Source organism: Chiloscyllium punctatum, chromosome 1 (genome assembly GCF_047496795.1).
Source record: "Chiloscyllium punctatum isolate Juve2018m chromosome 1, sChiPun1.3, whole genome shotgun sequence".
Taxonomy (NCBI): Eukaryota; Metazoa; Chordata; class Chondrichthyes; order Orectolobiformes; family Hemiscylliidae; genus Chiloscyllium; species Chiloscyllium punctatum.
The window spans coordinates 38,998,587-39,142,765 of record NC_092739.1 but is presented as its reverse complement, the minus strand read 5'-3'; the positions used below and the strand labels follow the sequence as shown (position 1 = coordinate 39,142,765).

At 41.0% G+C, this 144,179-nt stretch overlaps 1 protein-coding gene across 1 annotated transcript; it reads left to right on the top strand.

The window, feature by feature from the left end:
• Positions 1 to 28,685: 28,685 nt before the first annotated feature.
• prkg2 (protein kinase cGMP-dependent 2) lies at positions 28,686 to 133,211 on the top strand. Its single transcript, XM_072593938.1, has 19 exons — positions 28,686 to 28,781; positions 41,014 to 41,556; positions 59,727 to 59,893; positions 62,176 to 62,289; positions 63,671 to 63,776; positions 64,528 to 64,591; positions 67,992 to 68,069; positions 75,666 to 75,760; positions 77,319 to 77,387; positions 78,411 to 78,509; positions 83,653 to 83,800; positions 88,487 to 88,623; positions 100,792 to 100,881; positions 101,020 to 101,161; positions 106,391 to 106,554; positions 113,238 to 113,360; positions 116,625 to 116,687; positions 125,619 to 125,685; positions 129,768 to 133,211. Exons 2-19 carry the CDS (start codon positions 41,027 to 41,029, stop codon positions 129,861 to 129,863), a joined length of 2,352 nt encoding a protein of 783 aa, XP_072450039.1. The 5' UTR covers positions 28,686 to 28,781; positions 41,014 to 41,026; the 3' UTR covers positions 129,864 to 133,211.
• Positions 133,212 to 144,179: the final 10,968 nt, after the last annotated feature.

Below are 144,179 nucleotides of genomic sequence, written 5' to 3'. Positions count from 1 at the left end.
TGCCTCCCAGCTACCAGGGTCCGTGATGTTTTGGATCATGTCTTTGGGGTCCTGAAGGGAGGGGGTGACCAGCCCCAAGTCGTGGTCTGCATAGGTACCAATGACATAGGTAGAAAGAGAGATAGGGGGTAAGAGAGCTAGAACAAACAGAGTTGTTATCTCTGGTTTGTTACCCGTGCCATGTGACAGCAAGGCAAGGAATAGGGAGAGATATCAGCTGAACACGTGGCTGCAAGGATGGCGCAGGAGGGAGGGTTTAGGTATGTGGATAATTAGGGCTTATTCTGGGGAAGGTGGGACCTCTACAAATAGGACAGTCTTCACTTGAACCAGAGGGGTACTAATATCCTGGGTGGTAAATTTGCTGGTGATATTTGGGTGGGTTTAAACTAGCTCAGCAGGGGATGGGAACCTGAGGTGTAGTTCCAGTGCACAGGAGGTTGAGAGTAGGGAGAGCAAGGACAGGATTTCACGGTCACAGGAATGTGCTGGCAGACAGCAAGCTGGTTTGAGGTGTGTACCCTTCAAAGCCAGAAGTATCCAAAATTAGGTAGGTGAGCTTGTAGCATCGATAGGTACCTGGGATATTGATGTTGTGGCCATTTCGGAGACATAGGGAGAGCAGGGTCAGGAATGGATGTTGTAGGTTCCAGGGTTTAGATCTTTCATTAAGAATAGGGAAGGTGGTAAAACAGGGGGAGGGGTGGTCTTGTTAGTCAAGGATAGTATAACAGTGGCTGAAAGAACTTTTGACAAGGACTCGTCTATTGAAGAAGTATGGGCTGAGGCTAGAAACAGGAGATGAGAGGTTACATTGCTGGAAGCTTTTTATAGGCCTCCACAAAATTCCAGGGATGTAGAGGAGAGGATCAGCAAAACAATCCTGGGTAGGAGTGAAAGGAACAGGGTGGTCATTATAGGGAAATTTAACTTCTCGAACATTGATTAGAAATGCTATAAGGTAAAAACAATGACTGCAGATGCTGGAAACCAGATTCTGGATTAGTGGTGCTGGAAGAGCACAGCAGTTCAGGCAGCATCCAAGTAGCTTCAAAATCGACGTTTCGGGCAAAAGCCCTTCATCAGGAATAAAGGCTATAACTCTAGTACATCGGATGGATCAGTTTTTGTTCAATGTGTGCAGGCGGGTTTCCTGACACAGTATGTCGAAGGGCCAACAAGAGGGGAGGTCACACTGGATCTGGTGCTTGGTAATGAACCAGGCCAGGTGTTGGATTTAGTGGTAGGTGTGCAATTTGGAGAAAGTGACCATAATTCGGTTGCGTTTAGTTTAGCGATGGAAAAGGATAGGTACATGGCACAGGGCAAGAGTTATCGATGGGGGAAAGGCAATTATAATGCAATTAGGCAAGACTTAGGATGCATAAAATTGGGATAGAAAAATACTTGGGATGGAGACAATCGAAATGTGGAGCTGGTTTAAGGAACAGATATTGTGTGTCCTTGATAGGTATGCCCCTGTCAGGCAGGGAAGAAGTGATAAGGTAAGGGAACCATGGTTTACTACAGAAATTGCATCTCTTGTTAAGGGGAAGAGGGAGGCTTATGTGACAATGAGGCGAGATGGTTCAGAGATTAGCTAGGAAGGATTTAAAGAGAGAGTTAAAAAGAGCAAAGAGAGGACATGAGCAGTCTTTAGCAGGTAGAATAAAGGAGAACCCTAAATCTTTCTATAGGTATGTGACGAATAAAAGGATGACTAGGGTAGGAATAGGGCCAGTCAAAGACAGAAGTGGGAAGTTGTGTGTGGACCCTGTGGAGATCGGAGAGGTGCTAAATGAATATTTCTCATCGGTTTTCACTCAGGAAAAGGAGAATATTGTAGAGGAGAAGAATGAGGTACAAGATATTAGACTAGAAAGATTTGAGGTTAGTTATGAAGAGGTGTTATCAATTCTAGAAGGAGTGAAAGTAGACAAGTCTCCTGGGCTGGATGGGATTTATCCGAGGATTCTCTGGGAAGCTAGGGAGGAGATAACAGAGCCTTTGGCTTTGGTATTTGAGTCGTCATTGTCTACAGGTTTAGTATCAGAGGACTGGAGGATTGCAAATGTTGTGCCCTTGTTCAAGAAGGGCAGTAGAAATGACTCAGGTAATTATAGACCAGTGAGCCTTATGTCTGTTGTAGGGAAAGTTTTGGAAAGGATTATTAGAGATAGAATTTATAATCGTCTAGCAAGCAACAATTTGATTGCAGATGGTCAACATGGTTTTGTCAAGGGCAGGTCATATTTCACAACCTCATTGAGTTTTTTGAGAAGGTGACCAAGCATTGAATGAGGGTAGGGCAGTTGATATGGTATACATGGACTTCAGTAAGGCCTTTGATAAGGTTCCACATGGTAGGCTGTTGGAGAAAATGCAGATGCATGAGATTGAGGGTGATTTAGCAGTTTGGATTAGAAACTGGCTTTTTGTAAGAGGGCACCGATGGAAAATATTCAGCCTGGAATCTGATTACTAGTGATGTGCCACAAGGATCTGTTTTGGGACCACTGCTGTTTGTCATTTTTATAAATGACTTAGATACAGGTATAGGTAGATGGGCTCGTAAGTTTGCAGATGACACTAAAGTTGGTGGAGTAGTGGACAGTGTGAAACAATGTTGCAGGTTGCAGAAGGACTTGGATAAATTACAGAATTGTGTTGAGAGGTGGCAAATGGAGTTCAATGCAGATAAATGTAAGGTGATTCACTTTAGGAAGAATAATAGGAAGGCAAAATACTGGATCAATGGAAACATTCTTGGTAGTGTGGATGTGCAGAGGGATCTTGGAGCCCATGCACATAGATCCCTGAAAGTTGCTACCCAGGTTGACAGTGCTGTAAAGGAGGCATATGGTGTGTTAGGTTTTATTGGTAGAGGGATTGAGTTCCGGAGCCGGAATATCAGGCTGCAACTATACAAAATGCTAGTGCAACCACACTTGGAATATTGCGTACAGTTCTGGCCACCTCATTACAGGAAGGATGTGGAAGCATTGGAAAAAGTGCAGAGGAGACTTACCAGGGATGTTGCCTGGTCTGGAGGGAGGGTCTTATGAGGAAAGGCTGAGAGACCTGGGTCTGTTCTCATTGGAAAGCAGAAGGCTAAGAGGGGATTTGATAGAGACATACAAGAGGATCAGAGGATTAGATAGGGTAGACAGTGAAAGCCTTTTTCCTAGGATTATGATGTCAGCTTGTACGAGGGGGAACAATTACAATTTGAGGGGTGATAGATTTAAGACTGATGTCAAACGCAGGTTCTTTACTTCAGAGAGTGGTAAGGGCATGAAATGCCCTGCCTGCCAATATAGTTAACTTAGCTACATTTTCAGGAGAACACCACTCCTGGTTTTATTCATGTCACTGCTTCCATCGTGGACAATGGCAACTGGATCCTTTTCCTCAGCACTAAGTTCATCAACAATTGCAAGATAATGTCCTTAACCCTGGCACTGGGCAGACAATATAACTATTGGAGCTCCCAGTCATGGTTACAGATAATGGTTGTAATTCACCTGTATATGTTACCTCCATCATGAACATACACTTTCTTAATTCCTCCATTTCAGTGCATTTTGCCTCATGCTGCTATGCCCATCCATTCTGCCAGCCATCGCCTCATCCAAGCAGGTGGCAAATACTTTGTTACTGTTGGTTCAAGGTAAGGGCTGAGGTTCCTCCATCATTTCCACCTAGATCCCCAAAACTGCTTGACTCACAGTCAAACCTCTCTGTCACTGACCATTGATCAACTCTTACATTCCAATAGCTAAGATGTTCAACTGCTACTTGAAACAAAGTGAATGGAAACATAGAAAACACAGATACACAGAAGATAGGAGCAGAACCCTTTGAGCCTGCTCCGCTATTCAATACAATCCTGGCTGATCATCGAGCCTTTTCCCTGTTCCTGCTTTCTCCCCATAACCTTTGATCTCCTTAGCCCTAATAATTTAATTGAACTCCTTCTTGAAAATATTCAATATTTTGACATCAACCACTTCCTGTGGCATAGAATCCCACGGCTCATCATTCTCTGGGAGAAGAAATTTCTCCACATCTCAGTTCTAAGTGGCCCACCCCACATCCTTAAACTGTGAGCCCCTAGTTCTTTAATTCCCACTCATCAGGAAAATTCTTCCTGCATTAATCGTGTCTAGTCCTGTTGGAAGTTTATAGCTTTCTATGAGATCCTCTTTCATTCTTATAACCTCCAGTGAATATAGTCCTAAGCAATCCAGTGTCTCTTGATATGTCAGTCCACCGTTCCCAGGAAGCAAGCTAACAAACTTTTCCGTTCCCTAATGCTCTGCTACTCAGACTCCAACCTGCCAACTCTAAGCCAAATGTCAGAGATATAGTTGTTCAGACAGCAGTACATGTTATAGATTCATATATATTGCAGACCTGGCACACTGCCACCTCTATGATATCTGTTTAACATTATTTATGTAATTACGCAATTAATTATTAATTTACAGAGCTTCTGTAATAATAAGATTCCTACCTTGATGTCGTATAACAAATATTCACTGGAAACTGGAAGCTCATCAAGGATTTAAAAAACAGCACTCCCCTCCCCCTCCATCTTAATTCCATCAATACCAAATAACAGACTTAGCACTTTTTCCTTGTCGCACAAGTCTTGTGCTTCCACTCAAATACAGAAGGAAATAAGCAATGAATGGAAAGACCGTAATTCACAGAAACAGAGAAGAGAAAAGAAAAAGTAAAAATTACACAATAAGTCTATATTTTCAAATCTCCCCAACAATTAAATGCAGCTACTTTCAGTTAATTTTTGATGCCAGACACTGACTAGCAGTCATTAATATTTATCACATGACTAAATAGAAATATGTAGACTTAAACTAACAAGAGTTAACTTGCCTTGATGGATTTAATTTGAAACCACTGCACAAATGCAACAACTTTCCATCATTCATTATATTTCGTTGGTGAGGAAGACAGCAAAATAATGTTTCTGTGAAGCTAATGTCAGGCAATGTTTGGATTCGGAATTTAATAGTGTATCCATCACTTACCTGAAATTTCGATACTATTTCTGCATAAGTAACAATGAGAATCATTAACCTCAGTTATTTTGACAACAAATTCTGGTTTGACAATTTACATAATTAAAGTTAGTGTAGATATTGCTGGTAACACAGAAAGTCATCAATATTGTCATTTTAATGGTTTTAATTTTGCCACTTTAAACATCTGTGTTAAAATGGGAATTCCGATCTATCTTCATGACTCATTCATTGAGATATTCTTCAAAACCATTCTTATTTATTGAGTCACAAATTTCAGGAGGACCCAGTTCACATTTATATAACAGGATTTCAAACAAAGTACATCACAACAACACAAGGAAAGCTGGAGACCATCCAGTGAATTTGGTAAAGTAAGTAATATCATTGGAATAACAGGGGTAATTTAAAAAGTGTCTAAGTTTCAGGTTTCGATTTATAATTTAGCAATTCACATTTTCTTTTTGCCAATGGGTAAAGGCAATTTGTTCATAAAAACAGTTTTATTTTGTTACATTCAGAAAACCCATGAGCATTTTCTTTTCTCCTGCATTCATCAACCAGGTAAATTGGAGAACTTTGGACAGGTTTGACTAAATAATTTTCACGTTTGTGATGACTCTGGGAATAGTGGATCTCAATTTCCAGTGTACCACCCAACTAATAAGAACATCATGATCCATGGTGATGATGACAATTGGTTCTTCAACTTTTGTATTACCAAAAGGTGAGCACAGTGGCTATCAATGCTGTCAGCTAACATACAGCGCCTTATGTATCAGAAAGATACCTTACATGGAGGACATCCGACCGCAAACTTTCATCTCCTTATCCACCAAGTGGAAACAGCAACATGACACAGTTTCCCAATATCAGAATAAATAACTGACAAATAAAAATTAGGTGAATTAGTGGGTTAAGGTGTTTGGGGTTGAGAATGACATTGTTTATCAATTATTCATCATCATTGTCTGTTGCAGGAGGATGCTTAAATATTTAGATTGCTTTTCTGTGCTGTCTATAACACCGCTCATTGCAATTTTCTGTAGCAATGTATAGTGGGCTTCACAGAACACATTTTAGTCATTGGTGTCGGCTTCACTAGAGATCATTAAATGGACCCCCAGTCAAGGTATAATCTAGGAAGCTTAGAGCTCATCAGAAAGATCTCATAGTGACACCAATGTTGTCAAGTTGCAGAAGTCACTTGAGTTTTGTAGGCTACTAGAAAAGCATTCTTATAGTTTAATATAAAAATTATAAACAGTTTTCAGTGATAGGAAGAGTGATGTCTACTGTAAGCAAACAATCTGTATATTTATAATTCTCTTGAATATATTTAGTGCTTCAATCTTTAAACAAAGTTTAAACCAATGCCATCTTTTTACTGCTTAAACACCCGGAGGATCTGTAGGAGTGCTAGTTAAATACAAGTAAAGAAATACTTTGTTTATTATCATGTGTGAGCAATCAAGCTTGCCAAGTTATCAGGACAAGTGGGAATGCTTATGAGACTGTAAGGTTCAAGGCTTCTTTAAGTGCATAATATAAATCAAAGCTACAAAAAATACACCTAGACTAAGGAGCGCAAAAAGATCTAAAACTGAAGGCAGTCCTTTAGGGCAACTGTTGTGTATAAAGACTATTGACCCTCTCTGTATACATATTTCTACTGCATTAAAGGGCCAAGAGCTCATCATGAACAAATAGTTAGGGTTGAACACAAAGCAGTCCTGGAGTTTGGCCTGATGGGAAAATTCAAAAACATTGAGACTACTTATTTAACGTGAAGAGTGGAAATATTCCCCAAATAATTTTTACAAATAATTTTGTTTTCCAAAAGGGCCTTTAATGTCACTTTGACTCAGATTGTTATAATCTGTCTTCTGAGTCAGATGTTTCTGAGTTTACAGTCTATTCTAACATTTAATCATATAGTCTAGGCTGGCACATGTTATCGTAGTGAGTCAGTGTTGCATTATGGAAGATGTTTTGTCTTTGAATGAAGAGCTAAGTCAAGACCCAATGGGTCTATTCCTGTAATTTAAGGAAACATCTAATATCCCATAGATTGAATGGGGGTCATAGGTTTCCTGAGCCAACATTCTTTCCTTAATTATTACCACTAAAGGTTCCATTGATCTCTGGAGAGATATTATATTGCTGTCTTCTTGCCTGTTAACATTGACCATACTTCAAAAAAAAATGAGAATAACATGAAGGAGGAAATGTTTAAAAAAATACCGTTTCTTAGGAACACAAGAGATTGTAAAGGATGTGATTTATGAGCTACCAAAGTAATAAAAACATTCAGGATTGTAAATATTACACTGCTATTTATATTGCCATGTGATCATATAATTTTGTGCTCTTCCATTATAATGATAGGCATCTACAGTGGAATAGTTTTTGCTTATTTGCACACATGGTAAAGGTTAATATTTTGTTTTAATACCACATTTAATATCATATTTTGGTATTAATTGTGCATAATATAATTGGATACAGAGTCCTTAGCCTAACATCCCTAAAATATTAGAGATAATGGTATTAAACAGTTTACAAAGGATAATGGAGGTAAGTTGTCTGCACCAATAACATTGGACAAAATTGGTCAGCCATGGCTTGCTTAGCATCATGTTCACCTCTTAATCATAAAGTTCCAAAATCAAGTCCCATTCTAGGGCATAAGGAAAACAAAGATCAAGATTGACGCTCTAGTACAATACTGAGAGAGAGCTGTACCGTTAACGGTGCTGTCGATCAGATGAGACACTACTTTGAGGCCCCATCTGTCCACATAGTGGGTGTAAAGATCCTATGGAAAACAGCAAAGGGATTATCTGTGGTGTCCGTGGCAATATTTGTTATAGAACAAATAGATTATTGGGTCATTATTATATAGTTGCTTATGGGAATTCGCTGAGTACATATTGTATGTTGTATCTCCTATATTCAGATAGTGACTACATTTTAAATGTAGTTTATTGGCAGTAAAGAGCTTTGAGATATCCGTAGGTTGTAAAATGTGCTGTATAAATGCAAGTCTGCCTGTCTGTGATTATCAAACATTCACGAAGTGAGGACCCAGTGTGGATGTGATTCAAAAATCATGGGACCAAAGGCAGTCTCAGAATCCAAAAATGTTGGGAGACTGAGGAACTGCAGAGGAGGAAAGGTTCAAGAAAAACGCACTATTATAAACAAGGGAGATCCGAAATAAACGCAGGAAGTACCAACGAAACTCAACATGTCTGCAAGCAACAATGAGGAGGGAAGGACAGTTGCCATTCTAAATTCAATTTAAGTAAGTTTTGGTACTGGAGAGGTGGAAAAATGATGAATACTTTGCTTTTCTTAGAGGTAAATGGAACATATGAAACAGAAGGGATGATCAGGGAAATGCTCAAACTGTAACAGAAACAAAAGGCAAAAAGAGTGGCTGTAGTGATGGAGAAGTTACATAAATCTAAGTAAGGTGTTAATAGTGGATTTTGCTTATCACTGTTGAAAGCAAATTCATAAACACAAGATCCCATGGTAGGGGCAAGAGAAGGGGAGAATCAAAATGGAGAACAGGGTTCATGTTCTGAAGTTTTCGAACTCAATGAGGCTAGAAGATTGTAAAATGCTGAAGTGAAAAATGAGCTATTGTTTCCTCACATGCTTCCCTGCAACACTGTAGCAGGACTAAAGCAGAATGAGTGTGAAAGCAAGACAGTACGTTAAAATAGCAAATCACTCTCCTCAGTCAGCTATAACCAAGGTTTTACGTCTTTTAAGCATTCAGCTATATCTCATTCTAAATAAAAATGTCGTTACAAGTTCATGTCAAGCAATAAGGGACCAATTGCAAGGTTTCATTGAATAGAGGAAGACCAATTTTCTTACTTGCTTACCCCAAGAAAGATAATGAAGACACAACAGATGCAAAACACAGGTGACAAGTGAAAATATGAACAATGTCCCATGCAGAAAGACATATAAATCATATGTAAAAACATGTGATGGAAGCATCATTTGCTTAGCAATGAGCTGCTCACTGACAGTCAGCTTAAGTTCCACCAGAGCCACTCAGTTCCTGATCTCATTCCAACCTTCATTCAGACCTGGACAAAAGAGCTGAATTTCAAGATAAGGTGAGAGTGACTGCCCTTGACACCAAGGCTGCATTTGTCTTACTTTAGCAACAAGGGATCCTGGATTCAATGGGAATAAAGTTGAAAACTTTCCACTGGTTAAGTTGTAATGAGCACAAGGGATGATGGTTATAGTTGTTGGAGGTCAGTCAGCTCAGGTTCAGGACATCTCTGTAGGAGTTCCTCAGCATAGTGTCAAATACCCATCAATCCCCAACTGTTTCATTGGTAACTTTCCCTTCATCATAAGGTCAGAAGTGGGGACATTTGCAAATAATTGCACAATGTTCAGCACCCTACATAACTCATCAGATATGGAAGCAGACCATGTTCAAATGCAGCAAGATATTGACAATATCCAGGGCTAGGCTGACAGGTGCTAAGTAATATTGATATCATGCAAGCAATCATCTCAAATAAGGGAGAATCTAACCATCATCCCTTGTCATTCAGTGGTACTATCATCTGTGAAATTACACTATCAATATCCCAGGGATTACCATTTACCAGGAACTGAACTACACTATTCATATAAATACTATGGCTATGTAAGTAGGTTATAGACTCGGAATCCTGTAGTGAGTAACTCACCTCCTGTCCATCATCTTTAAAGCACATGTCAAGAGTGTGATGGAGTATTCTCCACATGCATGGATGAGTGCAGGTACTGGGCGGCACGGAGGCACAGTGGTTAGCACTGCTGCCTCACAGTGCCAGAGACCCGGGTTCAATGCCTGCCGCAGACAACTGTCTGTGTGGAGTTTGCACATTCTCCCTGTGGCTGCGTGGGCACCCTCTGTGGTGCTCCGGTTTCCTCCCACCGTCCAAAAATTGGCCATGATAAATTGCCTTAGTGTTAGGTGAAGGGGTAAATGTAGGGGAATGGGTCTGGGTGGGTTGCTCTTCGGAGGGTTGGTGTGGACTTGTTGGGCTGAAGGGCCTGTTTCCACACTGTAAGTAATCTAATCTAATCTAAAAAAAATGTAGGCAGTATGTCACTATTCAGGTCAAAGCAGCCGACTTGACTGGCACCACATCCACAAACATTCACTTCCTCCACTGTTGTCGTACAGTAACAGCAGTGTGTTGAACCTGTAAGATGCACTGCAGACATTTCACCAAGATTCCTTTGAGAGCACCTCAGCTATTGTCATCTAGAAGAAAGAGAAAGAAACAGATACATGAGAAAATCAACCTACTTCAAGTTTCTTCACTGTTGGCCAGAATCATAGCATTCCCCCCCTAACATCATTGTTGCTCTACTGACATGAAATGGACAGCTACAGTTCAAGAAGGCAGCTCACCACCATTTTCTCAAAAGTGATTACAGAACAGCAATTAATGGTGGTCCAGCATGCAAAGCTCACGTCCTGTGAACCTTATTTTTAAATAAAGAACTCAGATTATTATTTGACCAATGTGTATTGTTTGATTGATATGTTTGTGTCAAGTAGAATATGGTCTGTATTTGGATGTGCATGTCTATATTTGAGAAAAGTGCAAGTGGATGCTTGTGTCAATTGTAGGACCCTGTGGTTAAGAATTCCATTACAAACTTATTCAAGAAAACTTCCTGTGCTTGCTTTCTTCAGTGACAATAATTCTTTTGAAGATATTAAAAGCCAAAACAGAGCAAATCTTCACATATAATATTTGTTAAAATTATCACTGTGCACAGAAACAATTTTTTTTAAATCCAGTGTATCTTTGGGTGAATCCTGAAATTTTGCATATATAGGTGAAAACTGACATGTGGATGAATTGCTCACAGCACTTTGTAAATACATTAGCCCCCCTCCCCCATACCCACATGGTTACGTTCCAAGTAAGCCCGAAACCATGGATAGGAGTGAACCTGTTCATTTACATGGGAGATTTACCTTCCCAGCAGCCTCCTGGTCCCTGGTTCCGGAAGGTTGCCGATAATATGTCTAGGCCGGGGGTAACTGAAACCGCGGAAAACGATTCCATGGATACAGGGTCGACCTATATAATAAAAATATTGGAGCTAAAGTTAGTTTCATTGTTGCTATTATTGCAGAAAATGAATACATTAGCGCTGTCAGGTAGGTCAATTTCACTTAACAATCCACAGAATATGAGCAATGTTGGCATGGTCAGAATTTATTGTTCAGCCTTAAATTATAAGATAGAACTTTAATTCAGTTACTATCTGATTTTAAGATATAAACATATGCTGTTTTTAAGTTGTTTTTGCCTTACAATGTCACTCAGCTGATGATGCATTCTATTGTCTCTCAGCTACCATAACATAAGAGAACATGCGAAACAACAATTCACAAAACAACAGTACAAGGTTTTAAAGTAGACATGAAAAACAATGACTGTAATTTAAAGTATCATGGTAATACATAAAATGTGTTGAATATAATAAACATCTGAAATCTGTGTTTGTTTTTCAAAAACAATAATATTAACATAATGGTCCAACACTATTCAAGTTGGAACCTGAGGTGGAAGCATGAAGTAAATCTATAATTTACATATTCTCCAGATTAAAAACATCTGATGACACCCGGAATGGAATTTGCATTCTCACCTACATTGTGGATGGGTGTGTAATACAAGTACCATGGCACAAATCAGATTTGTGTCTGAAACAGCAGTTTCAAGATATTTAGTCAGCAGATTAGTTATTCCACATGTTGACAGAGATAATGACACTTTTGGCATCAGACTCATGTGCATTTAAACAGTGAACAGTGGAGATAAAATGGGCACTGGTCCCTTTGGTAGCAATTTTGAGCAGATATAATACCAGCACCAGTCCTTGGATAGATCCTGTGGGGGAAAGAAAGGGAGTGAAGTGAGGTTGAGAGGGGGCTAGGGGGGTGAGGTGGCTCTGGGACGGAGTGATGCTCAGCTAAATCCTGGTAATTTTTTTGCGGAACATGGAGAAGCATTCCTCCACTTCTGTTCTATTTATAAAAAATTGAAGGGTGTTTTTTTCCAGCAATCTCAAATGGAGCTTGTAAGGACATTGGATTAAGATTGTCCTAAACCCACAAAACTAGTCTGAATTTGCATGCAGACATTTCATCTAACTGTGTTCAATTTCACTTCAGACTTGCAAATCTGTTTGCTGCCAGTTTCAAGTCAGTGCTTGGGCATTTAAAGTCATTGGGTTTAATTTTTGTGGTGTACACTTCAGGGTCAGACAGCATGGCGGATTGTAACTTTGGATTTCAATTTCCTCTACTTCATTGTCAAGAGATGGATGAATTAATGTTCAATTTTGACAGAGTGTTAATGATACAGAATACATGACTAAAGGAATTTTATCTGTTCATTCAGCTCCACTTAGCTGAAAAATACTGACAAGTTGCTAGAATATGCATGTTTACTATAATGGTTTTAATCAGTTAGAAAATTATATTGAAGTTTCAGAATATAATACTGTCAGTAAGACTTTTTTTAATGTCAGACTCGTATCTAATTAATGCTTACTGTGACTGATAGGTCTGAAACACAATTTCTGAACATTAAAAAGTAAATTGAGTGGCAGCTTAAGAGGGCTATTAGAAGACAGAAATTAAAGTTGCAAAATCTGTGATATAATGTGATTGCCATGTCGAGACAGTAAACGTTGACTATCTGACAGTTGTTTGTCTGCCATTATTTCAGAAAACCGTGCACTTCAATTTAATGTCTATAGGCAAAGTCTGAAATTTTAACTGAATTATTAAGATGTAGGTAGTGAGTGTGGGCAGAATTTTACAATCCCTTATATGCAGTGTTGCAGGGAGAGGCCCCTGAAGTTCTTCTGCTGTTCTTCCGGTTACCCTCCTGTCCCCTGCCCCAATCTGTCTTCAATTTTACAGAGGCAAAATCAAAATCTCAGGGTAAGCTGCTTATCCTCAGTCCAACTGAGGCCAAATATTAGCCACTTATGGGGTACCTCCAAACTGGTTTTAATTCTGAGGCTAACACGAGGAATTCAGGGCAGCTGGGAAACCTGGCAGGTCATGTTGCACGAGCTTGAGCGAGAAAACTAAAGGCAGCTCTATAGCCAGCACCTTTCCTAGAATGAGCATCCCAATCCATTCTCCCCACCCCACGTCTGTCATTCTCGGTTCTTCCACCATTGAGCATTGCAATCACACACCCAGCCTCTCTATTCTCTCTGACCCCAGACACCTCTCCCATCACTGCCATGAGAACCCACACCCAGCTGGTTGCCTGGCATGTAGTTTGCTTTGAATCGTGTGTTGTCCCAGAGGTGGCACTGCTGGTGCATTCTGCATTCCAACTACTAGCACCGCACCCCATCCCCCCCATATCCCCAAAACTGTTCTTCCCCCTAACTGGAATGGTTCTCATAATCCTGTGCTACTGCCATGAAGGGGATTGAATAATAAGTTGAAGGTTACAAAGGACTTGGCAGACATTTAAAAGTAAGCGATTGATGACAGGGCCCCTGCCAATGTCAAATATATTTATTTGTGGCAATGATTTTCACTTTAATCAGTTTCAAAGCAATCTTACTGCTCAACTGTGAAGCACTGAGCTGTGTTTTCCTGGCTGAGAGGCAAAATGACTAGTGAATGATGTCAAGATTGAGGATGACATGTTGCAATCAGAGTAGCACATGACCAAAGACAGAGCCTCAGTGGCAGAAATACTCAGTGAGTACTAATTGAGCCGATTAGAGGGTTACAGTAATAGGCTGGAGAACAGGACTAGCTGGGTAGCTCTTTCGGGAGCTGGTAAGACATGGTGGGTCGAATGGCCTCATTCTGTACCGTAACATTTTATATTTCTACAATCTCCCAGCCTATAGAAATTATATTCAACTGCAACCCTCCTGCATCTGAGCTTCTAAGAAAAGCAATTCTGCTGCACGAACTAACTTCAAAACTTCTCCAGATATTAACTTACTGGACTTTAATTCATATAAATTAATGCAAAATATCTTTGATTTTGCCTCAATTTGCAATCGCTGTAGAGCTGATTATGCAAAAATCACCACATTTCTTGTGTCAGTGAGTACACTTTAAACATGCTTCATTGAATGCAAAATATCTTGGGATATCCTGAAGTTGTAAAAGGGCTATATAAAAGTAGATATAAATGCAAGTCTTTCCTACTTACAGGGAAACAAATAACATGCAAAATGCAGATTTAAAGCATATTCCCTTCCTATGTTTAATTAAGGCCTATATTTACACAATGGCAGAGAGCATCAATACCATTGTGAAAATGATGGACGCAATCAAAAGCTGAATTCCAAGCCCCAGCGAATGCACCTACTATTTTGTGGAGGCAGGAATGGTGGTGGGTCATGTTTTGCACGTGCAGGTTTCCCAGCATCAGTGTTCCATATACATCAGTAGCTATCTCCACTCAGGTGGATAAACCTGGTAGGAGGAGGTTTAATCTTTGCTGAGTCTTTAAGATAAGTGCAGCATCCATTTGGAGAGGTGAAATATGTCTCTACATATGATCTTACAGCACTTTGGAAGAGGTAATTATTCTCTGGGAGAGGTAAAGCACCACTTTGGATCTTTAAAAGTAGATACGTGAATGGGTAAAAATGCATAAACTCAAGAATAGCCCTCCTGGTCGGAACTGTCAACAGAAGTGTCAGAGGCAGTTGTCAAAATTGCCTAATGAATCTGTCAAAAGAAATTTCCAGTGTAACAATCACAGGTGTCAAAGCAAACTGTCCAACAGAGCTATAGAAAACAACTGTCAAACATGTCAAAAAGGACTGTCAAATGTGGTGAGCGGAAATGTCATGCGGACATATGATTTGGCATGGTCACTGTACGACCAAAAGTAGGTTGAGCAGGAGAATGCATTGGCATGAATTGAGAATGAGTTGGCAGAGGGGCCACGACATAACATGAGGTCAGAAGACATTTAAGGTTGACAGGATGCGTGAGGGATTAGGAGGAAGACAAATGGTTATAGAATGGCATGGAAGGTATGACAAGCCTTTGAAATGGGTAGGGAGGGAATGGGTTGGCGAAGGGGTTATAAAGTACCATTGATGTAGGCAGAGTAGCATGAAAATTATGACACCCCAGAGGTGGGTAGGGGCATGCATTTGTATAGATGGATCATAGGGAATGTATGGGAGGGTGTGAGAAATGGAGCCTGGAGAAACGTTTAATATTTTATTAAGTTTTAAAATGTAGACACAATCCCAAGCATCAATGTAATCCTGTCTTTATTTGTGTGAGTTTCTGTTCTTGTTCAACATCGACCAGAGAACACAGCCATGCAATAATGAACACCCTAACTTTCAGGGTTCTTTCTTCAGGCTTGGGTTTGTTGCATTGGGAATTGTCCTGTTTATACGGCAGCAAAGATTCAGGACCAATCGTTTATATGAAGCAGTACAGCACTGATCATAGGCCCAGGATGAAGACCAAAGTGACCGAGGATGGAATAAGGATTTCAGGGCTGATGCCACAACAGAGAGTGAGAGGAATTAGAGGCAAGCATAGGGCAGTAGCTTTCAGCAGCTCCCCCATTCCAGTGTTGAGTCTCTGATACCAAGGCTTCTGAATGAGGGATTCCTTGCATCTCTTAGGACCCAGAAAGTGAGAAAGAGGCAGTTCTAACATCTATCGATCTCAAACTCTGATTAACCTGTCACTGTTTCCTCAAAGTCTTATAATACTCATTTCCAGCTTAGGACCCTACAAGCAAACCAGGCAGAGTTTGCCTTTCTGGTTCCCCACCTACTGCTCATTGAATGTGATGAGACCCTTAGGTGGGCATTAATTGCCAGTTTAGAGGCTTGTATTGGCATGTGGGTAAAAATAACATCTAATTCAGATGGAGATGGAGAAGTGCTGAGGGGACCCAGCTGTATCCCTGTCGCCTGGATCAATACTCTCCACTCCTCTAAAGAACCCTCCAAGGAAAGAAGAAATGGTGAGGATTAAATCTCATTCAATGATTCCACTATACAAATAATGTGCCATATGTATAATTGTTCAAAGAATCAAGTTTGATTTATGAATAGAAATAAGACATGCTCCACAAATGTTACAAATGACCATGTCTAATCCTTCATAAAATCCCTTGATAACTTTTACCTCTGGGATACAACACATTCTGCTCTGCCAAATCTCCAGTGTGGATCTTTGCAAAACCTTTTCAAATTCTACAAATTAAATATTACTAGGTGAGGTACAGAGTAAGAGTTCATTAAAAAAAACCTTCTCAAATATGTCATCAAAGCAATCATAAATTGATCGACAAACATGAAAAAAATGACCTTATTGCAAGTTTAGCTGATCTCTTGGAAAGAGAAGTACAAGTCACAGTCTGAGCATTTTACATTTCAGAGTGTTCCCTGATAAGAAACTAACAAATACATAGAGATAGGTTTAGTGAATGGGTCAAAATGTGGCAAATGAAGTTTAACATGGACAAGTGTGAGGTTGGAGCTGAAAATGTGTTGCTGGAAAAGTGCAGCAGGTCAGGCAGCATCCAAGGAATAGGAGAATCGACGTTTTGGGCATTAGCTCTTCTTCAGAAAACGTCCGAAAAGCCCGAAATGCCCGAAATGTCGATTCTCCTGCTCCCTAGATGCTGCCTGACCTGCTGCGCTTTTCCAGCAACACATTTTTAGCTCTGATCTCCAGCATCTGCAGTCCTCACTTTCTCCACAAGTGTGAGGTTATCAATTTTGGTTGGAAGAATAAAAAGGCATCTTATTGTCTAAATGGAGTAAAATACTTTGGTGTAGAGGGACCTGGGTGTCATTGAGCTCAAGTTACAAAAAACTAGGACTCAGGTACAGCAGACAATAAGGAGGGCAATAGACCTTTGGCAGTTATTGTTGAAAAATGGAGTATAAAACCGGGAAATTGTACAAGGCATTGGTGGCATTGCATCTGGAGTACTGCATACAGTTTTGGTCCCCTTACTTGAGGAAGGATGTAATTGCAATGGAAGCAGTTCAGAGAAGGTTCTCTAGATTAATTCTAGAGATGAGAGGCTTGCCTTATGCAGAGAAATTGAGCAGTTTAAGTCTACACTTGCTAGAATTTAAAAGGATGGTAGGACATCTAATTAAGGTAATTGAGATTCTAAAGGGGATTGACAAAGTTGACATAGAGCAGATGTTTCCCCCTGTGAGACAATCTAGAATTAGAGGTCCCAGTTTTAGTCTAAAGGGTGGCAGTTTTAAAACAAAACAAAGGAATTACTTCTCTCAAAAGACTGGAAATCTATGGAATTCACTATCCCAAAGTGTGGTAGATGGCAGGACACTGATTAAACTGAAGGAGAAGATAGACAGATTTTTATTTAGTAATGTGTTAGAAGATCATGGGGAGTAGATGGGAATGTGGAGTTGAAGGTGAGATGAGTTCAGCCATGATTGTATTAAATGGCAGAGCAGCCTCAGGGAGCTGAATTGCCTGCTCCTACTTCTAGTTCTGATGTTCTTATCTAATAGTTGCGATACCATTACCCCAGGTTGTAACAGGGATATACTCTTGTTATTTGAACCAGATATTCATATATTCTGTGTGTATCCTTTTGAGGATAAACTGAGAAAAAATGTACTTAGAATGTTTTTCAGCAACAGAATGTACAGAACAATGATTAATATTGGGCACACTTAGTTCCGTCAGAACAAAGTATACATGATGGGTAGCTTTGCTTGACTTAAACTACCTCTCACTATTATATTGTATTCTGTAAAGCAACCTGCTGAAATCTGACAGGGCTCTGTTTAAAAATATGCCTTTGTCTCTGGTTTGGACTTCTGATAGAAAGTGAGAAAGAGGCAGTTCTAACATCTACCGATCTCAAACTCTGATTAACCTGTCACTGTTTCGTCAAAGTCTTATAATACTCGATTCCAGCACTGCCAATGTGATATGGGTAGATTCATTGTCATCAATCTTTCTTACTGTATTAATTGATCTATTGATACCAAATGGTGAAGGATGCCCTCACGAGGTATTCAGCAGAAGTAGGGTTTAATCTTGGTAAAGATTAAAGGTTTATTCTAATATTCTTATTAGCTATCTACATTATTTGACGTATTGTTGTTGTCACAGGTACATAAGAACAGTGAAAAGTTTTGTTTTGAATGCAGTATAGACAGATCAGTGAAAGTAAAATCTGCTGTAGAGAGCTGGCAAAGAGTTGCCCTGTGTCAGTGCCATCTTGAATGTTGTTATCTAAGATGCATGATTGTCTCTTGGGCAACATCAGGCTCCATTTAAGATTAAATTTACATTACTAATTTAGCTATATGCTGTTAATACTGAGACAATCACTGGAGTGCTAATTACGAATCGTTACACATCTCTGTGAACACATGAAGATTTGGCTGGCTCTTCATAGGTACAGTGCTTTATTCCCTGATGGGCAGAGCTAGTCTTTTGGTGTCAGTTAGCCCTTTCAGGTACTAGTTGTCTTATATGACATATAGAAACCTCACTCATCAAGCAGGATGGCTCAAAGGTCAGAAGACCATTTGTATGTGGCCTACCACTTCGAAAGTACAGTTCTGACGCAGCCTTTCATCTCTGTGATCCAGTGCTCAAAAGGCTGAAAATTAGAAACAAAGGACTCGTGTGTAGAGAGTAGACATAATTTCTATACACATGTTTGAAATGCTAGATATGTAGGATTGATCCTGTCTTTGCATTTGTTACAAATTGCATTAAGTAATTTACAAACTGCAGAACATCTTTGCACAAAGTGATCAGGTGTACCGAGGACTCTGTGGGAAGCTAGGGAAGTGATTGCTGGGCCTCTTGCTGAGATATTTGTATCATTTATAGTCACAGGTGAGGTGCCAGAAGATTGGAGGTTGGCAAACGTGGTGCCACTGTTTAAGAAGGATGGTAAGGACAAGCCAGGGAACTATAGACTAGTGAGCCTGACCTCGGTGGTGGGCAAGTTGATGGAGGGAATTGTGAGGGACAGGATGTACATGTATTTGGAAAGGTAAGGACTGATTAGGGATAGTCAATATGGCTTTGTGCGTGGGAAATCATGTCTCACAAACTTGATTGAGTTTTTTGATGAAGTAACAAAGAAGATTGATGAGGGCAGAGCAGTAGATGTGATCTATATGGACTTCAGTAAGGCATTCGACACGGTTCCCCATGGGAGACTGATTAGCAAGGTTAGATCTCATGGAATACAGGGAGAACTAGCCATTTGGATACAGAACTGGCTCAAAGGTAATTGACAGAGGGTGGTAGTGGAGGGTTGTTTTTCAGACTGGAGGCCTGTGACCAGTGGAGTGCCACAAGGGTCGGTGCTGGGTCCTCTACTTTTTGTCATTTACGTAAATGATTTGGATGCAAGCATAAGAGGTACAGTTAGTAAGTTTGCAGATGACACCAAAATTGGAGGTGTCATGGACAGTGAAGAGGGTTACCTCAGATTACAACAGGTTCTGGACCAGATGGGCCAATGGGCTGAGGAGTGGCAGATGGGGTTTAATTCAGGTAAATGTGAGGTGCTGCATTTTGGGAAAGCAAATCTTAGCAGTACTTATACACTTAATGGTAAGGTCCTAGGGAGTGTTACCGAACAAAGAGATCGTGGAGTGCAGGTTCATAGCTCCTTGAAAGTGGAGTCACAGGTAGATAGGATAGTGAAGAAGGCGTTTGGTATGCTTTCCTTTATTGGTCAGAGTATTGAGTACAGGAGTTGGGAGGTCATGTTGCAGCTGTACAGGACATTGGTTAGGCCATTGTTGGAATATTGCGTGCAATTCTGGTCTCCTTCCTATTGGAAAGATGTTGTGAAACTTGAAAGGGTTCAGAAAAGATTTACAAGATGTTGCCAGGATTGGAGGATCTGAGCTATAGGGACAGGCTGGGGCTGTTTTCCCTGGAGTGTCGGAGGCTGAGGGGTGACCTTATAGAGGTTTACAAAATTATGAGGGGCATGGATAGGATAAATAGGCAAAGTCTTTTCCCTGGGGTTGGGGAGTCCAGAACTAGAGGGCATAGTTTTAGGGTGAGAGGGGAAAGATATAAAAGAGACCTAAGGGGCAACTTTTTCACTCAGAGGGTGGTACGTGTATGGAATGAGCTGGCAGAGGATGTGGTGGAGGCTGGTACAATTGCAACATTTAAGAGGCATTTGGATGGGTATATGAATAGGAAGTGTTCGGAGGGATATGGGCCGGGTGCTGGCAGGTGGGACTAGATTGGGTTGGGATATCTGGTCAGCATGGACGGGTTGGACCGAAGGGTCTGTTTCCATGCTGTACATCTCTATGACCCTATGACTCTAAGTGACATCTTGGGAGGTGCATTAAGGAGGAGAAGGACAATCTTCTGTGAAAACTGGTGACCTATAGACTATTCCTGATGAAGGGCTTATGCCTGAAACGTCGATTCTCCTGCTCCTTGGATGCTGCCTGGCCTGCTGTGTTTTTCCAGCACCACATTTTTCAACTCTGACCTATCGAGTAGCCAGGTATGACCTATTGTTTTAGTTTTGTGAAGGAGCTCATAGAGTCAAGGAAGCATGAATCTGGAGCCCCCCTGAAAGACATAGATATAAACCAGGTGGCAATATGCCATGAGAATTGTGGGTTATGTGCCAGCCTTTGTGTGCCATCAATGAAGGGTAATTAGGTTACTACTAACCAATCAGATTGTTAGAAAAGATGCTTTGTCTGAAATGACACAGAGTGAAGCTGTGGCTGTACGTAAAATAAAAAAAATTGGAAGACACTGGGCGCGCATTACTGAGAAGAGCAGTCAGAGATAAGTGGCAACCAATTTAGATCGTCAGTCATGTTCACAGTATGGTGTACTTGCAATACTAAAAGTTACATTTAGTATGTATTAATACAAAGAGATAAGTCTACCAGAAAACAAGGACCTGCGAATGTGATTACTTGTCACTGTTTTCACTTAAGAATCACATTTTGGACTCATTGGGATAAAAGTTTAGAAAACTAATGCAAATAAAGGTTGAAAGATACCCGGTATATGATGCATGCTAAGATTTTTAAAAGAAGTGACTCCAAAAGTAACAATTACATTGTTTGTAATCTTTTGGAATTCCCTCAACTTTGGAAAGGTTCCACCAGATGGGAAATCACAGCTGTAACAGTTATAGTCAAGGATTAAGGGAAACAGAAAGCCTGGATAGGATTCATCACAGGGTGGGGGAATGCTCCACAGAAATTTAAGGCTTCGAGGGGTATTAACTGTCTGGAGACAGGACTTCTGCTTGGGAAACAGCACCTCCCCAATTAAGCAATTTACAGTCTTACAGATTAGATTTGACTCCCTACAGTATGGAAGCATGCCCTTCGGCCCAACAAGTCCACACCGACCCTCTGAAGAGTAACCAACCCAGACCCATTCCCCTACCCTATATTTACCCCTGACTAATGCACCTAACACTATGGGCAATTTAGCATGACCAATTCACCTGACCAGCACATCTTTGGATTATGGGAGGAAACTGGAGCAGCCAGAGGAAACCCACGCAGACACAGACAGGGAGAATGTGCAAACTTCACACAGACATTCGCTCAAGGTGGGAATCGAACCCAGGTCCCTAGCACTGTGAGGCAGCAGTGCTAACCACTGAGACATCATACCACCCATCTATGCTGCCCTTCTTCCTGGCACAATGTTTGAGTTTAATAATTTCAGAGTGCAGTCTCTGAAACCCTCTGTCTCCCATCACCATTTCTTATTTGTATGTGATGATCTTAATTTTGTTTTTCATGTTTTTGCCTTCAGACATGCCTATTCATTATAGTGCCATTCACACTCACCTGGGGCAAATCTTTTGCTTTCTCATTCCAACTATTACTTCTCCCTTTGCCTTTTGTCCCACAAAGACTTTGTCATTTAATCTCTCGTACTCTTAGTCCTATCATACATTCTTTATGTCTGCAAGTTAAGAATGGGACTCTTTGTATTAATATATACTAAATGTAACTTTTAGTATTGCAAGTACATCACACTGTGAACATGACTGGTGATCTAAATTGGTTGCCAGCATAATTCTTCACAAACTCAGGATTATGTGCAAAATGTTACATTTACATAGACGATTTGGAGTTGGGGACCACGTGTATGGTGTCAAAACTTGCTGATGACACTAAAATGAGTGACAGAGCAAAGTGTGCTGAGGACTGTGAAACTTTGCAGAGGAACATAGATACATTGAGTGAGCGATCAAAGGTCTGGCAGATGGACTACAATGTTAGTAAATGTGAAGAGATACATTTTGGTAGGAGTAACAGCAAAATAGATTATTACTTGAATGGTAAAATGTTGCAGCATGCTGATTTGCAGAGGGACCTGGGTGTCCTTGTACATGAATGGCAGAAGGTTGGTCTGCAGGTACAACAAGTAATTAGGAAGGCAAATGGACTTTTGTCCTTCACAAAAGGGTTTGAGTTTAAAAGCAGAATGGTAATGTTACAGCTGTACAAGGTATTGCTGAGGCCACACCTGGAGTTCTGTGTGCAGATTTGGTCTCCTTACTTAAGAAAGGATGTACTGTCACTGGAGGGGAGTTGCAAAGGAGTTTCACGAGGTTGATTCCGGAGTTGAGGGGGTTGGTTTATGAGGAGACGCTGACTGGATTGGGATTATATTCTATGAAATTCAGAAGAATGAGGAGGGATCTTATAAAAACATTTAAAATTATGAAGGGAATCAATAAAATAGAAACAGATAGAATGTTTCAACTGGTAGGTGAGACCAGGACAAGAAGACATGGACCCAAGGTTAGAGGGAACAGGTTTAGAACTGAACTGAGAAAGAACTTCTTCACCCAGAGGGTTGTTAATCTGTGGAATTCCTTGCCCAGGGAAGTAGTTGACGCTACTTCAGTGATAGCTTTTAAAGCTAAGGTAGATACTTTTTTTGAAAAATAAAGGAATTAAGGGATATGATGAAAACATGGGTAAGTGGAGCTGAGTCCATGTAAAGATTAGCCATGATCTTATTGAATGGCGGTGCAGGCTCGATGGGCCATACAGCCTACTCCCGCTCCTGGTTCTTATGTTAGCCAATTGCAAAATCACATCCAATATTAGAGACTGTGTGGCATGTTTTGCAAGCATAGCTTAGTTGAGTATGGTCAGTACCTTGCTTGTTGAGATAAGCTGAAGGTACATATTGTTTGATACACTCTGCCAATCCTTGGAACGTACAGCCTACATACCTGGCATCACACCTGCAGTGGAACAGATAGTCAGCACGGATTAGTTAAGAAAAACTTGCATTTTGAATACAGGGATACCTGGCTTACCTGACTCGGAAGAAAAGTGCTCCACAGTCCATTAGGGAGAGAACTGGCAAGGTGACTCGCAAACTGAAAAAGATCAATGCCAGATTTTGGGAACTCTATGCAGAGTTATACTTGTCGGAGGGCTATGGGAATGGAGTTGTGAGAATGGAATTCCTTTTTGAAACCTGGACTTCCCCAGTATAAATGTAAATCAGACCTCCCTTTTAAATGTACCTCTGACAGTACAGGAGGTGCAAGGGGCAGTAAGGCAGCTCCAAGGTGACAAGGCACCCAGTCCAGACAGGATCCTGAATGAATTTTACAAGGAGTTTATACGCATTTTAGCTGAACCACTGCTGGAGATGTATGGTCATTCGTATAGCCAGGACTGCCTTCCGCCCTCTCTTAGGGAGGCTAATATCTCTCTTAACTCTCTTATTTTAAAGAAAGGGAAAGACCCCGAGGATTGTATAGACCCATCTCATTGTTGAATGTCAATTTCAAGACCTTATCAAAGGTGTTCACTGTCATTTTGGAGAAGGTGTTGCCCATTATTATAAAAGATGACCAAACAGGTTTTATCAAGGGCCGCAGCTCCTCCAAAAATATCAGACGGATATTGAATATTGTGCAACTATGTCAGCAGAGACTGATTCCAGGTTTGGTGGTCTCCCTGGATGCACAAAAGGTTTTTGATCGGGTGGAATAGTCATATCTCTTTGCTGTTCTAGATCATTTTGATCTGATAGGGGCCTTTGCCGGGTGGATGGCAGTGTTATATAAAGACCCTAAGGTGGTGGTTATCATGAATAGGGTTAAATTGAACAATTTTAGTGTAGGGGAGGGGCAGCCAACAGGGGTGTCCCCTGCCGCCGCTACTGTTTACCTTGGTACTTGAACCACTGGCGGAGGCTATCTGAAAGGGCCCTGAAATAATGGCACCAAAGGCGGGAGTTGGGGAACACAAAATCACTCTCTGTGCAGATGATGTCCTTCTGTTTTTGGCTAACCCCGAAAAGTCCATACCACAATTCATACAAACATTTAAATTATTCAGCAGCTTTTTGTGATACAAGTTAAATTTTACAAAGTTAAAAGACATGTCCATGGAGGGATCAGTGGAAGTACCAAAGCTGGAGGATGGAATGGAGTTTCCTTTGAGATGGTCACAGAAAGGTTTTCTCTATCTGAGAATTTTTATTACCCCTTACTTCCAGCAGCTGTACGGAGCTAACTTTGTGCAGCTGTTTGAGAGGATAAAGCAGGACTTGCAACAATGGGAGGGACTACTCATGTTGAGGCTAGGCCATATATCCTTGATTAAAATACATGTTCTTCCTCGGTTATTATATCCCATGAGGATTCTCCCATTGTTATTACCCAAACAGGTGCTGCGGAGGGTTGCGGGGTGGCTTGGATCATTTATTTGATGCCATAGACACCTCCTAATTAAATGTACCAAGCTGTGTGGGTGGACTTCCCAGATTTGAGGAGAAATGAAACAGGCACCCTGTTGTGATATGTGGGCGAATGGGTGCATAATGACTCGAAGTCGATATGGCTTGATGTAGAGGCCTCGCTGGCGAGATGCCCCTCATAAACTTACAGTTCATGGAGAAGATAAGATCGGTAGTTGAGCACTGTGAGAGTCTGATTATTATAAATACGGTGAAACATGGAGGATAATGCGGACAGGATGAGGACAATTTGCTTTAGACATTGCTGTTCACCCTGTTAGTGGGAGCCCCAGGATTTAGACTGAAGCTGACTCCGGCTTCAGAGCATGGGAGAGTAAAGGAATCTCCTGTCTGGGAGATTTATTCGAGGGCAAGGTCTTGATGTCTTTCAACCAATTAGGTCAGAAATATGGAATTCTTAATAGAGACCTTTTCCGATATTTCCAGGTTAGGGATTACATACAGAAGACCACGCTCTTGCTGAATAACTTAAGTCGGATATCGAAAGAAGAGTGCTCCGATATGGGGGCGCTCTCTCAGTTAGCACCATCTGCGGAGAGGGAATGCCTTGGAGAATATGGAAAGACTTCATGAGATTTGGAGTCAGGAGTTAGGGGAAGAAATGTCATCAGAAACATGGGAGAATGTATGGGGGAATGTAAAGAAAATTTCAATATGCAATAAGGCACAAGCGATGCAATTGAAGATCCTCCACAGGGCCCATAGGGCACCAGAGAGGTTAGTTAAGTTTAAGAAAGGACCTTTTCTGATATGTCGCAAAAGTAAATTCAGCATAGGCACCCTTACAGATTGCTTTTGGTCCTGTTACGAGATCAGTGGATATTGGGGGGCCATAGTGAATGAACTGGAGAAAATCCTGGGAATGGAAGTTAAGGAAGATCCAGTGTCCCTCCTTTTGGGACTACCGAATCTTCCCTCTTTAGGTGAGCACGGGAAAAGGTTATTCAATATTCTTACACACTGTGGGAGGAAGAACATCCTAATGAATTGGATATCAGAAAAGCCTCCAAGTCTTGCAGAGTGGCGCAGACTTGTGACGGAACACATCCCTCAAGATTATCTGACAAATTTAGTGCACTCTGGAAAAGAGTAATTTTATAAGACATGACAGCCCTTACTAAATTACATAAACATAGACCTGTCAATGGTACTGATTAGGACCTTTATATAGCCACGAGTGCCATATAAGGTGGTCCGGGGACCCCAGGGGGAGGAGGCCTAGTAAATATGGGTATAATAATAGTTACTCCCATGGACGAATGCTTTGGTGGAGGTGTGGTGAGTGGAGTAATGTAATGTCATGCAATGTAATGTAATGTAATTATAGTGAACTGTAATTTAATTTAATGTTATTTTATTTAACTTGGGTTTATTTTAATTTGGGTTAAGTTAAGTAAATATGAGACGACTGTATCTTGAAGAATAGTAGGCAGTTTATTTCTAACATTACCGTAATATAATAGTACGATATTATTTCTACTTTTCTATATTCTGTACTGTTATAATTTTTCAGGTTTTTTTGTAAAAGAGTGAAAAAATATTCAATAAATATATACATTAAAAAAACCCTGCATTTGACAAATTTAATCCAATCTTTTGTGGAGGTAACCAGGTGTGTTGACATGGTCAATGCATTTGATGTGCTATGCAAAGACTATAGCAACGTTTTTGTCAAAGCCACATAGGGCTGGTGATGAAAGTAAGCACCCAACGGATCAAAGGCAAAAGTGGCACATTGGAATGAAAGACAGGATGCAGAGAATGATGTTAGATGGATAATTCTGTAACTGGAAGTTTGGAAGATAGGTTGGAATTGATATTTTCAGAGCAATGAATGTTGCGAGGGGATCTAATAGGAATTCTAAGATTATGAAACACACATATAGGGTGAATGGGAAGACAATATTTCCATTAGCAGAAGAGTCAATGGCTATGTTGTTTTAAGGTATGAATTAGAAGGTTAAGACAGGAGTTTAGAATACATTCTTTCATTCACAGGCTGGTAGCAGTCTGGAACTCATTGCCTGAGTTGAGTCAGAAACTCTCATAAATTTAAGCAGTATTTCAATTTTCACCTGTGTAGCTATTACCTCCAGGATTATGGACCAAGAGATGGAAATGGGATTAGTGTACCTGGATGTTTATTGACCAGCACTGCCACAATGGGCCGAATGGCGTCCTTCAATGCTCTAAGCATCTATGAGTAAGAGTAAAATTTATATATCACACTATTCATTTGAGAAGTAAGCAAACTGACATTTTAGTTTGACAGCAGTATGCTATTTACCTTGGTACTGAATAACAAACAATGCAGCTTAGAATTTGGAGATACCATACTCTTCCAGGATAATCTGAAGTAAACTGGGCATTTTTCAGATCTATTCATGATTTTGTATAACCTACAGTGAGAAACTATGTGATTAAGATAGGAAGGCTTTGATGCATTTAATTTCAGCATCAAGGTTGTCTGATGAATAAGTGACTCAGGCCCTATTTATGAAGTTGCCAATAAGAATGATTTTATAACACATAGAAATGTAGGATTCCCAGTGGTATTCTAATCAGCAAAGGTAGGTTTAAGGTAAACAGTTAATAGAGAGCTCCCTGGCTGGTTTATTAACATTGACATTAAGGAAAAGAATTCATTTGACTGCTACATTTCAAAGGAGAATTTGAGCACATGGTGGAATCTCTTAGGACATTTTATGAACTTCTTACATCAATGTATTGGATGTATGCATGAAATAGGAGATTGAAAGTGCATTTCTCATGAAAGCTAACAAAGATGTTTGCAAGAGTTGGGCCAAGCAGGGGTCTCACAATATTACCATTTGTGAGCATACAGTGCTTCCTATTTGATTCATTATTAGTGACATCATTATGAAGGGAGAAAAATGAAATGAGTTTAGTACCTGTTAAGACCAGGACTTGGTGATCAAAATGCCATAGCCTTTCAACACATCCTATAACAGCACACATAGCCACTTGATTAGACTAATGAAGAGCGTAAGGATAGCTGATACACGAGGAATTGCCTGATTACATGTTTGTGATGGGGAACATTGGCCATTGATTGTACATTAATTTCTGAATCTATTTCAGTTTTCTATAACTTGTGGTCAAGGTTCCCATGAGTTGGTGAGGAATTTATTCTAAGCGCGTGCAAAGAAGCGGAGGATATAGTATTTTGTTAAAGGAATTCTATAATCATATGTTAAAATGTCATTTTTACAGGGCTGCAACCGCATAGCAGTGAACATTACTCCTAAAGGAAAAAATTGCAGCAAATGTAGATAGCATGCAACTTTCACCAATCATTTCAGTAACCAAAAGGGGAGATGGATAACACTTTGATGCCGCCTCACTAATAGGAAGAGTGCCCCTCCTCAAATTCCATTACAACTCAGAAGAAACTGTTCTGTCACTAATGCCACGGGATAGAATGTTATAATTCTAATTATAGAATAAGCTTTAATAACCAAAACAGCATAATATTTCGAAGTTGCTTGCGGATTATAGAATACCCTGAAGTGATATTAAGCCGCAGCCTATTTCTGATCAGATGTAAAGATCTGGACTTATTCCATGGGCTGTTCCTGCTGGAAGCGGATTCAGAGGTCCGGTTGGTAAGAACGGCTCCATGCAGCCGTTCCTTGTGATGGATGAGTCCTGGCACTCTTACTGCCGCGAACTCGTGTCGTCGGGGCACGTTTCTGTGGTTACAGCTGATCCCTGTCTGATCGCAGAATCACTGAGCGCGTTGGCGCTGGGGCGTTCCGCTTGCAAAACAATTACAGGACCGAGCTTTGGACCGTGCAGGCACTCACTCCCAGCAGGGAACAGCAGAAAAGTGCAGCCCGGAGTTCAAAACCAACCCGCATTAGCACCGGGTAAGTATCATCTGTCAATACAGAATAAAAAACGCTTTTATAAGGTACAACCTCTTTAATTCCCTTCGGTTCAATACACCCTTGAATTGGCATATTTTTGCAAAATATTGTTCCTGTACAGGATGGAACATTGGACTAGATTTGATTCTGTAAATTGGACCCCTTGGCATGTGCCAACCTACAGTTATGATACATTTTCCTGTAATACTTCTGTAAAATGCACTTGTTTAAGATATGCTGTCCATCAGAGGGTAGTGAACTCGACATTTGTACCCCGAGTACTGTCTCACGTAAATACCCAAGCTCTTCTGTGGAAAGACCCTAGCGTGGGAAAGGAAGGTATCTCGCTTTCGTGAAGGAATATTCTTTAATCAGCCACTGGGCAGATGCTACCGCAAATGTTGCTTAAAACGGAACTGGGTAAATACTTAAAATGAAAACGTGAACGTACATGCAGAAGGAGAGTGGAAATCGGCTGGACAGCTTCAGTTGGGGCGCTTGTACCAGAAGGTGCATTAATGGTTCTGTGCTGACATTTATTTAACTCTGGGCACTGGAAGTTCGTAATTCGATGTGGGGCCCTGTGGGGTAAAACACCTTCTTCTACAATAGGCTATGATCTCTTCGTATGCACTTTAGTTAGGAGATGATGCACTATACTCTAAAGCAAATTCTGGCAAGGATAAGATCACAATCTCGTGATTAAGACCCTTAAATGAATGTTATTCTTATGAAGCATGTTTTAGGTGGGCTGTTACATGTTTCCTCTGTACATGTCCTATTTTGAGATTTGGTTCGGATTATACAAGGTTAGATGAAATGAAGTAAAGAACAAAGAAAATTTACAGCCCAGGAACAGGCCCTTCTGCACTCCAAGCCTGAGCCAATCCAAATCCATTGTCTAAACCTATGGCCGAATTCCTAAGCATCTGTACCTCTCTGCACCCCACCTACTGCCAGATGCACCTTAAATGGATCTACCATTCCTGCCTCTACTATCTTTGCTGGTAACATGTTCCAGGCGTCTACCACCGTCTGTGTAAAGTACTTTCCATGTGTATCCCCCGTAAACTTTACACCTCTCGCCTTGAACGAGTGACCTCTCGTTATTGAATCCCTCACCCTGGGACAGAGTATTTTGAGTCCTGTCAACCAGCTGTGGCATTAGAGAAAACCAGAACTTCAATTGTCCATAACTGATGCAGGTCTTTGAAAAAAATGTTTGAATTTATTAGAAAAAATATGAAAGATTTGAAAATATAATTTATTTATGTCATGTGAGAGATAAGTGTTATATGCTGAAACACTCTAGAAAGTTGTTGATGTCTGTCCTAAAGGCAAGATTCCTTGTTAGTTTATAACTCCAGAATAGACAAAGTCTTTTCCCTGGGGTGGGTGAGTCCAGAACTAGAGGGCATAGGTTTAGGGTGAGAGGGGAAAGATATAAAAGAGACCTAAGGGGCAACTTTTTCACGCAGAGGGTGGTACGTGTATGGAATGAGCTGCCAGAGGATGTGGTGGAGGCTGGTACAATTGCAACATTTAAGAGGCATTTGAATGGGGATATGAATAGGAAGGGTTTGGAGGGATATGGGCCGGGTGCTGGCAGGTGGGGCTAGATTGGGTTGGGATATCTGGCCGGCATGGACAGGTTGGACCGAAGGGTCTGTTTCCATGCTGTACATCTCTATGACTCTACGACGTGTTTGTTTTTAAACACCGCAGTTACAACAATCATTATTCCAGTGCCTGATTTTTTTTCAGTGTTATTCTTGCTGTTTTTTTTCTACAAAATGGCACTAGTTGTCCTTGCACGCTGTATTTGTGTGAGTTAGCCCAGACACAATTTTGATAAAGGAATTAGTGTCCCTGTAGGAACCAAAAACCAAAGGAGAAACTTAGCTGGTCCAGCAGCATCTGTAGAGACAGAAACCCAATTAACTTTTCCAAAGGGTCACTGGACTCAAAATGTTAACTGTGTTTCAGTCTGCGCAGATGCTGCAGACCAAGGAAGTTTCTCCAACTACTTTTTTTTTATTTTAGTCCACTGAAGGCATTGACCACTACAAGTATGCAGAGTAGGCAATGATGTCTATTATCATGCCATGCTGACGTGCCAATAGCATAATTCAATATAGAGTTCAATATTCCACATTCCTGCTAACCCCATCTCTTACTTAACCTTTCACAGTGAAACACAAACTCAGCAATACTATTTAAAGGGAGCATTAACATATTCCACCTTGGTTGCTAATTGATTTTGACTAGCTGTTACTGTGATTGTCAAAGTGTTTTGTGATTTCTAAAGTCTGCAGGGAGTGGCAAGTCATGTACTAAGGACTTTGTCCTGATTTCAAAGCTCTGTGCAAACCACCTGTAATTCAGCAGTGTGCATTCCTCATGGTTTTCAGCAATAGACAATAGACAATAGACAATAGGTGCAGGAGTAGGCCATTCTGCCCTTCGAGCCTGCACCACCATTCAACATGATCATGGCTGATCATCCTTAATCAGTATCCTGTTCCTGCCTTATCTCCATAACCCTTGATTCCACTATCCTTGAGAGCTCTATCCAACTCTTTCTTAAATGAATCCAGAGACTGGGCCTCCACTGCCCTCTGGGGCATACAGGTTACACTGCCCAGGACATGTGCTAGGCATAATCAACATTAATTGGAGTTAGAGAGTCTGTTTATCTGTCTAATAATGGCACCGAAGAAGCTGTTCTTGAACCTGTTGGTGTGTGCATCTTCTGTATGTTATGCCAGATGGAAGAGGTTTTATTTTACTGTAAGATATTCTAGGTCCGGGGAGCAATAGCTTACAAGGGTCTCCACCTTTGAGCACCAGGAAGTGTTGATCAGGAAGCTTACCCCACTGCCTTTACCTTACCCGAAGACGTTGTGCGGTTCATGCAATGTATGCGGAAACCCTCCTTGCAGAGTACAGTCAAGTATGACAGGAGTGAGTCAAGTCTCAGTGAAATAGAGCAAACAGTATTGATTAAGGGGAACATAGAGAAAGATGATATCCCTGAAGGGTCAAGGACAGATTCTATTTGGCTAGAGCTAGAGCTAAGCAAAGATCCATTATTTTTGTTTGATTAGCCAGTGGGAATGATATAGAGCAACAAATTTGGAATAAAGTTACTGAGAAGTGAAAAATCACAGAGGTGTTACATTGGGGAGTTCAGGTATCCAAATATAAGAATATGAGAATCTATTATTATCAAAATTTTAAAAATATATTTTACTAGCTTTTGAGTTTAAAGTGAAAACCACTACAGCAGATGTCTTAAGACTATGGCAAAACAGAAGATGCAATATACAAATATGTTTCTCTAAATATTCCTCTTTTCATATAAAAGAATTGCCTACACTATCATGTCCAACCGGAACTCTGTCAACAAACACATTGACTTCGATCTCATTTACTACCCTCTGAGAAAAAGAACAGGAAATGACATCACCACAGGAAATAACATCACCGCAGGAAATGACACCACCAACCCAAGGGAACCTAAACACATAAATAGAAAGTGGGCTATATCCGGTGATGAAATGGTATGGTGATGAAACATATGAAAATGGACCTTCCAGCTCAGCCAGAACCTCAACCTGAGCTATAAATCTTCTCAAAACTCGCTATCATACAATGTTTTGGTCTCAACTGCTTTCAGTGGTAGCAATTCCACAGGCTCACCATTCTGTAGGTGAAGAAAGTTCTCTTCATCTCAGTCCTAAATAGTCTACCCCAAATCCCTAGTCTGTGTCCCCTGGTTCAAAACTCCCTTGTCCTTGGGAACACACTCCCTGCATTTACCCTGTCTAATTCTGTTTGGATTTTATCGGTTTCTATGATCTCCTCCTTATTCTTCTGAACTCCAGCAAATATAATCTAATCAATTTAACTGCTCCTTATGTCATTTCTGTCATCTGAGGAGTCTGTCTGGTACAACTTTGTTGCACTCCCTTAAAAGCAAGAACATCTTCCTCAGATAAGGAAACCAATACTACACACAATATTCCAGATGGTCTCACCAAACCCCTGTACAATTGCAGCAAGACATCCCTGCTCCTGGGCTTGGATCCTCTTCCTATGACAACCAACATTCCATCTGCCTTCTTTGCTGCCTGCTACACCTGCAATGCTTACCTTCAGCGACTGGTGTGTGAGGATACCCAGATTATGGTCAGATACGGTTTTGTGAAAGGGAAATTGTGTTTGAAAAGTATTGGAGTCCTTTAGAGAATGCTGTCAAAGGTCAACTAGTAGATCCAGTATACATAGATTTCCACCAGACAAACTAAAGCTTAATCGGGAGGATGAGGGTTTGTGGAAGCAGGGATATATGTCAAAAGGATAAAGGATTGCTTGATGACCAGGAAACAAAAAGTAAACATAAATGAGAAAAGAATTATATTGGCAGGCTATGACTAGATGTGTGCAACAAGGATTTGTGATGAGCCCTCAGCTATTTTATATCTATTATAATGATTTAACCCAAAAGACGCAGTACTGTGTGTCAGTTTTCTGATGGAACAAACTTGTTGGAAAAGTAGGTTTTGAGAATCTGCAAGGAAATGCAGACAGTCTAGTAAGAGGGCAACAAGTTGGATACAATATGAACAAATGTTAGGCTATTCACTTTGATCATGAGAAAAGCATTTTTAAAAGATGTGAAAATTGTAAATATTGATCTCCACAGGCACTTGGGTATACTCATACAAGGAACTTATAAAATCAATGTAGGGGGATAGTGCAAACTGGGAAAGCGATAGCATGTTGGCCTTTTTAATGTAAAGAGACTGGAGTACAAGAATGTTGAAGTCTTCCGCAACATTGAACAAAATTTTGGTGTTACCACATATCGAGCACTGTGTGAAGTTTTGGACTTCACATTTAAGGAAGGATATATTTGCATTGGAGGCAGTACAGAGAAAGGTCACTAGATTCGCCCCTGGGGTGAAAAGCTTGCCGTATGATGAGCAATTGAGTAAGCTGGGTCCATATTCTCAGGAGTTGTTTTTTTTAACTCATTCTGACGTGTGGCCATTACTGGCTGGAACAGCATTTATTCATATCTTGAATTGTCCTTGAGAAACTGTTGGTGAGCCCCCTTGTTGAACAATTGCAGTTGATACTGTTTGAGAGACATTGAAGAATGAGAAGTGAGTTAATTGAAACATACAGTGTTCCAAAGGGATTTATCGGGGTTGACCTTGAGAGATCATTTCCACTGGTTGCTCACAGAGCCAGAAGCAAGGGTGTTGATCATTTCGGACTGAGATGAGGAGAAATTTCTCTACTCAAAGAGATATGAATCTGAGGAAGTCCTCAATCCAGAGAGTTGCAGATGTTGTAGCTTTACTTGTAATGCAGATGAAGTCAGGGCATGTATGGGAACTTGGGACTGTGACATCATAGATATTAGAGAAATGTGGCTGAGGGAGGGACAGGACTGGAAGTTTAGATGCCATAGGAAGGGCAGAAAAGGAGGCAAGAGAGATGGTGGGGTTGGCTTTTTTGATTAGGGAAAACATTATTGCTCTACTTAGAGAGGATATTTCTGAGGAACCATCCAGTGAAGCGATATGGCCGGAACTCATAAATATGAAGGGGATGATCACTTTGATGAGATTGAGCACCACCATCCCACACTCCCCCCACTCCCCCACCCCCCAGCATTCAGCAGGAAACTGAGTTCCAAATGTGTAGAGAGATCTACACATAATAGGTATATAAAAACAGGGAATTTTAACTTTCCAAACATAGACTGGGACTGCCATAGTATTAGTGCTTGGATTGTGGTGAATTTGTTAAATGTGTTCAAGGAAATTGTCTTTATCAATATTTAGATATATGTACAAGAGAAGGAGCAAAACTTGACATTCTTTTGAGAATTAAGGCAGGGCAAGTGATTGTGTTATTGGGGGGAGCACTTTGGTACCAGTGATCATAATTCTCTGAATTTTAAAATAGGTAAGGAAAAAGATTAGGCCGTGTATAAAAGTTAAAGGTCTTATTTGGAGTCAGGCAAATTTTGAAGGTACAAGATGGGTTCGCATGTAAAGGGACACCTGGCAAGTGGGAAGCTTTTAACGGTGAGCTATGTTCAGAGCCGTTATTTTCCTGTTAGAATGAAGGGTAAAGTTGGTAAGATTAGGGAACAATGGATGACAAATGATAATGAGACTCTGGTCAAGAATAAGAAGGAGGCAGATATTAGGTATAGACAACTGGAATCAAGTGCATATCTTGAAACTTAAAACGGTGTAGGGATATTCTTTAGAGGGAAATCAGGCAAAAGGGAATATGTGATAGCCTTGGCAGATAAAGTTAAAGTTAATCCAAAGAGATTCTACAAGTACATGAAGAACAAAAGAGCAACTAGGGAGAGAATTGGGTCCCTTAAAGATCATTGGGGTCATCAATGTGTGGAGCTACAGGAGATGGATATTTTAACGTCAGATTTTACTGTGGAGAAAGATACGAAGACTAGGGTACTCAGGAAAACAGTCCGTATTACCGAAGGGAGGGTGCTGGACGTCGTAAAAATCATAAATGTGGATAAATCTCTGGTTAAAATCTGAAAGAACTATAGATGATGTAAAACAGAAACAAAAGCAGAAATTGATGGAAAAGCTCAGCTGGTCTGGCAGCATCTGTGAAGAGAAATCAGAGTTAACATTTCGAGTCCAGTGACCCTTGCTCAGAACTGACCCTGCTGAGGAAGAGTCCGTGGACCTGAAATGTTAACTCTGATTTCTCTTCACAGATGCTGCCAGACCTGCTGAGCTTTTCCATCAATTTCTGTTTTTGACGGTGATAAATCTCTGGGACCGGATCAAGTGTATCCCAGGATGTTGTGGACATTTGGGAAGAAATTGTGGGGCCCCTAGCAGAGATTTTTATATCATCTACAACCACAGGTGATGTGCCAGAGGAGTGGAGGTTGCCTAATATTGTGCCTTTTTAGATGAAAAGCTGTAAGGAAAAGCCTGGGAATATTAGACCGGTGAGTCTGATATTGATGGTGGGTAAGTTGTTGGAGGTGATTCTGAAAGATTGGACTTGTACGCATTTGGAGAGGCAAGGACTGAACAGAAATAGTTAGCATTGTTTTGTGCAAAATTGATTAAGTGTTTTGAGAATGTAACCAAAAAGATTGATGAGGGCAAAGCAGTAATGTTGTCTACGTGGACTTTAATAAGACCTTTGACAAGGTTCCACATGGTAGACCATTTAGTAAAATTAGATCATAAGGGATTCAGGAAATTGGCTTGACAATAGGAGACAGTTGGTGGTGATAGAGGATTGTGTTTTGGACTGTAGGCAGTGACCAGCGATGTTCTGCAGCGAACAGTGCTGGGTCCACTGTTGCTTGTCATTTATAAAAACAATTCGGATGAGAATGTAGGAGACATGGTTAGTACGTTTGTGGATGACACCAGAATTGGTGGTATAGCTGACAATGAAGAAGGTTATTAAAATTACAAACGGATCTTGATCAATTGGGCCAATGAGCTGAGGAGTGGCAGATAGAATTTGATTGGGATAAATGTAAGATATTGCATTTTGATAAAACGAACAAGGTCAGGGCTTATACAGTTAATGGTATGGCCCTGAGTAGTGTTGTCAAACAGAGAGACCTAGAGGTTGAGGTACAGAGTTTTTTGAAAGTTGCGTCGCAGGTAAACAGGGTGGTAAAGAAAGCATTTAGCATGCTTTCCTTCATTGTTCAGACCATTGAGTATAGGAGTTGGAGTATCATGTTGAGGTTGTACAAGACGTTGGTGAGGCCAGTTTGGGAGCATTGTGTCCAGTTCTGGTCACCTACTTGTAGATATCCGACTGGCAGTGTCTGCAGAGACCACAGCTGTTAAGCGAGACTGTCACTGACTTATTTGTCATGCTGCAATATGAGGCGAGACTCATGGGTCTTAGTGGACACCCAATCCTCATGGCCTTCGAAGATCCTTGCATCGAGCTTTACACAAACAGACCTTTCAGGAATCACCTGTGGAAATGTCCAGAGTCTCTCAGGATGTGGCTCGGGATGTAGCAATACATCAACAAGATGTTCTAGATGCCTGGTGACTATGGCCACTGCCAAACTGACCCATACAGTCAGGCCAACAGTAGCTTTGGGTTCAGGCGACCGCAGACCATGGATGTGTGTTAATCAAGGCACCCATTGGCCAGCCAATAGCCTTCATCAACAAAAAGAACTTCCATTCTATTAACATCCTATTGGTCTGTGAATAAGAAAAGTGGATTTTTCAGATATCTGGCCAGTTCCTGGATACCATAAGGGTATATACATCAGCAGACCCAAGAGCTATAACTTTTATCAGACTCCTGCAAACCATCAGGAAGAATTTCCAGAGACATAGCTACTCTTACCCATGAGGACCCCTTACACTCCCCCAGTGGAGACCTACAATACAATACCTGCCATAAGTTGTGACCAGTTGTCCGATCCAATCCTGCTGAGCCCTTTAGAATGTCTCATTCAGAATCTCACATATTGCTGTATCTGCTGTACTCTGCACAACTGAGGGAAAAAAGGCCTTGAATTATTAGAACATAAGTGATTGGAAGGAACTGCTGAGTAGATGGCATAGCATCAGAGATAAGTGGAAAGGAGAGACTATGGCAGCCATAGTGGGTGGAGTAATGTACTGTCACAGAAGGGAAGGAACCCACAGTGGGGGAGAAATCACTGGGAGATTTCAGCACTGTTGATAATGCAGTCCTGAGAAACAAGCCTGGAGGGTATGAGCTCTTTACATGTGCATTTCAGTCAGGTCACACAGAGGTCAATGCCTCGCCGTCTGAACTCCACTTGTCCATTGTATAGTTCCATGTGTCTTCAGGCAGTTAATTGGTCTTCTGTCTACATGTCACTTGTGTGGAAATGGCATAACTTATAGTACCAATGCCATGGTCTGGACTGTACACATAAAATTCAGCCCAATTAACAGGGGCATTAAAAGGGAACTTGATGCAGTTTTCAACAAGAATCAAGTGCATTAACAATTCAGATGCAAGAAAAAGAACAGAAATGACAATCCGGCCGCATTTCCTCACCTTAGTGATGTTAATACTGTCATCTTCCACTGGAGATCAGAACAGGAATTAAATGTGGAATCTTTTCGATCAATTAGTTTAGCATTATGTAATTGCTACCTTTATACACTGGTCTGCTGGATAAATCGGGAATTGCCTTTAAATATTTTGGGAACATGAGGTATCAAAGTCATTATAAAAGTGTGGGGACAATGGTTGTAAATTATTTGATCCTTGCTGTTATGATGTCTGATGTAGTCTGATTCCAGGATATTCTGAGAAAAATAATTGTATGGAAAGGGTTAACCAGCTGAGAATGTTAAAGGCGTCTATTGATTTCACTTTGCATTATAATATTGTTAACCTTCAGCCTTTGTTTGTTGGGTTCAAAACTATGACTCAGTCTTAAAGCTTTGAACAGACTTATCTCAGTAAATGTCAGCTTTACCCATAAAGCGATCAAGGCAGAGTGAGGAAAGTTATTTACAATCGTGCTGTTGCTTTCTTGCTCCTACATTTCAGGGAAGTATAGTCATTGACAATGGAACACAGATGTTAATTATTCCTGTAAAATTAACTCAATTCATCCACATATCAATTCTTAAATATTATGGAGGAAAAATCATTCTATATTGTGGCACTTCAAACAGCAGCACACAGATTTGAATAGATTCTCTAAGCCCAGGAGTACCATGGGCTGCTACCTGATCCGGCTGCCTGGTTTTCCCTATGATTCTTTTTTTTAATTTCAAAAATATACTTTATGCATAAAAATATCTTTATGTACCTAGTCACTAAAGCAGTTTGGTTTGATCCAATAGCATATGAAAAAACTAACAAATGTTGTAGTTTGATTCTATCCCACAAACAAACCCAAGGCATTTGTTACACTTACAAGAATATATTCACATCCATTTGAGGCACCAGGAGAGTCTGACAACTGAATGGACCCCCATTTACTTTGGCAGAAATACCGTAGACAGTGGTCTTTCCTCACTGTGCCTTGGTGGCAGCTGCCCAAAGCTTTAGTATATCCCTCAGCACGTAGTCCTGGACCTTGGAATGTGCCAGTGTTCAACACTTGGTCAGGGTCAACTCCTCGCTCTGGAAGGCCAACAGGTTAGGCAGACCAAAGAGCATCTTTCATTGCATTGATGGTCCTCCTGGAGCAGTGAATGTTAGTCTCAGTGTGCGTCCTGGGAAACACACCATGGAGCACAAAGTCCACATCACAGCAGTTTGGGACAAACCTCGCCAAAAACTACTGCATCTTTCTCCTTTGCAAAGACACATTCCAGAAGGAGTTGTGATAGTCTCTACTCCCTCTGCAGCTGCTTTGAGGACAGCGGGTGATGGTGTGGGGTACATGAAGGTCCCTCAGAAAATGCAGGAGGTGCAGGAGACTCAATGTTTGCCATTTCCTCTAGATGGACGCAATGTTCAAGTCATCAGTGATCATTACTAACACGTTCTCGAAGTCTGCACGAGTTACCCTGGGAGCTGTCCTGGTGTGTATATCTTTGAGAACTCCCATGTACCTGCTTTGTTTTAAGAGTTGGATGTCTTACAGGAATGGTTATAGAGAGACAAGGAATACCCTTTGCAACTAGGTCTGATAACTTTGTTATGCAACCCAGATTGGTGCTAGGTGTGGATGCAATGCAGCTCATTCTTCAACCATGGCGATGGTGCAGCAGAAAGTAGGCATGCCGGGGATGAGGTTCTGATGTCTGGATCAGTCTGGGCGTGCAGGTACCTTACAGTATGGACAAAGTGAACTGTGCAATGCTAGCATGTTGTGTTATGCACAAATGGAGCAAGCGAAGAGAGGATGCAATGGATACTGAAGAGCTGGCAGACTACCAGCAGTCTTTCAAGGAGATTGATAAAGGTGTTGAATAGGATGGGCAGCACCTTCTACATCACCTTCTGCAAAATCAGCCTCAATAAGCCAGACAGGCCTTAATTGACACCAGATTCCAGTAGATGGGAGCTGATGCAGTGATCACTCACTGACTGACTGTAAATCTGTTGCTGCTTAAAAGGGATGCAGTTGCTGTCTGTTCCCCGAGGCAAGTGCAACTTATTCTCATTTGTTTAATGGTTGCTTTTTTTGTTGCTGAATAAAAATGAATGTTCTGAACTGTTTGAAAGCTTTCATAGAATCATAGAATCCCATTAGTGCCAAAAGAGCCCATCAAGTCTGCACTGACCATCCAAAGAGCATGTCCCCACTCCATCCCTGTAACCCTGCATTTCCCATTGTTAATCCACCTAACCTGCACATTTTTGGACTGTGGGAGGAAACCAAAGCACCCAGAAGAAAACCATGCAAACAGGGGGAGAACATGCAAACTCCACACAGACAGTCGCCCAAGGCTGCAACCGAACCCACGTCCCTGGTGCTATGAGGCAGCAGTGCTAACCACTGAGCCACCGTGCCACCCTCTGAATAGAAAGATATTTCCAGTTAGTGATGGGTCCAACAATAACTGATGAGAAGATATTCAGCAATGCTGGGTATTGGAGAAAGAGTAGCATTCCCTTTGACAGACTTATAAGTTGAGGCTATGGATCTGTAAATTGCAGTAATTGGTTCTTAAGTAGAAATAGATGCACAAATGTGCACTTGTATTTGCAATGAAGTGTCAGCCATACCGTATCAATGCCCGGAAGAAGTGTTTGTTTTTGGTTACCCCTGCCCACTGCGAGCACAGTGAAGGGCAGCTCCGGATTGCCAGTGCTTGACCCGATGTCATGGCTTAGCTATACACATGGCAGAGGTGCCCGGGAACTGGAATAGTCTCAGTAGTGGCAAGTACCTCTGCCTGTGGCATTGGGATGGCACTCTCACTGAACTTGTAAATATTGACTCTTAGCCAATTTCCAGTAAAGTTCAATCGTTGGTGTTACCAAGAAAACTTAGAGAATTGATAAAAAGCTGTGCAAATTTGGATTTAGTTTGTGTACACAATAAAACTGGTTTGATGGTTTCTGATATAATTACATGCATTGACTATTCCTATTAACTAATATATTACCATGGTCAAGAACAAACCAATAAGATCAATACGAGTCAGTTACTATCTTGTGCACATGTTCGGGCATTGAGATTGCACTAATTTAGAGCTCATAAAATTGCTTTTGCGTGTATTTGCAGATCACCTGACAAAATGGGAAACGGCTTAGTTAAATCCAAGCAACTAAAAGAACCAGAAAGCCATACAGCAAATATTTGTGTCAACAGCGTCAAGTTTTCGAGAGACAATGGCAGTGATTCAACTATTAAAGCCACACCAGAAATCCTGCAAAACAGATTATTGGAACTTGAATTGGAGAATAAAAACAAAGATGACCAATTGCAAGAGAAAGAGTGTAGGATACAAGATCTGGAAAAGCAGATTGTATGGCAGACCCGAACCATTGCTGAAATCACGGAGGAATTACAAGCCAAATGTATTCAACTGAACAAACTGCAGGATGTAGTCAAAACACAGTGTGGAGTCCTTCTTCAGTCATCTCCATCACCACTTAGAACAGCTAACAGAATTATGAATCAGTGCACCGGTTTATTCAAAGACATTGGAAGCAGAAGGAAAGGGGCTAAGGAGGGTGTGTCTGCAGAACCTACTAGCAGGACCTATGACTCCAACAAACTGCCAGAGTTCTCTTTGGAAAGAGCCAGGGTTCGAAAGGATTCAGGGTAATTACACCTTCTACAATTGCTTTGCATTTTTTTTTCAATGTTGCAAACACAGACAAAAAGTAAAGCAACCTTGTATTTGTTAACATTTTGGTCACACTGCATATGTATATACAGGTGATTGGAGAAGACTCAGTATCATGGAGGGGTATTCAAATTCTGAGGTTCAGGTGAAATTATAACATGCAGAACAATAAGCTCAAATAGTTTTTGATCTTTGTCTGACTTGTTTTTTCTGATTATTATTATCATTTTTCTATCTGCTCTAGACATATGTTTTTCATGTGCAATAACGAGTGAAAGTCTTTTTATATCGGAGGTTAGTGTTGCTCTTAAAATGACTTTTCACAGTAATTTTATTACATAAGAACATAAGAACTAGGAGCAGGAGTAGGCTGTCTGGCCCTTTAAGCCTGCTCTGCCATCCAATAAGATCATGGCTGATCTTTTCTTGGCCTCAGCTCCACTTCCCCACCCTCTCACCATAATCCTTAATTCCTTTATTGTTCAAAAAGTATTTATCTTAGCTTTCAAAACATTTGCTGAAGTAGCATCAACTATTTCACTGGGCAGGGAATTCCATAGATTCACAACCCTCTGGGTGAAGAACTTCCTCTTTGATTCAGTCCTAAATCTGTTCCCCCTAATTTTGAGGCCATGCCCTCTTGCACTAGTTTCACCTGCCAGTAGGAACGTCCTCTCCTTATCCCATTATCTATCTTATCTATTCCCTCAATAATTTTATATATTTCTATAAGATCCCCCCCTCATTCTTCTAAATTCGAATGAATATAATCCCAGTCGATTCAGCCTCTCCTCATAAGCCAACTCCCTCAACTCCAGAATCAACCTAGTGAAACTTTTCTACATCTTCTATAGTGCTAGTACATTCTTTCTCGAGTAAGGAGACCAAAACTGCAGGTGTGACCTCACCAGCACCCTGTACAGCTGCAGTATAACCTCCCTGCTTTTAAACTAAATCCGTTTAGCAATAAATGACAAAATTCCATTTGTTGTACCTGCCGACCAACCTTTTGTGATTCATGCAGAAGGACACCCAGGTCCCTCTGCACAGCAGCATGCTGCAACGTTTTACTCTTCAAGTAATACTCCTTTTTACTGCTACTCCTACCAAAATGGATGACTTCACATTTATTAACATTGTATTTTATCTGCCAGATCTGTTCCCACTCACTCAAAATATCTATATTCCTCTGCAAAGTTTCACAGTCCTCTGCACACTTTGCTCTGCCAGTCATTTTGCTGTCATCTGCAAACTGTGATACACTACACATAGTCCCCAACTCCAAATCATTTATGTAAATTGTGAATAATTGTGGTCCTAACACTGATCCCTGAGGCGCACCACTAGTTACTGATTGTCAACCAGAACAGCACTCACTTATCCCCACTCTTGGCTTCGTCTATCCTCTATTCATGCTAATACTTTACCCGTAACAACATGCATCTTTATCTTATGCAGCAACCTCTTGTGCGGCACCTGTCAAAGGCCATTTGGAAATCTAGGTACACCACATCCACTGGGTCCCCGTTGTCCACAGTGCTCATAATGTCTTCATATATTTCCAAAAGATTAGTTAAGCATAACCTGCCCTTCATGTACCCATGCTGCGTCTGCCCAACAGAACAATCTCTATCGAGAAGCCTTCCTATGTCTTCCTTGAAAATAGACTCAAGCATCTTTCACACTACAGAAGTTAAACTAACCGGTCTATAATTCTGTCAACTGCCTTTTTTAACAGTGGCATCATATTTGCTGTTTTCCAATCTGCTGGAACTGCCCCAGAATTATCAGAAGTGCACTTGCTATTTCTTTTGCCATCTCTTTTTGTACCCTAGGATGCATTCCATCTGGGCCAGGAGACTTGTCTATCCTTAGCTCCAGTAGCTTGCCTAACATTACCTCTTCCATGATAATGATTGTTTCTAGGTCCTCACCTAACTTTGCTTCTTTGTCAATTATTGGCATGTTGTTTATGTCATCCATTGTGAAATCCGATACAAAATACCTACTCAATGCGTCGGCCATTTCTATACCATGACTAAATACGCCTTCTCATCCTCTAAGGGACCAATGTTTAATTCAGCCACTCTTTTCCATTTAATACATTTATAGAAACGTTTGCTATGTGTCTTTATATTCTGTGCTAGTTTTTTCTCAAGTTTTATCTTATGTTTTAATATCGCTCTTTTTGTGGCCTTCTGTTGATCTTTAAAGCTTTCTCAATCTTCTACATACTTTAATTACTCATTGGACTTTGCTAATACTTAGGAAATTGATGATGAAGATATATTTAATTATTGAAACATGAATAACAAAACTGGTTGAAATAATTCCACTGCCTTTGGGTTACCACAAACACAAATTTAGCATTAATACTAGAAAACATTTCATAAGAAGCAAACAAGACTTATGTACTGCTTGTGCATTGTATAAAAATGTGTTACGCTGTCGATGTAAAACAAGTTTGACCTTTTGCAACTTGTTCTTCTCTTTTATGCTTGGAGATAAATGTTCCCCTGCAAAGCATGTATTGAGAGAAGTCATTTAGGAAGTAGTGAACACCCACAACACAGCCAGTTGGATTTTCTGTCATTTTAACTTATTTACACTCAAACGCAACAAAGGAAAATATGTTCTTCGAAAATCACATGTAACTCAAAAGGACAGTAAAGCCTTGCCAAAGGATCATGAATGACAGCCTGTATGACATTAACCTCAGGCCGCAAGGCCTCTGGCATTTTGTATTAAGTCTTAGCATTTGGGCATCCCACCACCAAGGACAGCATTTATTGCTAATTTGAATTGTCTTGGGAAAGTTGTGGTGGTGCGCCTTCTTGAAATTTTTCAATTGGTGTGACTTTGCAGCAGTTTTCTATTTACGGTTTTACAATCTGGATTGCCATGCCAACTCCTGGTGGGGGGGGCGGTGTTCACATTCCTATGGGACTGGGATCATATGCAGGCCAAACCAGGTAAGGATTGCAGTTGTGTTTTTGAAACATCATCTCGGCTTCATAGTCACTTTCTTGTCATTGTTTTCAACTTTTTTTTTCAGAAATTTAATTGAAGTCTGAATTAAAATTCTCTACCTGCCATAATTAGATTTGAACTTAATGTTTTCTAGATTATTAGTCCTGAACCGTAATCATTGTAGTACTAGACTCTTATCATCCTCAAGCCTCCTGCTGAAGATCGTCACACTTTACTTCTCCACTGCTTCTCTGATGGGGTTAAACCTCACTGCCAGCACATTATGGTCTGGATGTTTCATTATATATTAGCTTATGTAGCATATAAAGTTATATAAAAATCACGATAAACAATAACATAATATAAACTATAATATAACGAAGACAATTTTTGTTGAGACAGCTGTCTTGAAGTTTATTAACAATACTAACTATTTACACTGTTACAAATACTCAGTTGCTTACAGACCATTGCAAGTGCATTATATATACATAGCTGACTGACTAAACACACTATACTGACTACATTTCATGTATTTGGTCTTAATGTTGCCTTGTATGAAATCTATGCATTAGTACTCTGCTGTCTGACAAGGATTGCCTATTCATAGTTATCTTAACATACCTCTGATAATTACCTCATTTCTTTGAAATGCTATCTCTGGAGATCCCAAACGATTGTGGTTGACCTTTTGTTTCTAATTCTCATGCTATTTTTTGGTGACAGCATCTGCAGTCAGTTTAAATGTGCATGCTGGTAATACTCAGCTCCATCTCTGCATCCAACTCTATCTGCCCCAGGACTGCTATAGCCAGAGTACCCAAAATCAAGGACATGAAACAATGTGGCCCATATTTCCATTTGCTGATTTACTTTGCTGTTCACCAAACTGCAGGGGCAGGAGTTTTTACATACAAGGAGCTAGTGGTCCACACCCTGGGGGATGGAATGGAGTGCCTGGTCCCAGATTCTGTGGAGACCCAGTAGCAGTAGGGACACGATGTGTGTGTGTGTCATATTGAGAGGATAATCCTGATTGAGGGTTGAAGAAGGAAAATAACTTAATTCAAAGGACAAATTGGCATTTGATCAAAGGTTTTGTTGAGATCTTTTGAAGGCCCACAGTGGAACACGGATCTCCAGCAGATTTGAGATTCACTGGGTCAAACAGGAGCAAACTGGATATAGTTTCCTACTGTTGTGCCAACAGTGAAAGAATTTTATTCTCAAAACCAAAATTTAGACCCTGGCTTGTTTTCCATCTCTGGTTCTCACAGCAGTTAAAAAAAACGCCTTCTGGAAATCTGCAATAAAAGCAGGAGTGCTGAAAAGGTTAAGTATATCTGTGTTCATGCTCCACTGATTCAGCCTGAACCCTGAATAGTATTTCCAGAATTTTATGTTTTTATTTCCATTTATAAGAATAGGGTTGCTTTGAATGATTTAACATTCTGTCTGAGGAAAAATTCTAAATACTCACCGAAACTGAGCAGAAAGTCTAATCTATCTATTTTCGCCATGCTAATAGTGACTGTTTAACTCAGTCTGCACTTCTCCTGTTATCCCTCCTATCCTATATCCTGTTCAATTCTTTCTTTTCAGGAATACTTATCAAGTTCTTTTTTAAGTGATGTGGTTGGTTCTGAATCATAGTCACTTGTGATGAAATATTACTCATTCAAATGACCATCTGCATCAAAAACAATAGTCTAATTACCCCTTTCATTCCTTTACTGATAAACCTCAGTTAATGTCCCTTGTTCGGTGAAAATAAGAAGGTCAGCTTTTGTCTCTGACTCCTGATGTGTGCAATTCTGTGCTGGGAATGTTAGGGAGAAAATTAACTCTAATCTCAATGATAAGGTGGCATTATTGCAGGTATGTTCTGAACATGTAATTGACTGTACATTATTGTTGTACTGCATCCAAATTGGCAAAAAGAAATTCTGTGTAGTAGGGATAAAATAATGCCACACTAAAATACTGAGTTGAGTGTTTTAAAGATTTAAGCAGTAAGGTCAATTTCCAAATGTATTAAGAAATTCAAAAATATTTTGGCCAGTGTGCATTGCAGTTTATTATGCAGCAGAATTTAATACTGTATTCAGATTATTGAGGGTAAAGTTTATCTAATTTAATTACATTTGCGATTACTCAATTTATTGAGTAATCGGCCTCTGGCACGGAGCCTGTCCCCGTTGCTCAGAAGGGAAGGGTGGAGAAAGGTAGAGCGATAGTTATTGGGGACTCAATAGTGAGGGGCACAGATAGGCGGTTTTGCGGGGACGACAGAGACTCACGATTGGAATGTTGCCTCCCAGGTGCAAGGGTACGTGATGTCTCTGATCGTGTTTTCCGGGTCCTTAAGGGGGAGGGGGAGCAGCCCCAGATCGTGGTCCATGTTGGCACCAACGACATAGGTAGGAAGAGGGGTGAGGATGTTAGGCAGGCTTTCAGGGAGCTAGGTTGGAAGCTCAGAGCTAGAACGAACAGAGTTGTTGTCTCTGGTCTGTTACCCGTGCCACGTGATAGAGAGTTGAGGAATAGGGAGAGAGAAGAGTTAAATGCGTGGCTACAGGGATGGTGCAGGAGGGAGGGATTCCAGTTTCTGGACAACTAGGGTTCTTTCTGGGGAAGGTGGGACCTCTATAAACAAGATGGTCTACACCTGAACCTGAGGGGCACCAGTATCCTTGGCGGGAGGTTTGCTAGTACTCTTTGGGAGGGTTTAAACTAACTCTTCAGGGGCATGGGAACCTGGAGTGTAGCTTTAGGGTACAGGACCTTGAGTGTAGGGAGGTTAGGAACATGGCATCGATCTCGAAGGAGGGTGCCTGTAAACAGGAAGGTGGCTTGAAGTGTGTATACTTCAATGCCAGAAGTATAAGAAATAAGGTAGGAGAGCTTGCACCATGGGTTGGTACCTGGGACTTTGATGTTGTGGCCATTACAGAGACGTGGGTAGAACAGAGACAGGAATGGCTGTTGCAGGTTCCAGGGTTTAAATGTTTTAGTAGGGTCAGAGATGGGGGTAAAAGAGGGGGAGGTGTGGCATTGCTTGTCAAGGATAGTATTACAGCAGTAGAAAGGGTGATGGAGGAAGACTTGCCATCTGAGGTAGTTTGGGCGGAGGTTAGAAATAGGAAAGGTGAGGTCACCCTGTTAGGAGTTTTCTACGGCCTCCTAATAGTCCGAGAGAAGTAGAGGAAAGTATTGCGAGGATGACTCAGGAGAAGAGTGAAAGTAGCAGGGTGGTTGTTATGGGGGACTTTAACTTCCCAGATATTGACTGGGAAACCTATAGCTCGAGTTCGTTAGATGTGTCGGTGTTTGTCCAATGTGTGCAGGAGGGTTTCCTGACACAATATGTAGACAGGCCAACAAGAGGTGAGGCCATACTGGATTTGGTTCTAGGTAATGAACCAGACCACGTGTTAGACTTGGAGGTAGGTGAGCACTTCGGGGGCAGTGACTTTACTCTAGTGATGGAGAGGGATAAGTGTGCACTGCAGGGCAACAGTGTTAGCTGGGGGCAGGGAAATTATGATGCGGTGAGGCATGACTTAGGATGCGTGGATTGGAAAAATAGGCTTCAAGGGAAGAACACAAATGATTTGTGGAGATTGTTCAAGGAACAGCTAATGGGTGTCCTTGATAAGTATGTACCAGTCAGGCAGGGAGTAAAGGGTCTTGTGAGGGAACCGTGGTTTAATAAGGAATTGGAATCCCTTGTGAAAGGGAAGAGGGCGGCCTATGTAAAGATGAGGCGTGAAGGTTCAGTTGGAGCGATTGAGAGTTATGAGGTAGCCAGGAAGGATCTAAAGAGAGAGCTAAGAGCAGCGAGAAGGGGACATGAAAAGTCCTTAGTTGGTAGGATTAGGGAAAACCCAAAGGCTTTCTATAGATATGTCAGGAATAAAAGGATGACTAGGGTAGGTATCGGTCCAGTCAAGGATAGTAGTGGGAAGTTGTGAGTGGAGGCGGAGGAGATTGGTGAGACACTAAATCAATACTTTTCGTCAGTATTCACTCAGGAACAGGACACTGTTGCTGATGTGAATATTGAGTCACAAGTGATTAGAATGGATGGCCTTGAGGTACGTAGGGAAGAGGTCTGGGGAATACTGGAAAGGATTAAAATAGATAAGTCCCCTGGGCCTGATGGCATTTATCCTAGGATCCTCTGGGAAGCTAGGGAGGAGATAGTGGAGCCATGGGCCTTGACTTTTATGTCGTCGTTATCTACGGGAATAGTGCCAGAAGACTGGAGGATAGCAAATGTGGTCCCCTTGTTCAAGAAGGGGAGCAGGGATAGCCCGAGTAACTATAGGCCAGTGAGTCTCACTTCTGTTGTGGGCAAAGTCTTAGAGAGAATTGTAAGGGATAGGATTTATGAACATCTGGATAGGAATAATGTGATCAAGGATAGTCAGCATGGTTTTGTGAAGGGCAGATCGTGCCTCACAAACCTTATTGAGTTCTTTGAGAAGGTGACCAAGGAAGTGGACGAGGGTAAAGCAGTAGATGTGGTGTATATGGATTTTAGCAAGGCGTTCGATAAGGTACCCCATGGCAGGCTAATGCAAAAACTTAGGAGGTATGGCATTGAGGGTGCATTAGAGGTTTGGATTAGGAATTGGCTGGCTGGAAGGAGACAGAGGGTAGTAGTTGATGGTATAGGTTCATCTTGGAGCTCAGTTACTAGCGGTGTTCCACAAGGATCTGTTTTGGGACCATTGCTGTTTGTCATTTTTATAAATGACCTGGAGGAGGGGCTTGAAGGCTGGGTGAGCAAGTTTGCGGATGACACGAAAGTCGGTGGAGTTGTGGACAGCGAAGAAGGATATGGCAGGTTACAGCGGGATATAGATAAGTTGCAGAGCTGGGCAGAAAGGTGGCAAATGGAATTCAATGTCGCTAAGTGTGAAGTCATTCACTTTGGTAGGAGTCACAAGAAGATGGATTACTGGGCGAATGGTAGACTACTTGGTAGTGTGGATGAGCAAAGGGATCTTGGTGTCCATGTACACAGATCTTTGAAAGTTGCCACCCAGGTAAATAGTGCTGTGAAGAAGGCATATGGTGTACTGGGCTTTATTGGTAGAGGAATTGAGTTCCGGAGTGCGGAGGTCATGTTGCAGTTGTATAAGACTCTGGTGCGGCCTCATCTGGAGTATTGTGTGCAGTTTTGGTCGCCATATTATAGGAAGGATGTGGAGGCATTGGAACGAGTGCAGAGGAGGTTTACCAGGATGTTGCCTGGCATGGTAGGAAGATCGTATGAGGAAAGGCTGAGGCACTTGGGGCTGTTTTCATTGGAGAAAAGAAGGTTTAGGGGAGATTTGATAGAGGTGTACAAGATGATTAGGGGTTTAGATAGGGTTGACAGTGAGACCCTTTTTCCGCGTATGGAGTCAGCTGTTACTAGGGGACACAGCTTTAAATTAAGGGGTGGTAGGTATAGGACAGATGTTAGGGTAGATTCTTTACTCAGCGGGTTGTGAGTTCATGGAATGCCCTGCCAGTAGCAGTGGTGGACTCTCCCTCTTTATGGTCATTTAAGCGGGCATTGGACAAGCATATGGAGGTTATTGGGCTAGTGTAGGTAGGTAGGCTTTGGTCGGCGCAACATCGAGGGCCAAAGGGCCTGTACTGCGCTGTATTTCTTCTATGTTCTATGTTCTATTATAGTGTCATAGAGTTATACAGCATGGAAACATACAGCTTGGCCCAACCCATCTGTGCTGAGAAGGATATGGAGAAGATTGTGGCGAAGGATATGGAAGCGAGAAAACTTGGGGGAATAAATAATGATATTTTAAAAAGTGTAAATGTTACAGAGGAGAAGGTGCTGGACATCTTAAAATACATAAAGGTGGATAAATCCTGGGACCTGAACAGGTCTTATAGAGTCATAGAGATGTAAAGCATGGAAACAGACCCTTCGGTCCAACCTGTCCATGCCGACCAGATATCCCAACACAATCTAGTCCCACCTGCCAGCACCCGGCCCATATCCCTCCAAACCATTCCTATTCGTATACCCATCCAAATGCCTCTTAAATGTTGCAATTGTACCAGCCTCCACCACATCATCTGGCAGCTCATTCCATACCCGTACCACTCTCTGCATGAAAAAATTTCCCCTTAGGTCTCTTTTATATCTTTCCCCTCTCACCCTAAACCTATGCCCTCTAACTCTGGACTCGACAATCCCAGGGAAAAGACTTTGTCTATTTATCCTATACATGCCCCTCATAATTTTGTAAACCTCTATGAGGTCACCCCTCAGCCTCCGACGCTTCAGGGAAAACAGCCCCAGCCTGTTCAGCCTTTTCCTATAGCTCAAATCCTCCAACCCTCGCAACATCCTTGTAAATCTTTTCTGAACCCTTTCAAGTTTCACAACATCTTTCCGATAGGAAGGAGACCAGAATTGCACGCAATATTCCAACAGTGGCCTAACCAATGTCCTGTACAGCTGCAACATGACCTCCCAACTCCTGTACTCAATACTCTGACCAATAAAGGAAAGCATACCAAATGCCTTCTTCACTATCCTATCTACATGAGACTCCACTTTCAAGGAGCTATGAACCTGCACTCCAAGGTCTCTTTGTTCAGCAACACTCCCCAGGACCTGACCATTAAGTGTATAAATCCTGCTAAGATTTGCTTTCCCAAAATGCAGTACCTCACATTTATCTGAATTAAACTCCATCTGTCACTTCTCAGCCCATTGGCCCATCTGGTCCAGATCCTGTTGTAATCTGAGGTAACCCTCTTCACTGTCCACTACACCTCCAATTTTGGTGTCATCTGCAAACTTACTAACTGTACCTCTTATGCTCGCATCCAAATCATTTTTATAAACAACAAAAAGTAGAGGGCCCAGCACCGATCCTTGTGGCACTCCATTGGTCACAGGCCTCCAGTCTGAAAAACAACCCTCCACCACCACCCTCTGTCTTCTACCTTTGAGCCAATTCTGTATCCAAATGGCTAGTTCTCCCTGTATTCCATGTGATCTAACCTTGCTAATCAGTCTCCCATAGGGAACCTTGTCGAATGCCTATATCTTTGTGGGAAACCAGGGAAGTGATTGCTGGGTCCCTTGCTGGGGTATTTGTGCCATCGATAGCCATGGGTGAGGTGCTGGATGACTGGAGGGTGGCTAATGTGGTGCCATTATTCAAAAAAGATGGAAAGGAAAAGCAAGGGAACTATAGACCAGTGAGCTGACATCAGTAGTAGGTAAGTTGTTGGAAAATATTCTGAGGGGACAGGATTAACATGTATTTGGAAAGGCACAGACTGATTAGGGGTAGTCAGCATGTCTTTGTCCATGGGAAATCATGTCTCATTAACTTGCTTGAGTTTTCTGAAGAAGTGACTTGAAGATTGATGAAGTCAGAGTGGTTGACATTGTCTATGTGAACTTCAGTTAGGTGTTCAACAAGGTTCCCCATGGGACACTGATTAGCAAGGTTAGATCTCATGGAATACAGGGAGAACTAGCCATTTGGATACAGAACTGGCTCAAAGGTAGAAGACAGAGGGTGGTGGTGGAGGGTTGTTTTTCAGACTGGAGGCCTGTGACCAGTGGAGTGCCATAAGGATCGGTACTGGGTCCTCTACATTTTGTCGTTTATATAAATGATTTGGATGTGAACATAGGAGGTACAGTTAGTAAGTTTTCAGATGCCACCAAAATTGTTGGTGTAGTGGACAGCGAAGAAGGTTACCTCAGAGGACAACAGGATCTTGATCAGATGGGCAAATGGGCCAAGGAGATTAATTTAGACAAATGTGAGGTGCTGCATTTTGGAAAGGAAAATCAGGGTCAGACTTATAAACCTAGTGGTAAGGTTGTGGGGAGTGTTGCTGAACAAAGAGACTTTGGAGTGTAGGTTCATAGTTTCTTGAAAGTGGAGACGCAGGTTGATAGGATGGTGAAGAAAGCATTTAGTATGCTTTCTCTTATTGGTCAGTGCAATGAGTATAGGCCATGGGAGGTTGATTTGCAGCTGTACAAGACATTGGTTAAGCCACTTTTGAAATATTGCGTTCAATTCTGGTCTCCCTGCTATGGGAAAGATGTTAAGAAACTTGAAAGAGTTTGGAAAAGATTTGCAAGGATGTTGCCAGGGTTGGAGGGTTTGATCTAGAGGGAGAGGCTGAACAGGCTGGGGCTGGTTTCCTTCTGCATGAAAACATTGTCCCTTTTCAATCTTTCTCCTCTTACCTATGCCTTCTAGTTTTGGATTCCCCACCCCTGGAGAAAAAACTTTCATTATTCACCCTATCCAAGCCACTCATGATTTGATAAACTTCTGCAAAGTCACCCCTCAGCTTCCGACACTTCAGGGAAGAAAGCCCCAGCCTATTTAGCCTCTCGCTACATTCTTGTAAAACTCTACCTGGATAAATACACACTAAATTGAGGGCAAAATGCTTGTGAACTACTGAAAATCCCATATCAACTTGAAAATCTTTATATGGTTCATTTCTATTTATTACCAATACATTTGTAGATATAATTAACCGAATAAAGCAATCGAGGGACAATGTCCAGTGCAGAAATATGACTGTAAAGACCAAATTTAGCCCCAGCAGATGATAGTCTGGTCTGTGCCAGCAGTACTCCGGACCCCATAGATTGCTGCTAACAGTCCTATCAATAGTCTGCTAGACAGTATGCAAATAACAAAGTATATGGTAGCAAAAATGTTCCAAGCTCTTAAAATAATTGATGTACCATGCCCAGCCAAAGTCGTCAATATTGCTTCATTCCAATAAGGAGAAATGAGAAGAGGGGAAAAGAGGTGTTTAAGTTTGCTAAAACAATGAAAAGAACAATCTCAGAAACTTCGTACCAGAAAGTATGTTGGGAACAGTTTTTAAATGAAATTGAGAGAATTAATGACTGAACAGTTATAAAAGTATAAATGAAAGCATAAGCGCTGAATGTGTGCAGCAAACCGTTGGGTGAAAGTGAATAAATTTAGCATTTGGGGTAGATAGATTAGATAAGTGTCAATGGATAACTGTAATCGTGATTATGAGGAAATTGCTAGATATTTTCTTTTATAATACCATCTCCCACTTTAAAGCCACTTAATTAATATTTATATGATACTACAATTGAAGTATCTTTAAGAATATTTTAGTTTCTATTTAATAATAGTTAAGGAGTTGGACAAGCATGAAGAATACTAGAGAAACTGGCAGGTCTGCCTGCATCTGGTTTCAAAATGGGACGGGGAGTAAGGATAGAGAGCAGGATGGGGAGTGGGGTGGGGAACAGGATGGGGAATAGGATAGAGAGCAGGATGGGGAGTGGGGTGGGGAACAGGATGGGGAATAGGATAGAGAGCAGGATGGGGAGTGGGGTGGGGAACAGGATGGGGAATAGGATAGAGAGCAGGATGGGGAGTGGGGTGGGGAACAGGATGGGGAATAGGATAGAGAGCAGGATGGAGAGTGGGGTGGGGAACAGGATGGGGAATAGGATAGAGAGCAGGATGGGGAGTGGGATAGAGAGCAGGACAGGGAGTGTGATAGAGAGCAGGATGGGGAGTGGGGTGGGGAACAGGTTAGGGAATGGGGTGGGGAACAGGACGGGAGTAGGATAGAGAGCAGGACGTGGAATGGGGTGGGCAACAGGTTAGGGAATGGGGTGGGGAACAGGACGGGGAGTAGGATGGAGAGCAGGTTAGGGAATGGGGTGGGGTACAGGACAGGGAGTGGGATAGAGAGCAGGACAGGGAGTGGGATAGAGAGCACAACGGGGAGTGGCATAGAGAGCAGGATGGGGGTAGGATAGAGAGCAGGACGTGGAGTAGGAAGGAGAGCAGGATGGGGAGTAGGATACAGAGCAGGATGGGGAGTAGGATAGAGAGCAGGATGGGGAGTAGGATTCAGAGCAGGATGGGGAGTAGGATACAGAGCAGGATGGGGAGTAGGATACAGAGCAGGATGGGGAGCGGGATAGAAAGCAGGACGGGAAGCGGGATAGAAAACAGAAAGGGAGTAGGATGGAGAGCAGGACGGAAAGTGGGATACAGAACAGGACGGGGAGTGGGATACAGAGCGGGATGGGGAGTGGGATAGAGAGCATGACGGGGAGTAGGATAGAGAGCAGGACGGGGAGTAGGATAGAGAGCAGGACAGAAAGTGGGATACAGAGCAGGATGGGGAGTGGGATACAGAGCAGGATGGGGAGTGGGGTCGGGAACAGGGTGGGGAGTGGGGTGGGGAACAGGATGGGGAGTGGGGTGGGGAACAGGACGGGGAGTAGGATAGAGAGCAGGATGGGGAGTAGGATAGAGAGCAGGACAGAAAGTGGGATACAGAGCAGGATGGGGAGTGGGATACAGAGCAGGATGGGGAGTGGGGTCGGGAACAGGATGGGGAGTGGGGTGGGGAACAGGATGGGGAGTGGGGTGGGGAACAGGGGGGGGTACAGGATGGGGAGAGGGGTGGGGAACAGGTTGGGGAGTGGGGTGGGGAACAGGGGGGGAGCAGGACAGGGAGTGGGGAGGGGAACAGGGTGGGGAGTGGGATGGGGAACAGAATGGGGAGTGGGGTGGGGAACAAGGTGGGGAGTGGGGTGGGGAACGGGGGGGAGTAGGACAGGGAGTGGGGTGGGGAACAGGGTGGGAAGTGGGATGGGGAACAGAATGGGGAGTGGGGTGGGGAACAGGGTGGAGAGTGGGGTGGGGAACAGGGTGGGGAACAGGACAGAGAGTGGGGTGGGGAGCAGTACGGGCTGTGGGGTGGAGAACAGGATGAGGAGTGAGGTGGGGAACTGGATGGGGAGTGGGATGGGGAACAGTACGGGGTGTGGGGTGGAGAACAGGATGAGGAGTGGGGTGGGGAATAGGACGGGGAGTGGGGTGGGGAGCAGGATGAGGAGTGGGGTCGGTAACAGGACAGGAAGCGGTACGGGGAGTGGGGTGGGGAACAGGATGGGGAGAGGGGTGGGGAACAGGATGGGGAATGGGGTGGGGAGCAGGACGGGGAGTGGGGTGGGGAATAGGACAGGGTGTGGGGTGGGGAACAGGATGGGGAGTGGGGTGGGGAACAGGATGGGCAATGGGGTGGAGAACGGACAGGGGTGTGGGGTGGAGCACAGGACTGGGCTGCAAAACTTGGAAATCACCTTTTATCACCCCTCCTCCCTGTCCAACTCCCCCATCCAGTCTTTGCCTACCTTCCCTCCCTGATGCCCTTGTGTCCGAGAATTGCCCCTGACCAATTTTAGAGGTCTTTTTTGCTGCTGTGCCCCTGTTCTATGCAAATTTGTGGGTATGACGCAATAACATTGTAGGTCTGGAGCTGTGTGTAAATACATTTCTGGTGAGCACACTGGCCTAATTGTCCTGCAGTTCCAGTGTGAGCAAATACTATTATCACACAAATACAAACATTAGACTTTATTGACAGATCATAAGATAGAAGAGCAGAGCCATTTAGCCCATTGAGTCTGTTTCACCATTTGATCATGTTGATATATTTCTCAACCCCATTCTCCTACTTTCTCCCCTTTACCCTTTATAGTGATTGTAATGAGGTCAGCCAGGTTTAGGTATAGGAGTCAGAAGGTGGTGGTTAAAACCTGTTTATGTGCCTGGAGGCTGGTGTTCAAAGACGTACCACAGGGATCAGTGCTGGATCCCCTTTGTTTGTGATGTATATTTCGACAATATAGATGAGAATTGGCACAGATGATAAGTAAGTTTGTGAATGACGAGGGTTGGCTGGGTGATCAGCAATGAGGAAGAAGGTCTTAGGTATAGAAGGATACTGATGGATTGGTCAGACAGGCAGATCAATGTTAGATGGAACCTAATCCAAATAAATGTGAGATGATGCACTTTAGAAAAAGGAGCAAGACAAGGGCTTGACTCCACTTTGTAATTGTACCCTTTATTTTGTATCATCTTTTCATCTTCTTTCTGCTAAAGTGAATCACTTTGCATTTCTCTGCCTCAATTTTCAATGGGACTCTTGTTTGCCTATTCCCATTGCACCAATTTGTGAATGACCTTTAAAGTTCTTGTCATGTTTTCACCTGCAAGTTTTGAAATGGTGCCCTGTACACAAAGGTCTAGATCATTGATATCTATCAGGAAGAGCAAGGGTGCCATACTGACCCCTAGTGAAATCCACGATCAACCTTCCTCCAGTCCAAGAAACATCCATTAACCACTGCTGTCTTTATCAGGTTTCTCTGTCTCTGTCTGTCTGTCTGTTTGTCTGTCTCTCTCTCTCTCTCCCTGTCACCTTTTGGTTATCTCTTTTTCCTTTTGCTTGTCAACTTCGTTTTGGCTCACAGTTCTCTCTTCTGTTTCTTTCTGTATATTTATTTTCTTTTGAATGAAACTGGTTGCAATTAGAGTAAGATTTGGGGTATGTGGGGAACATGCCAGGGATTGGAGATATCTGCAGTTGATCTGGGAAAATGTAATCCTCAGCAATATCCGTTCATTCCCTGCCAAACACTCTTACTTCTCACCAACCCCTCACTGTTATTGTACATCTTAACCAACCCCTCACTGTTACTGTATGTCCTAACCAACCCTTCACTGTTATTGTAAGTCCTAACCAACCCTTCACTGTCATTGTACATCCTAACCTACCCCTCACTGTACGTCTTAACCAACCCCTCACTGTTACTGAATGTCCTAACCAACCCTTCACTGTTACTGTACGTCCTAACCAACTCCTCACTGTTACTGAATGTCCTAACCAACCCTTCACTGTTACTGAATGCCCTAACCAACCCTTCACTGTTACTGTATGTCCTAACCAACTCCTCACTTACTGTACATCCTAACCAACCCCTCACTGTTACTGTATGCCCTATCCTACCCCTCATTGTACATCTTAACTGACCCCTCACTGTTACTGAATGTCCTAACCAACCCTTCACTGTTACTGTACATCCTAACCAACTCCTCACTGTTACTGTATGTCTCAACCAACCCCTCACTGTTGCTGTACGTCCTAACCAACCCCTCACTATTACTGTATGCCCTATCTTACCCCTCACTGTACATCTTAACCAATCCCCCACTGTTACTGTACGTTCTAACCAACCTCTCACTGTTGCTGTACGTCCTAACCAACCACTCACTGTTACTGTATGCCCTATCCTACCCCTCACTGTACATCTTAACCAAACCCCCACTGTTACTGAATGTCCTAACCAACCCTTCACTGTTACTATACGTCCTAACCAACTCCTCACTGTTATTGTACGTCCTAACCAACTCCTCACTGTTACTGTATGCCCTAACCAACACCTCACTGTTGCTGTATGCCCTAACCAACCCCTCACTGTTATTGTACGTCCTAATCATCCCTTCCCTGTTGCTGTATGTCCTAACCAACTCTTCATTGTTCCTATCTCCTAACTCATTCCTTTGTAACCAAAGCCCTGTCCCTTCTGCACAATTCACCAAGGACAGGTAGCGAGATGCCAAAGATTCCCAAATTCTCATACCTTTCTACCAAACCTTTCTATTGGATTCACTTAAAAGAGCTTCTTTATTATAAGGTGATTCATTAGGAAAAGATTGACAGCCTGTATTTCACATTACTTGTCTCTGTTCTCTCTGGTGTTAAGAGTGGATTTTCGTTCCACCCTCCTGACTTGTCAGGATGAAATGTGGGTTGGTACTGTGGAAATGCCAGAAACTGGATTCCAAGAGAGATTTTGATGGAGGCCATATAAATAATGGGAATCTCCCAGTTGTCACTCATACTAGAAGGCCAGCAATGCTTCATTGGAATTGAATTGAATTCGCTTTGTTGTCACGTGTACTCAAATGAGTCCAGTGAAGAGTTTATAAATCACCATTTACAGCGCTATATTTGGTACGGAGGTACCTAGGAACAGCTTCTCCAGTTACAAGTGTAGTTACAGTGTAACCATGTCAACAACGCACGGTGCCATCTAAAGTATAGAGTACCTCGCTACAATCCTTGGTTACAGAATAGAGAAATTAAGAAAACAAGACAACTATACTCAGTATAACCAAAGGGCAGAAAACCAAGAAGCAAAGTTAAAAAGATAAACTTCACAATCTCTCTCCAAGGGCTGTCCGCAGCAGGCCAGCATGCAAGGCCCTCACATTGCCTGACTGCTGGTCTGCCTTCATGCTCCACAATTCAAATCAATTCAATTCACTACGAAGTGCTGAAGCACCATGTTACCCAAAACATGGAAATCACAACCAAAGGAAGAAGTTGACATGAGTGGTATTGAGGAAGGGGATGTTAGACAAGAAAATGAGGGAGAAGAACATGGTTACGATAATAGATTTCAATGGCAAAGCTGGGAAGAGGCTCAAATGGAGCATAAACACTGGCATGAGCTGAACAATTTAGGACACCCCCCCATCTGCAAAATGTGCAGTTATACCTCATATTCCCAGCCCTGATTGTTTCCAAATATATAAAGGTGTCATTCCCTCTGAGAGGGCAAGGAGCCCTAGGCACTAAGCAGGAGCCTGGAGAGCAAGGGAGGCAGAGAGGATTGAGACAGTGAAGGAGTTTAGGAAAGATGGAAAGGCAGGAGTTGAGGAGTGCAGGAGAGGGGAAAAGGGAAGAATTTGAAAGGTTTGAGGAGCATTTGAGAAGGTTTTTGTAACATGAACTGGAGAGTTTAATTATGGCTCATATGGCTGACTACTGCAATTGCATATTTTTATTTAAACTAAGCCTTTATTTTTTAATTGGACGCCATTGAAACAGTTGAAGATTCAACAGCAAAAACAAACCTATTCATCATAATGCAATCCAACAATTTTGAGAGGGAGGGCAAAAGAATAAAGCTCCTCATTTCATACATAAGGGGATCCATATGGGTGTCTGGAAAATTATGTAACTCAATGTCATATCAGATAAAATATCCTTCGGACACAGGGCATTTGCTTTCAAGGTGATCCTCATTGTGCCCATTTTAAAGCCTCTATTAAATACTCTACATGAATGAGTTTATTGTTGTTGAAGTGATGATCACAACTGATGCAGTTGGTTAGCCTCTAAGACCTGTGTTCAACTTAAGTGATAGTTTGTTTCAGTTTTTTCGACAAAGATAATGGGATAAATTATGTTCACTGATGGACACTTCCTAGTGTAACAGACTGTATTGTTTCCATGTCAGAGTGAAGAAGCTTGTTACCGATGCCCTCAACAAGAACCAGTTTCTGAAGCGACTGGAGACACAACAAATCAGAGATATGGTGGAGTGTATGTATGAAAAAATCTATCAACATGGTGACTATGTTATTAAGCAAGGAGAACCTGGCAACCATCTCTTTGTGTTAGCAGGTACTCTTCATTTTGGAATTTTGGAAAATTCTCAATATTATTCTAAAAGTTAAAGTGGGGGAAGAATTGCTTTGGTCATTACATGTTGTAACATAATGGGGGCACACTTTGCTAAACCAGTCAGCAAGTCATCTGTTGCTCCTAGCGATCGTCCATTTTGAGGGCCATCAGGTCTCATAATGTTCAGTCAACAGGTGCAGGTGAGAATAAGTACTCTGGGAAAGACTGCAGACATGGACACGAGGGCAGCATGGTGGTTCAGTGGTGAATACTGCTGCCTCACAGTGCCAGGGACCCCAATTTGATTCCAGCCTCGGGTTGTGTGTTTATGTGGCGTCTGCATGTTCTTCTCATGTCTGCATGGGCTTTTGGCAAAGATGTCCAGATGAGGTGGGTTTTTAGCATCCGTGCCCCTCGTAGCCCCTCAAGATCGCAGTAAATTTTAACCTTTTGCTGCTTTCTCCACATGTTCTTCAGATAGTGCTTTCCTGAAATGCGAGATGGAGCCTTTAGTCTTCTCTGAGACAGGCGTTCGGTCTCCCCACCTGTAGGCTTGGGCGAATGTCAGACATCCATAGTTATAGCAGGGATAATGCATGTCATATTATTTTTGGTTTTCTACTGCCCCTTATTTCTGGAAGGCAGGAGGAAGGAAAACCTCCTGAAATATATATTCCAGAGAAGTCCATTTGATTGTCTGCAGTGAAATTATAAATGGGTGTCCTTACTGCACATGATCATCTATTTCACGGTATCTCTTTCCAACAGGCTAAAGTTTTAAAAACCCATATGACATAAAGTCAAGAGTATCAGAATAAAGAACTAAAACTCTTCTAATCTGATGAAAATTTGTAAGAACTGAATAAAATACTTGAGTTTACAAAAAAAAGTTTGTAACCCAGGATATCCCAAAATGCTTTACTACCAATGAAGTACTTTTCATTGCCATGTATCACTGTTGTAGCATTGCGAACCTGAAAGGCAATTGTACGGAGCAAGATATCAGAAATAGAATGGGAACACCGATGAGATTAACTGCTTCGATGTTGGTTGCAGGGTCATTGTTGGCCAGGCCAACTTTGCTGTCCTTCATTGTAATAATGTCCTGAAATCTTTTCTGTCCACTTGGGATGTCAGGTAGAATTTGAGTTTAATAACTCATCTGAAAGACAGATCCTCTGAGCAATGCGCCTCACCACTGCATTGAGTTTCAACCTGAATTTTTTGATCAAAGTTCTGAAGTGTGACCTAAATCCACAACTTCAACTCAAAGGCAACAGTGTTACTGACTGAGCTATGGCTTCTGCATTTAGATAAAGAGTATTAGTTGGCTACGTATTTTACAGGACCTTGATGAAGATAATTTTAATTTTACACAGTCTGGTTAGCTATCTGTTAAATTTCTGCCTAATTTATTTTCCATGGAATGCCCACTTATTCGATTTTCCTATTGAGCAGCAGTGCCAATAGTTGCTCAGTTGGTCAAATATGGTCTCTGAGTCAGGAAGTTGTGGTTTCAATATTTGGTGCTGTGCTCCTCATGGAGGCAATGGGTCTGTCCATCAACTGAAAAATTGTGGATGAGGTCATGTCTGCTGGACTTGAAAGTTGTGACTGAGTTTTATGGTTTGCCAAGTGGTTAATTCTTGAGGTTGTGACTTCTGCTTCCAAGTAGGAAGATACTCCACCTCTACGGACATGCCAGTCAATCAAAATGCTTGCAATAGCACTACTGGGTGCAAATTCCTGCCAAGGAAGCTGAACTGGAAACTAAATTGGGAGAACTTGCTGGGGACAGTAAGGGAGATTCTGTCAAACTGAGAGATGGGCAGGAGTTGGAGGTGGTAAATCAAACATATTACTGTATAATAAAATTACTGAATATTAAAATTTTACTGTCCTTGGCATGGCCTCTCTAGTTAGTTTCTAGTTCAGCCTCCCTAGGCAGGAATTTACACCCATTTGTGCTAATAGGTGCGTCCAATTAGGAGCAGGGTGTCTAATAGGAGTGACTTCTCTGTCTGAGGTCACAGCCAGAATGGCAGGTTAGCTGGTGTTTGACCTGCTGCAGGTTGGAAATGGGCATCTACTGTAAAGCACTTTGGGATATCCTGAGGTGAGCAATAAAGCCAAGTGTTTATATTGTATAATCTTATTAAGATCAAATTCTAAAATATTTTTAGGATATATATTGGGTAAACCTACACTGGAATATCATTACTTGCATCAAAACTAATTCTCTCTGTTTTTGTTGATAATATTTTTACATTTTTTTTTGACAGAAGGCAAATTGGAAGTCCTTCAAAATAACAAAATTTTAACATCTATCAGTATATGGACAGCATTTGGTGAGCTTGCAATTTTATATAATTGCACAAGGACAGCATCTGTGAAAGGTACAGTTCTTCCATTACTTAAAGTGCAATAAAGTAATTGTTTAGTCATTGAGTTTTTTTATTTTCTTGTTCAATCATTTGTTTAAAATGTGAATCCTCCAATTAACATATTTAACTTGTGTCCGATATTCATTCTGGAAGCAGCCTCCCTTGCTCCATGTATTTCTATTAGATTATTATTATGGAGGGATTAATAAATGCTACCTTTTTATTTCCATTAGCTGCAAGCTTCTATGTGAAGGCATTTTATTTAGGAGGTTAATTTCCAAACCATATTGAAAATGGCATTGTATGTCCCTTTAGTCCTTCTCCTTACAACAATCTCAAGGCAATTCTGAAGAATTTTAGATGTACAATAATGAACAACTATTGACCAATGTCACAAACTTTAACAATAAAGCAAAACCAATTCATGACCATTGTTTGATGCCAAAGTTAGATTATACTCATAAAATTGTCTGCTCTTATTAATGAATGAATTAAATGTAAGTGTGTATTGAGGTTAAATGTTAATATTCAATAACAGTGCTTCTGTTTGATCAAAAGTATATGCAAAATTCTTACTGTAAAATTTTGTAAACTTTCTTTAGTGCTATTAATGTACAGTTCAATCACCTAGTTACTGGTTTTAAAGAATTGTTACATTCTGTTAAGGACTTTCCTGCAAAGGGCCATATGTTTTGCATGAAAATGTGGTGTACTAACATAATAATAGTATTAATCATTCCATTTTTTTTTACTGTTACATTACCAACCTGACTTCTCTTAGATTCAGCTGAAAATTTGACTTTATGTTCAGATTTTCTTAGGATAGTTTTAGTTATCACTTCTTTCAGACATTTGCTGGATGAGATCCATGAACTGCATTAAATCCTTGTTTTCTCAGTGGATTCTATGAACTTACACTCTGCTCAATAAAAGCAAGAGGCTTCTACAAATAAAAATTATTTGTGACACCGCACAAACAGGAATATATCCCTCTCAACAAAAGAGTGGCTACTGCTGTCACACTGGAACCCCTCCATTCAACCTGTCTTTCCACATTCATTTAATTTGCTTCAAGTGCCAGTGCAATGGCCTCCAGGTTGCCCATTATTCATCAGCTAACACTGGGTGAGCTACTTATGGCAAGTCATTTCTACTTGCTTACTTCATCGCCAATATTAATGAGGCCTGGTCATTAAAATGGACTGAGCAGCCCCCACATCACCTTTTCAGAAGTGGTGGCCCATATGCTTCAGTGGAAAGAAAATGCTGTCAGAGATCAGATAAATCTATAGTTACAGGCTCATTCAGGTTGTTGTCTTTGAGGGGAACAGTAAATTGAATATTGCCTGTCATTACCATTGTTATTATTTGAATTATTATTACCCTCCTAAAGCTTTAAGCAGAGTCAAAACATGGGTACTGGACCAAGACGTTTTCCAGAATATTATGAGAGGAACTGCGCAGGCCAGACATGATCAGTACAGAAACTTTCTCAGAAGGTAAATGTCAGTATTAGCCTTGCGTGCATGCATGTGTTGCAGGATTAAGTCCTAAAATACTTTACAATCAGTGCATGCTATGGAGTTGCAGCCGTGAACATAATGTTGGAACTACATACAGCAAGATCCCACAAATAGCAGTGTAATGATGATCAGATAATTTACTTTTAAGTCTTAATTGAAAAGCAAATATTGAGCAATGCACTGAGATTTTCAAGATCTGTCGTTTAAGTTGGAAGTGCAATCAGGAAAAGCCCATGTCAACATTTACAGCGTAACCTTGCATCAATTGAGAGAGGAATAACCTGTGCATGAATCATTTCTAAACAGTACTTACCTGTTAATTTCATTTGAATAATTTCAACTCTTTCAATATAATGTTCTTACTGCAACAAGTTGTCCACCCTATCTGTGATCTATGAAAGTACTTTCTTTACTCTCCCTTGCAAAAGAAAAAAATCTGAACAAGTTCCTTACAGAAATGAAAAGCACATTTCCTTCTGCTTCCCCTCTCATCCTGAAATTCCATGTTGTATTGTCGCTGCCCCTGTTTTACATTTCAGAAAATGTTAACAATTATATTGCACTTCTCAATGAAAGTAAATTGATCCTGAACAATGATTCCGAGGACTCAAAGGATCGAACAATGGCTTGATAGCTTATATTAGAGTGTATTCAGTAATAATTGTCTGACCAGTTCATTGCAAACCAGAATGTTTTTTAATGATTCACGTTTCATACATTTCTATAGTGTTTCTCTGTTGAAGAATCTACCAGAAGATAAACTGGCGAAGATAGTAGACTGCTTGGAAGTTGTAAGTTATTCATTGGGAGGGAAGTAATGAAAATATCTTGCAGACGCTCACCCTTCTGTTTCTCACATTTATTTCAAAATAGCATTGGATAATCTAGAAGTACTGGATCTGGAGGTTGCAGTAAATTCATCACATCAGAGTTTAGGAATGTAGATAAAATAAAAAATTTTGCTGAAAGGAAATTATGATTTATTATATTTTCCATATATATTATTCAGCCTTTAAATGCCTTTTAGTAAAACTCTTGTGATGAAAACTCAATTAAATATAAGTTTCACATTTCTTTTAATCATTAGTTATCTTTGCATAGAGGACTGCCAGATATTTTAGGGACTTTGGTGTCACAAACTAATCCAGTTTTCTGGTTAAAGAGTCATGGAGTCATACAGCACAGAAACAGATCCTTTGATTCAACTCATCCATGCTAACCAAGTTTCCCAATCTAAACCAGTCCCATTTGTCTGCATTTGGCTCATACCTTCTAAACATTTCTTATTCGTGTATCTGTCCAAATGTCTTTTAAATGTTGTAACTGTACCTGCATCTACCACTTCCTCTGGCAGTACATTCCACACACGAACCAACCTCTGTGTGAAAAGACCTTTGCTGTTCACCTTATTTATTCCACTCATGATTTTATAAACTTCTATAAGGTCACCCCTCAACCTCCTACACTCCAGTGAAAACAGTCCCAGCCTCTCCTTATAACTCAAACCTTTCAGTTCTGATAAAATCCTGGTAAATCTTTTCTGCACCCTCTCCAATTTAATAATATCCTTCCTCTAGCAGGGTGACACATGATCTTATTAGGAATGTACTTTCTTTTCCTCAACTAAAAATGCTTTAATGGAATGATGAGAGGCTTCAATACAGACCTAATTACGCCTGGAAAGCACATGATAACAAATAAGTACTGAGTGTTGAATTTCATTTTTGTATGAGTGAATCTTCCTCTAAGAGACAAAAAAAAACACACAAGTGTAGGCTTTTGTGATAAAAAAATTAGTTATGTGGGTTTTTTGTGAATGATGTATATCTGAAAATGCAAATAGTAACAGGTCATTTTAAGCAAATGCATTTTGGTCTTCAAAATAAACATAAAGGCACCATAGTCTTATCATACATCAGGTTGTTCCCTTATTAGAAAGAGACAGTTGTCATGGTTTAACCTGAGGATCTCCAGGCCTGAGGTTAGGGGGATCGTTGAGAAGGGGATCCTTCACAGCTGGTGTGAGAATTGATCCCTAGACATCACAAACCAGCCATCCAGCAGACTGAGCTAATTGACTCCCATTAACTGGAAAGTCTCAGTTTGATCCAGTTAACAGTTTGACAATCATGACATACAAACCTTTCTGATCATGTGGAGGAGGGCTTCCACTGAAGCCTTTGCTTCTGGATAAAGTTCCATCCTAGGTCTTTTTCTGATGCCTGTTCCCCATAAATTTGCATAGCCAGTATATGTGCTGTCTAAAACTGTTCATAGTCTTTTATTCCAGCTAAAATTGCAGTTCAGTATTAAGATGATGAGAATATCTTTATCTGTTTATTATTTCTGCATGATTGTTCTTATATATATAGTGTAGTAATCATAGAAACTTCTGGAAGAATGGCATGTAAAGCTGAAGATGCCCTTTGATGCCAGTTTTATTGTGGTTTCACCATTCTCACAGTTTCTGGCTGCTATATTTTCTGTCCCTGTTCTGGTCTGCCAATTTCATTGAAAATTTCTTGGGCCAGAAGATGGGAAGACAGGTTACACCCAACTCCAAGGTGAAGATATGAACACTTTCCCAGATATTGTTGAGTTTCCTATGGAGCAGGTGTTTGGAGGAATGCTTACCAGTAATGGAGGCAGGAGAAAATTTGGCAAAATGTTGGTCTACTGTCGTATTTTCATTCAGCTCAACACATGAAAATCTCAGTTATCTCATCTGTGTTGTCGGTACATATTTGTCCAATTGTGGGGGCTTAAATCAAAATTTAGAATAGCTAATTGGCATTTCTGGCAAAGCTGTTACACCCTAACTGGATCCTTGAGCTAACCAATTTTCTGTTGCACAAAATCCCCCACCATCCTCCTCACATCAACAAATGTTTTGGCCAGACAGTTTAACTTGCATTGCCATAATATACATAAATCTCATCATTAAGTGTCTTTGCACTATAATTTTTACAAAGTTAATTTATGTTTACTATGCAAATGTAGTATTCCTTGAAACTTGTAGAGACCAGGGAGCTCCTGTTGTTGTGGAACAAACAGTAGAATGGTACAAATCATCCAGAATTTCATAACAATTCACAATGAGGATGTTTCTTCACAAATTGCTGGACAATGTATGCAGTAATAGTGGTGTGAATAATAAACTCAATATTATTTCCCTCGCAAATCCTGCTCTATATTTGGAAATATCATACAAATGGCTGGTTTTCAGCAAGAAAATTCAGCGCTGCAAGGAAATGAGCTCTGGATGTAAGAAATCTAATGGCAAGTTATAACAGCCTGGGGAAGGGAATTAATTGGAAATTGTAACAGGCAATTTTGGCAAGAGAAAGGACTTGATTTTATTTCAAACATGGACAACAGAATGGATGAGAAAGGTAAACTTAATCTTGCAGGTAAAATAACTTTAAGGGCAGAATGGCAAATGAAACCTTATGAAAATTGTGGAAGATTCTCTTAAGATTAACCTTAAAGAGACTCAGAAAGGTACTTATGTATCCTAGATTTTGTGAGCTTTTGCAGATCTGTCCCCAGTAAGCAACTGAGGCCCAGTTATGCTGTGCCAGAATTAGGAATTACAGAACTCAAGTGTTCATACTCCTGCTGGACAGTTGGTATCCAGCATTTGTACAGTGACCAGAAAACTATGGGAGATTATGCCAAGACTCCATATTACCAGCAATAAGTTGTGGTATTAAGTGGCTTACTGAAGGGTTGCACACATGTCCTCGCTTCTATGATAAATCAAATAAGTAAATAAAACACTTTTTAAAAAATCAAATAAATAAATAGGTTATGATGCTAACTTGGTGGTATAGGACCTGGAACAACGTTTACCAGGAGGTCAAACAATGCGGTTTCACATTCATGTTGCATGGCAGTTAGTCTACTTTTGAATGTATTACTGGGCTTCCATTCAGCTAAAACAGTAACGATTTTTTTTAACATATTAAGGAACAATGCACAGCTTTATAGATCATACCTTACTCTGCTAAAGATAAGATGAAGCATTATCCAAGTTTCTTTGGCATGTATTTTTATTATCATCATTATGGGCGGTGCTATTCAAACATCCCCAGACCTTAATCTTTTCAGACCCAGGTAATACAAACCATCTTGAACATTGAAAGTATGGCAGATATGGAATAAGTAACAAAAGATTTTATTTTCGCACAGGAATACTATGATAAAGGAGATTACATTATCCGGGAAGGTGAAGAGGGTAGTACCTTCTTCATCTTGGCAAATGGAAAGGTAAGATTTACAATCTTAGTAGATACATTCAGTCGGAACCTAAATCTTATTCCTGTTGTATTATGTATGTCAGTATTTTTTAAAGCTTCACCTGACGAAAGAGCAGCACTCCGAAAGCTTGTGGTTTTAAATAAACCAGTTGAACGATAACTTGGTGTCATGTAACTTCTGACTTTAGCCACTCCAGTTCAACACCAGCATCTTTACATCATGGTTACTTTTAAGAGACACAGTATACCTTTAAGAGATATGCTTGTGATATAATCATCTATGTGTCATAGCATGTTATGTAAGGGTATAAAGACTGCATACTCCATCTTAACTGGAATCACTTGAAGCATGACATTCTATCTGAAACATGCTCTTCTACTGAGACTGAATACACTAATACTAGCCCAGATACTTAAGTGTGCATGAATGTAATAATTATATATAATGGTCAGCTGGGGTAAACATCTGTTGGATCCTTAAAAGCAAATGCTGTCCAAACCTTTTTTTAATTTAAAAGGAATAGCCTTAACATTGCTGGAGGCAAAACCCACATTTACAAATGCATTGTCCTCAATCCAGAGTATTAGTCAGACAATACATCTAGTAGTCTGAAATTCTCAGATTATTGCTCTCCTTTGTGCATGTTGGTCGGAGTTTCAAAAATCAATGAGTTTCAGATGATTTTCTTAAAGACAGGAAGGAAAAAGGTAGTAAATATTTCATAGATAGATGGATCAGTTTAATGTGCAAGATTGTAAATCACAATTTATTAAGTTGTCAGTCTCGGGTGTAAAGGATACAAAATATTCAATATTCCTCTACTGAGTTGTACATTCTCTGAAACAAGTTTTCTGATAAAGGCACCTCCCTGAAGTATTAATTCAGCTTTATTTTTCTGATACTGAGTAGTATCCTGCACATTTATAGCACTTCTTTTCTTTCAGTTAAAACAGCTATTTAAGCTTTTTATTTTCCACTGCTGAATTTTATTTTGATTGAAAAAGCCATTATCATCAAATTATGTCAAAATATTTATTTTTCATAGGTTGGTTTAAAGTCATAATCAATTTGAAACATTTTTCTAGCCTTTTCAACTTGGCCTCAAAACAACAACTTGCATTTATATGTTAATGCCTTTCATATTTTGAAGAACCTGAAGATGTTTGATATAATATGATCCTGCTCTGATTTTTTACCACCTCAACTGAGTGGGTGGCTCCATAGGTACAGACATGCGCTGTAACCATGAATAGAAATCCTCACTTAACGTTGTGGCTATATTCCTGAAGACATTCCATCAAATGTCTTTAAGTGAAAAGTTAATTTCCATAGGAAATAATGTTAAAACTCAAGTTAGATTCTGCAGTGTTTTCCCTATCAGCAAACACGTTTTAAAGAGTTATAATCTGAAAGTTGAGATATTATGAATTGTTACAGTGGTAAATAAAATAACTTTTAAAATAAAGTAAATTTCAAAATATAAGAGAAATCTAATGCTCTATTTAGAGAATTGTGCTACATCTCTGTTTTTTGTTATTCATCCCTGGCATATGGGTGTCACTGCGAGGGCCAGCATCTGGTTACATACCAAATGGCCTCCTTCTTCAAAGACTGAAATTTCCCCTCCCATGTGGTCAATGATTCTCTCCAGCACATCTCATCCACTTCCTGCACCTCCGCCCTCAGCCCCCACCCCCCAACCGCAACAAGGATAGAACCCCCCTGGTCCTCACCTTCCACCCCGCCAACCTCCGGATACATTGCATTATCCTCCACTATTTCCACCACCTACATACAGACCCCACTACCAGGGATATATTTCCCTCCCCAGCCCATCTGCGTTCCGTAAAGACCATTCCCTCCACGAATCCCTTGTTAGGCCCACACACCCCACCAACTCGCCAAAAACATACGGCACCTTCCCTTGCCACTGCAAGAAATGCAAAACCTGCGGCCACACCTCCCCCCTTACTTCCTCCATGGCCCCAAAGGATCCTTGTACATTCGACAGAGATTTACCTGTACTTCCAAACACATCATCTACTGTGTCCGTTGGGGAGACAGGACGCTCTCTTGTGGAATGCTTCAGAGAACATCTCCAGGACACACGCACTAAACAACCCCACCGTCCGATGACTGAACACCTTAACTCCCCCTCCCACTCCACCAGGGACATGTAGGTCCTGGGCCTCCTCCACCGCCAACCCCTTACCACCCAGCGCCTGGAGGAAGAACGCCTCATTTTCTGCTTAGGGACCCTCCAACCACATGGGATCAATGTGGATTTCACCTGTTTCCTCATTTCCCCTCCCTTGATCTAATGCCAGATCCAATCTTCCAACTCGGCACAGCCCTCTTGAACTGTACTACCTGTCCATCTTCCTTCCTACCTATTTGCTCCACCTTCTTCTCTGACCTATCACCTTCACCCCCAGCTTCGTCTACCTATCGCATCCTCAGCTACCTTCCCCCCAGCCGTACCCTCCTTCCATTTATCTCTCAGCCCCCTTGAGCCATCTCCCATTCCTGATGAAGAGCTTATGCTAAAAACATCAATTCTCCTGTTCCTCGGATGCTGCCTGACCAGTTGTGCTTTCCCAGCACCACACTCTTCGATTCAGGCCAGCATTTATTATCTATTCCTTATTGACTTTGAGGAGTTGGTGGTGAGCTGCCTTCTTGAACTGCCATTAGGTGTAGGTACACCTAAAATTCTGTTAAGGAGGGAAACTCAGGATTTTGACCCAATAGCATTGAAGGAACAGCAGTATATTTCCACATTAGGATAAGAGTAGCTTGGAAGACATCTTGCCAGTGATGTTCCCATGCCTTGGTCTTTCTAGGTAAAAATGGTTGTGGGTTTGAAAGGTGCTTTTTAAAGTGCCTTAGTGAATGTTTGCAGTGCACCTCGCAAGTGGTAGACACTGCTGCTACTGAGCATCATTGATGGAAGAACTGAATATTTGTAGAGGCGGTGCCAGTCAAGTGGACAGTGTGGTTCTGGATGGTTTCAAGCTTCTTGAGTTTTGTTGGAGAATACTTCATCACTGTATTGACTTGTACCTTGTAGATGTGGATATGTTTTGGGGAGTCAGGAGGTGAGTGACTTATTGCAAGATTCATATCTCTCACCTACTCTGTGCACCCCTGTATTTATATCACTAGTCCAGTTCTGTTTCTTGCAACTCCAGGATGTTGATAATGGTGGATTCAATGATGGCAATATCTTTACATATTAGGGGATGTGGTTAGATTCTGTCTTGTTAGAGATGGTCATTGTCTTGCACTTGGGTGTGAATGTTATTTGCCACTTTTTAGTCCAAACCTGGATATTATCCAGGTCTTATTGTATTTGGGCACAGACTACTACAGTATCTGAGAAATTGCAAATTGTACTAAAAATTGTGCAATAATCAGCAAACATCCCCACTTATGACCTTATGATGAAGGGAAGTAATTGATGAAGTAGCTGGAGGTGTTTGGGCCAAAGACACTATCCTGAGGAGCTCTTGTAACGATGCCCTGGAGTTGAGATAAGAGACCTCCAACAACTACAAGCATTTCTTTTGTGCTAGCTATGACTCCAACTAGTGGAAAGTTTTTCTCCTGATTTCCATTGATTCCAGTTTTGCTAGGATTCCCTGATGCCCCATTATTTCCAACATAGCCTCGATTTCAAGGCAATCAGTTTCCCCACCTCTCTGCTTCTTTGTCCATGTTTGAATTAAGGCAGCAATGAGGTGAGGAGTTAAGTGACTGGACAAAACGCAGTTTGAAATCAACCTGCCAGTTATTATTAGGCAAGGGTTGCAATAATAGCACGATTCAAGACAGCTTCTGTCACTTTGCACATGATTGAAAATAGACTGATGGGGCTGTAGTTGGCTGGTTTTGTTTTATTATGCTTTTATAAACAGGATGTACCTGGGCAATGTTTCATATTGTCGTGTTGAAGTTGTTCTGGAACAGTTTGGTTAGAGATGTGGCATATTCTGGAACACGCGGCTTCAGTCCTAGTGCTGGAATATCCTCAAAGTGCATAATCTGTCCAGTGTCTTCAGCCATCTTTTGATTTCACATTGGCTGAATCAAATTGGCCAAAAACTGATAACTGTGACCTGGGGACCTCTGGAGGAGGCTAAGATGGCTCATCTAGTCAACACTTATGGCTGAAGGTTGTTGGAAGTGTTTCAGCCTTACTCTTTGCACTGATGTACTGGAATCCCCAACATTAAGATTGGGAATGTTTGTGGACCCTGCTCCTTCATTGAGTTGTTAAATTGTCCAACACCATTTATGATTGAAAATGACAGAGCTACAGTGTTTAGCACTGAATGATTGGTTATAAAACTGCCCAGCACTTGCTGCCTATGCTGTAAGTAGTCCTATTTGGTAGCTTCACTAGGTTGGCACCTCATTTTTTACATCTACCTTGTGCTGCTCCTGACCTGCCCTTCTGCATTTCCCATTGATTCTAAATTGATACCCTAGTTTACTGGCAATGGTTGAGTGGGGAATATGAGTTTGCACATTATGTTTGAGTACAATTCTGCTGATGATGATGATCTAGTGTCTCGTGAATCAGAAGCCTGAGGTTGTTAGGTCTGTTTGGAATCCATCCCATTTAACACAGTGAATTTAACAATCTCCCAGGTCTTTAGGTGGAGATGGACCATAGACTTCACCGAATGGATTTCTTATTGCTCTTCTTCACCCACCACCCTCACTGACCAGTTTATAATGTTATGGGGCAAATAAAAGACCTTGGGTGGCACATTAACCCAGGCAGCAATTAGAGCCCAGAAGTGGCAGAATTTAGAGGCTGTGTGGAGGAGAAGGAGTGCATGTTAACTGGGATAAAAGGTGCCCTAGGGATCTCCTTTGCATATCAGGTGTGTCCTACAACTCCCAGTATCTCCAGCTCCCAGCCAGCCAGGTCTGTCCTTCCTTCTCCTCTATGTGCTCCCTCCCCCCGAGGCTTCACATCAAGACACACATCACACTCAAGCACTCGCCTTACCATGCACCTCCCCAATTTAGACTCCAGGATTTAGAAACTGGATGCTGCTTCTGGTCCCAGATCTGACTGTTGCTGCCCCAGTGCTCCAGGAACCAATGAGCTGCTGTCCAAACAGTTCATTGAGGCAGGACTTCTGCCTGAGTAAAGGACAAAAAATCCCATCCATCTCCAGCCAATGAATAGCCATGATTAGTGGGGACACATTCAGTAACAACTATTCAGGCATTGGCGTAAGAAACTGTTTAAGGCATGAGGAAGTTGGCATTTTGAGCTCAACTCGCTGATGATGGAAGCAAGTAGGAACAAATACCCAGTCCAAGAAAACCCATTTGACAGCATATATTTATTAAACCATTTAATCGTGGTAAGAATCTATAAAATGCCATGTGTCCTGTGGTTTCCATGAGTTAAACGTTTTCTAAAATCTAGATTTCTCGCTGTCTGAAATTTGTTGGTGGGTTGAGTGATTGATTTCAGTTTGACTTGTGGGTAGGTTTGGTCAATGCTCAGCAAATGTTGCTCTCTACATTAGGTTTTCTCTATAGATAATTCAACAGTAGCTCCAAGTGCTAACAAATTGATGTTTTAAAAGCATTACATCTCCCTTTCAATTGGTTCATTTTCTTTAGTCACATCACATTTAATCTGATTACACATTGTACCGTCCACATGCTAAAGTCTGTTATTTTTAATAAATCACCAATATAACAAATCACATTTTTGAAAGAAAAGAACAAAGCTTTTATTGTCTAAACAGAATTTGTCTGTTTATAAAGCTGCTACTACCCTTGGTGTTACTCTGCTCAGACCACGCACACCCAATTGTTTTGATCTATTAGCTCCCTGAGTACAAAAAGGGTACCTTGACAGTACAATAAAGGAACTCTGTGCCCCACATTAAGATAAGGTACTGAGTAAAGATTGCCAATTGTCATGTCTGCATAGGATTTAATTTGGCAGGTTGATGCTGCTATTGCTTATAGAACACTCTGAAACCAATAGTGGATTAAGTAGCTTCCTTTCTTGGTCACAGGAAGTTTCAGCTTCATTGTTACTTTAAGTTATCTAGAATTATAACATTTTTAGGACACGTGCATAGAAGTATTGTATGGTGCTTTGCTGATGATATATAGTTAGTGGGAGGGTAAGCAATGAGAAGGATGAAGGAGGCTTCAAAGGATGTAGACATATTGAGTGAATGGCAAATAGCTTATGGCATATCTGGACAAGTCTGATGTTATCCACATTGGTAGGAAAATAGAAAACAGATTTCTTTTTTAATGATGAGAAAATGGGAAAACTTTTAAAATCAGAGAGATCTGTGTGTTCTGTTGGCTCCAGACTAGCAGTGCTTGACCAGGCTATAGTGACCATTTAAAAATGGTGCTCAGGCCAGGGATCCCAGGTTATCACGGCAGTGGTGGATACTTCCACCTCGGTGAGTGGGAGAATCAGGTTAGCATTGAATGAGAGGAGTGCCACAGGGCATGGTACACATTGAGTCGAGTTTGGGATGATTTGAGACCTTCGATAAAATTTGACAAAATTGACACTTTGCGGGTGGCACGGTGGCACAGTGGTTAGCACTGCTGCCTCACAGCACCAGAGACCTGGGTTCAATTCCCGCCTCAGACGACTGACTGTGTGGAGTTTGCACATTCTCCCCGTGTCTGCGTGGGTTTCCTCCGGGTGCTCCGGTTTCCTCCCACAATCTAAAAATCTAAAAATGTGCAGGTTAGGTGAATTGACCATGCTAAATTGCCCGTAGTGTTAGGTGAAGGGGTAAATGTAGGAGAATGGGTCTGGGTGGGTTACGCTTTGGCGGGGTCGGTGTGGACTTGTTGGGCCGAAGGGCCTGTCTCCACACTGTAAGTAATCTAATCTAATCTAATCTAATCAATGCTGATGTTAGTTGAAACAATAAAGATAATTGAGATAATGTATTAAAAGGGTGGGTAACTTAAAACAGAATGTGGGACAACCAACTCAGTGGAGTTACAAAACCTGATTAACAATAACTACCAAATTGATCAGAAGAATACAATTTGCTAACCTGAAATTATTACCAATTCTCTTAAACTCAACCATTTCAATCACTCTGTCGCCAAACAGCACTTTAATGAATAATTGACCTCTAGGGAAGAAAACAATTCCATGTCCCATAGTTTCATGCTGTAAGTACCTTTGGCAGTTGTTCGAGTTCTGACAATATGTAGAACCAACTGATCATCACTGTACACATTCTGTGAGTACTAATGCATGGATTTAATGAAGCAGTGCTTACATGGATAATGGTTGGCCACTGTCATTTCTGTTACAGATTTTATGTAACATGAGTTGATATGGAAGCTTGTAGCCTCCTAACTAGTATAAGTAAAATTAATTGACCCTTGACCTACCTTCATTATATCCAGAATTGGGTTGATTGAAGATGGATTGGGGGTGGGTTTCCTGCTTATTTTTGTCCTCCTTTAGATGTTAAAATTACCCTCAAAGTTTTTGAAAAACTATTAATTGTTGGTTCTGTGAATGATGTCTGTTCCATGATTTTTCTAAATCTCTAACAGTGTTCTCTTTGGTTTTAGGTGAAAGTCACACAGAGCACTGAATACCATATAGAGCCTCAGCTGATCAAAGTCCTTCAGAGAGGGGATTACTTTGGAGAAAAAGCTCTAATCAGGTTTGACTACTGAAAAGAATGTCTTAACTCAGCAACCATTTTTGAGAAAAAGAGAGGACTTGCTATCCTGAAATGCCTGGCACATTAATGACAGACACTTTTATTACAGTTTTGGAAGATGAATTGTAAGGTGTATAGTCTGACAGTGTTCAATGCCAATATTCAAGCAGCAACTCATAGATCATCTATAATATGTTTTAGTGAGATTAATTTTCTCACTGTTTTTCTCGCTAGATTAGTTTTCCAGCCAGGTACACAGCTGTTATTTGTGAAAATTGCCTAATTTTCATTTAACTCAATAGAAGGCTTAAAAAAAACTCTGCAATTGATGGATTTCTTTGACATCAGTTTTCCACTGTGGTGCAAAATTGAATTCTAAAAAAATTGTTGTGAGGTAGTTATTAAAACGTTGGATACTAGAATAATTTTGTCACAAACCTGTTTGTTTGTTTGAGCCCTTCAGAAAGAAAAAAAAATAAATGGTCCACATTCAAGTAACCCTATGGGTAGCATTTGTACCAGCAGTGTTTCTGATATTGTTGTAATGTTTGCAGCTAGCCTCAGTTAGTCTCCCTGCTGTAAAATGATATTATTTTTACCTGACTGGGAGAAACCAGACAAGTGGGTAAATGAAATAGCCCACACTCTTGCTTGACTGAGCAAATAGTAATGGCATTGGCCATAGTAAGGGACTGTGACATCATTTTTCCAAATGGACATTGGGCAATTTTCTTTTTACTTTCTGTGCGGATCTATGTTCACTCTTCAGGGCTCTAGGCAGAAAGCTTTGTATTCCTACATGTTAACTTGCTTCCCCTAACCTTGATTGAGAGACTGCTCTGATTGCTGATCCCAACACTTACCCTGGTTTTGCTGAGCAGCCTCTGATTATCTGCCACTTTCAATCCAGACTGGTATTTAAATGAGATCTGAGAGATGAAATCCCCTTGGCCTTACTCCTGGATCAGTGGCTGAGTTCATAAATCTCTTACTCAGTTCAAATTGGACCCTGTCCAAGATAGAGATACCTTTCTTTTGGGACAACCACCACCATACTATACGTGGACTAGGACAGAAAGGGACTGAAAAGGCTCAAACTGTAAGTCACAGCTCCCATGTTGCAGATCTCAAAGTGCTTATCAGCATCTTCCCAAATGTGTAAATCCACAGATTCTGCATTCTCATCAGGGAGCTGCACTCACTGGAAACGTGCCTCAGAAAATATGGGAACTTCTGTCACCCCTTCTTCAGTTTAGGCTTATAATCCTGCTGGGAGTCTGATTGACAAACTCACCCACATTAATTCACACATACATTCACCTTTTCTATGGAGAGCTACCTGAAGGATTTACTCATCCCAGAGAATAGATAACCTAGTTAAACAAGTTGACAATCTGAACCACCTAAGAAAGTCTGTATGTGTGTGAGAAAGCTTTGCCCTGTGCATATATTATTTTGTTTGAAGACACAAGAGTTAAATTGCCAGGATGCTAGATTGCAATGTATTGCAAAGCAGTGTTTGATGTGTTACTAAAATGTTTTTGATTTTTTTTCTCAGTGATGATGTGAGGTCAGCTAATATAATTGCTGATGAAAACAATGTGGAATGCCTTGTGATAGATAGAGAGTAAGTGTTACAGATATCCGTAAACTAAGCTCTTTTTCAGTTGAATGATCGCAACTTTAGTGAAAACCCCTTCAGCATGTTAGTTGTAAGTAGCAGCACCTTTGCAACAAAGGCCACAGCATTCCTAAAAGTTGTCTCACCATCACCTCCTCAAAGGCCAGCAGGATATGGGCAATAAAGGCTGACCTTGCCAATGATGCCAGTGTCTTAATTTTGAAAACATCTTTCTTAACATGAACTGAAACTAAATGAATTATGATACCTGGTAATAAAATGTTGCAAAAATTAGCACAAAGGAGTGATTGTTCCAAGTAATGACAAATAATTTGAAAGTACGATGCACACAATACAACAAATAAACAATTGCGCTTAAAGTGCTTGGTTCATGAGGGTTCCTTGAGAATTGCAAACTTTCCTACAAGACTTGCAGCTATCATTAATTTCATTGAGCATATATAAAATTAGGAATGTACTTAGCTTTATTGACTTAAGTTTTTGGTATGAAATGCTGTTTATTTTGTTTTTGGAGCATTGTCACTTTTTTTCTGAATGATGTAAAAATAACAAGCTTTAAGGAATATCCAGAGTGAAGACATTTTGTGCCACATTTTGATATAAGTGGGTAATGTTTATAGTGCATCTGTCAATGATAATTCTTTCAGAGTGTTGAGAATGTGACACTTGTATTTGTGGGTTACACAGTCTTTGAAATAAGGGGTGACAGAAGAATGGCCTTCTTCGATGCGTGATTCTGTGAGATAAATGAATTTAATACCTTCCTTTAAGGAAGGAAGTACCAGTGTTACTTTACAAACATTTTATAATAACACATGTCTACATGTTATTCTAAATGCATGTACTCTGAATTTCCCCTGTTCTTGACTCTGGTTGTTCCAACAGAATCTGTCAAACATATTGGAGATCTTGTATTTTTTGTTAATCAGCATTTCTGACTTGCTGTAGTAGGTTCAGATCAATGGGATCACTTGTGCTTTCTATCATTTGTCTTGTTACATGTTACAGAACATTCAATCAAACGGTCGGAACATTTGATGAACTCCAGAACTACCTTCAGGGTTACGTAGCAGAGTTGACTAGAGATGATGAGAAAAGACATGCTGGGTGAGTTAGTATTAGCCTCAATAACATTTTCAGTAGCAAAGAAGAACTACAAATATTTAACACTGTTTCAGTATTTTAAATATTTAGGACTGGTAAGTCATGTATTTTTATTGATAAGCATGACCTTCTAAAGAAGATAAATATGTTGGCATGAATTGTTATGGTATAAATCATGGGACAAATGTTTTAGAAGCTGCTTCTGCTCTGTCACTGTATCATTACAGAAAGTTTTGCATGTCTACATGAGAGTTCATGAACTGCAACACTCATGAGTTCAAATCCCACTCTTCATAGAATCCCTACATTGTGGAAACAGGGCAGTTGGCCCATCGATCCACACCAACCTTCCGAAAAGCAGCCCACTCAGACCACCCACCTACCCTGTCTCTGTAACCCTACGGTTATTTAGATTGGGTTGGGATATCTGGTCGGCATGGACGGGTTGGACCGAAGGGTCTGTTTCCGTGCTGTACATCTCTATGACTCTATGACTATGACTACTCCACCTAGCCTGCAAATCCTTAGATACTATAGGCAATTTATCATGGCCAATCCACCTAATCTGCAGTTATTTGGATGTGGGAGGAAACCCATACAGACACAGGGAAAGTGTGCAAACTCCAGACAGACAGTCACCCAAAGGTGGAATTGTACCTAGGTTCCTGGTGATGTGAGGCAGCAGTGCTAACCACTGAGCGACTGTCCCACTCTTGTTGTTCTTTCAAGCTGTGCTCAATGCTGCCAGCACTCTTTACACTTTGGGGTTGATTAGTTCAATAGCTGAATGGCTGGCTTGCAAGATAGATTGATACCAACAACATAGGTTCAACTCCTGCAGTGGCTGAGGCTTGCCATAAAGGCCCTGCCTTCTCAACCTCACCTGAGGCATAGTGACCCTCAGGTTAAACTCACTACAAGTCATCTCTTTCTAATGAGGGTATGAGATTGGCGCCTTTACCTACATTGGAATTATGTAGTGAAGTATTCACAGCTCAAGTAAAATCCTGGTTGTGGAAAGAAATATTTATGATAGCAGCACATGAGTATAACATTTATTATGTCATTTTAAGTCAATTACACTTTTCATAAAATAGAACATTGTCCTTATATTGCCTCACTGTGGTAGCCCAATGGAAATCAAGCCATACTATTCCTGGGGTTGCCAAGTAAGTTAAAAAAATTTTAAAATACGCAAAATTCCCTAATTCACCTATCTTTTAGATCCAAATTGGCATAAAGATTGGACCAGGTTTCTGTACTTAACAAGAATTATAAGTAATTAGAGTTTAATTACAGGCAAGCTATTATGAATCACCAGGATATAACTCAACTCGTTAAAATTCTTATCCTCTTTATAAGTTCTGCCCTTACACTCAGTCACATACAAATAAACAAACACAGGCAGGAAATAAAAAAAAGTGTTATAAATGGAGAGAAAACTGGGAAAGTAGTTAAGTGGCCTCTGTGCACAGGATCTGCTGAGACAGTCCTTCGGCTGATCAGAACACTGCTTCTCGGTCTCCCTTCCCTGCTTTCACTGGCTTGCAGGAGTCACAAAGTGGAGGGCAAGTGACCATGAAAGGGTAGAACACAGCAATCGGTTGAGGGAGGGAAGGAAGCAGTTTTCAGCAGGAGAGGAAGATAGCGATCAGGTGATGGAAGAAGGTAATGATCTGATGGGAGAGTGAGGCATAGATCGAATGAGGGAGGGAAACATTGATTTAATAAGAGAAGGAGGCAAGGGTCAGGTGATGAAGGGGTTAACCAATCAAGTCAAAGAAAGGAGGAAGCGTCTGAATGAGGGAGGAAATGATTGAGTGAGGGAGGAAAGGAGAGAAGGAAGGAAGCAGTGAATAATATTTGACTTTTGCTTTGTTATGGCATAGATTGTAAAGTTCCTCGATGTTTGGGCTCAGTATTATTTAAAAACATTATAATTTGGCAAGACTTGATCTCAGCCCTTATGATTCTTGTTGATCTGGTTGTCTGTTCAGGGTGAATAACTTTGATAAAGGCAACATCAAAAATACATGAACCATGGTTCAATTCTTTTGATGCAACCACTGGTCAGGAACAATGTACATGTGCATGTGCTCCTGGTCCAGTTTCATGCACATAACAATTCACAGCAAAACCAACAACTCCATCCTCCTCCCTGGCCACAGAGGCTGGAGCAGACTGTATTCAAGCTTGGCTTGCTAATTGCACCTGAGTTGAATTCTAGCCTTAATATTCTCTATCATCATTAGGACCTACTTCTATGTTCATAACATCCTGTGTCCCCACTCCCATCTCAGATCATATGTTGTTAAAACCCTTAACCATTATCCATTGTTACCCCTGTGATTGCTGATTTGCAATGCTCCCTTCTCAGCAACAGTCCTGTTTTAAAAGTTTCATCCTTGCTCTCAAAGGTCTGCCATGGTCTTTCTCCTATTAGTGTTTGTTGCCTCCTTCAGCCTTACAATCCCAGTTGTGAAGAATAATCATTGGATGTGCAATATTAGCTGTGTTTATCTCTGCTCTGATGCTGTCAGACCTGCTGTTTCTCCAACACTTCCTGTTTTTATTTCTTACAATTCTCCAATGTTTGAACTCTGGTCTGTTGCACATTCCTGGCTCTAATTTGGTCCACAATGGATGGCAAACTTGTCAACAATCTGAGTCCTAAACACTCGAATCCCCTGTTCAATGCCCTCCTCTTTTTCCTCTGTTATCTTTTAAAATATTCCTTAAATATTACGTGACCTATTGTCTCCTCATGTAGCTCGGTGTCATCGTTTGTTTGGGAAACTTCTTGTGAAGTGCTTTGGAATATTTTATTATTTGAAATCAGCTATATAAATGCAACCTGAAGTTGCAGCAGCTAGAGAATCTGTAGATGTGTGAGTGTTGGTATTTGTTGGGTTTCCTTCTCTTTTGCCAAAGGAGTGCATTGTGTTCTTCTACCTACCTATGGCTGAGATTAGCCAACTCATGACAAATGAAAGGTCAAACTTAATCTGTACATTGAGTTCCACAGTGACAGGTGTACGTACCCACTGACACTAGGGTGGAGCTTCTTTGCATAACTTTTTGTTAAACGTAACATTGGACATTATGACTAGTGCAAGGTAATATTTAACAGGTAATTACAGGTAATTGGCCTGAAGAGCAAATGATTGTCAATTGACGCAGTGACAGCTTTGAACATCTACTATTGTGGTTGTGTTCCCAAGGCATTAAAGTATTGACGTAAATCCTTCTAAAACCTGACAACAAAAATCAAACCGTCACATTGTGCACATTTCTAGTATAAAGTCAGCTTGTTCATGTGTCATAAAGGTCAGGCGTGATATCTATAGTTTGATTGAAGCATATGATATGTTTATTTGAAGTTCCCTCTTTAAAACATACTCATTTTGTGTATTGTATACCAATTCCATTTGCCAAAAGAGATCACAGGTACTCTGTTACTGTTGTTTTATTGTACAAATTCTTTGCATCCTGCTCTTTACTTTCCGAACATTAATTATGGGACCATGTTTAGTCTCCAAAACTAATTAGAATGTCTCTGTAGTAATTTAGCACTGCCATAAGAAAGAGACCATGCTCCAGTAGATTTCTGCAGTTTTCTAAGCATCTCAAAATTCAGTTATAAAACATCACATTGAGAATCTGTTGTATTATATCATAAAGGTGTACTGTGTAGGTATATATTCTCATTTCCCTGTGCGTTGAGCAATTTATCTCAGCAACAGATTACTAGAGTGATGCGGCTGAGCAGAGATCTCATGTATTTTCACAGGAAGTGAAGGAACTGGAGATAAAATAGTTGAAACTTCTAGTAGGATCTGCATCCAGGGATTTACCAGCTCCAGTTAGAATTAAAACAGACAGAAGGTTGGAATGTGAAAAAGACACGCAGCACCACTTATTATATATACATGATTCTCTCATTAATCGGCATTCTCCCAACCCTATGTGAAACAAAGATACCTAATAATAGATCTGAAATTCTAAGTCTCCTTCATTGACTCAGATCTTATTGAGATAATTCAACTGTCTCAAAAGAATGGTATTTTAATCTGGTCTTCCATATATACAGCATATTACGATTAAAAAAGCATTAAACAAGCAGTATTGATTGCACTGTCTGTTATAATCCATGGAGAAAGTGAGGACTGCAGATGCTGGAGATCAGAGTTGAGATCAGGAATCACGATGAAGGGCTCCTGCCTGAAACATTGATTCTCCTGCTCCTTGGATGGTGCATGACCTGCTGTGTTTTTTCAGCACCACACATGTGTTATAATCCATGCTCAGTTTATCTTTTTATTGACTAAGATGATTAATAACAGACAGAAGTATAATAGATAACTGATGGTCTAGCCTTTTCACACTCTTTCCATGGCTTAATCGTATATCTTGCAAAACTAGGTATTAATTTATTCTCATGGCCTTAAGAAGCTTACTACCAATGACAGGTTCTTTGGTTTAACTGGTTTTTCACTATCTTCTGAAATGAGTAGGAATGCTGTATTGGCACCAATGTTCTATGAAAACCAGTTCTATGAAGAATACTTCCTTTATTTGCCAGGAACGTTCCTGTTATTCCAATATATCACTGGATAATTAAAATAACTATGATACATGTTATTTTGCTTTTCTTGAATTTATCTGTGTTTCCTTTCATCTGTATTCTTTTCATCATACTGTGATTTATATCAAGCTCAGTGGAGTAAAAATCCCCACCTTGTTCTTAAATGTAAACTTTAACCAAACAGATTCAACTTTTCCCTATCAAGCTTCTGTTATAGTCAAATGCCAGAATGGAATCTTTAATTAGTACTGCCAACCCTCATTTTCACTTACATTGTGCACACTGAATATTTTGGAATTGGGAATTTTTAACTCCCAGTCCTGCCCTACTCCTGCTCATGTTGTACGGCATGTACCTATTAGAAATTTCTACTTATAGCTGAGAAACTTTATTCAGACTGCTGTATGAATTTAAATGCTTAGAACACAAACCTGTATCTGTTTGTTCAGCAATCTTCCTTGCAATCCCTCCACCTTTTGATCTGTTCTTTCACTTTTTCTTTAAAATGTTATGAGGGGTTTGGCGTCAGTTCACATACTGTAAATATCTGATTCCATGTAGAATATCCACGCATGTACAAGGGGCAGAAATCTCTTTGGAGATGATTCGGTTGAAGGAGAAAGTTGCCACATTTTCATCAACATCCCCTTTCAGGAACCTTGAGATCATCACTACCTTGGGAGTAGGTGGATTTGGGAGAGTTGAGCTGGTAAGAAGATTTCCTCCTGTAGAAAATATGATATTGCACATTTTTAATTACCAGAAACATATAGGGGTGATATTGGTATTTGTGAATTGACAGTTCAACGTACACTTGGCCCAATTTTCTTTAGTATGAATGAGAATAGAATAGAAAATCTGATACATTGCAAAATTGGCTGATTATATACTACAGCCATTTTGTTCTGTGGTTGAAACTCAGCGTCAGCCACATTGATTTTTATTACTGTTGCAGTGATGGTGCTTTATTTAAATTTTGCTTACAACTGGCTTCATCTCCCAATCTTAGAAATTCAGCTTGGTCTTGTAGCAAGCAAGATGCATGTCAGTTAGTTCCAACACTGATTAAAAAAAAAATAAAAATCATAGATTTGTTTATTGTCCACACTATTGTATTACTTACTTCATTTGCGGTAATAATCAAGGTTTATTCACAATGTCACCTAATAAATATAACTTCTATTGAAACATTTAAACTTCTCTAACTTTCACTTAATGCTCACTTACTTAGGCAGTTGCAGCGCTTTCTCTACATTTACAAAGCACACATGTCTTTCAAGAAGTAACGTTCAAAGTGAATACATTTCTCAAAGTATGGTTTGGCCAGTTAATTATGAAGCCCTAAGACTATTTCTATGGATTTACACATGGATGGATATAATCTACATCTGGTTAACATTTCTATGAGGTGAAATTAAGCCTGGTAGTGCCTACAAGTCCTCAACATCCTAAAATGTCAAAGAAACTGGCGAAAACCATGCAGAATCATAGTGAAGCTGCAAGCAGAGAATTCTGAATCGTAATTCAGAGATATAGCAGTCTACATCGGGCACTAGATGGAAATTATTTTCTTTAATTAATGGATGAAGTGTTCAGATTTAAAGTGAAATTCTAGGCTGAGAAACTAAAAGAAGGCTTAAAATATTGTATTAAGCTAAAGTGCCTTGTTATAATTATTTCAAGCCGTAATGAAAAAAAAGTTAGATTACCTACACTGTGGAAACAGGCCCTTCAGCCCAACAAGTCTACATCAACCCTCTGAAGAGTAACCCACCCAGACCCATTTCCCTCTGACTAGTGTACCTAACACTATGGGCAATTTAGCATGGCCAATTCACCTAATCTGCACATCTTTGGACTGTGGGAGGAAACCGGAGCACCCATGGGGAGAACGCGCAAACTCCACACAGACAGTCACCCGATGCTAGAATTGAACCTGGGACCCTGGTGCTGTGAGGCAGCAGTGCTAACCACTGAGCCACCATGCTGCCCCTTGAAATGGTAAGGAAAGGATTCTTATGAGGAAAAGTGGAGGTGTAAGGGGGTGAACAGCAAGGGCAGTGGAATGACTGTCAGTGGAATATCCCCTTCTCAATGCTGGGACAGTCAAACAGGTATTGAAGCCCTTTAAACAAGGAAACAAGGGAGCCACGGGAGACCAAAGACAGCTGGCACAGGTTTTGTTGTCATGATCCCTGCATGGCAAGATCCCACCCAGTGCTGGGTCGATAAAAGTGGCAGGGGGCTGAGGTCTTTTAGTGGGCATTAAATGGCAATCCTTGTGGCTGTAAGAAGGTAGGGGGATTCCCACATGACAGAGCCTTGATAGCCAAGGTTGTCCCAAAGTTAACTGCCCTTTTTCTGCCTGACTGCTTTGAAATGTTGTGAACCTGATATATTTGTCAGCTCAATGACACAAGGCATCTGTGACCTCCTTTATAGGTCACTGATTGAGAAATGGTACATAATAAATCTCCAAAAGAAAATCACTGGAATAAGCCACAGGCCATAAAGAAGAGGGCAAATGTCACATTATAGGCTACAGTCACTGTGTATTTGTAACTTCCTATTGGCATCAGTTCTTGTTCTAGCATTGTGCGAAGCTCATACAAGCAAATAAACATATAAACTAGGCAGACCAATCAGCCGTTCAGACTTGCTTCACCATTAAATAAAACAATGGTTAATCTGTCTGTTGTTTGAATTCCACATTCCCTTGATTTCCCTGCCTAACATGGATCCAACCACCTCCACTGTGATGAGAAGAAACCTCCACTGTGATGAGTTTCCAGTGGCTACTATGGATTTGAGAGACACCTTCATTAGCATATCTCAAAGTATAGCCAAGTTTGCAGATGACCCAAATAGATGGGAATGCAAATAATGAGGATGACACTAAGAGTCTGCAGAGGGACATGATCAGGTTAAGTGAGTGGGAAATAACTTGGCAGATGGTTGATAATTTGGGAAAATGTGAGACTACGCACTTTGGAAGGAAGACTAGAAGAGTTGAAATATTGCTTAAATGAGAAAGACTGCAGAAAGCTATGGAATAGAGGGATTTGGGAATCCTCAACCATGAATTACAAAAAACAAGCATCCAACTTCTGTGAGTAATAGAGAAGACAAATGAAATGTTGACCTTTATTTGAAAGAGAATTTTTAAAGAATTCCTACAGTGTGGGAACAGGCCATTTGGCCCATCAAATCCGCACCGACCCTCCAAAGAGTAACACATCCAATTCCCTACCCTATTACTTCACATTTTCCCTAACTAATGCACCTAATCTACACATCCCAAACATTATGGCCAATTCACCTAACCTGCATATCTTTGGGCTGTGGGAGGAAACCGGAGGACCCGGAAGAAAGCCAAACAGGCACGGGGAGAACATGCAAACAGTTTGGGTCCCTTATATAAGAAGAGATATACTGGCACTGGAGACAGTTCAATCAAGTTATATATGTACAGGTACTGTCTTATTAAGGGCAGATTGAGTAGGTTGGGCCCATGACAAATCAACATTATTGAAACACACAAGATTCTGGGAGAATTTGACAGTGTAGATATGGAAAGGTTGTTTCTCCTTGTGTGAGAATTTGGACCAGATGGCAAGATCTCAGAATGAGGGCTCACACATTTAAGACAGAGATGAGGAGGAATTTCTTATCTCAGAGGATAGTCAACCTGTAGAATTCTTTATCACAGAGGGCTGTAGAAACTGGTCATTATGTATCTTAAAGGCTGAGATAGATTTTTAATCAATAAGGATAACAAGGGTTATGGGGAAAAAGCAGGAAAATGGAGCTAAGGATTATCAGGTTTGCCATGGATCTGATTGAATGGCAGAGCGGAGTGGATGAGCTGAATGACCTACTTCTGCTGCTATGTCTTTTGATCTTATGGTCTAATGTCAAATTGCAACCACTTTCTGCAGTCTCTCCAAATTTGACAGCTTCTGTTCTTGAGGGCTCAGCCGTACACAGCTTTATGATATCATTACCATTTCCCTTCACAACTCAGCTGTCTTGCAGATTTCAACTTGTTTGAGAAAGTGAGTCATTCTCTGTGTGCCCTTGGTAAAATCAGAAAGATACAAAAAAAAATTCATAATTGGCTGGCTCTATGATCATATTGGTCATCTCTGTGACCTTAATTACTTATGTACCTATGATCTGACCCTTTGTTTGGACCTTGTAAAATTGGTCAATATTAGGAAGTTATTGGAAAGTCAGCCCCACACCAACTCATGCCATTTTACCAGACCCCCCACCCCTCCCGCACCCCCACCCAGCAGTGGCAAAACTCTTTCATTTCCCTAATCAAGTAGATGTTGTGAAACTTGAAAGGGTTCAGAAAAGATTTACAAGGATGTTGCCAGGGTTGGAGGATTTGAGCTATCGAGAGAGGCTGGGGCTGTTTTCCCTGGAGCGTCGGAGGCTGAGGGGTGACCTTATAGAGGTTTATAAAATTATGAGGGGCATGGGTACATCTCTATGACTCTAAGTCGGGTGACTTGTAAGGTGTACGCACAAATGGTAATTTATTTATTTTGAAATTTACCTATAAAAGTACATAGTTGACACAAGACAACAGGAGCACATACATTCAGAGAAGAAAATTCTAGAAGAGGCTTGCTCTCCATTTATTGTGAGGTAGTTTTTTTTCTGGAAAATGGTTACAGCAAAGGGTTATGGTAATACACTGCAGATCACAGTGTATAAATCAATCCTTAAAGTTTTGAAAAATCATTGCAAAAGCGTTGGTCAACTATTACTCTTTTATGGAATGAGTTAATTGAATCCTGCCTCAATGATTGTCTCCAATGTTCACTTTGCTATAAAATTAATCAAGTGATTAAGATCTCGTCTTATTTCGCAAAATGTTTGCTTGGCTGAACTTTGGAGAGATCGAAGATAAAATGCATAAATTATGAGGCAGTTCAGGTCAACTTCCACAAAAGTTAAAAAGCAGAAATCACCTGGAATCCCGAGAAAGTATTTACAGTAAAACTGAGTTTGTAAATATGATGACTGAGCTGATGGCTCTAACCTTCACTCTTGGGTGGTCAGAAGCTTCCATTCCATCTTTCCTGTTTATTTGTTATAAATTTGCTTTACTCTTTGATTGTTAAATTCATATTAAGCATTCTTTATGCTTGAGCTTTCATTAATGCTCTTGAAAATCATAGGATTTAAAATTACTTTGAACAAATAGTGACAAAAACACAGCTCAACATAAATGTTCATTTTCACTGGAAGAACAATAGTGCAACAGAATGTACCTCCTTCGTTTTATTGAACCTGACCAGTGTATCTAATGAATAATTCATTGCCTTGTAAAATAAATATTTAAGAATGTAACTCTCAGCAATTAGCTGCTGTCTTTTTATAGGTAAAAATGAAGAATGAAGATGTGACCTTTGCTGTGAAATGCATTAAGAAAAAGTACATAGTTGACACAAGACAACAGGAGCACATACATTCAGAGAAGAAAATTCTAGAAGAGGCTTGTTCTCCATTTATTGTGAGGTAGGTTTTTTTTCTGGAAAATGGTTACAGGAAGACTCAACAATTCTGTTGCTGAGTTGACAGTAATGTATGTGAAAAATTTAGTTTGAATTTGCATCTCTTAGGCTGTTTTACCTTTTACCAGCATGTTGTTTGAATAGTAATTGACAACTATTTCCTTATTTCTGCAAAGATATGTCAGAGCCAGATGCTGAGTCGATCTCTCCTCTGCTGGGATCACTATTAACATTGAGTTAAAAACATATTTTGATAACATGCTGACATCCTAAAGCAGTAGTTTCTTTCCGCGTTATTAATTTGATTGAGAGACGGTATCGAGAGTCATTTTATTATAATTTGAACAGAAATGCTGTTTTAATTTTGACAGGTACTTTAAAATAGTGTCAGCGAAGTCATTCCTGTTTCTCAGTGGAAATGACAGGAAACAACAATTTATGGTTCGCAACCAAAAACTGATGTGTTGTTTCATCAATTGTGCATAAATTAATTATTTCCTTTGTGGGCCTTGCCTTTCCGAAATAATAAGGCCTTTGATCAGATTGGAGCACTGAAAGAAGGAATAGGCAATGCAATTATGGCAACGTTAGGGGAGAAATTTTATGATGCTGTAGGATTAAACATGAATAAGGCTCAAAAAATAGTTGGGCATTGTGTATGATTGACCTTTGACAAATACTGAAGAGGCTGGAGGAAGAGCCCCTGAGCAGTAGCACAGTGCAAATGGTGCAACAGGGCACAGTACATGATCCAAAGGTCACTGATGTAATGCCACAGATCTTGGTGCAAGATGTAGATGGGTCCTTGCCCCACACATAGCCACTTGTGGACATGGGAATGGTGGTAGTGCTTCATGAGCAATGTCTCTGTTTTCATTGCAGCACAAGCTGCAGCCACTCAATGGTGGGAATTTCACACAGAGGCAGTGGCCACATGCCCTGGCTTAAACAAACCCACCGCTGCACGGCTGGAAGTAACAAGTTACCTTTAAAGACATTAGGCCATTACATGACTCAGGGTGAGAATCCTGTCCCTATTTGAGAGTAAGTCCCACCTTCCAGAGTTGCTGGCTAGCCAAAGGGTTGACAACTCTCTAGTCCCAGCACTGCCATTGGCGTGGGTGGCCACTGCTGGGACTACACGTCATTCCTAATGATAATCATCACTGGTGACATACCATAATGCAGAGAGCCCCATTGGGCACCTGATGTCCAAAGAAAGCCATTAGGGTTTACCTGGAAGCCTTTCCATATGACATAAGTGCTCCCATTTCTGATACAATCTAAACAGCCAGAAGAGGGCATGAAATGACTAGTCACTGGCCACCTAAAAGCTTCAGATGGTCCAAAGGTGAATGGGCCATTTAATGCCTCTTCCTCTGCAGGGAAAATCCCAGCAGCAATGGTTAGGTGCAGGCATGGCACATATGCCATGACCTCCCTCTATCAGGCCACCCACATATATTAACACTTCTCTTCCTTCCTTGTTCCCCAGTTTCCTGGAAGGTGGTTTCGAAAATTCCAGCCAAGATCCAGTCCTGAACTGAAAGTTCTGAATGAAGTCATGAAATCTCAGTTTGGTGCCACCTAGGGTCAGACTGTTGCCATCGTGGGTGTGGATATCAGTGCTAAGCGGGTGTCAGTCCAACCCTCTGTCTATCTGTGGATTGCTGAGTGCCCATGGTAGTGATGGTTGCCTCTTGGAGCAGAAGGTCTCTGTGCCTTTTCAAGATGGTAGTGTTTGTCATCCCACCAATGCCACTCTGTATGTGCCCTTGCTGATCAGTGTCAGCCAACCTGTGACATGGTGCAGTTTGAGGCTGAGCTCTTCAGGCCCAGAGCACCTTGACGGTGCCTTGTAAAGCCATTTGCATTCTCCCCAGTGGTTGTTACAGGTATCATTTGTTCAGCTTGCAAGATCATAGGGTCCTGAAAGTGTGGAAACAGGCCCTTTGGCCCAAGAAGTTCACACCGACCCTCCGAAGAATAACTCACCCAGACCTATCCCCCTGCATTTAACTCCTAACTAATGCACCTAACCTACACATCCCTGAATGCTATGGGCAATTTAGCATGGCCATTCCCTAACCTGCACATCTTTGGATTGTGGGAGGAAACCAGAGCACCTGGAGGAAACCCACGCAGACACGGGAAGAATGTGCAAACTCCACACAGACAGTCGCCTGAGGCTGGAATTAAACCCAGGTCCCTGGGGCTGTGTGGCAGCAGTGCTAACCACTAAGCCACCATGCTACCCCATCTCACTATAAGGATATTCAGGGCTATGATCATTTCCAAAGCTGCTGACAGTGCCATTCTTACTCTCCTGACAGTGCCGTCCTTACCCTACTTTGAAGGTGCACACCTGCCTGCACGAGTTGGCGACTGAGTGTGTGGAGTTTGCACGTTCTCCCCGTGTCTGCGTGGGTTTCCTCCGGGTGCTCCGGTTTCCTCCCACAGTCTAAAGATGTGCAGGTCAGATGAATTGGCCATGCTAAATTGTCCGTAGTGTTAGGTAAGGGGTAAATGTAGGGGTATGGGTGGGTTGCGCTTTGGTGGGTCGGTGTGGACTTGTTGGGTCGAAGGGCCTGTTTCTACACTGTAACGTAATCTAATCTAATTTTCTATGAGCAGCTCTTCAGCAAAACGGAAGTGAATGTCACCATAGTCCCAGTCAATTGTCTCATGACAGAGAGAGATAACTGATGGTGAGTTTAACCGGAATATCACCATCCCCCAGGAGAGGGGTGTGGTTAACAAAGTGGGGCAATCTCAACGATCCCAGAATGGAACCCATGATGTTCGTACCACCCTGCATTGCAAATAAGTTGTATAGCTAACTGAGAGGATTGGCTGATTGACAGAAGGCAAAGAGTAGGGATAAAGGGGTCTTTTTCTGGATGGCAGCTAGTGACTTGTGGAGATGTACAGCTGTCAGTGTTGGGATCACAACTATTCACATTATACATTAGCGATCTCAACAAAGTAACTAAGGGTATTGTCGCTAAGTTTGTGGATGACACAAAGGTAGGTGGAGGGATGGGCAGTGTTGCGGAAGCAGGGAGGCTGCTGAAGGACTGGTACAGGTTAGGAGAGTGGGCAAAGAAGTGGCAGATAGAATACAATGTGGCAAAATATGAGGTTATGCTCTTTGGTCAGAAGAATGGAAGTGTAGACTATTTTTTGTATGGGGAAAGACTTCAGAAGCACAAAGGGACTTGGGATTCCTTGTTCAGGATTTTCTTAAAGTTAAAATGTGGGTTTTGAATGGCATTTCGGAAGGCAAATGCAATTTTAGCATTCATTGTGAGAGGGCTAGAATAGAGCAGGACTGCACCACTGAGGCTACATAAGCCTGTGTTTCGACCACATAGAATCATAGAATCATAGAGATGTACAGCATGGAAACAGACCCTTCGGTCCAACCCGTCCATGCCGACCAGATATCCCAATCCAATCTAGTCCCACCTGCCAGCACCCGGCCCATATCCCTCCAAACACTTCCTATTCATATACCCATCCAAATGCCTCTTAAATGTTGCAATTGTACCAGCATCCACCACTTCCTTTGACAGCTCATTCCATACACTACCACCCTCTGCATGAAAAATTTGCCCCTTAGGTCTCTTTTATATCTTTCCCCTCTCACCCTAAACCTATGCCCTCTAGTTCTGGACTCCCCCACCCCAGGGAAAAGACTTTGTCTATTTATCCTATCCATGCCCCTCATAATTTTGTAAACCTCTATAAGGTCACCCCTCAGTCTCCGATGCTCCAGAGAAAACAGCCCCAGCCTGTTCAGCCTGTCCCTGTAGCTCAGATCCTCCAACCCTGGCAACATCCTTGTAAATCTTTTCTGAACCCTTTCAAGTTTCACAACATCTTTCTGATAGGATGGAGACCAGAATTGCATGCAATATTCCAACAGTGGCCTAACCAATGTCCTGTACAGCTGCAACATGACCTCCCAACTCCTGTACTCAATACTCTGACCAATAAAGGAAAGCATACCAAATGCCTTCTTCACTATCCTATCTACATGCGACTCCACTTTCACGGAGCTATAAACCTGCACTCCAAGGTCTCTTTGTTCAGCAACACTCCCTAGGACCTTATCATTTAATTGTATAAATCCTGCTAAGATTTGCTTTCCCAAAATGCAGCACCTCACATTTATCTGAATTAAACTCCATCTGTCACTTCTCAGCTCATTGGCCCATCCGGTCAAGATCCTGTTGTAATCTGAGGTAACCCTCTTCGCTGTCCACGACACCTCCAATTTTGGTGTCATCTGCAAACTTACTAACTGTATCTCTTATGCTCGCATCCAAATCATTTACGTAAATGACAAAAAGTAGAGGACCCAGCCCTGATCCTTGTGGCACTCCACTGGTCACAGGCCTCCAGTCTGAAAAACAACCCTCCACCACCACCCACTGTCTTCTACTCTGAGCCAGTTCTTTATCCAAATGTCTAGTTCTCCCTGTATTCCATGAGATCTAACCTTGCTAATCAGTCTCCCATGGGGAACCTTGGTGAACGCCTTACTGAAGTTCTTATAGATCACATCTACTCTTCTGCCTCATCAACCTTCTTTGCTACTTCTTCAAAAAAATCAATCAAGTTTGTGAGACATGATTTCCCATGCACAAAGCCATGTTGACTATCCCTAATCAGTCCTTGCCTTTCCAAATACAGGTACATCCTGTCCCTCAGGATTCCCTCCAACAACTTGCCCACCATCGAGGTCTGGCTCACCAGTCTATAGTTCCCTGGCTTGACTTTACCGCCCTTCTTAAACAGTGGCACCACGTTTGCCAACCTCCAGTCTTCTAGCACCTCACCTGTGACTATCGATGATACAAATATTTCAGCAAGATGCCCAGCAATCACTTCTCTAGCTTCCCACAGTGTTCTCGGGTCCTGGGGATTTATCCACTTTTAACCATTTCAAGACATCCAGCACTTCCTCCTCTGTAATCTGGACATTTTGCAAGATGCCACCATCTATTTCCCTACAGTCTATACCTTCCATATCCTTTTCCACAGTAAATACTGATGCAAAATATTCATTTAGTATCTTCCCCATTTTCTGTGACTCCACACAAAGGCCGCCTTGGTGATCTTTGAGGGGCCTTATTCTCTCTCTAGTTACCCTTTTGTCCTTAATATATTTGTAAAAACCCTTTGGATTCTCCTTAATTCTATTTGCCAAAGCTATCTCATATCTCCGTTTTGCCATCCTGATTTCCCTCTTAAGTATACTCCAACTTCCTTTATACTCTTCTAAGGATTCACTCGATCTATCCTGTCTATACCTGACATATGCTTCCTTCTTTTTCTTCACCAAACCTTCAATTTCTTTAGTCATCCAGCATTCCCTTTATCTACCAGCCTTCCCTTTCACCCTGACAGGAATATACTTTCTCTGGATTCTTGTTATCTCATTTCTGAAGGCTTCCCATTTTCCAGCCGTCGCTTTACCTGCGAACATCTGCCTCCAATCAGCTTTCGAAAGTTCTTGCCTAACACCGTCAAAATTGGCAGATTTGGATTGCATATCTCAGGGAAGGTGTGCTGGCATTGAAGGGAGTCCAGAGGTGGTTTACAGGTATGATCCCAGGATGAAAGGCTTGTCATATGACAAGCATCTGCTGACTCTGGGTCAGTACTCATTGGAGCTGAGAATGAAGAAGGGGATCTGGTCGAAACTTACAGAATACTGAGAGACCTGGACAGAGTGGACATGGAGAAGAAGTTTCCACAAGTAGGAGAGGTTGGATCTGAAGGAACGTCCTCAGAGTGAAGTGATGACCCTTTAGAACTGAGATGAGGAGGAATTTCCTCAAACAGAGCGTGGTTAATCTGTGGAATTCATTGCCACAGAAGGCTATGGAGACCAAGTCATTGAGTGTAGTTAAAACAAGGATAGGTGGATTCTTAAACAAAAACAGAAATTGATAGAAAAGATCAGCAAGTCTGGTAGCATCTGAGGAGAGAAATCAGAGTTCACATTTTGTTTATTTTGGTTCTGATTTCAAGAGTCTGCAGTTCTTTCAGTTTTTTTAATAGATAGGTTCTTGATTAGTAAGGGGATCAAGAGTTACAGCGAGAAGGCAGCAGAATGGTTTAACTCTGCTCCGCTATCTTATGCCCTTATAGTCTTGTGAAAACTCCCAAGCAGTTCATCAAACTCAGATTCAGCATCAGCAACTAAGCTGAGAGTGGTTGATGAACTTCAACTGGGACAACAAATCCATCCTAGGACAAGCCAAACAGAGACATGCACAAGAATTCCTAGGAGCATTGCATTCCAACCAGAACTCTATCAACAAACACAGTCAATTGGACCCCATTTACCACCCCCTGAAAAAAAGAACCAGAAATGACATCACCATAGGAAATGATGTCACCACAGGAAATGACATCACCAACCCAAGGAAACCCAAACATCGAAATAGAAAGCAGGAAACACCAGCAGTGCTTTGCTGGAGACTCACTAAAGATGTTAACTAGTATGGTGATGAAATGTCTGAAAATGAACCTTCCACCTCACCAAGCAAACCTACATCACTTCATTAATGTTCAGCCTCCCATCTTACCAACTGTGCTGAATGAACTAGACATTGAGAAGAGTCAACATGGAAATCAGAGTGGGTACCTGCTGTATTCAGCTCACCACTGGCTCTGAAGGGCCTCCATGTTGGACACTGGGCATATGCATCTCAGGGCACACTTCATGGACATACCTCATATACACTGACATTGGCATTGAATATGTGCTGGCCTCCAAGAACCTTCATGGCACATTTCCCAATCCCATGGAGGATGCTTCTTCACTTCATTGCTGCACCTCAGGCTGTGCCAGTAAGTATCGTAGTAATGCTGCAACAAGGACACTTTGCACCCATCTGGATGACATGTTCCCTCAGCCAGAGAGAGACCAGGCTCTTATTGCTTCTGTCTTATTTTGCCATTTAGCAGAGACACAATGTAATCAACAGACCTCAGTCAAGTTAAAGGGTAGCAGTGGTTGCTGAGGATGACTCGCGCAGTGTGTAAGAAGCAGTTTCTGATACCAAGGGCCTGCTTAGGGCAGAGAAAGTCAGGACAGGTGGTGTGTCATTCACTTCCTCACCCTTTATAGGAAGAGGATCCTGACACTGACTGCCTTAAGGAGGCCCTGGAATAGTATCCGAGACTGCTCCTCACACACACGGTGCTGGTCATCCTCAATAAACACCACCGCCCTTTGATGTGATTGAGGTCTGTTGACAAACATGACAATCATGTTGTGTTTGTACTAAACAGCAAGGCAAGACAGAAGCATATGAGTTAAGAGGAAGAAGCCCACTGTAGGGCAGAAAGAGTCAGCACAGGTGGCATGTCATTCAATTCCTCACCCTTTATAAGAAGAGGATCCTGACTCTGACTGCCCTATAGTGGGCTTTTCCCTCTTAACAAAGAGAGAAGCAGATATTACATGAGATGAAAGTGGCTGGCCACATCTATTACTGTGGGTGCAGATGGGGCACGTCTCAAACAAGTGATTTGGCAATACAGGCAGTATGCAATGTTAGTGATGTCAGGGGCTGGGGTGGATAACAAAGAATGAGGGAAGATGTTATTGGCTTTAGATTTGTAGAGCTTGGTCCACACTGGGAGGTAGATGCAATAGCAGAGATAGAGTAAGTGTGAGATATTGGAGAAGAGATAGTGGGACTTAAGATGGTGGAGTGGAGTAGGTCATTGATCTTCCTACAGTGCCATATATTCCTCAAATGCCAGAGACTGCTTTAACCCAGGTGGCAACCTCAGGCCAGGCTGGCATGGTCTGGTTTTGTGGCCTCCTGTGTTGGTCTTGTGGAAGGGGACATCCCACCCTGTCCAGCAGTACCTCCAGGACCCTGCCTGCAAAGCAGGGCATTGATTTCCCTGCCTGACACGTCTGAGGCAATTAGCAGAAATCGTGCAGGACAACTCAAGATTGATAGTGTTTGTCATGTTTACAGAGAACGCAGGCACAAGAAATGCTGGTGAATTCAGGGATATCCAGCAGGCTCTTTTGTGAATGAGGTATAGTATGATGATGGATGCTATAAGGTGCCTGGTTAATGAAATGTGTCTGGTAAGATACAGTAAGAAAACTTGTCATGGCGTAAGGTGGAAATCGCTCATCAGATCTTGCACAACTTGGACTTAGCCCAAAAGAAATTTCATCTCATTGCCTTTATTGCCAGAACAGAAAGATCTGGTCTTTAAGTGCTGCTTTTCTTTAGCAGCTGTACATGGTGAGCTTGAAATCAAATTGAATATTATCTGAAAGGTCAAGACTTTTGCTTTATTCAATAAAAAGGAAGTGACAATAGTGAATAGTATGAAGTTGATTTATTCATATTAATGGAAAAGCGCAGCAGGTCAGGCAGCATCCAAGGAGCAGGAGAATCGACGTTTCGGGCATGAGCCCTTCTTCAGGAATCATTCCTGAAGAAGGGCTCATGCCCGAAACGTCGATTCTCCTGCTCCTTGGATGCTGCCTGACCTGCTGCGCTTTTCCAGCAACACATTTTTCAATTTTGATCTCCAGCATCTGCAGTCCTCACTTTCTCCTTTTTCATATTAATCACTAGAGTAAAATCTGAAATATAATGCCAAGTGAAAATAAATTATACACGTTTACCCTTCAGAAATTATTGCAATAAATAAATAACGGTAGCTTGAGCTCGTTTTTCCAATATAATGAGGGATTTTGTGGAATCCAGAATGGCATCAGTAGTAGATGTTCAATCCCCATATGAGTTAAGAAAGTACCTGGAGTCTTCCGTCTCACTCTGCTCATCGTGGCATCATGGTGTAAGCCTTGATCTTCTAACCAATGAGTGTAGAATATGACGAGAGGGAGTAAGAATGGGGTAAGAAGGGGGCTGGAGTTTACTACTACTCAGCGTTTTATCTAGTGGTCAGTGAAAAATATTATGAACTACAACCAGTGAGAGGAGATGAGTCCTGCTCCACTTCTGCAACTAAAAGAGCAACAAAATTAAAGGTTAAATGGGACAGTTACAAGCCAAAGATTGAATGCAAAATTTGTAAGAAAGGTCTGTGTGAGCTGCTGGAACCCTTGGTTTGGGAATTCAATGGTAGATAGGAAGAGAGGTAGTTACATCCTGACTCATTCCTTCCAGCAAGGTCAAAACAGGATTTCCATTGTCCTGACAACAGTAAGCACCTGAAGCACCTCAGCTGACTGCTGTAAACTGACAGACCGAGGGCAGTTGCTTGTTTTCCCTGGTATTATCGCCACTATCTTTCAAACGGAAGCATTCAAAGATCAAAATTTCTTCCTGAATTTTCAACCCTGAGGGGTGTTAGTGGGCTCTCATAGCATTCCCATGATGATTGGCATTAGACACTGCTCTCGATTTTCCACCTTGCTCCACTATTTGTACCAGAGGAAAATGTAGCCCCAAAATAGGTCACTTAAGTCAGAGATTTACTGACTCGTAGCTGCAATACTTGAACAATTTCCAGCTCCTTCGAATATTGAGGACATGAACAGCACTGTGGCATTTTGAGCACTGATGTGCAGTATTAAGGAGACAGAGATGAATAATTTTGAGTTGCCTGAGTCCTTTAATTGCACTGCAACAGGGACAGTAGTCAGTTTGCATGTACTTAACTTCTTGCAGAAAAACTGAAGTAGATCTGACGATAGTTTTTGAGTGGCTATTCCTATTATTGCATCCTCTTTGTGTTATGTCTGGAAGACCTTCAAAGGGAGGCAATGGCAAGAAAAATGGATTTTTACTTTAATGGAAATATCTAAACCATTTAAAACAAATGTAGTGAATAAACACTAGGATACAATTGGATATAGAATGCATAAATGAATCAATCCAGAGAGATAATGACAAATTAGAATGTAGCATTCAAATTCTTCATGAATACAATGAATTTTATAACCTTGAATGTTATCTTTAGAATGCTTTTCTTTCAGGATCTTTTGTTCCTGTAATGTTATCTTTTATTTTATAGGTGTACTTCAGTCGAATACATAGAGGACACTCTAGATTTGTATACTGCATATACACGTTCAAAAGTAGCCAACAGAACATCTAGCTCTTTGTTAACAAAAAGAAATGTCACTAATATTCTAGTTGTTGCTCCTTATTTGTGTTTATTCATATGCAAAACTCGTACCTCCAGTACGGTAAGGTCATTTGTTTTGCTTTAGAGTAGGGGAGGTAGTAAAGTATGCTAATGTCATTGAAGTATGCTATGTGCAGAGGCTAATGTTTTGGGTGTAGTGATTTGAATCTCATATAGTGATCTTTAAATTCAATTCATAAAGCTGGACATGACACCGTCATTTTTAAGATTTGTCATAAAAGGCCACCTGTTTCATTAAACTCTTTATGGGTAAGAGGTTTTCTGTCACTTCGTTGCCTGGCTTGGCCCCTACATGACTCCAGATCCACACCAATGCTGCTACCTCTTCACTACTTCCTGAAATGACCCAGCAAGGCATTCAGCTGTACTAAATTGAATCTAAGCCTCAGAAATGAAATGAAAACAACCTATCACTGGAAATGACAATGGCAATTGATGTCATCATAATTATTGAATCATGCCTGTACTTAAGAAAAATTAGTATTTATTACAAATCAGTTGATTCTAACTATAAATAAACAATTATGAACCTTTAAAATATGAATGTATTAGTTAAAACTCCAGGTTGACTCATAAAACTATCCTTTGTACGCCCATACAAGCAAACATATAAAACACATGGATGTTGTGGATGGAGGGAAAGAGTGGGAAAGTACTTCATTGTCTTTGTCCACAGGGTTTGCTGAATGATCATTTTGCTGATCAGAATGCTGTTTCTTGATATTTCTTCTCTACATACCCTTGACATTCAATGGCATTACCATCACGGAATCCCCCACTGGCAACATCCTGGGGGTTACCATTGACCAGAAACTGGACTGACCAAGCCGTATAAATATAGTGGCTACTAGAGCAGACCAGAAGATAAGAATGTTGCAGTTAGTAACTCACCTCCTGACTCCTCAAAGCTAGTTCACCGTCAACAAGACATACATCAGGAATGTGATGGAATACTCCATACCTGCCTGGATGGGTTCAGCTCCAACAAAACTCAATTTGACACCATCTAGGACAAGCAGCCCACTTGATTGGCAACACATCCTGAAACATAATGCTTCGTAACAGCAGTGAGTACACCATCTAGAAAAAATTCACCAAAGCATTCTTTAGAGCACCTTCCAAACTCACAATCACTTCCATAATGATGGACATAGGCAGCAGATACATGGTAACACCACTATTTGCAAATTTCTTTCCAAGCCACTCGCCATCCTGACTGGAAAATATATCGTCATTGCTTTGCTCTTGCTGGATCAAGGTCCTGGAATTCCCTTCCTAACGGCATTATGGGTCAACTTACAGCACTTGGACTGCAGCAGTTCAGAAGGCAGCTTGAGGGAACCTAAGGATGGACAATAAATGCTGGTCAAACCACCAATGTTCTGATCCCATTAATGAATGAAACATATCTCACATACTAATCTAGCAATTTTATTTTTGATTAATTCATGGGATGATGGTGTCTCTGGCTAGGCCAGTATTTATTGCCCATCCCTAATTGCCCAAGGGCATTTGAGACATTGCAACATTGCAATATGGTGCAACTGTTCCCAATTAATTTTTGTAACTTTGCCAATTTCAAATGCACAAACCCTACTGCTCCCCAAACTTTATTTTCCTCCCCACATGGACCTTAAAATCCCCTGTTCACTGCTCCCTAAGGCCTCCAATCCTTCCCTCTAAATGTTGCTTCCTTGCCTGATTCAACTACTCTGAGTCTGAGTCCTGAAGGTTTTAGTTTTAGGATTGTTTGGAGTGCTGGCAGCACCTACTGTTGAGCTTGGTGCTACTGGTCAAGCAGATTGGCTGGCCACTTCAGAAGGTAGGTATTCCTCCCACTGTGAAATCCCAGCACATCATGGCTGCCGGCAGGCTCCTTCTGAATTCTGTCCACTTCACACCAACTTTCTTCATCCATCAAACACCCCACAACCTTGTAAATCTTTAATAAGAATTTAAGTGAGCTTTGTCAGTTCACCTGGTTTCTTATTTGATGTTGTAGACTTTTTCGCAGTTTTAAAGACAACAAGTATGTTTATATGCTGTTGGAGGCCTGCCTTGGAGGAGAGATTTGGAGCATCCTTAGAGATAGGTGAGCTGACTTAATATTTGTGTACAGACATTGTACTCATCTTTTTGACACAAGCTTTGTGGAACTTTGATAATAAATGATTATCTTATCCTACATGTTTCACTGACAATGTGCCTCAATGCATTCCTTTCATGGCAGAGGTTGCTTTGATGAGTTCACGACAAAGTTTTGTACTTCTTGTGTGACTGAAGCATTTGATTACTTGCATCGTATTGGAGTCATCTACAGGGATCTGAAGCCAGAGAATCTGATGCTGGATAGTGAAGGATACATAAAGTTGGTAAATAACAAATATTATATTGATTCTTGAGAATTAAATGCACTTGTACATATTAGTCTGGTTGTACTAGGCTAGCAACCTGATGGCTGTGAGTTTAAATACCTCCATTCCATGCAACATTGCAACATGGCATTAGGTTTAACACAATCATTCTTAAGACCGTAAGACCATAAGACGTAGGAGCAGAAACTAGTACATTCAGCCCATCGAGTCTGCTCCACCATCCAATCATGGCTGATATGTTTCTCAACGCCATTCTCCCACTTTGTCCCTATAACCCTTAACCCACTCGACAATCAAGAACATATCTATATCCATATCAATTATACTCAGTGACCTGGCCTCACAGTCTTCTGTGGCAATGAATTCCATAGATTCAGCACTCTCTGGCTGAAGAAGTTTCTCCTCATCTCCGTTCGAAAAGGTTTTTTCCTTTACTCTAAGGCAATGTTCACAGTCTAACCGGCTCATTACTTCCTCAAAAAATTATAACAGACTTGTCAGGCATGACCTCCCCATGATGAAACCATGCTGACTTTGCCCTATTTTACCATGAACTTCCAAGTATTCGGAAATCTCATCCTTCATAATGGACTCCAAAATCTTACCCAGGACCGAGATTAGGCTAATCAGCCTGTAATTCTCCATCTTTTGCATTATTCCCTTTTTAAGCAGGAGAGTCACATTAGTGATTTTCCAGTCCTCTTGGACCCTGCCTGATTCCAGTGATTCCTGAAAGATCACCATAAACACCTCCACTAGCTCTTCAACTATCTTCGTTCAAACTCTGGGGTGTAGTCCATCTGGTGTAGGTGATTTATCTTTCAGTTTTTACAGCACCTTCTCCTTGGTCATGGCCACCATACTCAACTCTGCCCTCTCCCACTTCCCCCCTCCTCCCCGACTCTCTTAAATTTCTGGGATATTACTGTGTCTTCCATTTCCTTGTTCCCCATTAATATCTCTCTGGCTTCATTTTCCAGTGACCCAATGTCCACTTTTGCCTCTCTTTTGCCCTTCATATATCTAAAGAAACTTTTACAGTCTTTCTTTATATTACTGACTAGCTTACCCTCCTCTTTAATTTCACTCCTTATTTCTTTTGTTGTTGCTCTCTGTTGGTTTTTGTAAGCGTCCCAATCCTCTGGTTGGTTAGCACGACATTATTTTATATCAAGCCTTCAGCTTCAGTGATCTTTCTTAACTATTTGGCCCTATGTCTAGATTTTGTTAGGTTAATTGTACACCATAACAACAAAATGAATGGTTCCACTCAATTTCATATTTTTGTAATGTCTGGTATTGTCTGTTTACTGCTCAGTCCTGTTTAATTGTGGATTTAACTTGTGGCCCTAGATCTGCTATTGACACTGAAGATTTTCATGCTCTCATAGAGTCATAGAGATGTACATCACTGAAACAGACCATTTACCCCAACTCATCCATGCTGACTAAGTTTCCCAAACTTGACTAATCCCATTTGTCTGCATTTGGCTATATCCCTGTAAACCTTTCCTATTTGCGTACCTGTCCAAATGGCTTTTAAATGTAGGCAAGCATGCCAAACACCTTCTTTACCACCCATCTACCTGTGACATAATTTTCAACGACCTATGTAGCTGAACCCCGAGGTCTCTCTGTTCAACAACACTCCCCAGAGCCCCCTAGTGTTAACTGCATAATCCTGCCCTTGTTTGTCTTACCAAAATGCATTACCTCGTATTTATCCAAGTTAAACTCCATCTGCCAATCTTCAGCCCTTTGGCCCAATTGATCAAGATTCCAGTGTATCATTCCCCACTCGAGATACACTTCCACACCCTAAACTCACTGCATCTACAATGATTATTTTTCACAATGAAGCAAGCACCAGTCTCTAAGAATATAATTTTTCAGTCACCACTAGGCTGTATAGATAATAGGCGAAAGTGAGGACTGCAGATGCTGGAAATCAGAATCTAGATTAGAGTGGTGCTGGAAAAGCACAGCAGATCAGGCAGCATCTGAGGAGCAGGAAAATCAATGTTTCGGGCAAAATTCCTTCATGAGGAATGAAGGTAGGGAGCCTCCAGGGTGGAGAGATAAATGGGAGGGGGGTGGGGCTGGAGAGAAGGTAGCAAACAGTACAATAGTTGGATGGAGGTGGAGACGAAGATGATAGGTCAGAGGGGAGGGTGGGAGAAGGTAGCACTGTGGTAGCGGGTCTGTTTCAGGACATGGTTGCAGAACTTCAGGGCAGAGGAGATGACCTGGGGGTTGCAGTGAGAGAGAGACTCACTGAGATTCTTGTGGAGAGAGGAAGAGGTATCAGCTGAGATTAAATCATTGCAAAATTGCTATTTGGTATTTCTGAACATTGTACACACAGAATTGAGGCTTCTGTGGGGCAGTATAAAACTAAACATTTATCCCCTGACCACATGACATTGAAAGCTGATGCTTGCATTTAACTTTACTATTATGTAATATTAAGAGGATTTACTTTTTCTGTATATTTCCCTTTCTATAAATGATTAGGATGTGAAGATAGTAGGTGCATTTAGTAAGTTTGCAGACAACACCAAAATTGGAGGTGTAGTGGACAGCGAAGAAGGTTATCTCAGATAACAATGGGATCTTGATCAGGTGGGTCAATGGGCTGAGGAGAGGCAGATGGAGTTTAATTTAGATAAATGTGAGGTGCTGCGTTTTAGAAAGGCAAATCAGGGCAGGACTTATACACTTAATGGTAAGGTCCTGGGGAGGATTGCTGAACAAAAAGACCTTGGAGTACAGTTACATAGTTCTTTGAAAGTGGAGTCACAGGTAGACAGAAGAAGGTGTGTGCTATACTTGCCTTAATTGGTCAATGCATTGAGTATAGGAGTTAAAAAGTTAGGTTGCAGCTGTATAGGACATTAGTTTGGCCACCTTTGGAATATACAATTCTGGTCTCCCTGCTATAGGAAGGATTTATGAAACTTGAAAGTGTTCAGATAAGAATTATAAGGATGTTGTCAGGATTGGAGTGTTTTAACAATATGGAGAGGCTGAATACACTCAGACTGTTTTCCCTGGAGCGCTGAAATCTGAGACCTTATAGAAGTTTATAAAATCATGAGGGGCATGGATCGGGTGGATAGCCAAGATGTTTTCCCTAGGTCAGAAGGGAAAAGGTTTAAAAGGGACGTTAGGGACAACGTTTTCACACAAAGGATAGTACATGGATAGAATGAGCTGCTAGAGGATGTGATGGAGGCTGGTACAATAACAATATTTAAAAGGCATCTGGATGGGTATATGAATAGACAGGGTTTAGAGGGATATGTGCCAAATGTTGGCAAATGAGGCTAGATTAACTTAGGACATCTGGTTGACATGGGCAAGTTGGACTGAAGTTTCCATGCTGTACAACTCTATGACTCTATAACAGAACCAACTGTTAAAAGATTAGGCATTCTACTGATGTATTTTGTTTTATACATATTTTACACATATTTAGATATTTTAAAATGTACTTTATTCCATTATTATTGTGACACTACAGTATTAGAAAGCCATGGTATTTGAAGCAGCAGGGCCAGATACTCCCTATGCATATCCCTATCAAGAACAATGTAGTCTAAGGCCGGTAATGGCACACTCAGTAGGATTTGGTTTACAAGGCTATCAAAGAGAGTGCTCATGGGCAACTTCTAAGGTTCAAGAAACGGTCATAATTTGGATCTTTCAAGAAAATAAACTGACAATTAGGAAAGAGGAGGCAGCGCTGGATGTCTTAAAATGTATAAAAGTGGATAAATTCCTAGGAGCTGTTCAGATGTATCCTAGAACTCTGTGGGAAGTTAGGGAAGTGACTGCTGGGCCCCTTGCTGAGATATTTGTATCATCAATAGTCACTGGTGAGGTGTTGGAAGACTGGAAGATGGCTAACGTAGTGCCACTGTTTAAGAAAGGTGGTAAAGAAAAGCCAGGGAATTATAGACCAGTGAGCCTGACGTCGGTGGTGGGCATGTTGTCGGAGGGAATCCTGAGGGACAGGATTTATTGTATTTAGAAAGACAAGGAACCAAATGGGATAGTCAACATGGCTTTGTGTGTACAAAAATCATATTTCACGAACTTATTTGAGCTTTTTGAAGAGGGAACGAAGAGGATTGATGAGAACAGAGTATTGACTTCACTAAGGTGTTCAACAAGGTTCCTCATGGTAAATTGGTTAGCAAGGTTAGGTCTCATTGAATACAGGGAGAACTAGCCATATGGATACAGAACAAAGAGACCTTGGAGTACAGGTTCATAGTTCCTTGGAAGTGGAGTCACAGGTATAGTGAAGAAGGCGTTTGGTATGCATTCCTTTATTAGTCAGAGCATTGATTTGGGAGGTCATGTTGAGGCTCTACAGAACATTGATTAAGCCACTTTGAATATTGTGTGCAATTCTGGTCTCCCTCCTATTGGAAGGATGTTGTGGAACTTGAAAGGGTTCAGAAAAGATTTACAAGGATGTTGCCAGGGTTGGAGGATTTGAGCTATATGGAGAGGCTGAATAGGCTGGGGCTATTTTGCCTGGAGTGTCGGAGGCTGAGGGGTGACCTCACAGAGGTTTATATAATCATGAGGGGTATGGATAGAATAACTAGCCAAGGTCTTTTCCCTGGGGTGGGGGACTCCAGAACTAGAGGGCATAGCTTGAGGGTGAGAAAGAAAAAATTTAAAAGGGACCTAAGGGGCAACCTTTTCACACAGAGGGTGGTGCATGTAGGGAATGAGCTGCCAGAGGAAGTGGAGGAGGCTGGTACAATTACAAAATTTAAAAGGCATCTGGATGAGTATGAGTAGGAAGAAGTTGGAAGGATGATGGTAAATGGTAAATGGGACTCGATTGGGTTGGAATATCTGGTTGGCATGACAAGTTGGACCGAAGGGTCTCTTTCTGTGCTGTACATCTCTCTGACTCTATGAGAGTGACTACAATCCCCTTTAAGGAAAGGGAATTCTTGACCTCCCTGTCTACCAGAGGGGATATACCAAATGCCATTTAGTGGTGTAGGCACCTGATTTTGCCAGACAGAATAACTAACCTTCTTTCCCCTAACCCCTGTCACTGGAAGGCTGATTGAATCAAATTAATGGCTGAGATTTCTGGTGAATGAGGATCACAGGTCAGAATATTTTCATCACTATCATAATTTTATAATAAGTAGTGTGGATTAATGGAAGATTAAATTTGACTGGTCCTGTTTCCAGGTTGACTTTGGATTTGCTAAGAAGATTGGCAAAGGTCAAAAAACATGGACATTTTGTGGCACTCCTGAATATGTAGCACCTGAGATCATCCTGAATAAAGGCCATGATTTTGGAGTAGACTTCTGGTCACTGGGAATTCTGGTTTTTGAACTTCTTACTGGAAGGTAAACAGACCCCTTGTGTAATTGACTGTATCTATAGACATATCATGATGATGAACAACAACTAAAAAGTTAGATCTTATCAAACTATTGGGCCTATGTTGAGTTAACTGATTGCAGCCAATGTAGCAATTAGATGATATATTTGACTAATGTGTCTTTGGGCTAATGAGAGTCAAGATTATTTAAATGCAAATTAGATTTGTGGATGTAGGTTTGCTCGCTGAGCTGGAAGTTTTGTTTTCAGACGTTTCATCACCATACTAGGTAACATCATCAGTGAGCCTCCAGATGAAGCACTGGTGGTATGTCCCACTTTCTATTTATGTGTTTAGATTTCCTTTGGTTGGTGATGTTATTTCCCATGGTGACGTCATTTCTGGTTCTTTTTTGCAGGGGTGGTAAATGGGATCCAAGTCAATGTGTTTGTTGATAGAGTTCCAGTTGGGATGTCATGCTTCTAGGAATTCCTGTGCATGTATCTGTTTGACTTGTCCTAGGATGGATGTGTTGTCCCAGTTGAAGTGATGTCCTTCCTCATTTGTATGTAAAGATACTAGTGAGAGTGGGTCATATCTTTTTGTGGCTAGTTGATGTTCATGTATGCTGGTGGTTGGTTTCCTGCCTGTTTGCCCAATGTAGTGTTTGTTACAGTTCTTGCAAGGTATTTTGTAAATGACATTAGTTTTGGTTGTTGTCTGTACGGGGTCTTTCAAGTTCGTTAGCTGCTGTTTTAGTGTGTTGGTGGGTTTGTGATGCCAAGAGGTCTGAGTAGTCTGTTAGTCATTTCCATGATGACTTTGATGTTGGGGTGAGTGGCTGGGTTTTTGGGCGTGTTTTGTCTGCTTGTGTGGGTTTGTTGCTGAGAAATTGGTAGACTGTGTTCATTGGGTACCCCGCTCTTTTTGAATACCCTGCATAAGGTGATTTTCCTCTGCTCTTTGTAGTTCCTCTGTGTTGCAGTGTGTGGTGGCTCGTTGAAAAAGTGTTCTAAAGCAGCTTCATTTGTGGGTGTTGGGATGATTGCTTCTGTAGTTCAGTATTTGGTCCATATGTGTTGTTTTCCTATAGATCTTAGTTTGAAGTTCCCCATTCCCATGCAAGACCATCAATAATACCTTTATGGTATAAAATTCACTAAAGAGGAGGAAACCAACAACAAACTGCCATTCCTAGATGTCCCAGTAGAGCAAGCAGCCAATGGGGAACTTCAAACCAGTGTCTACAGGAAAACAACACATATGGAGCAAATACTGAACTACAGAGGCTCACTGATAGTATAGTGATGAAATGTCTGAAAATGAACCTTGCAGCTCAGCGAGCAAACCTACACCCAGAACCTCAACCTGAGCTACAAATCATCTCAAAACTTGCTAATTAGATTTGTTTTACAAGTAGTGATTTGCAATATGGCAAATGAGTTATTTGGCACTTGGCATATGTCAATTGTAATGTGCTTTGGAGGTTTAAGATTGCCTTTGCACCTACAGTTTTCAAAGCTCTCCAGGACTGGGATCATTTGCAATGATTACAATGGGCAAATGTTGAACTACTGTTGTATAATGTGATAATGAGTTGGATAGCTGGTTTACATTGCAGAGTGATGTCAGCAATATGGGTTCAATTCCTGCACAGGCTGACGTTACCATGAAGATCCTCCTTTCTCAGTCTTCCCCTTGTGTGAAAGTTAGTGATCATCAACTAGGCAAAAGTGAGGACTGCAGATGCTGGAAATCAGATTTTAGATTAGAGTGGTGCTGGAAAAGCACAGCAGGTCAGGCAGCATTCGAGGAGCAGGAAAATTGATGTTTCAGGCAAAAGCCCTTCAGCAGGAATGGAGGCTGGGACCCTCCAGGGTGGAGAGATAAGTGGGAGGGGGGTGGGGCTGGAGCGAAGGTAGCAAAGAGTTCAATAGGTGGATGGGGTGGGGATGAAGGTGACAGGTCAGAGAGGAGGATGGGAGAAGGTAGCAAAGAGTAAGCAAATGTGCCTGTGGTGCATTTAACCTGAAGATCACCAAGTTTCAGAGTTTAGATCAGTTTCAGTACATGGTTTGAAGACTTCGGGGAGAGGAAATGACCTGGGGGTTGCAGTAAGAGAGAAGAGCCCATCCTCCTCTGTGACCTATCACCTCTATCCCCACGCCCATACACCTATTGTACTCTCTGCTACCTTCACCCCAGCCCCCCTCCCCCTCCCCCACTTATCTCTCCACCCTCCAGGCTCCCCGCCTCCATTCCTGATGAAGGGCTTTTGCCCAAAATGTCGTTTTTCCTGCTCCTCGGATGCTGCCTGACCTGCTGTGCTTTTCCAGCACACTCTGATCTAAACTCTGAAACTTGGTGATCTTCAGGTTAAATGCAGCACCAGTTGTCTCTCACTCATGCGAGAACAGACTATCATGACTTTACCTTTATGTGATTACCAAGATATTAAAAAGTGAAGAGTGTGAGCTTTGGTCTTTTTGTACCAACGCTTCTTTACTATCTGGATTAGGACTTCTATCCCAATGACCAAGACCATAAGACAATGGACTTAGAAATAGGCTATTGAGTACATTAAGTCTGCTCTGCCATTCAACAACATCATGGCTGATATGCATAACTGCTCCTTTTTCTCTTAGTGGTTAAAAAAATTATCTTAGCCTTGAACATAATTAACAATTCAGCCTCTAGAGCCCTATGTGGTAAAGAATTCCATGGACTGACTACCCTCAACAAAAGAAATTCCTCCTCATCTCAGTCTTAAGTGGGCAACCTGTTATTCTGAGATTATGCCCTCTGATGCTAGACTCACCCATAAGAGGAAACAACCTTTCCACATCTACCTGTCAAGTCTCCTAAGAATCGTGTATGTTTCAATCTGGCTGCCTCTCATAGGATGCATGGTGTTGGAAATAGTATGCCAGCATAGAGAGAAGATTGTGTCATTAATAGAAGACAGGAGCTTGTAACAGGGGCATTTTCTGGAGAAAATGAACCTTCCCTGGAATGCCAGAGTGCCAATATACCTTTCCAGAGGGTGTTTTCTCAGAATAAATGGGTGTCAATTTAAAACTGAAATGAGGAGGAATTTCTTTGTGAATCTTTGGATCTCCTTGCCACAGAGAGCTATGGGAGCAGGTCCTTGTGTATGTTTAAGGCTGAGATAAATGAGTATCGATTAGAGGGGGAATCAAGGATTATAAAGAAAGGGCAGGAAAGAGGACATGAAGGATACGGATCAGCCATGATCTTATTGAACGATGGAGCAAGCTTGGGGGGGGCTGAATATCCCACTACTGTTCCTCTTCCTTATGGCTTTACTTTCCTTAACTAAGGGCACCAAATTGTTCACTATATTCCAGGTGTGCCTTGTATACCTTTAGCAAGATCTCCCTATTTTTATCCTCTATTGCATTTAAAATCAAGAACAACATTCCATTTGCTTTCCCTATTATCTGCTGCACTTGAACTGTTTACCTGCTGAGCTAGCTTTATGTGGTTTATGTTCAAGGGCTCCCAAATCCCTCTGTGCTGTAGCTTTCTGCAGATTTTCTTCACTTAAGTAATATCCAACTCCTCTAATCTTCCTGCCAAAGTGCGTAACCTCACATTTTCTCACATATTTTCCATCTGTGAAGTTTTGCATTCTCTCCATAACCTGTCCACATGCCTCTGCATTCACTTTGTATAATCCTCACCATTTGCCTTCCCACCTACGTTGTGACAACTTGGCTATAATATATTCACTTTCCTCATCCAAGCCATTTATGTTACAAATCATGTAGCCCCAGCACTGATCCTGTGCAACTCTACCAGTTACAGGTTGCCACCCTGAAACCACATAACCACTTATCCCAATTCTCTGTCTTCTATTAATTAATTAATCCCCTATCCATGCTAATATACTACCTCCAATGTTAGAAGCTCTTATCTTTTTAAAAAGCCTAATGTATGATATGCTATTGGACAATTTACAAAAATCCAAATATATCTATTGCACTCCATTTATCTATCCTGCTTGCTCTCTCCTTAAAGAATTATAATAACTTTTTAGGGCATGATTTCCCCTTTGTGAAGCCATGCTGACACTGCTTGACCATAATCACTCTGCGATTTGGTCCTTTAGAATAGAATCTAACATTTACCCAGGAATATGCTGGAAATGTAGATTCCACTTGAGAACTGTAGTGATTATAATGAGGTCAACCAGATGGACCTCACAGAATGTTAACCTGGTCCAATCAGGAAGCCATGGCTGACAGATGTAAACAGGAGTGTCAGAGGTTCTGCTCACTCTGAGAGCTGCCTCTGAGGGAGCTTGATCAGTGTCAAGGACTCTCCACCTGTAAATAAAAGGTGACTTGGTGATGGGATACTGGCCTCTGGGGAGATATTACAGTGACAACAAGGATGGGATTAGTAATGTAACCATGCAAAAATATTTACTAGCTGAAGCCCGACTGAACTTCAAACAAGTACTACATCTGGTTTTGTCATTAGGAAATGTGGCAAGTGGACCATATGAGTTGTAGTGGACACCCTTACTTGTCTGACTGAGCTTGGGGAACACCAGTTAAGTAAAGGCAATTGCATAGCCTCACTCAGGACAGAACAAAAGCACTGCAGGCCAGTCCACAGCAAAACCCCAAAACAAAGCCAAGCACCGGCCAAACAAATAAAACTTTCTTCAGGATCTGGGCCGACAAGTTACCAGTAGTTGCTGCCGGTATGCGAACTCAAGACAGGGGAAAAGAGTCCCACGAGACCTAAATTGTACAAAAGCACTCACAGGCTACTATCTGGGAGAGTGCACCCTCTGGAAAATTCACCTACCTCTGGTTTGGAGCAGTTCAGTTATCTAACAATACCCTGATTTGGACAGGACTTTCAGAAAATGTTGTTCACTGAGAGGATTAGGGTATCTGGAAGTCAATACCTAAAAGGGAGGGAGAGGCCGAACCTCAAGATATTTAACAACTACAGTACTCACTTGAAACATCGTAGTATATGAAGCTATGGGGCTGGAAAGTGGAATTAGAAGAGATGAATGCTTGATCACCGGTGTGCAATCCATGGAACAGAGGGCCTCTTTTCATGCTGTAAAAGTTGTATGGATGCTAGCTGCAATATACTAAGTATATGTTACTGCTTGGTCACACAGACCACATCTGAGAGCAGCTAGCATGGCATGGTGTCAAATACATTGTTCTAGATATGTTCTAGATATGGGGTTGGTGATATGGCCAAGAACAGAGTGGTGGAGTTCTGGACAGGAAACCCATGCTCAGGGCTTTGTACAGTCTGTGAAGTCTTAATTCTGCAGTCTGTGTTTTCTTTGTTCCCATAAGTCAGCCCAACTGACAGGGTTACCCTCCAATCCAAAAGGGTGCTGTCTCAAACAAATATCAGAAACAAGTCTGTCTGGTCCATGACCTTGCTGGGATTGTGTGAGGACACCTGATTCCAAAGTCAATAAGGTGTGGAGCTGGAAAAAGCATAGCAGGTCAAGCAGCATCAAAGGGGCAGGGGAGTCAATGTTTCAGATTGGAATCTTTCATCAGGATTCCAAACCCAAGTGCTGTACTCATTCCAGATCACATTGGGAGGAGGTAGAAGACTGTTATCCAACCCAGGGTTTTATTTTTTATGGATTAGATGCAACAAAAGGGGAATTGGACTCCAGAGAAAACCATTCCTGCTCCTTCTGGCCCACAGGTAGTGCTTTGAAAAACTTACCTTCTCTTCAAAGTTATCTTTCAACTACCAGATTTCTAGGTGTCTGCCAAACCTCGCCACTCATTTTAGACCCTGCAAAGTAGGGTCTAAAATCTGAAACTGCCATCCTGATTAACATGGCTAAAATGGTAGCGTCTCCAGGAAACAGATAAGATGCCCATCACATCTCCTGCCCTGATGTAAGTGGTTAGAACAGGTTTCCAGATGCAGTCAGAATTTATCTCCAACTTACAACTCTCCCAACCATCACCACCACCAACAACAACTCACCTTTGTTAAAATTCCTCCCATCATTTCCATTTCACTGCATCCCTGTGGTTGCTGTATTTGTTATAGAAATCAATCTTTAGCAGTTCACCAGCTCACTAGTTCAAACCTGGTAAACACACAGAAGGATTGGCGTGGAGTGTTCAGTGATTATGGAGACTGGTTTAAGGGTGAGATTGAGAGGACTTCTCCCAACTCCACATAAACTTAATTATTAGAAAACATTTTGGCAATCCACCTGTAAAGTTAATGATATCACTGAATAAGCTGAATCATTTGGATGGTGCATTCACATTACCTCTTTTAGATTAATTTTAATCGAGGTGCTGCAACTGATGACCAGACTCTGATTTGCCAATCTGGTCACCTAGTGTCTGTTGCAGGTAGAATCTTGGATTTTGGTAACGGGGTCATTCACAGGAAAGGTTGACACTGGAGATGTGAAATTTGTCATCCCACTAATGATTATATGCCTAAAGAACAGGCATAACAATGATGAATTTATCCGGCACTGAATAAAGAACTATATAAAATGCGAGAAGTTCAAACTGCGTTCAATATTTGACTTTGATATTTTCGAAATTCTCTGGGCATTGAAAGACAATGAGCAGTTGTAAAAGTCTTCGGTATGTGCATTTGGATTAGAATTCCTGCAGTGAATTGCCTTAACATTAATTCTCTTTTACCTTTATTTAACAGTCCGCCATTTTCTGGCTTCGACCAGATGATGACATACAATTTGATTCTCAAAGGAGTAGAAAAACTGGATTTTCCTAAGAAAATAACAAAACGTCCTGAAGAAATGATTCGTAGGTTGTGCAAGTGAGAAGAAATGTTCATTTTTTAAAAAATTATGATGTCACAAACATGGCTCCAGTATTCGTGGAGATGAATAATTCAAAAAGTACTATTTATCAACTGGTTATTCACATAAATTGTAACGGAAGAGTAACTGGTCAGCTGTATTTATTATCAATACATATCTTTGGAAAAAGGAAATTCGACATATAATTGAAAAGCAAAAACATGCAGAGCTCTGGAAGGACGCCAGTTTCAACTGCACTTTAAATGAGGTGCCACATGCATAATGGGCCAAATAGTCACCTCCTGCACTTGTGTTGTCAATATGTTTTACCTTATTATTTCGTAAGTAAAGGGTGACCTTGTTAATTAAATGATGCCCATATTTACGTAAATGCAGACCCCATATACAGATTATTGCAAGGTTGGGTGCGGGTATTCAAATCAGAGAATTGATTTTAACCCCTGGAAAGGGGGAAGATAAAGGAAGTGCAAACTATCAGATACCCAGGATATTATAAATGCACAAGCCTGGTGCGGATGGGTGGGGTGTCATGGTCAAGAAATGCACAAAGAAATTTGGGGAAGAGTAAGTCAAAGGTTTCCTTGTGGATTTGGAGAAGCATTGCGGTCTGGTGTAACTTTTTGATCCCAATTTGTCATGGTGGAGAAGCCTCAAGAACCTTCTGATGGAGGTTTTGGATTAGAAATTGTTTAACATCCCCAGATATAATCTGTGCATTTAAATGTGCAGATTAGAGTGGTGCTGGAAAATTCCTGATGAAGGGCTTTTGCCCGAAATGTTGATTTTCCTGTTCCTCGGATGCTGCCTGACCTGCTGTGCTTTTCCAGCACCACTCTAATCTGGATTCTGAGCTCCAGCATCTGCAGTCCTCACTTTCGCCACATTTAAATGTGCAGCTTGCTGTCTTCTGGCAGTAAACCAATTTTTTGCGTGGAAAATTTACAACCTATGTGATGGCAACAGGATCGATGGAGGAAAGTGGCTTCAGCCATTTCACTCAAGCTTGGCCTCAGCCAAGCAGACAGGATTAAAATCAGCCCTCAGACAGCAGTGTCAGCAAGCAGTCGGTGGATCAGTGGCACTTTTTATGCCAACAAATTATTAGCACCTTTAGTGATACTGAGAAAGTTTCGTCTGTGTTCTTTGTGCTGTGTGCAGTAAATTTGTACAACAGACACTTATTTAGAGGAAATATTTCCCTGATTTTCCACAAGATTACTGTTCTGCAAAAGAGAAAATTATACTAATAGTCAGGCAATTAACAGCTAATATTGCCTCAGTAACCTCTGAAGTCTGATTCTGTGAATGATCATCTGAGTAACTAATGTTTTTCACAAATACTACAGGATTCTATAAAGAATAGAGGAAATTTGGCTTAATGGAATGGATTCCACCCCATTACAGACCTCTGGAGCAGAATCCAATAATATTTTCTGATTTATTTACCAAACTATCTTTAGTTTCCCTTAAACCATCGGAGCAAAATGTTAACCACTTCAAAAATATTGTCTGGTGAGAACCATTTCTGGATCCCAACCCTGCGCCTGATGCCAGCCTGACCTCACAGTAAGCAGCTGCCTAACTGACCATGAGTCTGCCTGCCATCTAAGGAAGGATAATGGGCAAGCTGTCTTGGCTATAGGTCCAAAGAGAGGGCCTGCAGCTTTGCAAGGACAGTAGGCTGAGGTGAGCACTCCCACTGCAGTAGCACGGCCCTTGCTTCCATTGCTTTATCATAAATAGTGACCACAATTGCCAGGTTTCCATTATGGTACAGGGGAAGTTTATCAAAGCACTGTACACAGTCCCAGTTGTGGTTGGCTAATCACTGACACTTGGGTGAGGGTATAAGTACCAATAGCCTCACAACCCACCCCCCACCCTACCCACACACTCCCCTTCACTTAGTCAACCATTGGCAACCCATCTCAAAGACTCTACTGGCCTTGGCTTCATTGATAGAGATGCGAATGGGTATAGAGTTGGGGGGGAGGAGTGAGATGCCAACTTCGAGGAAGACCTCGGTAGCTTCTCAATGAGCCCAATAGGTGGGCACCTGTAAGTTCAAATGGGCTACCTGCCACTGGTGGTTTGACCCTTCCTCCAGTGAGATTGACCTGAGGCATGAACTCATTGGCCCAATGACCCAGCACCCTCCTGCCCTACCTTCTTCCTGGTTTGGCTATTGAGGTCACTTCGGCAGAACTGGTAAAATTCCATCCAATGAGTGTACTATTTTATGCAGGATAGGAAAAAGGTGTAAATGTTGTTGGCCAAATCCTTTCTCTAAAGGCCATTAGTGAATAAGCTGGTTTATTACAATTCAGAATGTTTCATGGTAATTCTTTCTTCAATGTACCAGATTTACTAAATTCAATTTCCCCCAGTTTGCCTTGGAATTTGAGATTGATGTGCTCATTCACTACTGTAACCACAAGGCTACGATATCCAATAGCAGTCCATGACATGGTCCTCATTTGTAGTGGGGTTCTGATCGACACAGGTATCCAAGTCCACATTTGCACAGACTAAGAATATGGGGTAGGCTGTTTAGGACTGAGATGGGGCTAAAATTCTTCACCCAGAGGGTGATGAGCCTGTGGAATTCTCTGCCACAGAAAGCAGTTAAGAACAAAACCTGAATGCTTTCAAGAAGGAGTTAGATATAGTTCTTAGAACTGAAGGGATCAAAGGGTAAAGGACAAAGTGGGAATATCATATTGAGTTAGATGATCAGCCATGTTCGTATTGAATGGTGAAGCAACTTTCAAGGAGCAAATGGTCTAATCCTGCTCTGATTTTCTATGTCTCTATGTTTCATACACAACTTATTTTACCCAACTCAGTGGTATCCTCTTAAATTAACCCTGGTCTATGATAGGAATGTATCAAGCTGGAGACCAGGAATCATATCAGTGGAAAACTTCAGAAAGGTTTTGTTATTTTTACTATTTTTACAGGAAATTCATCCATTCAAAGTGAGTTTTGTTCTGCCATGGTTTCTGTTACTGACAGGCATTCGATGAACAATGAGGGTTCATGGTTTTGGAGACAAGATTGAGTTTGGCTGTAGTGTCAGTACCCTGTCAACCTTTACTGTCAATACTCCAGTATAAAGAATGAGTCCTGGAAGGCTGCAGAATGTATAAAACTATGACCCAGCATCAGACAGCCATTCTTGGAAAATAGGGTAAGAAGAACAGAGACAGAAAGATTTGGAAGAAAACTTACATATTTTTCTGTGACATCCTTTATTGCAGGCAAAACCCAACTGAACGCCTGGGAAATCTGAAAAATGGAATCAATGATATAAAAAAACACAGGTAACATTTATCCATAAAGGCTTGCTTAGATTTTATAGGCATTTGGCAAAAACATGATATTTAGATTGGGGCTGGCACAGGATAATTAGTTGTGGGAGATGACTTGGCAAAGTATCTGAGTAGAAGTCTAGAAGGTCCCTGCACTGTCTGGGTTTTCACCTTCAGAGCATCTGTAGTTCTGCTTTGATACTTTCCCTGTTGAGAATTGATCTGATTGACAGGCCCCCAGTCAGATGGGGGCGCTTGAGAGGAGGATGAAATTGCAGAAGAGAGATTTGTGAAGGGGAGTGTGATACCTGAAGTCAGAGGAGAGAGTCTGAAACCTAACCCCAGGAGAAGGTGGAATCTCCCTGATACGGTGACTTGTGGGAGTGGAGTGGATATGATGGTACTCAGAGTTAAGATACTGGTACCATTTAGTAGAGGCCCAGGCCACATTGGCCTTCTCCACGTTTTTGTCCTTCTCTCTCTTCAAATGCTGGGTTGTTGAAGGACTGAGAAACTATGCCGCCACTGTAAAGCCTGTATAACAACTTAAGTCAGAGGCTCCTGGTCTCTGTAGAGTATAAACGTTGTTAACCTGCCATCTGGAAGTGGATTAACTGACTGCTTTTGCCCTGCACTGATTGCAGAAGTGAGTGGGCAAGTTAAAGACAGCTCAGAGCATGGTTATTGAATTTTAAAGATTTAACTTCTCTGAAAATTGTTCACTCATCAGCTCAGAAAAATACTGTAGTTGAAAGAAAAGACCTGCTGTCAAAAGTTTTCATTTTCCTCTTATCAGGGCAGACATGAGAATGCCAAATTTCAAAGGGAGCATCAATTTGTGCTGCTATCAGTTTGGTTAAGGCATTGCCACAGAAAATACAGCAGGGAGCAATTGTCCCTCATGTTTTTGTGTAATTCAATAAGAAACATGCCATATCTGGACATATATTTTTTCCCTGCAGAGGACAGGTCCCCAAGTATGTGTAATGTAGCAAATGTATGTATGCTACTTTGTGAGCCACTTTGATCATTTTAAATTGGCTCTTGTTCAATTCTTAACACATTTGGGATTATTCAGTAAGTTTTGAAAATCAAGGAACTGTTCGAATTTTAAACCACGGTCCAGGTCATCTGGTGAGAAGATAGTTGTTATAGCATTGCGAGCAGTAGTTACTCATCAGAACCCTGTGAAATCATTAAACAGCATTGAATGTTAAAATCAGAGAAACAAAAAATGTGATGAAGCTGCTTCTTTAACAAGGTTATGTTGTCCTTGGTTATTTTTCCAGCATGGTCGTAAAAGACACAGAAAAATTCTAAGTAGAAGGGGTTTGGGGCCAGTTTGATTTTAGCTAAGGCAACAGGCTTTCAAGTTTTCGAAAAAAAATACTTGTACAGTGGAAGGGGAGTGGCCAGATCTCCCAACTCATCTGTACTCTGGTTTGGTTTGGTTTGGTTTTTTTAGTAGTAGTGTCGAAATAGCTGCTGGATCCAAAGAAGCAGGTCCAGTGATTTCTAAACTCTCAGATCCACACAGTCAATGTGTTTCAGGTATAACTGAGTTCTCATTAGGGGATTGTAAAAAAATAAAAATGGAACCAAGAGATTGAGTCCCGTCAGACTCTGCGCTGGCTGGTGCTACAGTCAGTGTGCTCCTGCTACTGTTGGTTCCTGCTTTTTTTTGGAGGAGGAGAAGTTTCTCTTTCTTTCTCCTTGTTTAGGGAAGACATTTGGTTTTTTTTGATTTTCTTTACTGGTTTTTGCTGTGTTTGTAAAAAAAATTGTTAAAAAGGAGGTCCAGGATGGTACTCTCTCTCTCTCTGACTTCTCTCCTGTAAGACCCTCTGTTTGATTTTTTTCTTTTGTGCCAGGGATGTTTATAGGGAGTGTTGCAAGTATTTGGAAGAGCATCATTAAATTGGGATGATCTGTTGGGTTTTCGGATAGGCTAAGTTAGTCTGTATTCTGTTTTCTTTTGTTTGTGTTTCATTTAATAATCTTGTAAATAAATTCTGTTTTGTTTAAAACTAAGTTGTTGAACCAGGAGAATCTCTCCTGGAATATCCACCTTATGCTTGCTTAAAACAATTAGCAAAGTTAGGGTCTGGGCTATTTTCTTGAAATGTTTTGAGGGAGTCTGGCCTGGTCCATGACAAATGTCACTTTGAAATATTAAATTACAGGGACATTGAGTATTTTTAAAAGATCATTACACTTACAATTAATCAATTAAAATAGCATTAAATGTTTCAAAGAAACAGAAAAAAAAATAGTGAGTTATATATTACATGCAGACATTTCATTGCACTTAGCTGCCCTCAAGGAGTCTTCCTAAGTCCTCTGGTTTCATGGCATGGTGTGGGTTCATCTTCCTTGGATGGGGTTGGGAAAGAAAGAGGGCTGTGATGGAGATGCCTAAGAAGTCTGGGTACAGCAGACATGGAAAGTTAAATGGATATTGTTTGATCTGATTGCCATTGGATGGATCTGTTCTTGCAGTAGTCGGAAGATCTGGGCTATTATATTAACATTTTGAGAGCACAGGCTGGTTAAGTAGTGCTAATACCCTTGCTAATGCAAGCAATCAAAGAGCTGTGTGATATGATCCATTTGTTTTGAGAATGTACAGTCGATGTACCTGACACCAAACCAGCCATGATATTTATAAACCTGTTCACTCATTTTTGTGAAACGTTTTGGTTGGTGTAGCTGCATCCTGTCACTAGGAAATATCTAGTTTATTGAAAGTGCATAGTGGCAGCATGAAATGGTTAACTTGTTATTTAATGTTTTGAGACATCTGCCTGTTTTTCCAGGTCAATTTGTAGTAGATCACACTTTGTAAATCTGAAAGTAGCAGGCATAGACCCATGCCTGAGCTTGTGCAATATACAGTGAGTGACGGACTGGTAGGGGTAGCTTTGATGTGCCCTATTTTGGCATCAAAGTTGCATGCTGGACAAAAAGCTTGAGCCCAATTTACAAAATTGCCAAAATCTTGTAGCACGTGGAACTGTAAGAATCCCAACTCAGTTTTGACCTTTAAAGATAGGCTTATGGTAAACAGTAGTAGGGAACCCATTGGCAGATTTTTCAACTAGCACAATGAGAAAATGGAGCTTGTTAGACTGTTCACAAATTTGTACATGGGGTGGATGGCAGTAAGGAGTGCAAGGAAATGCTTATATCCAGCTGCAGATCCAAAGATGCCAAACATATCATCTACACATTAGAAATATGCAAGCAGAAGAGGTTAGAAGATGTTCAAAATTGCATTTCTCATGGAAACTAATAAAAAATGAAAGTGAGATCTGGGCCTAGACAGGATCCATTGCAACACCATGTGTTTAGGCATTAATTAAAACTGAACTCTACAGGAATTGTGAAGTTCATTAATTTAATTACAGATTCAAAAAACAGTGATGCATCCAGAATGTCAAGAGGTAGTAACATGTCAATAGCTTCTTTGAGAGACTTGTAAGTGAAAAAGCTCTTAATGTCAAATGAACACATAAACACAGCATTGCGGTATTTAAGCCAGTCACAAATAATCTTCACCAAATTGAAGGAATCCTTCATTGTACATGTGAAAAACTTATGGGTTTCTTCTGGGTGCTTTGGTTTTCTCCACACACCAAAGATGTGCAAGTTAGGTGGATTGGCCATGGGAGATGCAGTATTAGAGGGATAAGGTAGGGGGCTGGGGCTGGGTGGGATGTTCTTCAGTGGGTTGATGTGGACTCAATGGGCTGATTGGCTGGCTTTCTATGATTCTATGACTCTACTCAGCCTCTCCTTACAGCTCCAACCCTGGCAGTATTCTTGTAAATCTTTTCTGTAAATCTTTCAAGATTAGCAACAACTTTCCTATAGCAGGAAGATCAGAATTAAATGCAGTATTCTAAAAGTGCCCTAGTCAATGTCCTGTACAAGGTGTCCCAACTCCTGTACTCAATGCGCTGACCAACAAAAGCAAGCATACCAAATGCCTGTGACTCCATTTTCAAGGAATTACGTACATGCACATATACGTTTCATTGACAACAGTCTCCACAGCCTTACCATTAACTGTATAAGTCCTGCCTTGGTTTGCCTTGTCAAACTGCAAGGCCTCACATTTATCTAAATTAAACTCCATCTCTCAGTCCTCAGCCCAATTGCCGATTTGATCAAGGTCCTGTTGTACTCTGAGATAACTTTTTTCACTGTCCACTTCACCACCTATTTTGGTATCATTTGCAAACTTAGTGACACAAGCACTATTTTCAACTATCACTGTACTGCCAAAAAACAATTAAAAAGGCATGTTGCCTACCAGACGATGTGAAATAGTGTGGTGTGAATTTCAGTGATCCTTGGAATGTAAGTCATATGTCCCAATGACTGGCAGAGATTACCAAAAAGCCTATCCCTTCACAATAGGCAATGTACTGATTGTATTCAAGCAGCACATTCTTGCAAAGCTCAGAATAAAATACCTAACATTAGATGTGAATCCACAATAGAGCTCATTTACTGAGTAGTCCCATGTATGCTAAAAATTGCATGATAACCAATTTAAACTTATCATTTGGGTTTGCATTGAGGCTCATGTATGCTTCTTGGAGATATAAATATTCCTACAGGTAAAGCTGTCCTTTTCAGAAAAACATATATCCAGGCATTTTGCCTTTTTCAGAATTAAGCAAAAGCATGGGGTCAGTAGTTCCCTGATTCATTCTCCACAACAAAGCCTTGACCACGCAAAGTCAATCTGCAAACTAATCAGCAGCGTTTTCTCAGGCAGTTAAAACTGTTAGCCCCTTTAGTGTTCTTGACTCTGTTTTGCTGAGTGCAACATGAACGGTTTCTACAGCATGTCTCTTTTGCCAACAATGTTCGATTTCTGGACTATCAAAAAGCAGATACTATTAAAAGATACATCCGGTTCCAAGATGTTTTTAAGTTAAATATAACTTTCATACTTGGTAATTGGATCTACTCCTCATACAATAAGCTAAGAAACATGAAGATGATAAATCGCTGAATGAAACTGAGAAGGATCACATTTTTCTTCTTCATCCATGGAATGTGGGCATCACTGATTGGACCAACACTTATTGCCAATCCCCAATTGTCTTTGACAAGGTGGTAGTGATCTGCTTCTTGGACAACTGCAGTCCATTTGCTTTGGGTAAGCCCCCAATATCACTGGGTAGACATTCCAAGGATTTTGAACAGCCACACTGAAGAAATGTCAATGTATTTCCAAGTCAATATGTTAGGTGGCTTTGAGGGAAATTTGCAGGATGCGGTTATCCCTTGTATTTTATGCACTTGACCTTTTAGAATGGTAGGGATTGTGAGTTTGAAAGGTGCTACTGAAGGAGCCTTTGTGATTTTGCCATTCAGCTTCTAGATGGTACACATTGCTGCTACTGAGAATCAGTGATGGAGTGACTGAATGTTTCTAAATGTGGTTTCAATCAATGTGGTTGCCTTGACCTGGATGGTGCCAAGTTTCTTGACTGTTGTTGGAGTTGCACTCATGTCATCACGTTTCTGACTGGTGTCTCTAAATAGTGGACAGGTTTTGCTGGGTAAGATGATACGTTGCTTACAGCTGTATTCTAGCGTCTGACCTGTTTTTTTAGCCAGTGTATTTGTACAGCCAGTCTAGTCAGTTTCTGGTCAATGATAATCTCCAAGATGTTGGTAGGACTCAGTGATGGTGATACCATTGAATGTCAAAGGGAGATGGTTTGATTCTCTGCTTTGGAGATAATCATTGCTTGCAGTTGTGTGGTGCAACGTTACTTGCCATATGTCATCCCAAGCCTGGATATTGTCTAGGTCCTGCTATATGTGGGCGTGTACTCTCTTCAGTGTTTGAGCAGTCGTGAATGGTACTGAACATTGTGCAATCATCAGAGAACATCCCCACTTCTGACCTTATAATGGAAGGAAGGTCATTGATGAAGCTGCTGAAGATAGTTGGGCCCAGGACACCACCATGAGGAACTCCTGCAAAGTGGTTCCAGAGCTGAGATGACCGACCTCCAAACACCACAACTATCTTCCTTATAACTTAACCAGCAGTTCATTCTTTTCAAGATTAACATTGACTTCAGTTTTGCTAGAACTGCTTGATGCCACACTTGAATGAAAATATTAATTGAAACATGTGCACAATGTGATGTGAAATGCTTAAATGCTGTAATTTTGGACAGCTAACTTTTTATATTTTCTATTGGAAGTTAAACAGTTAAATAAGCTATGATCAGATGCCTTTGGCACTTTTCCCTTCATTGATCTTCCCTTTTCTATTTTTACCAATTTCTTTTGGTTGAATAACCTCCATCCTTAACAGAAAATTAAACAAGAAATCAATTGCAACAAGCACACAGAACTTGTAGAAATGTTTGTGTAGCCACACTCTTGTGGTCATATTTTTATTTGTTCTTTAATTTTCCCTTGAGGATGAAAGTGATTTCAAGCAAAGGGAATTGATTGATGAAGATAAGTAATCCGAGAAAATTATCCAGAGTTTGAACAGTGGGAGAGAGAATGAAGAATCACCTTACTTGGTTGTTACCACAGACTGGACTATTGCTTGTTTATCTAGAAACGTATGAGAACTGTTGCTGATTTTAACAGATAGGCTATTTCAATTCATTTTTCGCCCAATCTGCCATAATAAATATTCCTGCTGTGAATTGATCTCCAGTGTTCATGCATTTGTGTCAATATACTTTCCTGTTTGTGGAGAGTGCAGTGATACATAATTAGATGTGATAAAGCAATGATGTTATTGCTGTGACATTGACTCAATATCCCTGTGTGATTTACATCACTGTTGATCCATAACATGAAAAGTACAGTGTCATATTCTGCTGAAACCCAAACCTCTACTGGTTTTCTTTTCATTTGTGCATTCAGACTGTTTAACAGCATGCTGAAAAGAGTTTTGTTTCTCTCTGGTAAGCACAATGCTGTTCTGAAATGCTTTTTATTGATCAATACCTTCACAAATAGGCCTATGTCAATTATTGCTATTTTGTGTAGGAATACACAATACAAAGAAACAGTAAAATAATTATCAAATGTTTGCAAAAAATCTATAATTGCATATTCAGAAAGGAAACAAATCACAATGTGATTACTTGAATACTTTCATGGCTATTCATATCTGTGATTACTTTTGTACCAAACAAAATTTATTTGCCAGTAACATGATTCCAATTTACAAAATCATGTGACCAAATAGTTTTGCAAAGTAAGTCACAGAACATAATTCAGCTGGAAATATCAAATGAGATTGAAAATTTATATGAACTGTCTCTTTCCTTTGGAAGCTTTTCTCACCGTCCTATTGGATGGCTAGAAGTTACCTTTTATATAGACGGGGCTCAGTAATACTCTTGTGTAGTTTTCATACTATTTTCTTCTATTATCTTCTTCCTCTTGCTCAATTGTTTTTCCATTTTTAGAAGTAATTATTTGGTTATGCTACTGATTGTTAAAAAAGAAATTGTTTTCTCTCCAACCTGACTTGTCACTCATTATGTATTTATGTACTTTAATATTATCGACATAATTCAGCCCAGTCAAACTAGAATTAGAAAAACAATCTGATATCTTTGGTTAAAATCTATCATTGATGTTTCCCACAAGAATTTGTATATATTTCCTTTGTCTATAAACTTTGCTTCAATTCGTATTTGCATGTTAGTTCTTGCAACAGATGTGATTTAACAGCTAATTAAAAAAATCTCAGGAATGCTTGAGTTTTGTAATTCAGATAACATTCAGCTATCTCACTTTGATCTACCATCAGATAACTCAAAAATTACATTGTTATTTATCTTGGTTTCTTCAAGTAAACCAATCATTTTGGACAAAAATGTTCAATTACCAAAAGACTGGCTTTAGCACATCAAGAATATAAACATATTTAAATGGTGCAATTTAACCAGGAAGAATTAATCAATTAAGGGAAAAGAAATTAGATATTTTTATCAGAGTTTGAAAAAAGCAAACTTGAACTAATTTTCAAAGCATTTGTAATAAATGAAGTTGGGAAAAATTAGCAAAGGACTTTAGCACTTTATCATTGCTCACTAATGATTGCTCAGTGTTCAGTACCATCTATGATAAATAATATTCATGCCACACTAGTGCCACATTCATGCCACCTTCAACAAGAGAGGATCTGGCCATCTCCTATTGGCATTCAATGACATTAATATCATTGAATCTCTTACCATTAAAGTCCTGAAGATTGCCACATACCAAAAGATTAACTGGGCCAGTTATGCAAATACCCTGGATAAATGAAAGCAGGTCAGAGGCTGGGAATTCTGTAACAAATAATTCACCTTCGAATTCCCTAAAGCTTAGTCATCATCTAGAAGGCACATGCCTTACATGTGTTGGAATTCACTCCTCCAGGACAATGGCTTGCACAGCCTAAAAAAAAATGCACCATAGCAACTTGCCAAAATTATTTCAAAGCAAGTTCCAAACCTGTGGCCTCTACTGCCTTGCAGAACAAAGACAGCAGGTGCGTAGCAATACCAATGCCATTGCCATTCACCTCAAAGCCACAAACCATTTTGACTTGGAACTATATCATTGTTTGTTCACTTTGACTACGTACCCTTCCTAATGTAACTGAGGTGGATCTGTACTACATGGTCCACAGCAATTCAAAAAGGCGACTCAGCACCACTTTCTCATTGGTAGTTGGGAATGGACAACAATGATGGGATAGTATTGGCATTCATATCCTGTAAATAATATGAAACAAATATTCCAAATAAATTTTAATAATATCTTTACCTAGCATTGCAAAAGTTACACAAATTAGCTTACAAATGTAGGTTTAGTTGTATAAAAGGAAAGTATGTGTGAACCTATTAGATAAAGATTACATTTAAATAAATTCATTTCCTTCAAATACAGATGGTTCAGTGGATTTAACTGGGAAGGATTGAAAGCCAGAACGTTACCGTCACCTTTAAAAAGAGAGGTACTTTGCTTATTATTATTGTCCTTATGATGTAATATGTCATGATTTTGCACATTATTGTACTCTGTTATATTGTTTCTGTCAAAAATAAGTAGTTTACAATGGGGGGTAAGTAACTGACTAAACAATTAGCTGTTTATCTATTGGTAAACCAACAGTGAAGAGCCATTTGCTACTACTGTAACCTATGAGACAGGATGAGCTGTGGAATCAGGTCCAATTTAGATTGATAATTCAAAAATGGTAGCTAGGGTGAGGTTTCCAATTCCATTCACATTAATCAATGCAAACGTTGCAGAGAGAAGCAAAGGTTTCTTCACTACCAAAGCATTCTTGAAAAACTGGCAGCATTTTTAATGGAATTGGCAATCTCATTCAGAAAAGCAGTAATCGTCACTGGCATAGGATCTGGGCACACTTGACTGTTTAAATCAACAAGGTAAAAACAATGACTGCAGATGCTGGAAACCAAATACTGGATTAGTGGTGCTGGAAGAGCACAGCAGTTCAGGCAGCATCCAACGAGCAGCGAAATCGACGTTTTGGGCAAAAGCCCTTCATCAGGAATAAAACAGGTTTATTCCTGATGAAGGGCTTTTGCCCGAAATGTCAATTTCGCTGCTCGTTGGATGTTGCCTGAACTGCTGTGCTCTTCCAGCACCACTAATCCAACACTTGACTGTTGCAGAAGAGGATAATCTTGATTAGATTAAATTGCCTACAGTGTGGAAACAGGCCCTTCGGCCCAACAAATCCACACCGACCCTCAATCTATTGGGATCTAGGTTAAAGAGTATTGGTGAAATGCTGGAGAAACTCAGCAGGTCTGACAGCAGAGAAACAGAGTTAACGTTTGAGTCTGGTATGACTTCTTCAGAACTTCAGTTCTGCAATAGTCTCTCTGGCCTTTTCTGTTTTTCTTTCAGATTTACAGCATCCACAATATTTTGATTCTTCCGCAGAAGATGACTTACTATGACTCTGATTGCAATTTACCATCCCAGTGAATATCTGATACTGTCACTGGGAAGAGTGAAATGCTGGAGATCAGAGTCGAGAGTATGGTGCTGTAAAAGCATAGCAGGTCAGGCAGCAACTGAGGAGCAGGAGAATTGATGTTTCTGTCATATGCCCTTCATCAGGATTGAGGCTTATGGGCCAGGGGGCAAAGAGATAAATGGGAGGGGGGTGGAGCTGGAGGGAAGTTAGCTGGGAATGTGATAGGGAGATGAAGGTGGACGGGGGGGAAACGTGTGATAGGTCAGAGAGGAGGGTAGAGCATATAGGTGGGAAGGAAGTTGGATAGGTCAGGAAGAGGGTGGTGCTGAGTTAGTGGCTTGGGACTTTGATAAGGTGGGGGGAGGGGAAGTGAAGATACTGGTGAAATCCATATTAATCCCATGTGGTTGCAGGGTCCCAAAGCGGAAGCTGAAGCATTCTTCCTCCAGGTATCGGGTGGTTAGGGTTTTGTGATGGAGGAGGCCCAGGACCTGCATCTCCTTGGTGGAGTGGGAGGGGAAGTTAAAGTGTTCAGCCATGGAGCAGTGGGGTTAGTTGGTGCGGGTGTCCCAGAGATGTTCTCTGAAAAGATCTGCAAGTTGGTGTACTGTCTGCCCGATGTAGAGGAGACCACATTGGGTGTAACGGACACAGTAGATGACGTGTGTGGAAGTACAGGTAAATTTCTGTCAGATGTGGAAGGATCCTTTAGGGCCTTGGACAGAGGTGAGAGGGGAGGTGTGGGTGCAGGTTTGGCACTTCCTGTGATGGCAGGAGAAGGTGCCAGGAGTTGGGTGTGGGTTGGTGGAGGTAGGTGGATCTGACAAGGGAGTCGCGGAGGGAATGGTCTCTCCAAAATGCAGATATGGGTGGGAGGGAAATATACCCCTAGTGGTGGGGTCTGTTTGTAGGTTGCAGAAGTGGCAGAGGATGATGCATTGTATCTGGAGGTTGGTGGGGTAGAAGGTGAGGACCAGGGGGTTCTTTCCTTGTTGCGTTGGAAGAGGTGGTGTTCAAGGGCTGAGGTGTGGGAAATGGCGGAGAGATGCTGGAGGGCATCGTCAATCACGTAGGAGGGGAAATTGCAGTTTTTGAAGAAGGAGGCCATCTTGGATGTTTTGTGGTGGAATTGGTTGTCCTGGGAGCAGATGCGGTGAAGGCAGATGAATTGGGAATAAGGGATGGCATTTTTACATGAGGCAGGATGGGTGGAGGTGGAGTCTAGGTAGCTGTGGGAGTCAGTGGGTTTGTACTAGATGTCCATGTTTAGTTAGCCGCCAGAGATGGAGATGGAGAGTTCTAGGAAGGGGAGCAAGATGTCCAAAATGGTCCAGGTGAATTTGAGGTTGGGGTGGAAAATGTTAGTGAATTTGATGAACCGTTCAACCTCCATGTGAGAGCACGAGGTAGCACCAATACAGTCATCGATGTCATGGAGGAAAAGCTGGGGAATGATGCCAGTATAGTTGTAGAAGATAGACTGTTCCACTTACCCAAAGAAGAGGCAGGCATAGCTGGGGCCCATGCGGGTGCTCATGGCGACCCCCTTGGTTTGGAGGAAGTGGGAGGATTGGAAGGAGAAGTTGTTGAGGGTGAGGACCAGTTCAGCCAGGCAAATGAGAATGTCAGTGGAAGTGTACTGGTTGGGTTGGCGTGACAGGAAGAAACGGAGCGCTTGGAGGCCTTCATCATGGAATCAATTTTAAGCATTGAGCTTTCATCAATGAGTGTGCATTGGTTACCTTCCTCATGCTGGAGTGGCTTGTGCCTCATTTACAATTACCTGAGGATATAGCAATGCAACATACTGAACCCCAACTGACACAATATGAGATAACTTGCCTGTGTACCACTCCATGCCATTGTGCAGGGAATAAAAATGGAGAAAGAGAGTCAGTGCATTAGTTTTGAAGGAGTGATAAGTCTACTAACTCCATTTTGAAATCCTTAGTGTTGATTTTCCTAAGATCAGGTCATTGAAATACAAAATACAAATTGCCTATTAAGAACACTAATGTCTTCATTCATGTTGTTCAAAAGAAATAATCATATAATGGATTAGATTAGATTCCCTACAGTGTGGAAACAGGCCCTTCGGCCCAACCAGTCCACACCCACTCTCCGAAGAGCAACCCACCCAAACCCATTTCACACTAATTAATGCACCAAACACTATGGGCAATTTAGCATGGCCAATTCACGTGACCTGCACATCTTTGGACTGTGGGAGGAAACTGGAGAACCCAGAGGAAACCCACGCAGACACGGGGAGAATATGCAAACTCCACACAGTCACCAGTACATTATTAAATTTACAGACCACAGTTTAAACTTCTTTGTTACAATGATTTCTCCATTATGTAAACTTATGTGGAAAAAGTAATGGTCAATGAAGGGGAGATTTTGAAAATTCAGTTTCTGCAAAAAGGATATTGGAACAGAGAACTTATAACTGTCAGGATACACAGAACCAGATGTGGCATTTTTCTTTCATTGGCTACTGGAGCTTTTTAAGATGATGAACTATAAAGAAGCATTTTCACTCGGTGGGGCGAATCAATGGGTCATGAACATAAGGTAGTAACTAATCAATCCGGTAAGAAAGCGCTTTGTTTTGCTCAGAGAGTATGGTTAAAACATGGAACTTGCTAATGATGCAAATAACACAGGTACATTTAAGGGGAAATGAGGTAAGTATGTGAGGGGGAAAGGAATAAGGTGACACTGATCAGAGCTTGATGATGTCAGAGGCTTGTCAGAGCATAAATACCAGGACAGCCAAATTGAATCAAGTAGCCTACTTTTAAACTGTAAATTATATTAACTTTTTCTTATGGTATCTATTTAAATGAATGAATTAACACACCAACATATTTGGTAAAGACAGAAACACTGTTAATTGTTGAGTTAAGATGCGACACTTTATGTATCAGATGGAAGAGGCTGATGGCCCAAGAATGCCAAGTCTAACTTTTTTTGCCGGGTTACTGATGGAACCATTAATAACTAACATAACAATTTAATAGCAGTGTCTTTTTCAGGATGGGGTCCTTCCGAGTAATACATTTTCCCTTTTTTCCAAGCTTAAAGGTCCAACAGATTATAGATACTTCGACACTTATCCTCCTGATAAGGATATTCCCCCAGATGAACTTTCAGGTTGGGACAAGGATTTCTAAATCAATGCCAAGTCACGTACTGCAAGAAGACTCCAACTGTTACCCTTACTCAATGATCATACACAATTTCATGTTCAATGGTATTAACAGAAACTAACCAGCAGGAGCATCTACAGAATAAAGAATTAACAATCGATATCATCAAGAAGGAAAGAAATTACTTAAAAAATTTTAAGAAATCAGTAAAAGTTTCTTCTGGTATTATCTTAACTAGAAAAACATTTTCTATTTAAATAGTTGCTATGAGTCAAAACGTGGCTTGTACAAATAATTCTTTCAGCTGTAGTAAAGATGGTTGCACTCAGTGGGCAGGAGCAAGTGGGGATGTTGAATAGCCAGGATAAACAGTTGTACAGCTGCAGTCAGTAGCAGTATTTGTGCTGCAGCCTTTCTTCCCAGTATGCACATGCCAAGATTTCCAAGCCACCACATCTTTGATCACACAGAAGTTTTGTTTTTATATTAAGACCTCACAGACTTTCTACACATGATGCTGATTTCACCTGCAGAGTATGTTTTTGGTGAACTGTGTACAATCATGTTCCTTCCTGGTTTGGCGATAATATCATTTCCTGAAAGGTTACCCTGACAAGCCACTTCAGAACCTTGTATATTTCAATTAGATAACCTCTCATTGTTCTAAACTCCAGGGAACATAGGCCCAATTTAGCAATTCATCATTAGAATGATCTTTTCATCCAAATGCTAATCTAGTGAACCTTCTGTGTACTGCCTCCAGTACAAATACAGGTGTATCCTTCCTTAAAGATGAAGGCCAAAACTACACACTGTGCTCTATAAGTGGTCACACCAATGTGCTGTTATATAGAAGAAATTATTGTACTCCACGCCCAATGCAATAAAGGCAAATGTGCCATCTTGTATCAAAGTTCTTGTAAGGTTCCCTTGAAGTGGTCATTTTTTAAAGCAGATCACGAAGTTAGTTGCTTGCAGTTTTATAACTAGGAGGTTGGTTTTCTATACTGGAAGACTTAAAAAGGAACAGTCTGGACATCTCATGATGTTGCAGCTTCTGGTTTTAAGGCATAAATATTGGTACCTTTGCTGCTTCTGTTATTTGTTGTGTTGTTTGCAGCCTCAATGATTTCTCCCTGGTTCTTGAAATAAATTTTAAAATCTGTACCAGATGACACATGACAAGTACTTCTTTTACCCATCCAGAATGTTTTGAGATTAGAAACCATCGCTACACAATTGAGAATGCATAAAGGTCATTCTCATCTACTCACAAAGTAGCTTCTTTGTAGTTTCTATTTGCTAAATTTTGTATTCAAAAACAGGGAGCCCATAAATTCTGGGTTTGTGTAAGAATACAAAAAAAATGGGAACAGTGAATTCCACAAATAGGTTTTATTTGTATATTCCTATTTAAGGAAAGCACCTTAATTGTTTTTCTACTAGAGACTCAAAATACTTCAAATTTCAAAGTCTTCTGACTCTAAGCAGCCACCTTAAGTAGCACATCAGTGTCCACTTACAATAAAATTAGTTCTGGAGGATTCCAAACAGATTACAGTTCATGTTATAAAAGTTAAATATAATATATGCCTGTCATGGACAAAACAAATTGTCAAGACATCGTTAATAATAGGTTCCAGCATCTTTCTAATGTTAGTCTAACTGAACTGTAGTTCCTGGTTATTTCTCCACCTCCTTTCTTGAAAAAGTGGTGTTACATTTGTCAAATTTAAACTGAATGTAATCCAGGTGGGTGCAGCTGCCAAGATCCTGAAAGAAAGATTTGGCATTTTTAAAGATTGTTGCCTCCCCAATAGAAAATGGACCATAGGAACAATACCTGGAATCTAATGGAATGGAACACAAGGACATTCCTAAACATTCTAATGCTGGTCACATACCAGATTTTATAACAGCATGGAGCAAGTGACTATTGAAGAAGTGTCTATAATGGTGTAGCTACCTGCTGGGCCCCACAAAATGGGGTGTCACTCCTCTGGTGTCACAAACTCAGTGGTGCCAGAACTAAAAGAATAACTGGAAATATGGCCCATGGATGTTTGGAACCAATTGTGAACACCGGTGACTGTGAATGGATTATTGTTTTGACATAATATGGGCCATAGGCTTTAATGACTAAGCTAGACATGGTAATCTGATTGTGGAGATGGTTTTTTTTTGTAACTCAGACAGTGTGCTGTACTCTGTCGATCAGTGCTGGAGGGTATGGCATATGATAGGTTAGATCTGCTGAATGTAAAAAAAAACTAATTTATGTCTCAGCCTTAATTATTTGAATATTTGTTTTGACTTGCTTTCCTACTTTTGTTGCTTTCTATAGTGTTGCCTGAAGAGGAAATGGTTGTTTTTAAGTGATATAAATGGTTGTACTTTATTTTGTATTGATTCGCCCATTATGCTTCAGTTGAAATAATAAGGTTCTTCACTTAGAGTCAATTTACTAGGTTCTAAGAAGGTAAAAAAAAATTACAAAAGTCTCGATTAATCCAGAGACTAGCTTTCTTAATGTCTGTTAACTCTAACATACTCCTATAGACAGACGTAGGAATTTGTTCTATCAAGAGATCTGGCATGAGGAGCAGAGGCCTTTTTAATGGGAAAACCAGCTCATAACAAGGATTCTGGGACTTTAGATGACACAAGAATAGGAAACCATAGGCAAACCTCTGTCTTGAATTGTGCATGTCAGGAATGTAAAAATATGATACAGCTTTTCCCCAATGTTTTGGGAGCACCAAAATGATGAAATGTTCCTGGTTATAGAACTGCTTATCTGGAATATCATAATGTTATTTCATGAGCAAATTTGATATTTTAGTTTTCCTGAAAACTCACCAAACCTAATCATAGTGTTTGTACATGTGAATTATATCAAAATGCTGCCCTATAAGATATGGACATGTCTAATCATATTAATGTCAATGTATAAAAGAAATAACAAATATTCAGCATGAAGGTTCAAGGACATTAAGTCCTACTATATTTGCAAACGTGATTTGTATGGAGTATTATTATGGGTGCATCATGTTACCATTAGATTCATTAGCATAGTAAGGAGTACAGTGTATATTGCTTTCCATTCATTGAATTCAGGTTGATCGAGTTTTAAGAATAAACTCCAGTGATGAAGAGTTTTAAGAATACCAGCTGTGAGCATAAATATCAGTAGCGAATCAGAATAAAAATATTATGAAGATAATGTGTGAGATGCTACTTTACAGATATTCAAACAAAATTGTTCAAAAAAACCCCCTAAATTCTAAATTAAGTTCTTGATAAAATGTAAGTTATAGTAAGTTCTAGCTGCTGTTTAAAAATTATAATGAACTATAAATTTAGGTATTTCCATTTGTCAGTGTTAAGAAAAATATGCTTTTGTATTGGAAGTTTTGTTTATATATTTTTAATAAACTTTAGATACAAGAAATGAAACATTGCTTTTTTTATTACAAGTGATTCTGAATACTAAGACAATACAAAAATGCAATATGAATGAAATCCAGTAAAATTCCAAAAACCTTGTCTAAAGTTGAATAAATTTACAGAGAATATCAAACTTCCAAACGGGCCAAAGAAACTTAAACCTCAGCTAAGGGAAGCAAGTAATCATTTCAATTAATAGAACTCATTCTTAACATTCTCTTCCTTTTGTAACTTATTTTTCTCAATTTTTGTTTCATTCTGCAAAATATACATCTGGAAATTAACCTGTATGTCATCATAAAGCAATTGTCTCATAATGCTGCAACATGTCATTTCTAAGCCATCAAGAGTGTATAGGATATTGCCTGGTATAGGAGATTTCAGATTAGATTACCTACAGTGTGGAAACAAGTCCTTCGGCCCAACAAGTCCACACCGACCCGCCGAAGGGCAACCCACCCAGACCCATTCCCTTACACCTAACACTATGGACAATTGAGCATGGACAATTCACCCAACCTAACATCTTTGGACTGTAGGAGGAAACCAGAGCACCTGGAGGCAACCCACACAGATACGGGGAGAATGTACAAACTCCACACAGACAGCTGCTCGAGGTGGGAATTGAACCCGGGTCCCTGGCACTGTGAGGCAGCAGTGCTAACCACTGAGCCACTGTGCCACTCTAAATTGCTTGACCAGGTTTGTTTTCAAGAGGTTGAGGGGTAACCTAATAGCCGTTTATAAGATTGTGAATGGCATGAATAGAGTGGAAAGTTTGAGGCTTTTTCCCAGGGTCCATTATTAGGGGACACAGGTTCAAAGTGCAAGGCAGGGGGAAAGAGATATATGAGGCAAGATTTTTACACAAACGGTGTTGAGTGCCTGGAATGCATTGCCAGAAGAGGTGGTAGAAGCAAACACAATAGCAGCATTCAAAAAGCACCTGGACAAGTACATGGATAAGAAGTGAACAAAGAGATATGGATCCTGTAAGTGAAGACAGTTTTAGTATGGAAAGGCAAAATATGGTGGCACAGGCTTGGAGGGAGGAATGGCCTGTTCTTGTGCTGTATAGTTTTATTGTTCATTGTTCTTAAAAAGATTAGTTTTGGTCTTCAGCAACATTTATTCTGTGCCATAACCTGCCAGCAAAATTATTATCCCAAGATCCCTGGAACTACAGAGAGGAAAAAAATCTCATCCCTGAAGTAGGCAGAAATTTAAGGTGGATCCCAGCTTACATTAAGAGTCTGTTCCATTTGCACCAGCAAAGTAGCTCCATAGGAGCTAAACACGTTGGGACCACTTCCTGAATAGATGGGAGACAGCCTAATTTCTGAGCAAGGGAACATGTTATGGTAACTATTTTATGCTAACAAAACCTGGTCCAAAATACTTTGGTCCAAGTAGATTCACTGGTTTAAATGACATTAATAGTTACCCATAGTTAAATGGCACACCTTGGAAGTCTGCCAAAAGAGAGAGAATATAAAAGAAGACACTGGTAAACAGTCAACTGGCCAGTCAGCACCACCATCATTCTCTTCCAATGTGGGCGGCACGGTGGCACAGTGGTTAGCACTGCTGCCTCACAGCGTCAGAGACCTGGGTTCAATTCCCGCCTCAGGCGACTGACTGTGTGGAGTTTGCACGTTCTCCCCGTGTCTGCTTGGGTTTCCTCCGGGTGCTCCGGTTTCCTCCCACAGTCCAAAGATGTGCAGGTCAGGTGAATTGGCCATGCTAAATAGCCCGTAGTGTTAGGTAAAGGGTAGATGTAGATGTAGGGGTATGGGTGGGTTACGCTTCGGCGGGGCAGTGTGGACTTGTTGGGCCGAAGGGCCTGTTTCCACACTGTAAGTAATCTAAGTCAATACTGTATTAGATTGGTTAAAAAATCACACAACGCTAGGTTATGGTCCAACAGGTTTAATTGGAAGCATTAGCTTTTGGAGCGCTGCTCCTTCATCAGGTGGTTACACTGTTGTCAAAATGCAGGTTTCAAAAGCCTCCCAACCCCCTAACCCATTTGGCTCCCGTTTCTGTCACTCAAGTAGTTTAAATACTGGATCCATTCCAGTATCCAAAATGGCTGATCAGTGGACAGGCCAGAGGGAAGGATACATCAAAAATAAAGCACTGTGGATGCTGGAAATCTGAAATTTAAAAAAAAAATGCTGGAAATATTGAGCAGATCTGACGGCATCTATTGAGTGAATTAATATTCCAGCTCATGACCTATCCCGCTAAATAATTTATTTCTCATCACACCCTCCCACTCCTGCAAAATCAGATGTCACCATTGGATGAGTTAGAAGGTTTGTTCTCCCCAGACGTCTTTATGCATTTGTTCTATTAGAAATCTTTCTTCTGACAATCCCCTTGTGTCCAACATGTATTAAAGGAGAGAATGTGATTAGCAATTCTGGCCATGTCTTCTAAAGCTTAAAAAGAAATGGATACTACATAATGTACTATATTAATGCTTGGTATCTTAAGACCACATCAGCTATTGAGCCATTTCATACCAGAAGGTGCAATGTAGCCAAATAAGACTCAAAAATGGGTTTGGATTTGTGTGTCCAGCCAGAGGTGTGCAGTATGTTTAGAGCAATACAATTGTACTTAATGTCCTGACTGGCTTTCTGTGGCCTTGTGACCCTCACCTCTATTGTAAGTATCTTTCTATACAATCTGTGACAGTCATTAAACAAGCTACTTGAAACATGGTGTCAGGGATGGCGCAGCTAAAAAATGTGGATTTTCAAAGCTGTAAAAGACCAGCTACTGAATGAAACCGTGAAAACAATCTGAAAAATACTATAACAGTTTGCAACGTTTTATTGCTGCATGAGTCAAACGGCTATTCACTTTACACTCCCTGATGCGATGGAAATTAAATCAGATATGAGATAGAATCTGAATTTTTTTCACTCTCAGGAGAACAACTAGAAATAGTTATGTAATGAAATTAAAAACCTGAGCAAGTAATTGTAGTAACTCTGCTATCGGTGTTGAGGATAAAACCCTGCAGACTGTATTAGAAGCTAATTTCTCACCGAGGAGAAGAAAAAGCAGATTGCAGAGATTTTGAACACACGCCCTGGACTCCACATTAATGTCAACCACCAGTGAGAACTTAGTAATGAGACAAAAGCAATGGCTTTGCATTAATCTGAGCTGCACATCAGGCTGAATGAAAATGACAAATTGGGAAAATGGAATAAATATTTGCAGAAAAGTCAGTACAAAGATCACTGCCAAAGCCAGCCATGTACATATTACAGAGGATATCACAAAAAAGAAAAACATGTCAACGATGGGGCAGCAGTGCTCTAATTGCAAGAAACTGAATTGCTTTGCACACAAGTGCTGAAGTAGAAAGAGGCAAAGGGAGCCTATAAAGATGACTGCTGGAGAAATGTCAGCCAACGGTTCCGATAAATCACTCTACACCATGCAACAGATTAGGGTTGCCAGGTCTGAAGATGATAATTGTTTTATGACCATTAGAATGAAGACTGCAGAAAGAAAGCATCAAATGCAGATAAAGTGTCAGTGCCTCGTGCAACATCGTAAGTTTTGTAGAAATGTGTGAAGTGAACTCAAGGTGGTGATCCAAGCTCTTGGAAGTATTGTTAAGACTTTATGATGAAATAATACTTCTTCCAAGAGGCCAACTTAAGCTGAGAGCCAAATGCAAAGGGGAAATGTTCCAGATAATAGAAATTGAGCAAAACCTACGCACCTCAGCTGAAGCAAATCTAAAGCTTAGTCTGATAACCCTAAATATACCAAAAAAGATTGTCAGCATTTCACAGGCCACATCCTAAGAGATTTCAAAGAAACTTTTGCAAGACTTGGACATCACCCTGGTGAATGCCATCTCAAGGTGAATGGGAGTGCAAGATCACCTTAGCATCTGTTGAGGAGAGTCCAACTGCCCTCAAATCCAGCCTGAAAGACAACATAAGAGAGCTAGAAAAGAAGGGAAGAGTCAAGGAAATGAAAACTCCAACAATTTGGTTAGTACCATGATAACAGTAAAATAAAAGTCTGGAAAATTGGAAGCATGCATAGATCCAAAATATTTCAATAAAATTTTGAACATAACTTTGAAGCCAATTATTGTATAAATTTTGTCATAACTTGCAAAAGCAAACGTTTTTGCAACACTCATTGCAAAGAACAGTTACTGGCAAGTGAAGCAATAACTTTCTAAATGCATTTTGGATGTCATTTAGGAGATATAGTGGCTGCACATGCTGTTTGGCATTTCCATTGTACTCAAAAAGGGTCGACATAACTAGCTTGATAGAGTCAGTGATCATTCTGGAGTAGAGGCTATATTAGATGATGTGCTGATCTATGACTGTGGAGACACAATGGACAACATTATCACTGACCACAATCAGAATTTGGTGCCAACAGCTTGCCAGATCAACCTGAAACTGAAGATAAGGATTCAACTGAAAATACCAGACATCAAGTGCATAGGTCATATACTGACGGCAAAAGGACTCTGTTCAGATCTTGATAAGGTGGAAGTAGTAGCAGAAATGCACTGACCAACAGGTATGAAAGCAATGCACCATTTTGTTGGATTTGTAAACTATTTAGCAAAATTCTTGCCTAGTTTATCATCAGAATTGCGAACATCTATGATAAGGATATGGAGTGCTACTGGAATCCAGAAGCAGAAGAAGCTTTCACTAGAACCAAAAAAAATAATGATGACAATATCTGTGCTGAGCTGTTACAATGTCAATGATGAAGTCATCTTTCAGCTTGATGGCAGTGGGACAGGACCTGAGCAGTACTTATGCAACAATCGCAACCAGAGTATAAGCATAATGAGAAAGTGTGCCTGGTTCTTGTCCTTGTTTTAATCATTTCACCATTGCTACTCAGAAGGGTTTAATCTAGACTGGAAGGGGGCTGGAAACCAGAGAAACATGTCAGCAAGTGGAGGGATTGAGGGGAAGATAAATGTTAGGACCAGTAAGTAAGAAAGGAAGGACAGGTATAGACAGATAAATGAACATGATGATATTTATGAAGTGTGTTTATATCAATGCAAGGCACATTATAGGTAAGGCAGATGAGCCTAAAGCCTGGATCAGTATATGGGCCTATGATACTGTGGCTTTGGTTGAGAGAGGGACAGGACTGGCTCCTTAACATTCCAGGGTTTCATTGTCTTAGATAGAGAGGAAGGTAAAAGAGGAGGAGGAGTTGCATTACTAATCAGGAAGAATGTCACATGTGCACTCAGAGAGGACATACTGGACAATTCATCCAATGAGGCGTGATGGGTAGAGCTCAAATATCAGATGGGTGCAGTCACTCTGATCGGATTATACTAAAGCCCCTCCAACCGCCACTGACACACTGACAAGCAAATATGTAGGTAGATTATGGAAAACTGCAATAACAACAGGGTTGTCATAGTGAGTGGTTTTAACTTTCCCAATATTAATTGGAACTCCTTTAGAGCAAGAGGCTTAGACAGGACAGAATTTGTGAAGTGCATCCAAGAGGGTTTCTTGAAAGTCCAACTAGAGGAGGGGCCATACTGGAGCTTGTACTGGTTAATGAGCCAGGCCAGTTAATTGAACTTACAGTGGGAGAGCATTTTGAAAACAGTGATCACAACTTCTTACATTTCAAGATAACTATGAATAAGTCAGGACCTTGCGGGAAGGTACAAAATTGGAGAAGGCAACTTATATCAGTATTAGACAGGAGCTAGGGAGTATTAATTGGGAGGAGCTATAATCAGGCAAGTCCGTATTTGGACATGTGGGAGTTGTTTAAAGACCTGCTGTTCAGAGTTCAGGACCAACATGTTCCAGTAAGGAAGAAGGATAATGATGACAAGATAAGGGACACTTGGGTAACAGGGGAAGTTCTGGATTAATTCAAAAGGAGAAAAAAGTCATATGTAAGGTTTAGGAAACTAAAATCAGACAGGGCCCATGTGGAATATGGAGAAAGCAGGAAAGAACTCAAACAGGGAATCAGGAGAGCAGAAAGGTGCCAAGAAATTACTTTGGCAAGTAAGATTAAAGAGAATCTCAAAGCATTCTATACATTCATTAACGACAAGAGGATATTGAGGGGGAAGGGTAGGACCACTCAAGAAAAAAGGAGGGAACTTGTGCTTGGACGCAGAGAAAGTGAGATCCTAAATGAGTACTTTGCGTTGATATTCACCCAAGAGAAGGATATGGAGGATAGTGAGATAATTATGGAGTAAGCAAATATGGTAGGGCATTTTAAGATCAAGAAAGGAGTGGTTTTGGGTCTCTTGAAAAGCATTAAGGTCAATAAGTCCCCAGGGCCCAATGGTACCCAATGCTATTGAGAGTGGCAAGAGAGGAGATTGCTGGAGTCTTGACCAAGACCTTTGTATCCTTGCTGGCTACTGGAGAATTCCCAGAGGACTATTGAGTAGCTAATGTTGTTCCTCTGTTCAAGAAGGGATGTAAGGATAATGCAGGAAACTATTGAATGGTGAGTTTTACATCGGTGGTTGGGAAGTATTTGGAGAGAGTTCTTACAGAGAGGATGTACAAGCATTTGGAAATTAGGGACAGTCAATTTGGCTTTATTCAGGGCAGGTTATGTCTTACTAACCTGATTGAATTTTTCAAGAAGGTGACAAAGGTGATTAATGAGGGTCGAGCGGGGGATGTTGTCTACATGGATTCCAATAAGGCTTTCAATAAGGTCCCTCATGGTAAGCTCATCCATAAACTTTAGATGCATGGGATCAATGGTGACCCATTGATTCAAAATTGGCTTGCCCAAATAAAGCAGTGGGTAGTGGTGGAAGGATGATTTTCTGGCCAGAGATCCATGATTAGTGATGTTTCACAGGGATCCGCACTGGGACCTCTACTGTTTGTGATATATATAAATGACTTGGATGAAAGTGTAGATGGTAGGGTTCGTACGCTTGCAGACAACATAAAGATTGGTGGAGTTATGGATAGTGTAGCGAGTTGTCAAAGGATACAGTAGGATGTAGATCAAAATTGCAGATATGAGCAGAGAAATGGCAGATGGAGTTTAATTCAGAGAAGTCTGAGGTTCTGCACTTTATCAAATATTAAGAAAAAGTATACAGTTAATGGCAGTACCCTGAACATGTATAGAGGGATCTTAGGCTTCAAGTCCATTGTTCCTTCAAAGTGGCCACGCAAGTAGATAGAGTGGTAAAGAAAGCATATGGCATGCTTATCTTTATTGGTAAGGGAATTAAGGTCAAGAGGATATTATGTTACGCTTTATAAGACCTTGGTTAGGCCACACTTAGAGTGTTGCATTCAATTCTGGCCTCCGCATTACAGGAAAGATATGGAGGCTTTGGAGAGGGTGAAGAAGAGTTTTACCAGGATTGTTCCTGCATTAAAGTGTATGAGCTATAAGGAGAAGCTAGAAAAATTTGGGTTGTTTTCTCTGGAGTGGCAGAGGCTGAGGGGAGCCTTGATAGAAGTCTGCAAAATGATGCGATGCATATATAGGGTTGGTGGTGAGAATCTTTTTCTCAGAGTTGAAATGTCTTATATGAGGGGGCATGCATATAAGACAAGAGAGGGAAAGTTCAAAGAAGACATGAAGTACAAGTTTTTTACACAGAGAGTGGTAGGAGTCTGGAACATACTAGTGGGTGGCACGGTGGCACAGTAGTTAGTACTGCTGCCTCACAGGGCCAGAGACCGGGGTTCAGTTCCTGCCTCAGGAGTTTGCACATTCTCTCCGTGTCTGTGTGGGTTTCCTCCGGGTGCTCTGGTTTCCTCCCAAAGATGTGCAGGTTAGGTGAATTGGCCATGCTAAGTTGCCCATAGTGTTAGATGAAGGGGTAAATGTAGGAGAATGGGTCTGGGTGGGTTGCTCTTCGGAGGGTCGGTGTGGACTTGTTGGGCCGAAGGGCCTGTTTTCACACTGTAAGTAATCTAATCTACCAGAGGTGGTGGAGGCAGATACAATAGGGGCACTTAAGGAACTTTTAGATAAGCACATGAATATGCAAGGAATAGAATGATATGGCAGGCAGAAGGGATTAGTTTAATTTAGCATCATGTTTGACATAACATCATGGGCTGAAAGACCCATTCCTGTGCTGTATTATTCTATATTCCATGTTCTATGTTCTCTCTTAAGTAATACCAGTTTGAAGAGTCAAAATGAAGTGGAATTCGATCTGAAGACACTTCAAAGCATTATCCTCGTATTGTTTCTCTCTGCTCCAAAGAAGGTTACTTTGTTTGCAGGATACCATCCGAATGTGACATACAAGGAAGAAAAACATGCACGTTGCTGACATGCTGTCAAGAACAGCACTCCCTATAAAAAAATTGAGGATGCTAAGAAATCTTCCAGCTTTGTCAACAGCTCCACACACTCTGTAAGTTATCAGCCAAGCAAAAAACTTTGATTTGAAATACAAGCATCTTCCTCAAAATAAGAAAAGTATACAACAAGATACAACTCACCAAGTGCTGCAAAAGTTTGTGATCGAAGAACATCCTGAAAGCATCATGGATAAACATGTGCTATAGGAAAGTACTTGGTATAAAGAGGTGAAGTGATAGTCCAAGATAGTATCTTATGAAAAAGAAAATAGTCAGTTATCACGAATAAAATGAGAAAAGGGAGTTGAGTTTGAAGAAGGCAAGAGAAGTGCTGTACCAGCAAAAATGAACAAAAACAACAGCCTGTGCACAACTTATAACAAATACCAGCCTAAGCAAGCTAAAGAGCCACTTATGATGCATTACATCCCAGAAAGACCATGGATGAAGTGCAGGACCTAATTGTCTTGGCACAGTCAACTCCTATTCTGACTAGTGTTAGATTACCTGCCATTAATGGTTACCATTGAGATTGTAGAATGCTTACAAATGCGCTTCAGTCATAATGGCATTCAAATCATGAATGAAGACTTCAGCCACTTCATAACAAACTGGAAACTCCAACAGCATACATCATCTCCACACTATCCACAGTCAAATGGAAAGGCTGAGGCAGCAATGAAAATTGCCAAGCGGATCATAAAGAAATCAACCAAGTCTAGTACAGCCTTCTACAGCACAATTCTTGAATGTAGAAATGCAGCTATAGAAGCCTCTGAAATACGTCTACTGAAGTAGTCCAGTTCAAAGGCTAATGTCACACCTCAACCAAACTGCTCTTCCAACAGTGTGGAAACTATTGAAGCCAGAGTAGCAACATATGTGAATGACAAGCTGCTTAATCATTGCCAGAATGAGCATTGGAGAGTCAGTCAGAGTTCAAACATTTCACACTCTCAACAAGATTGTGCCAGTGCAGGATGTGTGTTGAGCAGTTGTCAGTTTGATTGTACATGATGAACTACACAATATTGTTCTAACCATAGTCTGTAATGTACGACAGGAGAAGAACTGTCTTCACTGCAGGCAGATGATTAGGAAGATGTGACATCGTCATCTGCACCCAACACAAAGTTATATCAGTCCACGAGGTCTGTTGTTTCCTGACAAGCGAAATGAATCAGCAAAAACAGTTAGAAATGAGCAGACACCAGAAGAACAGCCCAAGAAAGCCTGCACACCATGCTGAGACCCGCATGATTTACAGACTATTTATGCAATGCTTTGTACAGAGACTGAAGAATGTTGAACTGACTGGAGTTAACATATCGTCTTGTTAATGAATAATAATTTTCTCTGTGACCATTTATGTTAGGTAACTTGCATAACTTGTAACTGCAAATGGTAGTTAATGCAATTTATTTTATGGAAAGGGGGATGTTTGGAGAAATGCAATTGTACTTAGTGTACTAGCTAGCATTCTGTAATCGCGTGCTCTCTGCCTCTACTGTAGGTGCTTTGTATGCAGTCATTAAACGCATCACATGGAATACAAGACACAGTCTTGATTAAAGGCATTTGTATGTGCATGCTGAGTAACCACCAACAATACACAGTGCAGTGAGGTGGCGATGCATATGATTGTGCAATGCTGGTTTGAAACCACCGCTGCCATTTTCCAATTCACCACTCTGGTCAGCCATATGTTTTAACGTTGCATCACTGAGCACAATGTCAGTTGGAATAAAAGATCCCAACAAGCCCTTTTTTAAGGAAATAATAAAGTGTCTAAACATGTAGGGTTATTTCTTCTGGCAACTGCTGGTGCAATTTTACGTGAATTTCGAGAAGTACCCATGTTTGGTAAATTTTGAATGCTCTACAAGTGACTGATCTGGCAAAATAAAGACACTAATGCACATCTGTAGTGAGAGAAATAGGGTTAATATTCAGGTCATTGGTCCTTCAAATATCAGTGGCATGATCTGAGTGCCACTGTGTAATTCTCTTATTATGTCAAATAATTTGCTTTAACAAGTTCCTTCCAGACTGACCGTGCTTCCACTTGCAAAGTGATTGGAACTGGGAGAATAGAGAGAGAGAGCAAGGACAAGCTGCTGGAATGGTGAAAGATTCTGAGAAGGAGCAGATGGAAGGGGGATGCTGTAACACAGTTCCTTTCTGTCCAGGTTTAACGAGATCAGATTATTAATTAGAAATATCAGTAAACCCAACATCACCGTTCCATTTGCCAATGGTTCCACACTCCTCCCCTGTCATCTCTCACTGACCAGCATATTGTCCTCGTTCGAACAATATTAAAAAAAAACTAGAAGTGTAAATTCAGTTTCAATGTTATAAATTCACTCATTACGGTCAGATCTGCTCTAACGCGGTAGTTCCATTCATGTGCAACCCTGTGTTCTAAGAAAATTGTGTAATAGCACCAGTATTTAAACTAATGGGGCCGGAATCACGTTATAACCAATACTAACTTTAAAAGTTCGCACTTTAAGAAGAGTTTCCTCAATTC

What these genes read in the sequence shown, in the direction of transcription:
- prkg2 (XM_072593938.1), top strand. Translation starts at nt 41,027, where the DNA reads ATGGGAAACGGCTTAGTTAAATCCAAGCAACTAAAAGAACCAGAAAGC. An exon ending in GATTTGGGAGAGTTGAGCTG is followed by an intron (nt 83,801 to 88,486) that starts GTAAGAAGATTT and finishes GTCTTTTTATAG; the next exon opens with GTAAAAATGAAGAATGAAGA. An exon ending in TGTTCTCCATTTATTGTGAG is followed by an intron (nt 88,624 to 100,791) that starts GTAGGTTTTTTT and finishes TTGATGTTGTAG; the next exon opens with ACTTTTTCGCAGTTTTAAAG.